The sequence below is a fragment of the Salvelinus namaycush genome, chromosome 29 (assembly GCF_016432855.1).
Source record: "Salvelinus namaycush isolate Seneca chromosome 29, SaNama_1.0, whole genome shotgun sequence".
NCBI lineage: Eukaryota > Metazoa > Chordata > Actinopteri > Salmoniformes > Salmonidae > Salvelinus > Salvelinus namaycush.
In genome coordinates this window covers 4,961,643-5,105,821 of record NC_052335.1, presented here as the reverse complement: position 1 = coordinate 5,105,821, position 144,179 = coordinate 4,961,643, and the positions used below count along the sequence as shown (strand labels likewise).

General features: G+C 43.2%; 5 protein-coding genes across 8 annotated transcripts; 4 read left to right on the top strand and 1 right to left on the bottom strand.

Moving 5' to 3' along the window:
• Nucleotides 1-17,674: 17,674 nt before the first annotated feature.
• LOC120024529 (fermitin family homolog 1-like) lies at nucleotides 17,675-26,363 on the top strand. Its single transcript, XM_038968799.1, has 14 exons — nucleotides 17,675-17,825; nucleotides 18,556-18,789; nucleotides 19,149-19,286; nucleotides 20,201-20,387; nucleotides 20,570-20,672; nucleotides 20,800-20,907; nucleotides 21,657-21,788; nucleotides 21,992-22,041; nucleotides 22,323-22,554; nucleotides 22,669-22,745; nucleotides 22,840-22,987; nucleotides 25,235-25,359; nucleotides 25,530-25,671; nucleotides 25,840-26,363. Exons 1-14 carry the CDS (start codon nucleotides 17,675-17,677, stop codon nucleotides 26,011-26,013), a joined length of 2,001 nt encoding a protein of 666 aa, XP_038824727.1. The 3' UTR covers nucleotides 26,014-26,363.
• A 1,711-nt stretch (nucleotides 26,364-28,074) lies between these two features.
• LOC120024513 (tRNA (adenine(58)-N(1))-methyltransferase non-catalytic subunit TRM6-like) lies at nucleotides 28,075-44,533 on the top strand. Its single transcript, XM_038968783.1, has 12 exons — nucleotides 28,075-28,416; nucleotides 28,783-28,913; nucleotides 29,024-29,133; nucleotides 29,753-29,844; nucleotides 29,947-30,030; nucleotides 30,221-30,345; nucleotides 41,894-42,064; nucleotides 42,175-42,347; nucleotides 42,487-42,572; nucleotides 43,273-43,375; nucleotides 43,857-43,943; nucleotides 44,058-44,533. The coding sequence occupies exons 1-12, from the start codon at nucleotides 28,310-28,312 to the stop codon at nucleotides 44,217-44,219; spliced, it is 1,431 nt and encodes a 476-aa protein (XP_038824711.1). The 5' UTR covers nucleotides 28,075-28,309; the 3' UTR covers nucleotides 44,220-44,533.
• Nucleotides 44,534-70,081: 25,548 nt separating this feature from the next.
• On the top strand, nucleotides 70,082-90,144 carry LOC120024034 (glycerophosphocholine phosphodiesterase GPCPD1-like). Of its 3 annotated transcripts, XM_038968127.1 has the most exons (21): nucleotides 70,082-70,189; nucleotides 71,036-71,128; nucleotides 71,456-71,546; nucleotides 71,781-71,865; nucleotides 72,798-72,873; nucleotides 73,253-73,294; nucleotides 75,045-75,168; nucleotides 75,376-75,616; nucleotides 76,952-77,114; nucleotides 77,610-77,742; nucleotides 78,161-78,215; nucleotides 78,329-78,421; nucleotides 78,732-78,809; nucleotides 79,021-79,060; nucleotides 79,315-79,370; nucleotides 79,485-79,550; nucleotides 80,143-80,279; nucleotides 83,345-83,480; nucleotides 83,574-83,734; nucleotides 88,079-88,285; nucleotides 88,694-90,144. In XM_038968127.1, the coding sequence occupies exons 2-20, from the start codon at nucleotides 71,080-71,082 to the stop codon at nucleotides 88,263-88,265; spliced, it is 2,013 nt and encodes a 670-aa protein (XP_038824055.1). In that variant the 5' UTR covers nucleotides 70,082-70,189; nucleotides 71,036-71,079; the 3' UTR covers nucleotides 88,266-88,285; nucleotides 88,694-90,144. The 3 variants fall into 3 exon arrangements, with proteins under 3 accessions (XP_038824055.1, XP_038824053.1, XP_038824054.1); XM_038968125.1 differs by having other exon boundaries at nucleotides 88,079-90,144; XM_038968126.1 differs by having other exon boundaries at nucleotides 70,093-70,189; nucleotides 71,021-71,128; nucleotides 88,079-90,144.
• Nucleotides 90,145-93,945: 3,801 nt separating this feature from the next.
• LOC120024345 (beta-soluble NSF attachment protein) lies at nucleotides 93,946-102,692 on the top strand. Of its 2 annotated transcripts, XM_038968567.1 has the most exons (10): nucleotides 93,946-94,145; nucleotides 96,629-96,708; nucleotides 97,988-98,104; nucleotides 99,274-99,320; nucleotides 99,806-99,883; nucleotides 100,087-100,227; nucleotides 100,360-100,464; nucleotides 100,595-100,663; nucleotides 100,852-100,902; nucleotides 101,142-102,692. In XM_038968567.1, the coding sequence occupies exons 1-10, from the start codon at nucleotides 94,048-94,050 to the stop codon at nucleotides 101,241-101,243; spliced, it is 888 nt and encodes a 295-aa protein (XP_038824495.1). In that variant the 5' UTR covers nucleotides 93,946-94,047; the 3' UTR covers nucleotides 101,244-102,692. The 2 variants fall into 2 exon arrangements, with proteins under 2 accessions (XP_038824495.1, XP_038824494.1); XM_038968566.1 differs by lacking the exon at nucleotides 99,274-99,320 and having other exon boundaries at nucleotides 94,116-94,145.
• Nucleotides 102,693-104,413: 1,721 nt separating this feature from the next.
• LOC120024593 (GDNF-inducible zinc finger protein 1-like) lies at nucleotides 104,414-111,371 on the bottom strand. Its single transcript, XM_038968883.1, has 7 exons — nucleotides 110,570-111,371; nucleotides 110,182-110,456; nucleotides 109,786-109,969; nucleotides 109,280-109,544; nucleotides 108,964-109,131; nucleotides 108,603-108,760; nucleotides 104,414-108,486 (listed from the first exon to the last, which is right to left on the bottom strand). Exons 1-7 carry the CDS (start codon nucleotides 111,359-111,361, stop codon nucleotides 107,704-107,706), a joined length of 2,625 nt encoding a protein of 874 aa, XP_038824811.1. The 5' UTR covers nucleotides 111,362-111,371; the 3' UTR covers nucleotides 104,414-107,703.
• Nucleotides 111,372-144,179: the final 32,808 nt, after the last annotated feature.

Here is a 144,179-nt window from a genome sequence, read left to right as displayed (position 1 = left end):
GAGCAACCGCACACAAGCCTAAGATCACCATGCACAATGCCAAGCGTCGGCTGGAGTGGTGTAAAGCTCACCGCCATTAGACTCTGGAGCAGCGGAAACGCGTTCTCTTGCTTGATGAATCACACTTCACCATCTGGCAGTCCAACGGACGAATCTGGGTTTGGCGGATGCCAGGAGAATGCTACATGCCCCAATGCATACTGCCAACTGTAAAGTTTGGAGTAATGGTCTGCGGCTGTTTTTCATGGTTCGGGCTAAGCCCCATAGTTCCAGTGAAGGGAAATCTTAACGCTGCAGCATACAATGACATGTACAAAGCGAGGTCCATACAGAAATGGTTTGTCGAGATCGGTGGGGAAGAACTTGACTGGCCTGCAAAGACCCCTGACCTCAACCCCATCGAACACCTTTGGGATGAATTGGAACACCGACCGTGAGCCAGGCCTAGTCGCCCAACATCACTAATGTTCTTGTTGCTCAATGGAAGCAAGTCCCCGGAGCAATGTTCCAACATCTAGTGAAAAGCCTTCCCAGAAGAGGGGAAGCTGTTACAGCAGCAAAGGGGGGACCAACTCCATATTAATGCCCATGATTTTGAAATGAGATGTTCGACGAGCAGGTGTCCACTTATTTTTGGTCATGCAGTGTATCTCAGATTAGTATGTTGCATTATTTAGGTATTATATATTATTATGTACGTTACATTACAAATGGTTGGAAAATAATGGAATATACGAGGGACTTTCGGGATTGATTGAACGAGTACAAAGTTTAGAGTTTACTCTGAAAGACACCATCCTCTTCAAATTTCGTGATTTGGTTTTACAGCTATGAAATGCACATAAACTCTAGCTATCTGTGCATACTCACTCAAAGGACTGCAGCCTGCCCATTCTGCCAATTTTAAGTTCAAGAGAGGAGGAACCCTTTAATTTAAGCCCTTAAAGATGAAGTCATTCATTCCGTGCTGAACTGCAACTTGGCCCACGGGGTTAGATAAACAAGTGTCCCTTGCATTACTGTCAAAACACCCTTGCCTTGTTCCTGCCATGATGTAAACTCCCACTATCACATTACAGTTACATAAGCCAATGGAACTGGCAGATGACAAAAAGACAAGAGGATATTCATGCCTTGTGTTGGGGACAGGGAGGGAGAGAGGCAGGGTGGGCCTATACCTGGGGCTGTTCTCAGCTAATTGTGTAAAGGGAGAACAGTGGGGCATGGTAGAAAAAGTGAAGCAAGAAGAGAACAAAAGTTCTGCATTATGGTAGGATGAAGACGAGCTACAAAGCACCAACCCAGATGGTCTGTCAGATTCATTACCATCGTACAGTACTTAACAGCTCCTACATTAATGTCCGGAATCCGACCAAGCTGCTGGGATTTCAACCTCAACACAGGAGTCTCACCAGGACCTCATTCTGTTTCATCCTCAGCTTCTCCTGTTTTCTATCCTTATTGTTTCTGCTCGATAGGATTTGGAGGGCTGCAAAAACAGCCCAACAACTATAGCTACTTATCTGGCCATGGAAGAGGAAACCTAAGTCTCATAAGAAAGATGAGCAGCCGTTTGGTGCAGCAGATGAGTAACAGGCTCTGCTTATCAGTAATAAGACAGTAATTGCTCCTTGACGCTGTAGGGAGAGGGATAGACGGAGAGAGGGAGAGAGAGAGAAAGAGAAGGAGACAGAGAAAGAGAGAAAGCTGAATGAAGAGATAATGACAGACAGACAGACAGACAGACAGACAGACAGACAGACAGACAGACAGACAGACAGACAGACAGACAGACAGACAGACAGACAGACAGACAGACAGACAGACAAATAGAGAGACAGACAGACAAATAGAGAGACAGACAGACAAATAGAGAGACAGACAGACAAATAGAGAGAGAGAGAGTAGATCCCTTTCCATTGGCTAACTGGAGGTAATGACTGCCAATGGAATGCCTGTTCCTATAATCCCCCTGTGTCACCGTCGACAGATCCTCTTGTCCTCTGACCCCTGGACGACGTAAGGGAGGAATGACAGGAAGTGACAACTTAATTCAACGACCTCAAAGGTCAGCAGGGGTCTCTGTTGTAGAGGAGGGGGTGTTAGTTTGACTACAACCGTAAACGACCAAGCTAATGAATTAGTGTCACAAAGATGATCAAAAGATTCGGACTTTGACGAGTGTTTGTCTCAGCAGTGAACCCAACAGAGCATAAATGGCTCAATATTCTGCAGGTTAACACTTTATTTGGATATTCCATTTGTAGATGCTCTATAGACTATCAGTCACAGTTCGACAAACTATCTACTAATCCTAACCCGAACCTTAACCCTTACCCTAACCTTAACCCTAACCCTAAACCTAAACTTAACCCTTACCCTAACCCTAACCCTAGCCCTAACCTTAACCCTTACCCTAACCCTAAACTTAACCCTTACCCTAACCCTAGCCCTAACCTTAACCCTAACCCTAGCCCTAACCTTAACCCTTACCCTAACCCTAAACTTAACCCTTACCCTAGCAAGCAGTTGCTTATCAACTGCTAGTTTGTTGATAGTATGACCATCTGTCGAGCATCTATCCAAATAAAGTGTGGCCTTCTGGAGTTAAAAACTTGCATGTGAAGATTTGTGGTGTTTGTATCTTCAGTATCTGTGATAGAAAGACCTTCCGTTAGTCTGCGTCCTCGCTCTTTTGGATTCTGCCCTTTGGTAAACCTCACTGTGTAACCTTTCGGTAGGCTACTCCAACTCGCCCGGTCAAAGAGCAGTGGACAGGTGGTTGGTTTTGACACTAACACACATGCAGTGATGTGCCTTAAGCAGTGAGTTTGCATTTGAACACTCAAATGTATGCGGTAAATACTTCAACTCAAGCCACTGGCTTCATGGCTGAATCAAAGGTTGTTAGCATTGGCACACACACACACACACACACACACACACACACACACACACACTCAACAGGTTTGAACTGACGCTGAACCACAGACAGTTAACTTCACCAGTAAGCACAAGTTATACTATTACATCGAAATCAACAGCTAAACACATATAAAACGATCATATATGTAAGCATCAACAATACTGTGACACAGTCAATTCGTTTCATGCACAAGCTCAAGCAGTTAGAACCGTTCCAACATCAGCAGCCATTACTCTATCTTTCAAACACTTACTACTCTCAGTATACGGTATGCTTAACCCCGCACACATTTTCCAGCGCTAAGCAAACAAACAGTCACGTTGGGATCAAACCCCCTGAGCATTTACACAGGTATGTCTGTAACATCCGACAAAGGCAGGCTGAATGGCTTGGCACTGTCTGCTAGCGGCTAGGGTTATCTCTCTCCCAGGGGGTATCTGAGAGAAGGGGCTGCGTGAGCCATCTACATGTCAGCAGCCTGCTGAGCCCGGGTCTGGAGAGACCAGCCAAACCTGTCAGGGAGTTTGTCGTCGATCCCTCCCCCGCCTTGCCGTCCGCCTTATCTGATCCTGCTGCATTTCAGCTTCCCTCCATGCCCTCCTCCTCCTCACCTCCTCCTGCTCCTCCACAATGCCTTCCTCCTCCTCTCCATACTCCTGCTCCTCTTCTCCCCCCTCCTCCACCTCCATTGAAGCGAATTGAAAAAATGGGATCTGTCCTCTCGGGAAATGTAAAGGATGTATTAAAACAGCAAAGAAACATTTGAATTGTGAAAATGTGCAGATTTTCACCAGATGGCTTCATGTTTTACACCTGCTTTTCCGAGTACAGAATACGCAAATATCTTCTCAATGGTAGCCTAACTTTCCTTAATAGACCATATTGCTATACATAATACTGTCACGTTCCTGACCTGTTTTCTGTTATTTTTGTATGTGTTTAGTTGGTCAGGGCGTGAGTTGGGGTGGGCATTCTATGTTTTGTGTTTCTATGTTTAGGTCAGGTGTAATTAGCCTTATATGGTTCTCAATCAGGGACAGGTGTTTGACGTTTCCTCTGATTGAGAACCATATAAAGGTAGGCTGTTCACACTGTTTGTTTGTGGGTGATTGTCTTCCGTGTCTGTATGTCTACCACACGGGACTGTTTCGTTTGTCGTTTCTTATATGTAGTCTGTTTCCTGTTCGTGCGTTCTGCGTAATTTGTAAGTTCTCAAGTTCAGGTCTGTCTACATCGTTTATTTGTTTTTTAGTTTGTTGAAGTATTTTCGTGTTTTCGTCTTTACTTTAATAAACATCATTATGTCCACATATCACGCTGCGCTTTGGTCCAATCCCTACTCCTCCTCTTCTTCCGAAGAGGAGGAGGACACCCGTTACAAATACATTGTGAAAAGCCTTAGTATATGCTTCATTTTACAAGCTTTGAATGCTCTAATGGTAAAACTCCTGGTACACTGTGGCCTAGACCATCTCTGTGGTCCAGGAGATGAGTTCTTCATGCACCATGTGGGTTCTAAACTGCCTGCCTCAACTGTAAGACGTTACAGTGTGTGTGTGTGTGTGTCCTCTCTTCCCCACAGCTGTAACTAACTATAACCAACCACCCACTCAGGCCTCATCAACACTACTGGCTCCTGGCATGGCCAGACTCTCTTTCTCTGTGTGTGTGTGTGTGTGTGTGTGTGTGTGTGTGTGTGTGTGTGTGTGTGTGTGTGTGTGTGTGTGTGTGTGTGTGTGTGTGTGTGTGTGTGTGTGTGTGTGTGTGTGTGTGTGTGTGTGTTTGGCTTGGTGCAGCTAGGTGGTTTATATATCTGAGAAAGATAGGACTGCTCTGTATGTTTGTCCTGTGTAACTGTGTCATCTTCTTGCCTCTTCTTCTCTGCAGTCTTTTTCTCTGCTGCACCGACAACTTGGTGGACAAACATGCAATCAGCCTCGCTACAGACAGCCCCTTTAGTTAGTGCCGAGCAGTGTGTGAGTTATGGTCGAGATAGAAACTGTGGAATTATGGGTGAGCTGCAGGGATGCTTGTCCGTGGGAGGAGGGAGAGAGAGAGATGTCTACAGCTTTGTGCCACACAATCACATTCAACAAATGCTCAGCAACGACACAAATCAAGAGGAAACGACATCCAAATTCACTCTGAGAGAAGATAGCTGACCCAAAGAACCTCCGCCTGTCATTGGTTGGTCACGACAGTGAGTGTGTGTTTGAGTGTGCTTGTATGCGTGCGTGCGTGCGTGCGTGCGTGCGTGCGTGCGTGCGTGCGTGCGTGCGTGCGTGCGTGCGTGTGTGTGTGTGTGAGGTAAAAAGGAGGTTGCTGCTAGCCCTCTCAGCATTCTCTCACCATATTGCACAAACTTCTGTACAGACTAACGACATGCTCAAAAACAACATTGCAGGCATTCCTTTCTAATTGTACATTTTATCGTCTTTTCAAACAGGAGAAGAAGAGAAGTGTTAGGGTCAGACACTGAGAGTCTTGGGATAGGCCGATATGGGCCAGCATCTGTCCCAACCTCCCCTGGGCTATTTAAAGGTACAGTAGGCTGTATTTTCCACCCTTCCGCCGGTCTCCGTATTGGAACCAGATGCTGCTGGATGCGAGGCCCCACCAATTGAAATGGACAGGGCAGATGGAAGTAGCTCACCCTGCATGCATACCACCCCCTGTTGGCTTTCATGTGATCGAAAAGCACTCCTGCATGGGTGGGCGTGGGTGGGTCCACACATAAACACACACATGTATGTACACATATATACACGCACACACATGCACGCACTTGTACATACACTCACTCACACGCACGCATGCACACACACACACACACACACACACTCTTACACACGCAAACACACACATACACACACACATATGCACGCACACACACAAACACACACACAGAGACACACACGCACACATCATTTCATCAATTTTAAGGAGGATTAAGTTTATTGTCATGAATCTTGCCCTGGAGGCAGAACTGAGCGGTTTCGACTAGATTGGCCAGCTGCGAAGTCAAAATTGGCTATATCGTAAAAATCCATATAAACAAAAATGTCTTTTTGGTCTTAATTTTAGGTTAGGGTTAGGCATTAGGGTTAGCAGTGTGGTTAAGGTCAAGGTTAAGATTTGGGTGAGGTTTAAAATAGGTTTTTATGACTTTGTGGCTGTGCCAGTAAGTGACCACTCTGCAGAGTTGCCTCCAGTACATGAGTCATCCCAATATTATTATTATTATTTGTTGAACTTTTCATCAAATCAAATCAAATGTTATTTGTCACATGCACCGAATACAACAGGTGTAGCCCTTACAGTGAAATACTTACTTACAAGCCCCTTAACCAACAATGCAGTTTTAAGAAAATATCTACAAAAAAAGGAAGAGATAAGAAAAACAAATAATTAAAGTGCAGCAGTAAATAACAATAGCGGGGCTATATACAGGGGGTACCGGTACAGAGTCAATGTGTCAATGTGTGGGGGCGAGGTATTTGAGGTAATATGTACATGTAGGTAGAGTTATTAAAGTGACTATGCATAGATAATAACAGAGAGTAGCAGCAGCATATAGTCTGGGTAGCCATTTGATTAGCTGTTCAGGAGTCTTATGGCTTGGGGATAGAAGCTGTTCAGAAGCCTCTTGGTCCTAGACTTGGCGCTCCGGTACCGCTTGCCATGCGGTAGCAGAGACAGCAGTCTATGACTAGGGTGGCTGGAGTCTTTGACAATTTTTAGGGCCTTCCTCTGATACCGCCTGGTGTAGAGGTGCTGGATGGCAGAAAGATTGGCCCTGGTGATGTACTGGGCCGTTCGCACTACCCTCTGTAGTGCCTTGCAGTCGGAGGCTGAGCAGTTGCCATACCAGGCAGTGATGCGACCCGTCAGGATGCTCTCGATGGTGCAGCTGTAAAACCTTTTGAGGATCTGAGGACCCATGCCAAATTTTTATGAGTCTCCTGAGGGGTAAAGGTTTTGTCATGCCCTGTTCACGACTGTCATGGTGTGCTTGGACCATGTTAGTTTGTTGGTGATGTGGACGCCAAGGAACTTGAAGCTCTCAAACTGCTCCACTACAGCCCCGCCGATGAGAATGCGGGTGTGCTCAGTCCTCCTTTTCGTATAGTCCACTATCATCTCTTTTGTCTTGATCACGTTGAGGGAGAGGTTGTTGTCCTGGCACCGCAAGGTCAGGTCTCTGACCTCCTCCCAATAGGCTGTCTCATCGTTGTCGGTGATCAGGCCTACCACTGTTGTGTCATCAGCAAACTTAAGTGTTACCTTATCTCTTAAAAATGCCACAAAAACACTACATACATAATTGAAGGAAGTGTTTATTGTTAGCAGCTGATAAGAAGTTCCTTGTATGTGGACACAATTAAAGTTTAACCTACCAATTGGTTTCATTATGTGATAGTTTTTACAAGTTACTGTCAATGTACTAATGACTGTAGGGACTCTGGCTTGTGTCTACTCCGAGATCGACCTTAGAGAAGCCCTTTACCGTTTCTTTACCTGGCCCTAAAACACTGGCGTGGCGCTAAGCCTGCAACCCTATCCAGCCATGAATTACTACAGCACCTAGCAACCATAAGAACAATGGTATGGTGCCAGTGTGTGTGTGCATAAGAAATAGAGATATATTGTGTGTGTGTGTGTGTGTGTGCGTGCGTGCGTGCGTGCGTGCGTGCGTGCGTGCGTGCGTGCGTGTGCGTGTGTGTTTGTGTGCGTGTGCGTGTGTGTGTGTGTGTTTGTGTGCATAAGAAATCATGTGTCCTTTGTGTTGCAAGTGACAGGTAATTGAGGCAGATAGGTAGGGGGAATTATGGCAAGGAGGCAACTTTAAACGCTGCACGGCTTTACACAGCCAAACGCTCGCTGCTTGGTAACCTACCACTATTACACAACCGTGGCTCCTTCTAATTTACACACAATTGCATTAAATGCAAATATGATTTTGGTTTTATTCATGTGTAATAATGTTTGTATTTTGACACACAAAATGGCCTTGAAAGTTACCAAAATGTGTCAATAATAGTAATACATAATTTTCATTTTAAGTCAGGTCAAACTGATGTAGGTGCAAATAATGAAAGAATCTCCAAACATCTTATGATAAGAATTTAGTAGTGGGTTGGAGGCTGAGCACACCTTTCTCGTCTATCTGTGTAGATGTTGTCAGACTGTGAAGGAAAAGCCTGTGGATTGACAGGAAATGTCTTCTGTGACTTCTCTGGTCAGCCTCAGCCCTCTCTGCCCGGACCAAGATTCAAAACAACATTAACAACAAAATCTCCATCTGTGTAGATTTGGCTGACATGTAATCTAAATGTTGTATTGACCTGTAGGGCCAGGTCATAACTTGAGGAGTCTGTGCCTATTACAACCCTTGTATAAGAAACCTTTCCTGGCTTAGAAACTGTAAAATATACAAAAAATATGTTTTCTAGGAATAACCTGTAGGTTTTCAGATTGGGGGATTAATGCTGTAAGGGATTCATCCGGACTGAGCCGTGCATTCAGGGACGAGAAAATCAAACGAGCGATGGACTCACACATGGGTTAAGGTGCGTTGGCCCCTTAACCGAGGGGTTAAGAGGGAGTATTATACACACACATGCACACATGCACGCAGGCACGCATGCACACACCACACACACTCCTTGGGGGGTTAAGAGGTTGTTTTGTTTCTGCTGTTCGGGCCCTATGGCTGTGATTAAGAGTGTTTCCCCTGTCCTCTGCATGTCCTGGTGTTTAGATGTCACCGCTATGGTAGGAATGCTGAGAGGAGAGGCCAGGAGGGGTCACCGCCATGATGTAAACATCAACATTTTCTCTCTTAAATGGATTTAGGCCACTTGAAAGGAAAGGCCCCCTACAGCAGTAGAAAGCCTGATCCAGTGGCTAAAAGTTGCCCTGAGGCACAGATCTAGAATCAGCTTATACCCTTTCTAAGTCCAAACCTTAACCATTAGGGTGTAAAACACCAAACTGACCTTAAACCAGCATCTAGGGACAGCTTCATCCTATACTGGGCGGTTGGCCGTGCGTGTAGGGATTGGGAGAGGGGCTTTACCCTGAGATGATCTACGGTCGATGTCCACGCCCAGGTGGAAATCACATTGGCATAATAACAAAATCACCATCAGAATCTGTCAGTTTAAGCTAGAGATATCTTTGTAAGATGTCCACATCTGCGGTGAAAGGTGACAGAGCTAGAGTGATGTTAGTCAGAACAAAATCAGTCTTCTCACAAAATCGTCTGGAGCATCCGAATGGTTTGGCCTATAAACACGATGGTGTTCTCTGTTTTGCTCTACGACCCCCACAAGCGCCTTGGGACTCGTCTGCCAACTTCTGTCTGTACCATCCGAACAGTTTGGGCTACACACTAATATGACCCCTCTGTGTAAAGGTGAGACTCTCACGAACGCAAACATGTTGGTTTTTCTCTAGGACACTTACAGGCCTCACAGGACTCGTCTGAAGGTCCCCCGGTATTAGTCGAAAATATTAATGGAAGTTTACAATATATGGAGACAGTTTAGTGACAAAAAATAAAGTGTTAAATATGTGTAAAAAAAATATACAAATGTTTCCTAATCTTTCGTATATCTCTCAGATATAGGACAGACACTTTACAACCAACTTCCTTTAGATCGTTTTTTGGGGACTATCTGTTGTTCCATGTAGTGAATCTCTTATTCAATGTGTTTGTATGGACTAATAATTTTTGTTCATCAAATATTTTTTTGTATATATTTTGTTGATACTTCAAGGGGTCTTAAAATGTTAAATCAAATAGCAAAATTATCCTTGGTATAACCTTTCCGTATAGCTTAGTAGAACTCCCCCCACTCCTCCCCCCTCCCCCGGCTTAGACAGGGGCTTAAACTCTTATGGGTTAACACCCTCTCTGGAGCAGGGCCATGGCAGGGAGCAGACAATAGAGCCTTTGTGACTTCCTGATTGGACTATCTGATCACAACAAACACAGTAAGGGTTAAGTCAATGTGGGGGGTAAAGAAAAAGTCTCTCAGCTCCAACTGAAAGTTTCTTGGGCCTCATGTCGAGCTGTCGGTTTTCCATAATGCCAGGTAGATGTTGTTTGATTTTAAAACAGGGTTTAGCGTTGTGCAAAGCGAGTTACAACTCTGTAACAGCTGATTCATCCTTAATTTAGTCAGATAAATCATTGAGAACGAGTTCTCTTTCACATGAACCACCTGGTAAAAGTTAGACGATTGTCAGTATTGTTGTAATGACCATGTGACATTTGCTCTCTCTCTCCAGTGGGTCCGGGATCCTTCAGGGTCATGTGCAATAGGCAATAAACAGATAAATATGACCTGATCTTGTCCAAAAAAACAACGTATTTTGGGGGTTTTCCTTTGGAAAACATTTTGCTACATTGTGCCGTACTGAACATGACCCTGTTGACATGGTTTGAATCAACCAGACATACTGACCTTGTCGTCTTTGTAGGGTTAGTAGTGATGCAGATATGGTTATTTTCTGACAAGGCCCTGACACTTGATATGTTGGTCAACACCCTGGTCGCTCAATGTTAGGTTTACCAAACCATAAACATTGTGTCCGTAGGGACTTGTTGCACTATGAGAAAGCCCAGGACATATACTAGCCAGGCTGCTAGTATACTGCTACGGACCTTCAGCTACAGGTTTTCACGGGTCCGGGTGAACCCGATATACCTGAGACCCAACCTGGGCCCGATTGCGTTGGGGTCTGAAACTCTAATTTGTCCCTCAGGTCTGGGTCTGGTCCTGTTTGATTGTCATCAGGTCTCAGGTCTATGTAACTACAGCTGAAAGACCCGAGTGGGCCCAAATGGACCCGACCACGGCTCTGCATAGCTTATATCATATTTATTTTAAGCTAATAAGGTGAATTTATTTACTAATTGAAGGCCAAGCCAACAGATAAAGACTTATTCGTTAATCAGAAGAGCAACTAAAAATAATTTTTTGTCACTCTGGTCCTTTCGGGTCAGGTCTGATTATTCTCGGATCCATCAACTGTTGTACTATACACTACCAGGTAGAGGCTGGCCTTAAGCACAGATCTAGGATTAGGTCATGATCCAGAGTTCTAACCTGAAACCATAAGGTAAGGAAACATCAAACTGACCTTAGATCAGTGTGTAGGATCTACTGTTTTAAACCAGAGCAGAGGGTGTTAATTTTCGTGAGCCACGTGACCATGGTTGTGGTAACCAGGGTTGGGGTCAATATCATTTCAATTCCAATTAATTTAGAAACTAACCCACATTTTCCTAATAGAAAAGCATTGAAGAGAATTGGAATTGGGATTTCAGTGTACTTCCTGGATTGACTGGAACTGAAATGGAATTTACCCCAACTCTGGTGCTTACACAGAATGTGATGCATATATAGACTTGGCCTGGACCTGGGCCACAACCAATCCAATCCAATCCAACCAACTGAACCAACCAAGCAGCCGACCAACCAACCAATCCAACTATCCAAGCAGCCAGCCAATCAACCATTCCAACCATCCAATCAACCAGCCAAGCAGCCAGCCAACCAACCAGCCAGCCACCCAAGCAGCCAGCCAGCCAACTAGGCCACATGTAGGCCTTCCTTCCACTGTCCTAAGTGGGAAAACACAACCCATAAGCATGTGGCTTACTGGGTCCTCTCTGACGTAAAGGGGCAATCTGGGATTCAAACAATAACAAAGTGGGTGTACCAATTCCAGATTGACCCTGTAAGTAGAGGAACGAAACCAATCTGGATGAAAAAAGTCATCCACACGACAACCAGACACATTCTTCTGGGTTACAATTCCACGCTACTATCTGTGAAGTGAAGTAAGTAAGTGGCTCTTGTTTTATTCTCCTATTATGAGATTGTTGATTTACGTAAGAAAGCAGAGAGTGAAACTCCCACAGCTGCGGCTGTCCCAGGCCAGGAGGTGTCTCCAGGACAGGTGTGTACTGTATCGTACTCTGGCACAACGTCTGTCTGTTTGCGTCAGGATGTAGCCGTGAAAGACCTCTGTGTGATCTGAGAGTTTCAGTACCTCAGGGGCACTCCCTATCTTTAGATACACGCGCGTATCTTGGGACTTCAGGGCAAATGATGTACGTATTGAAGTCGATTGAAGATCTTGCAGCTGCTGAGATGTGTGAAAATGTGTGTTGTGAAAATGTGCATGTGTAACAGAACTGAACGTTGAATACTGTTAGTATGCCCCCCCAAAAGCCTAAATGCTTGATTACTAGAATGCATGGCTGACTTCATGCTCTAACATTCTATTGAAATCCATATGTGCATTACACACACAGATTTCAGCTTGGATTGGTCCCTCAAAGAGTTGAATAGTAACAGTCCCAGCTCCCTGTACCTATGAGCTGAGCAGTGTAACCTGAGTTAGTCACAGGTCAGAGGTCAGTTATGGAACTCGAAATAGAGGGAACGGCCCCCTGCCTTCCTACCACTACGCTGTAGGCTTGTTTGTTTTCTCTCTCTCAAAGTGGTGTTCAGGCCCTCTTAATGACTACTAATAATACACACCCTCACACATCTCCCTCTGTTTATACGGCCTGTAACAGCATGGGACGGACTGAATGAGACCTGTGTGTGTGTGTGTGTGTGTGTGTGTGTGTGTGTGTGTGTGTGTGTGTGTGTGTGTGTGTGTGTGTGTGTGTGTGTGTGTGTGTGTGTGTGTGTGTGTGTGTGTGTGTGTGTGTGTGTGTGTGTTCTCCCTGTGTTCCCTTTCATTCCATCTCACACCCCCTATTTTCTTCAGTTCTGAAGTCTATAGCCTGAAGGTAAGAGCACCTGCCAGTTTTTTTCTCTGTAAACCCGAGATAAGACAATGGGATCTGTACAGGTGTCTTGTTACAGAGGCAGAGCAGGGATCCAGACACTGTAAAACCTCTCCTGTCGCCTCTGCACTCCAGGTGTGAAAAAGGTCACCTCCACACTCCAGGTGTGAAAATGCTACAAAAACATTCAGTCTTTCATGCCAGCAGAATTGGGGGACTGAAAAGCTTCAACATTTGCACCCGAACTCATAATTTGACTTGAACTGTGCCAGGTTGGTTGCAGCTCTGCAAGCTGTTAAGTTTTCGACGTATCGTTTTCAAGTGCACATGTTCCATGTTATGCTAGTCACTGTGGAGGAATGTGGAGTGAATGGACAATGAAGTTATTGAACTGAGAGAGAGACAGAAAAAGAGGAAGAAAGAAAGAGAGGGGAGATTAAGCCTAATAGCAAGCAGAGGGCTTTCCCAGTTTGTTTTAGAGTGACACAATAGCTCCCTCTGCTGGTTCCACCACCACATCATCACACACATGACAAGACACAGAACTTCTCACTTGAAAGCCTTGTTCTTTTTATAGGCTCAACCACATCCATCATGGCTTTGAACTGCACATATTCACTAAGTAGTAGTTTGGCCTGCCCAGCCCGGCCTGGCCGCCCTGGCCCGACCTGGGTTGACTGACTGACTGACTGACTCACTTCTTTATATGTATGAGGGGGAGAGAAACTCTTTGATCCACACCCATTGAGGATCCTGCGACACACTGATGGCTTTATAATACAGTAGTAACTAGTCCATGAATTCCATCTGAGTGACTGTAGATTCTCCACCTGGGTGTACAGGCTTTTGCTTCAGCCCTGCTCTAACACACTTGACTCAGCTAATAATGGTCTAGATGTGCAGGTCATAAGAAGTATCAGGTGTTTAAGAGCATGGCTGGAGCAAAAGCCTGCATTCCCCAGTAGTTCTGTAGGAGAAGGGTTGGCCTTGCCTGGCAACCCAAACTCCTTGCTCCGGCCAAACACTACACAACGCCATCCATGCCCACGGACGTTAGTTTCTTCTCTGCAATGAGTCGGGATCTGAGTACCTCCCTGACAATTTCTAGAACACAAACACATTCTAACAGTTCTGATTGGTTCTAGAAACCGATGGGTTCGGCCAGAGCCAGAATACGCGTGGGTAAAGCGGCGTTTTGAAAATTCCTCAATACTCTGACTGGTTAGAGATGATCCAATTGCTGATCCAATTTTGTACCACACCTCTCATTTGCCTAGTCACTTTACCCCTACCTATATGTATACAGCTATCTCAATTACCTCATACCCCTGCACATCGATTCGGTACTGGTACTCCCTGTATATAGCTGTAATTTTTTATTTATTTATTTAACCTTTATTTAACCAGGTAGGCTAGTTGAGAACAAGTTCTCATTTACAACTGCGACCTGGCCAAGAATAAAGCAAAGCAGTTTGACACATACAACAACACAGAGTTACACATGGAATAAACAAACATAGTCAATAATACAGTAGAAAAAAAAGTCTATATAAAGTGTGTGCAAATGAGGTAAGATAAATAAATAGGCCATGGTGGCGAAGTAATTACAATATACCAATTAAACACTGGAGTGATTGACGTGCAGAAGATGAATGTGCAAGCAGAGATACTGCGGTTCAAAGGAACAAGAGAAATAAATGAATACAGTGTGGGGATGAAGTAGTTGGATGGGCTATTTACAGATGGGCTATGTACATATATATTTTACTTGTTATTGTTAATCATTATTCACTGTTTATTTATTCCTCATCACTATTTCCTTTTTTTAATTGTATTTTTTATCTTTATCTTTAAATCTGCATTGTTGGAAAAGTACCCATGCTTAGCTTAAGCATTTCACTGTCAGTCTACACCTGTTGTTTACAAGACATGTGACAAATAACATGTGATTTGATTTGATTTATATTTTGACGTCACCACAAAATACTATGATGGTGGGAGTCTCAGACTGAGCAAGTGCCTCGTTCACGTGCTAGTTAGAACTAGGACACTTGGACATTTCCGACTAACTAACTGGTTGTAGTTAAACAGGTGCCGCGTTCAACGAACCAGTTTCCTAGTTCCGACGAGTATATGAACGTGGCATAGGCTATGTAGCAAACAGAGCAGCGGACGAATTCAGTTCGAGTCGTTCAGGTAAGGGTTGGCTACTCCTATATGCTCTGTCCACCACTAGTATCCAGTTGATGGCAGGCTTGAGTCATCGTTACCACTGTAGGTCTATTTTCAATTAGTATTCTGTGTTTCAGTACATGGAGTTTCTAAATGTTTGATTTCCTATGTAGCCTAACATGTTGAACAGTAACTCAAATTATATTTGATCTTTAGTTTTATGAATGCATGTGTAATGCCACTACATCAACCAAAAAATACACAAATAGGCTACATTACATAAGTGCAACTATCGTGACTACACATTGAATCAGTGTTATGATTCATACGGACTTGGAGACAGGATGTTTGTGGGTATGACGATGTTATTAAAGTAAAGGAAGGTGCGCTGACTGACTGGTTCATACAACTCAGACTAGTCTAAATAGGAAGTGTACCTGTTCCTCCCCAACACACCCATTCCAAATGATAGTTAGCCTTCTATAATTAAACAAGAGTATAACTTCATGTGTACAGCCAACGCCACATGCTAGTTTCGCGTGTAGGCCAATACAGGTGGGAGAACTTGCTACTGAGACATTTTACAAGGTGAAGCTTCATTTGCTGTTTTAATAAGTGGGGTTATTTTGTGAACGTGGACTGGACTAGGCTGTTTCCTTACCTGTGTTAACTGGGCGGGTACCTGAGCGAACGGGACAACAGACCGCACCACACTCACAACAGAAGAAGAAAAAAGATTTCAGAGACGGAATATTCATTTAAAAAAAATACTTTGATCAAGGTGAGTTTTCTATTTAACATGTGTACTGTCACAGTCAATTTGGTTTTAGCGCGCTACCTGCGATGAAAGGGCGTGAATAGAGATTGTAGCCTATACACCTGGCTGAGGTTCGGGCTAAAGTTTTAGCTTTGTAGGCCTATATGCGGTGGGCTAGTATACAGTCTACTGTAGCCCTAGATAGCACATTTGCTATGGCATATGCTAGTCTACTAAATGTAGGGGAAAGTGAGGTAAATTGAGCCATTTTTTTAAATTCAGCATAACTCCCTCAAGGGAAATTTGACTTGGTAAACATCTGTTTATTGGACCTAACTTGCTTACAACTTTTTTCCATGAAATGATGACCTCTAAATATTTGGTCAAATTATACATTTTGTGTATGGTTTCCTAGAAACAAGGGTGGCTCAGCTTACCCCTTTAGCTAAACTTACCCCACTCTCCCCTAACCTGAAAATCTATATTATAGTCATGTTTTTTTAAATTCATATTTCACCATAGAAGAGTCTCAGAACATTTTTATGGGAGTTAGAGACGGTTATGTTCTTCCAGATTTCCTCATGTGAATAAAAATCATTATAAATTATTGCTGCAAAACAAACATGGAATCTGGGTTCAATAACATGTTCTCTACAGCCCTTGTTTTGAGTTTTCATGTGACGAAGTAGTCTACACTGTATCTCATTTGGGGAAGCATCATTGTTTTGAATACTGTAGGATATTGTAGCCTACAACTATTGACAGACTTTCCCAAGGCCTGGCTATAAATGCAAACCACGTTTTTCCATCACGCTTTGTTCTTTGTTTTTGCTCCACATTTTTGTCCTGGTGGTTTGCTTATTAATGCACAGTAGGCCTATTTTGTCTGTCTCTCTGTGAGGGTGTGAAGTTACAGCACACCCTCTCTGTACCCTGCAGCCACTAGTATTGACAGGTTCAGACCCCACAGCTATGTGAAGTGAGTGAGAGGATCACGCTGACACATTGTGATCTCGATTAACTCAATGCTTTAACAATTATTAACCATAAAACCATAGGCTATTTAAAAAAAAAAACTTAAAATACATTTTTCTAAACACTTAACAATAATCCCTCTCTATAGCTGTCCAGCTAGCATACTTCAGGTATTCGTACTATCCAAAGAGAAACAATGAGACAGGTATTTCTACATAGCCTCGGGCGACAATCTGACTGAGAATCTGAGCAGCTCGGTAAGTTCCCTGCCATTGTTCTGCGTGTGTGTCCCATTGTTTACCGGGAATTAAGACGGGGATGATAGAGAGAGACAGATCTGGGTTGTGTGGTTGTTTTGCACAGTCTCTCCTGCGCCAGATTCGTGTCCCTGCTCGTCACACATTCCACGGATGGTACTCAAAGTCCTCCCTCGCTCCCTATCTCCTTTCCTTCTCCCTTGGTTCCCCTCTACAACTTATTCATGGAATGGGAGATATAAGTTTGTGATATATGTCCCTCCTCTCTTTCTTCATTACTCTCTGTCCAAGAACTGTATTTTACTTTACCCCTCTCTCTCTGTCCTCCATCTCTTTCTTCATTACTCTTTGATCTCATCTGTTTGCAGAAGCCCTTCAGAACAACTCTAATTACATGTAGTGCAGTAGTTTTTTTTCCCCTCCAGACCAGCTGTGGCATTCAACTAGGACACCAAAGTGTTTTACTGTATGTTACGCTGTTTTCCTTTACCTCTGGCAGTAGCCCAATGGTTTCTACACATGGATATATGTGTGAAAGGATGTTTTATTCATAAATGTAGCACCACCTCAGCCTCTGCTTTCAGTCAGCCAGTACAACAGATGACATGCCCTTTCACTGACCTGTCTTCAGTCAGTGTTTCGGGGAAGCCACAGCAGGATCAGTCGCTCAATCCTATTTTCATTCATGCAGCACATTTGAACCAATACATTTGCTATTAAGTCCTTTATCTCTCTGCTAACCTGCCTCTCTCCCCTCCTCTTCAGGCAGGGCCATGGTATCCACGGCAGAGTATGGCAAAACGTCATGGGAGCTGTCAGTCCAGGTGAACCAGAGAGGTGGAGATGAGGGCATGAGGTTTAAACTCCGAGTCAAGGGAGACCTGCACATCGGAGGACTCATGCTCAAACTGGTGGAGAAGATCAGTGAGTCTCTCTCAGTACTAGACTGGAGAACACACTCTGGTTTGCCCTACATTCCTCTAAACTGCTGAGTAGTATTGTCTTCCCACAATGCTTCAGTACCACAGGCTGAAGTTCACCACTTTATCTCATATCTATTCACCTGGGAGAAATCTCCCAAAGACCCTATTCCCTGTGTGGTGCACTATATTTGACAGTTATTATGTCTACAAAATGAGTGCACTACATGGGCAATAGGGTGTGATTTAAGACACGGGCTGTGTTCATCCAGGAGGATTAGACATTAGGGACTTCCCCATGGGAAGACAGCATGAAAGTGGCCTAAGGCAAGGTGTGTTGTGTTTGTTACGTCAGCGTTAAGTAGACATATGACTACATGTATATGATTAAGCCATATATGACTCAGTGGCCAGTCATCAGACTGGACTAACAGTGGTCTGGTTTTAGCCATAACGCTTACAACATGATGTCTTAGAGAATCATCAAGCCACACCCATCTGCTTCCTGTGGGGACTTCTTATGCCTGCTGCAGGTGGTTTGTTTGGCGTAAACTTATGGTCAGAAACTTACTCATACTCCATGCTGAAATTGTTCATAGACAATTGAATATCAATTTGAATTGTGGATGAAATATAAAATGATACATGTTTAATGGCAATGTTTGTACTTTGAGAAACTTCTGTTCTTTTACCCAACCATAACCCTTCTCTTTCCCTCTCCCTCCCTCCGCCAGAGGCCCCTCAGGACTGGTCAGACCATGCTCTGTGGTGGGACCAGAGGAGCTGTTGGCTGCTGAAGACCCACTGGACCCTGGACAAGTACGGTGTCCAGGCGGACGCTGACCTGCGCTACACTCCCCAGCACAAACCCCTGTGCCTGCAGCTGCCCAACATGAAAACGGTCAAACTCACCGTCAGCTACTCTGCCGTCGTCTTCAAGACCGTCGCTGAGATCTGCAGAGCGCTCAGTCAGTACCCTAACCGGACAATAGTGCCACTCTGAAAGAACTAGATCACTGTTTAATATGGTGAAGTTCCCAATACGGGAAATGTTTGCCATATTGTTCGAACTTCTCCAGTCCTTTCACATCTTCACCAGGGCTGGGGGGGGGGGGGGGGGGGGGCAAGGACCTATGGGGTTGGGGTTTAAATCTAGATGTAAGGATATAGGGCTAGGGGTCTAGGATCTAGGAGTCAGATAGGGTGCAGTGTCTCTCCTTGACCTGGTCTTCCTTTTTCCGGGCGTCAGGAGGCCATAGGAGAGGGAAGGGTTTAGGGTGTAGTCTAGAGGTCGGATCTCTCCTTGACATGCCTCTCTCTCCTCCAGACATCAGGAGGCCAGAGGAGCTGTCCCTGCTGAAGCCTCCAGATGACCCGTCCAAGAAGAAGAAGAAGAAAGACAAGAACCCAGCGCTGGACGACGTCTTAGACATGGACATCATCAGCGGAGGCTCTGGGGGAACAGGTGAGACACAGTGTTATTAGCGTGTTATAAGCATATGAATACGATGTTAATGATGTGTTATTAGATGTACTGTGTCTTCAATGGTCAGATTCTTCCAATCTGTTTTCATGTGACGATTTTTCAACCAGTTAGCCATATCCTGGTGACAGCCCGTTTCTGCTTTAGCCAACCCCTTTATTGTCCTGTCTCTGTCAATATAGCTTTGTTGAATCATAGAAACCACCAGGCCCTTAGGCCAAGTTATCCTCATTGAGAAGTTAGGCTGGCTCAAACTCTCCTCATATCGCGACGGTCTGTTTTCAATCACGCTGTGAAGGGATTTAATCTATCACTATTGCAACACAGTCAAGGTTTCGAACCTCTGGCTAACTCAAAGTGGATAGCTACTGACTTTTATGTCTCACACCACCACCAGATTCCGCCCACATGGTGGCTTCTGTACACTTCTGAAACAATCTAAGAAGGAATGGAGAATTCCAGAAAGTTTCTGAAGATCTAAAAGAATACAGCAATCATTAAGGAAATCTGAAAGAATAGAAGCTATAGTTCACAGCTTTGTTCTCAAGGCTTTCGTTAGCGCATACTCTGCAACGCAGACACACACACTTTCTGAGTCTGCGTGAGAGTACAGTAGCTACGGTATAGGGCAGCTGAGGATTCCACACCAACTCATAAAACCAGCCTCATTTTGACAGTTGCTCTGAACCATTTCAAAGGAATTATTTCTGAGTTAAAGGCTCTGCTGCTTTTAAACAAATGTAGACGGGGCCATTTCGCCCCCACAATCCTCTCTGTTCCCATGAGGCCTCACTCCTAGGCTAAAGGCTAAACTGATTCTAGATCAGCATTCTCACTCAGAGCCTTTATGAATATGGACCCTGAGTTGTATCTCCTCCTCCACCTGACCCCTCCAGGCAGTCCCCTGTACAGTAAGACCATGGTGCCCACCTACGACCCAGAGAACGGGACTCCTGCCTCGGCCACCAGCCTATGGTTTGGGGACAACCCACTGACCTCCAGCCAGCCCAACCTGCCCCCTGCGGAGCTGTCCAAGATGTACCAGCAGCTGTCCATGGTGGATAAAGCCATCATCAACGCAGGGTAAGAGTTACTCAGAAACAAAAACTCCATTGGAGCGAATAAACCTTGAGAGGAACCAGACTCTATGGCTGGACAGGTAGAATAGACGCTAGTTGTTGCTATGCTGGAGGGCACTACTCTGTCTCTCCCCTGAGCACATAACTTCCTGGTTGACTGTGATATGCTGCTGGTGTGATTGACAGGTGGCTGGACTCCTCCCGCTCCTTGATGGAACAGGGCATCGGAGAAGATGACAGACTGCAGCTACGTTTCAAATACCACTGCTTCTTCGACCTCAACCCAAAGGTTACCCTAACCCTTAACCCAAAGTGGGAGTTTGAATAGCCACTGAACCTCAACCCTATGGTGAGACTAACTGTAACCGTAACCCCCACGCCTAACCCTAACATTGACTGATTTGTGTGTGTTTCAGTATGATGCTGTGAGGATAACCCAGCTGTATGAACAGGCTCGCTGGTCCATCCTACTGGAGGAGATAGACTGCACTGAGGAGGAGATGCTCATGTTCGCCTCCTTACAGGTAGACACACACGTGCACACTCACACCTGCCCACACGCACGTCACACATTCAGACATACACGCACACATACACACTCGCGAGCGCGCATGAACACACACACACGCTCTCACACTATTGTCCATCTGGGAGATCCGGTTTGGAGTCTCATTCCAAGAGAAGGCCTGTTGGGACAGGAGGGAAATCTCATAGGAAAGAGGGTGGGAGGGACATCTGGCTATCACCCTGTACTCCTCTGGTTGAGAAAATATAACTAACAAAAAACTATGAAGCGAAAAAACTTATGACTGTTACATGTTAAATGTTCTTCATCTCTGACTTTGATATAATTTTTTTTTTAATTACAATTTAGTAATTTTGCAGACGCTCTTACCCAGAGCGACTTACAGTAGTGAGTGCATACATTTTGAATGTCTTTTTCCATGTTCTAAGCTGATATAAAAACCATTGTGAAATCCCTGAGATGGTTATTGCTTTCACCTGCATAATTACTGGAATCACAGGGCTCTCTCTTCCTCCCAGTCTTGTGTTATCATCTGGCCTCAAGTGTTGAACTAAAATCTGTTTCAGGGTTCAAACCTGCCATTTAGACCGCTAAAGGCTGGGTATATTTCGTTTTTTCAAAGTTGTCTGTTAGTTTTGTACTCTTCTTATCTGTGGTGTGTTGTAAAATCCCCTGTTGCTCTTAGTATGATTATATCCCCCAATTCCCATCGTTCACTGATGATTATTAATGTCAATATTGGTTCAGTATCACATATGCAAGATGACTATGTCCACGGAACCTCTGGACTTCTCCAACGAACCAGAGATGGATGAAGTAGAGGCTGCCCTATCCAACCTAGAGGTCACACTTGAAGGAGGAAATACAGACAGAATTCTGGTTAGTGTAGATTTCATACATATGAAGGATTCATATTCTTTACATATATAAATGATAAACAAGTTTGTTTTCAACAGTTTCAGAGGGTTCAACACCTGTATTTAAGCAGGGGTTGATGGGTAGTCTGCTTAGATTGCATGTCTCAACGTGATGATGTCACTAAGTCACAAGATAATTGACAGTTGCTTGTTCCCGCCCCACAGGAAGACATCACAGACGTTCCGAAGCTGGCAGACTCCCTCAAGCTGTTCAGGTAAATCCCGAGGGCCACTGTATTTGCCCAGAAACGCACAATATATTGTATACTGTACCTCTATATCTATGTAACGGATGGAAACATAAGTCAAAGAGACCTTGAATGATAAGTAGTAGAAATAAAATGCCATTTCACTTCAGATAAGGAAAGGTTAATGCACCACGCTGTATATGGCCTGGAGTCCATGACACAGACAGTTCACACAGCAACAGTGTGACTGTGTGGGGACACAACCTGTTTGTGTTTTCCCTCACGGAGCATTTTTGTTTCGTAACCAGGCCTAAAAGACTGACGTTGCGTCCGTTTAAGGAGTATTGGTTCGTGTTTAAAGACACCACCATCTCCTACTACAAGAACAAAGAGACGGCTAGCGGAGAGCCCATAGAACAGTTGCACCTCCGAGGATGTGAGGTGGTCCCTGACGTCAACGTGACGGACAAGAAGTTTGGAATCAAACTGCTGCTCCCAGTGGCTGATGGGATGAACGAGGTCTACATCCGCTGTGACAACGTAAGATGCTATTTCTTATTTAACTTTTTAGTTTATTAAAGTTGGGGCACCACCAACATGACTCATGACATTGTTCCTCCTACATATTGTTGTAACAGTTTTGTTTTTATCCAGGAGACACAGTATTCCAAGTGGAAGGCAGCCTGTACCCTGGCCTCCAAGGGCAAGACCATGGCTTACAGCTCCTACAGGTCAGACTTGTTTTACCTAATACTTCACATGCCTTGGACCACATTAGCAGGGTTGTGACTGTAAACTGACCAAGAGAAACTGTGATTGGTCCAGGTCGGAGGTGAAGAACATCCAGTCTTTCCTGCAGATGAAAAGTCTGGCGCCCCCTCCTGGTCAGGCTGCTCCAGACTTGGATGCCATGGAGATGAACGCTGAGTGCTTTGTCTCGCCCAGATACACCAAGAAGTACAAGACCAAACAGGTGGGTGTCTATCTTCAATATAGAGTGATCATTCATGATTCAGTGTTTGTGAAGCCATAGACAGAGAGAGGATGTCACCAGAGCTCTCCAGAGTAAGAGTTGATTATCTCTGACAGCACTCAAGTGACACAATAATACTTATCTCAAATCAAATTGTATTGGTCACATACACATGGTTAGCAGATGTTAATACGAGTGTAGCGAAATGCTTGTGCTTCTGGTTCCCGACAGTGCAGTAAAATCGAACAAGTGATCTAACAGTTCCCCAACAACTACCAAATACACACAAATCTAAAGGGGTGAATGAGAATATGTACATGTAAGTATATGGATGAGCGATGGCCGAGCGGCATAGGCAAGGTGCAACTAGATGGTCTAAAATACAGTATATACATATGATATGAGTAATGTAAGACATGTAAACATTATTAAAGTGGCATTAATTAAAGTGACTAATGATCCATTTGTTAAAGTGGCCAGTGATTGGGTCTCATGTAGGCAGCAGCCTCTCCGAGTTAGTGATTGCTGTTTAGCAGTCTGATGGCCTTGAGATAGAAGCTATTCTTCAGTCTCTCGGTCCCAGTTTTGATGCACCTGTACTGACCTCGCCTTCTGGATGGAAGCGGTGTGAACAGGCAGTGGCTCAGGTCGTTGTTGTCTTTGATCTTTTTTGCCTTCCTGTGACATCGGGTGCTATAGGTGTCAAGGAGGGCAGGTTGTTTTTTTTAAATATTTTTTTTATTTTTAAGGGGTGGATTAGCTTAATATTGCGGAAAGAATGTTGCTTCCTTCAATGTAATTGTCTGCATCATTTCTAATCCCCCATTATATATTTTTTGTAAATATCCAGATACATACACGCATGCATACATATACACATATATACATACACATACCTATATAGACATGCATACTTTTTTAAAGAATATACCTTTATTATTATTCCCGCAAACCCTACCACCGATCCCCCAATTGGAGTAAACTAATAAACACTTCTGCTTTTACCTTCAATTTATACATCTTATACACGTTTTACAGACACAGTCTACTTTACAATAGTTCTCTCTTGTTTGTTCTTAGTCCTTCCTCTATTTCTGATTTCTATTTGTAACTGTGCTATTTCACAAAAGTTCCGAACCTATATACATTTTACAGACCCCGTATGTTTTACATTGTTTATCTTGTTATTAGTCCCACCCTTCAGCTCCATTCAACCCCTCCCATCTATCTCTCAACATCATCCATTTCGGATTTCTATTTGCCATATATTTTTAACTGTGCTGTGATGCTTCACAAAAGAATTGAACCTTCCTATTCTCATAGCTTCTACAGATTGTAAATTAAAAATTACATTTTTTGCTAAAATAATAATTATATTATTGATTGATTGACTATGGCTTTTCAAATCACCCAGTATTGCTATCTGTAGCGTTAGTTCTAGGCAAATGTTGCAATTCTTCAGCCATCCCTGGACCTGTGACCAAAAACGAGCTACATATGGACAATACCAAAGTAAATGATCTAATGACTCTGCCTCCTCACAGCAGAATCTGCAGAGCTGGGAAAATTGTATCCCCCATATACGTATATATATAACATTCTATTAGTTGCAATAATTTTGCATAGTAATTTAAATTGAAAAATTTGAAGTTTTGAATCCGGCGTTGTTTTGCGAATCAATTCATAAACCATGTGCCATGGAATGGGTACATCAAATCTCTTCCCAACTATTTTGCAATTTATATGGCACAGCTGTCAGTTTTTTGGTCCTTAAATGAAATTGGTATATGTTTTTATTTATCACACTTTTCTTTAACCATTTATGTTCTTTAATGGATCTGATTTTAACAGCTAACATTTAGATGGCAATACATAGATATGCCGATAGTGAACAACCTTGTTTTATTCCTCTTGACAGTTAAAACATTTCTGAGAATTAGCCATTATTTACTATTTTACACCTAGGGTTACTATACATAACTTTAACCCATTTTATAAGAGTATTGTAAGAGTCCATGTAAAAAAAAAAACTGTCTGATTTATGAGGAATAATAATATAATACATTTTTGCATCACAACACTGAAGTGTAATAGGCCTCCAATTATTTAAATGGACTGGATCTTTATATTTACCACTTGGATCCTGTTTCAGTAATAATGAAATCAGACCCTTTCAGTATTTGTTAGATGATTGACATAATGTCTGTGTAAAGTAACCTAAATGTCCCTTTTCTGTCTCCTGTCCAGCTGACAGCGAGGATCCTGGAGGCCCATCAGAACATCGCCAGGCTCTCCCTCAATGAAGCTAAAATGCGCTTTATCCAGGCCTGGCAGTCCCTGCCTGAGTTTGGTATCAAATACTACATTGTCAGGTACGTAAATGTGACCGACCAGGTTCAAACAGCTCAAGACTGTGTTAGCGAGATAAAGCCTAGGAGTTCGCTCAGGGAGCAGGTCCCAGGCAAAGTTACTCATCACACAATCATGGTTCACAAAACCACTATGGTTACATAAAGACATTATGAATGTGTGTGTGTTCCAGGTTCCGAGGCAGTAAGAAGGATGAGCTGATGGGTATCTCCTATAACCGTCTGATCCGTATTGACATGTCCACTGGCCTGCCTGTCACCACCTGGAGGTTCGCCAACATGAGACAGTGGAATGTCAACTGGGAGATCAGACAGGTAAATGGTTCTAGATTGATTGATTGGTTCATTGATTTATTTAATTGATTACTTTTTACAGATTAGAAAGTAATGGATAATAGTTGCTTTTGAGAAACCAGTTTCTCCTGAAAATGTATCTATAAAGTACATTAATCAGTAATAATCCATGTTGTTTCATGTCTCCAGGTGGCCATAGAGTTTGACCAGAACGTGTCGATAGCCTTCTCCTGTGTGAGTTGTGACTGCAAGGTGGTCCATGAGTACATAGGAGGATACATCTTCCTCTCAACACGCTCCAAAGACCAGAACGAGACACTGGACGAGGAACTATTCCACAAACTTACTGGAGGGCAGGAATGAACCTGGGACATCAGCTTTCATTTAGTGCCGTGGCGATCAAACATGAGGATTTGTTACAAGCTGAGACTATCCATGCAGTCAATCATTCATGTACTGAAGGCCTGTAAAAAGCCAATCCAGAGTCAAGAAAGAATTTAAATTAATTGCTGATATGGTTTTGTAGGCTACATAAATGACATTTTCATATTGTAAGTGCAGAGAACTAGACTTATTGGTCACATTTGATTCTAAGACCATCTCTACAAAATGTGTGGACCATCTCTACAAGGCTTATTTGTCTGACGGTTAGGCCTGGCAATTCATTCGGCACATGGGCTGTACATCTTGTCACCTGTTTACCTTGGTGTAGCCCAGAAAAAATCTCAGTGACAACCAGCAGACAGTGGTTGAAGAGGAGGATTTAGGTAGTTTTACCGACACCACATTTTTTAAGTCTTTGAATTCAATGTTGTAGGCTACTTTCACAATCACTTTATCGAGCTGCTCATTGCCCTATTTTATACATATTACTTTTATACTGTTTTATAATGTAACATTTACAATTGTATTACAAGTCCAACAGAGTTTCAAAGATATTTCTGGTGGTGGGTTATTATCATGTTGAACGAGACATTTGTTTACACTGGAATTTCTCTTGACTGAACTGCATTGAAATAAACTTGAGAAACATGTTTTGGTCAATTGTTGTCTCTGTAATGGCACAATGTTGAGAGCAGTTCGTGGCGCATCTACATACAGTAGAATTGGCTTTCCGGCCTTAGATCAGTTATATAACCCCATGTGAGAAAGTTAAAACATCCCTAGACACATGAGCATGTAAGAAGACCAAAATTGCTCCCTCAGTCTTTGCTAATTATGTCAAACAGATTATACTGTATGTCAACTGTATTGAGAATTATGTTTTGAGAATGGAAGCCCATTCCCGCCATGAAAAAAATCAATAAAAATGCTGATACTTTGCTGATACAAAATGTTGAGATAATAAGTTGAATGTTTTAGAAAGTAGAGCAAGTTTATGTTTCTTAATTTGTAACATTGTGTGGTGATTTCAGAGGTGGAACCACAGGTCCAAGGTGTGGTGGGGGAGTATTTCAATGAACAGTCATGAATACATAATTTCACATTTCATAGTTCCCTGCAATATAGTGTTGGAACAGATGGGTCCTGCCCAACAGTACTTTATCCCTATTTTAAACGCTTTTGTGTCAATATTTGTTGTTAAAGCGAATCCAAAGCTTATGTTAGCTCAACACGTTGCCGGCGGCCCTGCTTTGCTGATCTCTGCAACATGGATAGATGGAAATCGCCACATAATGCTACAAATTAAGTAATATATCCTGTATGTTCTGCTATCTTGAAATTTCATGTTAGTCTCTTTAAATGTCGAGTTAGTTTCTCGAAATGTTTAGTTAGTATCTCGAAATTTGTATAGTATCAACAAAAAAATATTCGTGGCGGGGATGACTAGCTAAAACACAGCCACGACCGGAAATGCCTTTTCCGTAGCAGGTTAAGATAATTTATGCAGCAGGTTAGGATAATGAACGTAGCCGGTAAGGAGAATGAGGTTTGGGGAAATTATTGTAATGAAACAGGCAGGGAGCAGGTCTCGAACCCTCGACCTTCTAGGGTCGTTACACTACTCCCTCCTTTCAAAGAGCGCGTCCTCGCGCTAGCTTGCGACTTTACGTCTTACAGGAACGCGCTCACCGGCCAAGCACACGCACTGTCGTGGATGCGAGGTCCGATCACTTCCGACACCAGTGTAATGAAACAAGCAGGGAGCAGGTCTCGAACCCTCGACCTTCTAGCCCGAAGTCCGGCGCGCTATCAACTGTGCCGCAAAAGCATGCTCAAGCGGCAGAGTCGATTTCCGCGCTTATAAACCCAGGGTCGTTACACTATCTTATAATGTGCTACAAAAGCCACACTTCCGCTAGTAGTCTTCTAGTCACAAACGAAATTGACAACGATATTTCTGAAGTCGATTTTCACCCTGTTTTCGCGACCACCTATCGGAAGCTAGACAATCCTCGTACTTCTCTACCATTGGAGGATACGCTCTACGAACATCAATGAGCCAATCAGAGTCGAGTACGATGAGCGATTGATACAGCGTCGACTAATCGTCCTGAATGCTAAGGAAATGCAGGCTAGCACGTGGGTAAATTCAGTAGGCGATCTCTCCCAAAAATACTTCATTTCAGTACATTACTATTCTCTTTGGTGATTTACAACTCATATTCTAGTGGGTGAAAAGTCGATTTTACCACTAAGCTGGCTATCGAGCTTTCTAATGGCGGACAATGGCGATAATGACTCCCAGCACAGAGTGAATGAGGGTGACTACGTAGTACTGAAACGGGGAGACATCTACAAAGCTGTACAGATTCAAAAGAAAAAGTGAGTCCTTACACAACTTTGCACATGCACGATCACATTATCTGTTGATTTGCGTTAGCTAACAATGCTTCACAGTCAAGTCAAACCTTTTGCCTGTACTAATGTTCCTAGTTTGCAAGCTATGTCTTGTTGATTAGCATTGTCCAATTGCCGTCATTGCTTTCTAGCTAGGAGTAGGATACTCAGCCAGGTAACGTTAACGTAACATTTTTACATTTATACAAGAGAATGTCATGTTGCCAGCTTCAAGCTGGATGACATATTGGCAGTACTCCAGTTGTGCAGTCAGTATAGTGTATCATAGTGGACTCACTGTGTGTCATTGTGCGTTTGAGATGATCTGACATGTCTTCTTCCCAACCCCAGGAAAACTGTATTTGAAAAGCAGTGGTTCTTCCTGGACAATGCAGTGGGGGAGTTGTATGGGACCACCTTTGAAGTCGTGACTGGTGGAACACTGCAGCCACGGAAACCTAAACTCGTTGAGAGCTCTGCAGGTAGCTACATGCCAACAACAACCATCTCAATTTTTCTATAATTCAGGTAAGGATTCAGTTGTCCAGGCGCAGAGTTGATGTCTGAGTCTTGTTTTTGTGCATCTCTTTAGATGCCAAGGAAGCAGGAACAGACAACAGGAACATTCTGGACGATGGAAAATCACAGAAACTCACCAGAGACGATATTGAGACCCTCAAAGAGCAAGGTCTGAAGGGACAGGTACGTGCACCTCTGGATATATGTGGATTAGTTGTCATTGATGTGGATTAGTTGTCATTAGCCAGAAGTGGAGATCCTGGACTGGCGTTGTTACATGTGGTCTGCGGTTGTGAGACTGGACTCTAAAATGACATTGGTAGAGAAATTAACATTAAATTATCTGACAACAGCTCTGGTGGACATTCCGGCAGTCACCATGCCAATTGCACGCTCCCTCAACTTGAGACAACTGTGGCATTGTGTTGTAACAAAACGGCACATTTTAGAATGGCCTTTTGTCCCCAGCACAAGGTGCACCTGTGTAACGATCATGCTGTTTATTCAGCTTCTTATTATGCCACACCTGTCAGGTGGGTGGATTATGGCAAAGGAGACATGCTCACTAACAGAGATGTAAACACATTTGTGCACTAAATTTGAGAGAAATAAGATTTTCGTGCATATGGACAATTTCTGCGATTTATTATTATTTTATTTTTTTTGTTTGTTTTTTTCCCAGCACTTTATATTCATAGTTTTTGTTCAGTATATGTTGAAGTTATGGTGAAAGTTTTCATTCGTTTTGTTTTATGTTGAAGATGCTCCTCTGACTTCACTTTCCCATTTCTCCTCTCCATAGGAAATAGTCCAGCAGCTGATAGAGAACAGTACAACATTCAGGGACAAGACTGAGTTTGCACAGGAGAAATACATCAAGAAAAAAAAGAAAAAGTGAGTCAGTGGAATATAGGCCTACACACTCCAGGACCAGGGTTAGTGATGAATGAAATAGGCTTTCTGACTTCTGAATGTCTTGTGTTCTGTTCCCTCCAGGTATGAGAACAGTGTGATGGTTCTAAGGCCCTCCTGTCGTGTCATGGCTATGATGTACCACGGCAGAGAACCAGGGAAGATATGGTGAGTGTAGCCACCGTGCCAGCTAAGTCATACCTAGGCCTATTTGTAGGGCCTGATGTTTTTCCTGGCTAGGTCAAGTGGTCAGGAAAACCTCTGGGCCCAAATTCAGTTTTTATTGAGAGAAGTTCCTGTCTGTATAGTATGTTGTTGTTGGAGTAACCAAGACTGTGTCTCTGCCTCCCTCCTCCAGCCACCTGCGGTATGACACCCTTGCCCAGATGCTGACTCTGGGGAATATCCATGCAGGCAGTAAGGTGCTGGTGTTTGAGACCTGTGCTGGACTGGTGCTGGGGGCTGTCATGGAGAGGATGGGAGGTAACTGGACTATAGAAATGTCTGGAAGTATCATGGATAGACCTGGCATGACCTGCATCTAAAATGGCACCCTATTCCCTATGTAGTGTAGTAGGTTTGAACAGAGCCTCAAGTAGTACACTATGTAGGATAATAGGGTGCCATATTGGACGCACACATGATGGCTTAATTCTGCATGATTTATGAATTGTGTTTGCTCTGTGGCAAGCCGGTCTGTTCCCTGTCTATGTTTACCATGCTCTGACTGCCATGTCAACGTTTTATGTAATACATTTCAATTGGAAGGTCCTGTAACGAATATACATTTATTTCATTACATTTTAGTCATTTAGCAGATGCTCTTATCCAGAGCAACTTACAGTTAGTGCATTTACCTTAAGATAGCTAGGTGGGTCTAGAGCTGTTGCGGTGACCGTATGCCACACCGGCAGTCATGAGTCATGACCACAGTAAAATTCCATGTGACCGCAGTAAAATGCGCTCTGGACCGATGTTCAGTCTAAGCTGCGTGCGTGCACACAGTAGCCCCGAGATTGCTTCGCAGCTTCCCAGGACTGCTTTATAGAGCGCAGAAGAAATATCAGCCCACGGAGAGAGGCACGAGATTGAACTTAACTAACTTAACTGAGAGATGCTTCGGATTGCGCAGCAGACTCACAGAGAAAGGCCCAACGCAGCACTCCGGCCACAAAAGGCCCGGAGGAACTCTCCACATTTACTTTTCGTTGGGCCTACTCATCTTGTTGGCTAACGGACAGCAAAAGCACTAGCCTATGTCAATCTATTATCCCCCATAGTATGATCTATTCTGTGCGAGAAATAAATATTCCAAACATAGTCTGGGACAGTTGTGGGATGCGATAGATCCCAGATTAATACAACCACTAGCATCAAAAATACTTTTTTTATGCAATGGGGCTGAGGCAACAGATCAGAACGTTTAGCTTAAAATGTTGATAAACTATTAGGCTATTTCTTCACATTATAAGCACAGCAATGCGCACATGGTAGTAGGCTATAAACACTAATGTTCCTTTGGCGGAAAACACCATTATCAAAAGTAACCGCAAGTGCAATTATGCATGTAATGCTTTTATTATAAATGTGCGTTTTTATGGTGAAAATGATCTTCCCCAAACTTGAAACTCACGCGCTGCTTATGTATGCCTGTTTGGCTCTACACCCCTTGTAAAGCGGATTAATGTGCTTAATTTTAAGAAGTTATTTGGCCACTTTAGTTGTGATACAAACCTTATTGAAACATATAGGCCTATGGGTTAGGTTACATGAGGTGTGCGACTATGATTTGAAGAAGTCGACAATAAAAAGGCATTGTTTCTTATGCTGTGCATCATTCACAAGGGATAATAATATTATTTTCTTGTTTTTGGGGTATTTTCCTTAACTGCATTGTTGGATAATGGCTTGTAAGTAAGCATTTCACTGCCAGGTCTACACTTGTTGTATTCGGCGCATGTGACAAATACAATTTGATTTGATATAATTCACAAGTGATTGTCACCCATCAGACTATTCTTGATTTAATCTTGTCTTTTTATACTAAGTAATATATGTTTGACATTTGTTTTGATTTAGAATGGACCATTATTATGCAGCTGTATCAAAACAGGGGCAGCGGGAAAAATTACATGTCATATATGCACTTAAATTGCAAATGGAGGACGTTCTTCCCCGTGGTTAATTTTCATGTCTGCCAGGTAGGCTATACTCATGTTGTAAATATAAGCAGTGTGCTTAATATTAGGTAAGTTGAGAAATAAATATAGTAGGCCTAGCATATAGAAACCTGATAGGATGCTTGTCTTTTTATTAGCGGCCATCACTCTGTTTTCTTCCGCAGTTGCATAGCCTATAGAAATGTTGCGCAACATGAGCTCATGGGCTCTCATTAAGTGTTTGATTAGATTTTCCAAACATTTGCATTGATGTCAGAGCGATTAGAGTGCTGAGTACCAGGCAGTTAGCAAGTTTGGTAGGCTACTAATGACCAGCAGCATCATCAGAGCTTGGAGAAACCTAATTACCGTGACTAAACGGTCATTTGGAATTTGACTGTCTTCATGACTCGTGACCGCTGGTAAATGCGCTTGTGTTGAGATCAAAGCAAGAGCTGCATGTAGCCACGTGTGAACATTTTGTCCACATCCTTTGCTCGTTAGTGAGTTATTAGCCCAGTTGGATCATTTGTAGGCAGCAATAGGGGAGTGATTGATTCCTACAAGAGCACAAAATGTGCATTTCTAGACATCTTTGAAAAGCAAGTCAGGTAAAGAGCCTTTTTTTTTGTCTTAAAGGGGCAGTGTTGTATTTTGAAACAGGTTGGAATACGCTAAGTGGCCAATAGGCAGAGGGTAGCATAATTTGTCTGATTCTCTGTATTAACGGCATGGGAATAATAATGCATTTTATTTTGTAGTGGTTTCTTCCATCAAACAACAAAACAACATTTTCAGTCAACTCCTTGTCTGAAGGACAAGTGGATAAACAGGTTGTCAAGCCCTGCATGTTCTTTTCAAAAGTCTCATGGAATGTAGGCCTACATTCCGTTGTTTTTGATAGTAGGCCACTTTTAGAACTGTAACTTAAAGCGGGTACAGCCTCTGTGTTCACAGTAAACGCGTGCTGGAAGTTGCACAGAATTTTCACAACGTTGAAGTTTGCGTTCAGCAGACCTGAAATTTGCTCAGTGCCCTAAAATGTGCTCTGGACATGTTGGTACCAACTCGTTAATTACCATCAGGTCGCTAATGACCTGGTACTCAGCGTTCTATTGTCCCTCTAACATCAATGCTATTGAAAATCACATCAATCACTTATCATCCAAACAGTATCATGCTTTTAAAACTTACCTCTCTGTGATCGATCAAGTTGAGGAAAGAAGTTTTAACCGGTTGAAACTGAGTAGAAAACATGGTCGTTGTAGAAGCCTCAAAACGAAACGGACAGCACTTTCTAAGGTGATGATTCATTCCGTAACGCCCGTACACATATTAGAACCTATGCACACGCATAGGACTATATATGAGCCCAAGGCTGAAAATACCTGAATTAAAATAATGGTAAACCTGAATTTAAATAAGGTTTGAGTTTACCGCATATTACACACAGCAGAAAAACATAAAACAAAACGGATTTCGGATGTCTTCGGTACATAATTGGTCTAGCCTATACTCCAAAATTAAACAAATTATAGTAATTGCCTTTAAGTGTGGACTGTATTATGCATAGGCTACTGGATTGACCGGTTACCTTATGCTACTCTCCAAACTTTTCTACCCACGAGTCTGGGAGGGAAAGTACAGCCCTAGGCGATGCTGTTGGTTCATTGATTGTGCAGGGCGGCTTACAGTTGGCCTACAATTATAGAGAATTTGTATTTGATTTTGAATGGCCTAGTAATAGTGAATGTTGTATATTTTCATAATTAATAGGCTGACACATTACCTTTAGCTATACAGAACATCTCCCCACTGTGCTTTTCCATCTCATCTCCTTCATTCCATTCTCGTGCATGCAGAGCAGTGGAGGCTGCTGAGGGGAGAAAGGCTCATAATAATGGACGGAACGGAGCAAATGGAACGGCACCAAACACCTGGAAACCATGTGTTTGATGCATTTGATACCATTCCACTGATTCCGCTTCAGTCATTACCACAAGCCCGTTCTCCCCAATTAAGGTGCTACCAAACTCCTGTGGCACAGATGGCCTGTCAACAGTTTAATGAAATATGTTTTGTTGTGAAAACGTGTTACTATTGATGTTCCTGAACAGATTTAACTTGTTTTCCCAAATTAAGCACGGTGTAGCTGCAGGAACAGGGTTGGAGAGCACATAGCATACAGAGTTTGGGCGGAATATAATTTGTCGCACAGCGAGAATATGCTCCTCAAACAGTGGTTGTTTTGAGTGAAATACAATGTCGTGAATATTAGATAAAGGGAACCTGAGTTTACAAATAACAAAACAATTTGATACTTATTTTATTTATTTAATTAACAAACTTATACAACACCCAATTCCCATGTGTGGAAAAAGTAATTGCCCCCTTACACTCAATAACTGGTTGTGCCATCTTTAGCTGCAATGACTGCAACCAAAGGCTTTCTGTAGTTGTTGATCAGTCTCTAACGTCACTGTGGAGGAATTTTGGCCTACTCTTTGTGGGCTTTCAAACATGAACTGTTTGTTTCAAGTCCTGCCACCACATCTTAATTGGGATTATGTTTGGACTTTGACTAGGCCATCCCAAAACTTAAAGTTTGTTGCGTTTTGTGTGTGTGTTTTGGATCATTGTCTTGCTGCATGACCCAGCTTCGCTTCAGCTCACAGAAGTATGGCCTGTCATTGTCCTGTAGAATTATCTGATAATGGGACCCAAGTCATCCAAAAAAGTTGACTCAATTTTGCCAAAAAAGCACCTGGAAGCACCTGGATGATCATCAAGAATCTTGAAAGATTGTTCTATGGATAGATGAGTCAAAAGTATAACTTGGGCGACATGGGTCCCATTTATAGTCGCATCATGCAGCCCATATGTTTGGATTTCTACGTCATTCTAAGGTTTGTATCAATATCAACTTAAGTTGCCAAATAACTCTTAAGTCTAGCGTATAGGACTTGTTTCAAGTGATCACTTTTACGCTCAACATATCCACATTTGCGCACTCGATCCGGATTGGGAAAAATATCCTTTCTGTTTTATTCACCTATGTTTAATTATTTTCTTCTTACTATAAAATAATGTCACTGGACTTATAAGCATATATTGTCTTCAAAATGCACACGCCTACAGTCTATGGCATGGCACTGTGACAGGCCAATCATATTCTGAAATACATTTTCCTCATCATAACGTTTCTTTAGATCTGTCTAAAAGAAATGTATTATTGTGATATTTTCCAAAGGCGCGCATCAGCGGCTTGTATGCATTGAGGCATGGAGATGCTAAATGTGCTTATGTTAATTAACGGTAAATTACCGTGAGACAGGCAGTCTTTTGCATGACAATAACCGGCTGACAAAATTTCATGACTGTCACAGCCCTACGTGGCGTATTCAGACCCCTTGACTTTTTCCACATTTTCTTACGTTACAGCCTTATTCTAAAATGGATAAATAATATAATCTGCATAATTTACACACAATACCCCATAATGACAAAGCGAAAACTGTTTTTGTTTTGCAAATGTATAAAAAATAAACAGATCGCTTATTTACATAAGTATTCAGACCCTTTGCTATGAGACTCTAAATTTAGCTCAGGTGCATCCTGTTTCCATTTATTATCCTTGAAATGTGTCTACAACTTGATTGGAGTCCACCTGTGGTAAATTGATTTGATTTGGAAAGGCACACACCTGTCTATATAAGGTCCCACAGTTACCAGTGTATGTCAGAGCAGAAACCAAGCCCTGAAGTCAAAGGAATTGTCCGTAGAGCTCCGATACAGGATTGCGTTGAGGCACCGATCTGGGGAAGGGTACCAAAAAATGTCTGCAGCATTGAAAGGCTCCAAGAACCCAGTGGCCTCCATCATTCTTAAATGGAAGAAGTTTGGAACCACCAAGACTCTTCCTAGAGCTGGCAGCCCAATGGTCACTCTGATAGAGCTCCAGAGTTCTTCTATGGAGATGGTTGTCTTTCTGGAAGGTTCTCCCATCTCTGCAGCACTCCACCAATCAGGCATTTATGGTAGAGCGGCCAGACGGAAGCCACTCAGTAAAAGGCACATGACAGCCCGCTTGGAGTGCCTAAAGGCACCTAAATGGCTCAGACCATGAGAAACAAGATTCTCTGGTCTGATGAAACCAAGATTGAACACTTTGGCCTGAATGCCAAGTGTCACGTCTGGAGGGAATCTAGCACCATCCCTATGGTGGTGGCAGAATCATGCTGTGGGATGTTTTTCAGCGGCAGGGACTGAGAGACCAGTCAGGATCAAGGGGGGAAATGAATGGAGCAAAGTACAGAGAGCTCCTTGATGAAAGCCTGCTCAGGACGTACGACTGGGGCAAAGGTTCACCTTCCACCAGGACAATGACCCTAAGCACACACCCAAGACAACGCAGGGGTGTCCTTGAGTGGCCCAGCCAGAGCCCGGACTTGAACCCGATCGAACATCTCTGCAGTGACGCTCCCCATCCAACCTGACAGAGCTTGAGAGGATCTGCAGAGACGAATGGGAGAAACTCCTCAAATACAGGTGTGCCAAGCTTGGAGCGTCATACCTGTCATGACTCTCCTGGTTGAGTATCCAGCCCTCAGATCAGCTTGGCAAATGGCTGACAGATAGCCAGACCCCATCTCTCCCACAGGAGAGGAGAGGACTGCTGGGCTGGTTTTGACACCTTAACACTCTGTCATAAATTAGGGAGGATGGTAATTTCTCTTTGCGCTCTAATATTACCAAAGCAATCCCCTCAGACTTTTTCTGCCAAAAACTATAACACCCAAAAAGTGAATATTGGAACAATATTTATGTGATAGGAATGGTCAGTGGGGATCTAAAGAATAGTCATGTCATATTGTTTATTTTGTGATGTCATTAACTGTATAACGAAAATACTGTAACTTAGGAAGGAAACCCCCTTCGGCTGTTAAGTTTCCATCCAATATGATGTGAATACAATATGAGGAAGGATTAAACTATTTTTGTTAGGATGGGAGTGTAATTTTAGTTCTCTAACGAGATCATAGTTTTCATGTCCCTTGCACATTAACTAAGCTACGCCCCAAATTAGTTCAGAGGAGCGTGTCAGTGTGATGGAACTGCCCTTTCTGACCAGTGCTTAAAAGGACTCGCTCAGAATTAACATATTCCGACCAGCAGACGGACAGCGTGAACTCAACGTTACGAATGGTTGAAACTCTGAGACTCAACACGAGATGAGAAGATAACCTCCACACGAGACCAGAAACATTCAGTCTGCAGCTGTGCATGTGAAAGTAGTCCTAGTCAAAGTCCCACTTTGAGTAAAGACACGAGGTGGGAAGGAAGAAATCCCATGTCAGACAATCACTGGCGCATCTGAGTAGGTATTCTACTTGAACACTCCACTACCAGAGGAGCTCTACAACTAAGAAGGACATTGTGACCTCTGGTGGACAATCCGAGCATTACACCGATGCATGAACTATAACTACCCTGTCCACATAGAAGGGTTGATTGGTTCGACAGAGATAGACGACGAACAAAGACATCTACGCGTTAATATATACATTGCATTTCTTATCGAATGGGCGGTGGTTAGGGTATTAAGTATTTTGATTACTGTGAGCGTAGTTTCCAAATGTATGTACGATAAGTTTGACTCTTTTTGTCTCTCCCTCTCTTTATCTACCCCTCCCTCTCCATATGTGTGTAACAAGCCATCACATTGTGTCAGTCCACTAGGGACTTTTGTCTCATGTAAGTGTGTGTATTCTGTGTTGTTATTTAGTTAGTAAATAAATTATTTAAATCAATTAGTGTTGTACTGAATGATCAGAAAAGGCTGGGGTTCTTGTGGATTCAAGAGGTCTGCGACATTCAGAATGAGACTGATATGAACGAGGTAATGATTAATAAATCACTGTTATCGATATATCTTATAGATACCATCTCCCGAATTAAACTCAAGATGATAACTCGTTAAACAACTTCTTCCGTGGTGCCCCAAATTCCCAATGAGTTAATTGCTACATGAATAATTTAATCGGGTAACAATTAAACATAGTTTGATTCGATAAATAACAGTCATCACATTAATGAGTCATGTCACGACATACCCAAGAATACTCGAGGCTGTAATCGCTGCCAAATGTCCTTCAACAAAGTACTGAGTACTTAAGTAAATGTGGTATTTCAGTATTTCTTTTTCATTTTGCTAAAACTTCTAAAAACCTGTTTTGCTTTGTCATTATGGGGTATTGTGTATAGATTGAGGGGGGGGGACGATTTAATCAGTTTTAGAATAAGGCTGTAACGTGTTAAGGCTGCGAAAGTTCAACTGAGATAGGAACAATATGACACCTGAACTTGGTTAAAATAATTGTTTAATTCAAAAGTTAATAAATGGCAAATACAATTTCCTTATATACGGGTTCAATGTTTCATCACGCAGGATAAGACAGAGAACTGATTTGTTCCTGACAAAGATAGTATATTATACTCGTGACAGAGATTAGTTCCCACTTCCGAACCGGCCTGTCAGAGTAGAGACTGGCCGTGGTTTAGACTCACCCAGCCTATCGTTGGTGTTGGCGCATAAGCTGGTCCCAGCCCCTTTGCGCTCTCTGGTGTCCTGTCGCTGTTGCTGTGTAGATTACGCTCCCTCACCCCAGAGACTGAGGTCAGACAGTTCTGTAACATTGTCTGAGATATTTGCACCTGTATACAATGTCCACTGTTCTCGCTCAAGGCTAACTACAGCTTCCCAGCACTCTTATCTGGCGCTAACTGTTACTTCCAGCACACACACACAGACACCCAGGCTCCCAGGCCAACAGTTTGCTAATATTCAATCACGTGTGTTATAGTATTGGGTTATAGTGCATAACTCAGAACCTCACAGATGTTCTTCGTGTGTATAGTTTATCTGTTATTGTCTATTGTACACCACAGTCAGCAGTCTCCTTATTCACCCCCCTCCCTCTACACCCCCCCTGTGCCTCTCTAAGATTAGCACAGTTTCGGTCACACAGTACAGCGCCCTTCTTACCACACACACACACATTATTTCACACTTCTGCTCATCCCTTACGTCCTGATACATTTGTTGCATACACACACATATTTCAGGCTGTGGCCTCATGGTTAGGCCTTGAGCACTGTTTCTCCTGAGAACAAAGACAAATGTCAGGCCTACATGAGTCAGTAGCTTAAACTTTAATGCAAAATCCTTCTAGTTTATAGTTATTTTAGCACGCTAAGCTTAGCAAAACCCCACAAACGTAACAAAATGTGGGAAAAGTCAAGGAGTCTGAATACTTTCCGAATGCACTGTATCAACGTCATAGTAAACATTTTCCCTCAAAATAGCTATCAGCAAAGTCAGCTAATAAGGGGGGGAAACAATTCAAGTGCGAGTGTTAGTTCACAAAAGACACTTTTTTTGTTAGGGTGGGGAGTGGTGCAAGGGGGGATGCTGTGGGATTATTTAAGATACTCTTTGAAGAGGTAGGGTTTTAGATGTTTTCCGAAGATGGGCAAGGGACTCTGCTAGCTTCAGGGGGAAGCTGGTTCCACCATTGCTGCACAATACAGTCCTATCTGACTAAGATCACAACATGGTGTCAAAAGTGCTTCAACCTGATCAAATATAACACAGGAGAGATTATTTCACAGAAAACAATAATGTTCCTTGTAGAGAACGATATATCGGGCTGATGTTGGCCTTTTCTAGTCTATCGGCCCTTCTTCTGCGAGTCTACATATCAAAACTACTGCTATGCCAGCTGCCACTCATCGCCTGAGCCACGAGCACTGCACATTGCTGAGGAATGTCTAGCTGGGAAAATTAGCAGCAGCAGCAAGCTAGCTCTTTCTTCAACAGAAAGGTGCAGTATTGATGGATGAATTGACACAGTGGCCAAAATCAAACTCCTGTTGCAAATATTAGATTAATTAATTCACTAAAGGCTTGTGTCAACATGCCCAGACATGGATGCAACAAGCAAGTTTACTAGCTAAGAGGATAGCTATGTGACCTTTTAGGAAAGATTACTAATCTGGGGTGTTGGCTAGCTAGATATATTAGCTGGTTAGATAAACATGATGTTTAGATATCAGATAGGAGCTATTAGCCAACGTAGCTAGCTAACGTTAGCTGGTTACCATTTTGAACGTGCACCAAGTGAAATGAGCGATGGAGAGAGATGTGATAGGGAGCCGGAGTTAAGGCGTCCGGTGAGGGTTTTTTCAACTGTTCAGGCACACAAAAAGCAAGCCGAAGTACGGTGCCTTTGTTTGTGAATGGTTAACAGTAGGGATTCTTCAATGAAGTCTTTGATGTCATTCAATGAGAGACAATTCATTTTCATGCACATTTTTTCATTGAGAAATACTGCACTGTAAAGTGACTAAAATTAATGACAGATTTCTTGAGTTATTTTAGATTGTGACTATTTTGAGGAAGTGTATACTGGCTATGGCGTCTCAAAATAGACATACCGAACTATTGCCGCTTTTTTCTCAATTTTCAGTCGAAGGTCTTTAAAGCGAATATGCAAGCACACTCGTTTGGTTTGGCTACTGGACGGGCTAGGCACCAGCCGGACTGAAGCATGCTGACACCTTTACAGCCTCGCTCTATTCAGGCGTAGCAGTAGGATCAAGTCTCAACCCGCTTATTTCTTGACGGATAGCTGAACTACCCAATTGAGTTGTTACGAGTTATCGTCCTGGCAGCTAAAAAATACAAAACTTTTTCCTGATCACGGAAATTGTCAAAAATACTAGTTTCATAAGCATCCGTAATCACAAATCATGACGTTACGTTAAACCCATTTTTTGGATTGAATAGATGTTCTTTTAAATTCTCAAACTAACAGCAGTGCCTATATGATGTCCTTCCATACAGGCGTGACATGCTGGAGTGATGCTTATATGCAAATGTTGTTGATCAGTAGGCTAATATGGAAGGCAAACTGATTGTTTGTCATCGGCAGCACCATAGACTCCACTGATAAGCCAAAACAAGCTCAATAACTCAATGTATGCACACACTACTATTGAATATGCATTCACCTGTATTGTGGATAGGCCTTGGCTACATCTTGATTTACCCAGTTTAGGGTTACCATTGAAATAAAATTATTACCATTATTGTTATGTAGTTAGATTGGTAAAAACCAAGTCAGATGTTTTGATTTTAAAATGTATGCAAGGATCATCAACTATATTCAGCTGCAAGCCGATTTTGTCTTGAGTGGATGGTCGGGGACCGGAGCATAATTATAAATAATTTGTCAACTGCAAATTGACCGCAAGAAACCCGAACAGATATGTGTGACTAAAACATAATAATTTCAAACTTTGCTTATATTTGGATGCGATCATGTCTCTCTATGTTATGTGTGGGAATACTTCTTTAAGATTTCTTAAATTAAAATCACTTGAAACTGATGTACTGGAGTTTTTACCGCCTTATGTCCAACAATAAAAAATATTGTTTTTGCTCAGAACCCAAATAAAACCATCCGCGGGCTGATATGGATACTCACACCACCATGAACAGAAGCGTGTTCAGAGTGAGCTGAGTGGAGGGAGCAAGTGACAGACAGAAAGGAGCAGCTAATGATTTCGGCTTTCAGGCAGGGCCTTAAATTTGACAGATACAATCGAGGTAGGGTGGGGCCTGAACGTCGCGGGCATGGGTAGGAAAGGTCGTACTCGACGGATGTTGTAGAGCATGAACCTGCAGAAGCGAGTCACTGCTTTGGTGTTAGCAGAGAACGACAGGGTGTGGTCCAGGGTCACGCCAAGGTTCTTTGCACTGGGAGGGTGACACTTCCATCTTCATATTCTTTCTCTCCTCTCTCATCCAGGCTATGGGTCAGTGGTGCAGATGTACCCAGGAGGAGGTCCTGTGAGGGCGGGGATGGAGAGCTTTGGGTTCCCGTCCCACTTCCACGACACGCTCCATGAGTTCCCCATCTGTCACGTCAATGCACTGCTGGCGGGGGCACTGGACACAGAGGCCAAAGACATAGACGCAGGTGTGCGTTTGTGTTTATACTAGGAATGTAATAATTTAATAGACCAACAAATGCTATACTATCTTATCTATTGAATTTATCAAGTTTTTTTGTTGTTGTCACAACTGCAGATTCCGGACAGGCCAATGGGGACAAGTCCAACCTGACCCAGACTGGCCCAGAGAAGGCAGAAAGCAAGGAGTGTAGCCCAGACACAAAGGACCAATGCATGGAGACTAGTACCAGTACAGACCCTGCCGCGGACAAGGAGAGAGAGGAGAGGGAGAAACTTAGAGAGATCAGAGTATGACAGCACATAGTAAAGCAGCAAATGGTGTCTGTTGTTTGCCACACCTGTTTGTGCTTGTGTGTTCCAAAGATTTGTTCAACTTAGTCCGATCAATGGCGCACCAATTGAAGAGCAACTGCGTGTTGTGTTTTAGGGCCAGGAGAGGAAGGTGAAGATGGAGGAGAAGAGGAAGAAACTAGCTGCTGCTGCTGCCGTGCTGGAGGGGAGGAACGCCGACGGGTCAGTCTGTTCTCTCACCCCCATCCACCATTTTTCTGTTTTAATAACACTTGGCAACAGTGAACTCTGGACTTGTTTATTAAACCATTAATAAGAGGTAATAAACATGTATGAGCTCTAATAACCAGTATAACAGCTCTGTGACACTAAGATTACACCCCCTTGACACGTGAGTTAAATAATCCGTGTAAACAATCACAGTGACAGTTTCTGCTCTTGTTGGTGTTTTGTTGCCCTGTCTAAAACCAGTGAAACGTGTCCGTGCTAACATCTCCGTGTCCGCTCAAGACGAGCAAAAGAGAGGCGTGACATGTCTAGTTAAAGACGATTGATGTTTGGGCTTACGGCACATGTCATCTCATCCTGTGTTTATTGATTTGGTTTGTTGGGAAAGCTCGCGTTTCTCCAGGTCACCTTGGACACATCCCTTGTCTTTCTCTGGACAAAGCACACTGTAGTGCCACGGCGGCCCCGTTCCAATACTTTTAACAGGCCTTCTTCGTTCCATCCTCCCTTCTTTGAAGTACTCACTAATCTTACCCAATTGGTTAGGCAAGGGCTTTCATCTGTCAAGTTTTGCCAGCTCAGTTTTCACCGGGAGGGAGGATGGAAAGAAGAAAACATGTTCGTAGTGTTTGAACAGGGCCCCACACTGGTGGTAAAATATGTGTTTAATACCTCTGGTTGTTCTCCTCTTCAGGTTGGTGATTGCCAGTCGGTTCCACCCCTGTCCAGTTCTACTTGGCCTTATCAAGTTCCTCGCCCCCTCCAGACCCTTTGTCGTGTACTCTCAATACAAAGAGGTATGATTCGGAGTGCTCTCTAGTATGCTTCCTAGTAGTACTGATGACAATACCAGTATCGCAATATTTTTCCCATGGCAAAAATGAAAACGCGAAGCAGACCAAACTCTTTGGTCCTTTAAAAACCTGCTTTGTGTTTTGTTTTCTTGTCACGATGTTAAAGAGTATTGCGATACGTGTATCGTCCCGGACCTACTTTCTAGTGTGTGTCATGCTCTTAATAATGTAGCGTATTTAATAATCTACTTACGTTACAAACCAAACTTTGTGTACTACAGACCCTTCATAGTTTGTTGCCAGTAGACCCTAGTGTACTGCCATTATACAGAGGTACATTTATTGTCTTTCTCCAGTGGGAAATCTCCTATCAAAACCACTGATAAAACAGTCTGTAATCTAGTCTGGAGTTTGGAAATATCACCCCTGTCATGTTCACTCTGTTCTTTCGTTGCTCCTCTGTTATTAAATCTCTCTCCCACAGCCTCTGATAGAGTGCTATACAAAGCTCAAGGAACAAGGCGGAGCAGTCAGTCTGCGACTCACCGATTCCTGGATCAGACATTACCAGGTATAATAATTTTCAAACTGAACTGTATCTCTATGGAAGCATCCATGTTTGTAGTACCAGCACTAGCTTTTACCTCTGACCTCACTTCCTGTCTCTGTGTTTGCGTGTGTGTAGGTGTTGCCTAACAGGACGCACCCCATGCTGCTGATGAGTGGGGGTGGGGGCTACCTCCTCTCCGGGACGACCGTTGCTACGGATACACCGAAGATGGGTTCAACGAGAGGAGAGGAGCCAGCCGCAAAGAGACTGAAACTCACAGAGACCACAGAGGGATAACACTTCAAACTTATTGCGGTCACCCATTTGTTGTGAAATTTATATCATTGATGACATCATTTAACTGTACTTGTGGGATAGAAGGACTGAAATCTCTCACGCTTCTTAAGATCAGTTATATAATAATTTGGCTGTTATTGAGCCCTGGAGCTGCTGTCCAAAGCTCTTAGCTCCCAAATGCAGTATTTCGTTATCATGACATTTTTTGGGAAGAATGTGCCGTGGTGTAATAAAGCAGCCATTTGTTTTCGCAGACTCATCCCGTAACGCATCTGTGTATATGAATTTCAATAAAATACAGTGCTCTAAAGATACTATTACTGTTGATAAGCCCTGTGTTCATGAGGTATTAAAGTTCTTTGTATAATTGTTTCGAAGAAGGAAGAATACTGAGATGTTAGGTTTGGTCCCGGGATAATATATTTTATTAAATGCAGACTGAAGAAACAAACAACCATTCAAAAGTTTGAAGAAAACGGCAATGCATACTTTAAATATATAGAGAGAAATCTATGACAAATAGGCAAAGCATCTCTTTTGTCTTTTATAGAAACTAAACGGTCTCCATGCTGATTCTTTTGTACCTGAATTCTTTTCTTTTTTTAAACATTTATTTACGTTGATATCACAGCAGAATTTGTGGCAAGTCTCTTAGATTAATTTTTTTGTTCTCCCATCTCTTCATCTCTAGTATTTTCTTATACAAGGTTAGCACACTGAGCTAGTAGGTTAGCATCCCTGTCGGCCTGTCCACTATCTATTTGCTCTTGTTTTCATGCATCTTCTCAGCAATTTTCTGTAGCTCCGTGTCCATAGCTGCTAGGTTTTGCAGCTCCTTCTCCTGAAAACACACACACACCGTGTTATTATTGCTTAATTACATCACTTCATTTAGGCTACTATCCTAGGTAGAAAGAGCACTGATAAAATTGTGAAACCTCAAAAACTATATTACTACTTATTTACATTTATTGTGTGCATTTATCCCTTCTGGAACAGGGCAAGCCCTTCAATAAAAAAAAACTTTTAAAAGGCCATATTTCAAATCAAATTTTATGTAACCGTGTAACCGCTGCTCCTGAAATCGGACTCCTCTTAATTAGCCACTACTTTCCCTGGATCTTAATACGGTCAAGAGTGTAGATATTCCCACTGCAGTGTAGAGGACGCTAATGCAGTGTAGTCTGAAAACTGTCAGGATGAAAAAGAATAGCCAACAGTCATCCATTCTCTCCCCTCCCCATTGTATTCCATCGCAGGCGGTAAAATGGCCCGGGCAGCACCACTATCAGCTCTAATAGGGGTGGTTTGGCACGGTGGGTCGTGAGGGCGCCTTTAGGAGGGGATGTACTGTAATTACGGAGGTTTTGGTGCAATCGCTGCTGCAGCAATAAAAACCGCGGGAGTGAGAGAGAGGGGAAAAATAGATGTGCTTTTCTCTGCAGCTAGAAGCACAGTCTCAAAACCTGTGATTTTATTGCTTGCAGATGACTTCCACAGTGCAGAGGACACCATTTTTTTCAGGGACACACATCTCTTATTTAACCTACTCCTTCTGATCCTTTTGAAGCCCGTCGGTGCCAAACAACAAGGAGTTGCAGAGGAATATATTAATAACATTAAGTTGCTTAATGAGCCACAACCACTATTTAGGAGGACATGCTCTGTGTCAAAAGGGGCCTTTCTCTTCATTCACACACAGGCTTTTTCCCTTCTAGAATATCGAGGCTCATTTTGAGATGTGAAGCCTCAACCTGAGCCAGGTCTCCTAGAGATAAGCATATGGTTTCTGTTATCCAGCAGAGAGGGCAGTCTCTTCCCACAGCAGACTACAGAGGGCAACATCCAATATTGGGCATTCATTATTTCCATGGCTTGCAATGTGTTTTCTCACTTCAATAAAAACTGGATTTTTTTTGTGTCTGTGTATAACAGCATAAAACATCCAAAACTTGATAATTCATTTCAGTTATCTTTCAAGAGATCTAATCCGAGAAGTTCAATATGATGCTCATGATAAAGCCTAGTAATTCCCCATTCATAAAGGTCAATGTTCTGTGTCATGTTACATAAAGGTATTGTGTGACGATGTTACCTCCTCTGGGGTTAGAGGTACGCTCTTCTTCCTCTCCTCCGCTGGCTCTGATTGGCTGGCCAGTTGGTGCCTCTTCAGCAGCTTTGCCAGTTCCTCCATCTTAGCCAATCAAATCACATCAAATCAAACTTTATCGCAGTAAAAACATCTCTGTACGCTAAACAAGCAAAATAGAAACGGTGGAAGGAAATACAAGAAACAAGTGTTTAGAAACACTACTAATAAAATCAACACAATCATACAAACGAAAAAATGTATTATAATCTTTGATCAGTCGTAGGCCAGTCTAACAAGATATCTATGTTATCATAGGTGGTACATAGAAACCTTATGTGATGGTGTGAGTGGCTCTATCCCTCGCTTCCACCAGGCGGGGTGGTAGTATCCTCTGTACGCCCAGGGAGAACGTTTCTCATATGTCTCCCCCTCCGCCAGGAGACGACTCTCCACCTCACTCCTCTTCTCCGCCAGGTACCTGTCACACAAACACCAGCAGAACCTACACTCAGGGTCGTTTCCCAGACACAGATGAAGCCTAGTTCTGGACTAAAAAACATGTCTTTGGCTGTGTCTAATATGACTAGAACCACATAGACATAGTGGCATTTGAGACATAAACTACGTTTCCATCCAATTGAAGACAGGTTTTCATGTGAGTATTCTAAAAATCCGCATAAAAACAATATGCTCATTTCCCCCACCAGAGATGGCCATCAAATTGACTTGCTGCAGATACAAGGCTGTGCGTGATGACATAGTGCACATTAAAAAATATTTTTGCAGTTAAATTACCATTGATTGCATTTTCAACTCCACTAATGGTTTTCTAACAAAAATGTTTCATTACATAGCAAGTGTGCCAACTCTGGTATTGACAAATGCGCTCTAGCCCACTGTTTCCTAAACTGGGTCCTGCCCCCCAACCCCCCATTTCAAACCTTGCTTACATTTGTATACGATCGCGTGTCTCTCGATTATGGGTGGGAATACTTGGGAACAGATTTCCTAAATTAAAATCACATGGAGCTGATTTCCTGGTGTTTTTACAGTCTTTTATGTCCAACAATGAATTGTTATTATCATTTTAATTTTCATTTTTTTTGCTCGGAAAACTTGGTGGGCCAAATGGCTCACAGGCCGCCATTTGGGGCACCCTGATTTAATTATTATATTTATGTACCGGTGCCCCGCCCATCCCGCGGCTTAGTCTACTTGACTCCCCTCATACACTCCTGAAAAACAGTTTATGAAAGAAAAAAAGATGAATAGACAGATAAATACTTCAGAGCCTCCTGCCTCTCTCTCTCCTCCTCGGCATCTCCGTGCCTCTTCTCCTTCTGTTCGTCAGAATCACTCCTTCGTTCCTCTTCTTCCTCCTCTGAGGAATCGCCACTGCGTTGGTGATGCTTGTTGTGATGGTACCTGTTTGTTGGTTTCCAGATTCTCTTCTCTCTATCCTTCTCTTCTTCTGACTCATCTGATCTCTTTTCCTCTGATTCCTCCTCTGGTGAGTCAGCACCTCGTTTGTGGTGTTTCTTGTGGTGATACCTGTGTGTGGGTTTCCAAATTATTTTCTCTCTTTCCTCTTCCTCCTCTCTCTTTTCCTTCTCATCCTTCAGATCCCAGGACTCCTGACTGCACTTTTCACCTTTGTCATCTCGTTTGTGGTGTGTCTTTGGGGTGTACCGATAGATAGGCCTATATCTCTTCTCCTTCTCTTCGCCCAGGCTCCAGGATTCCTGGCTACGTTCTTCGTCTGGCTCTTCTCTCTTCTCCTCAGACACCTCTTTGTGATGATACCTGTGCGTTGGTTTCCAAATTCTCTTCTCCTTCTCATCGTTGAGGTCCCATGACTCCTGGCTGCGCTCTTCGTCCTCCGGTGTCTCTCTCTTCTCCTTCTCTTCGCCCAGGCTCCAGGACTCTTGGCTGCGTTCCTCTTCTGGCTCTTCTCTCTCCTCCTCTAAACCGTCTTCGTCTCGTTTGTGGTGTGTCTTTGGGGTGTACCGATAGGTAGGCCTATATCTCTTCTCCTTCTCATCACCCAGGCTCCAGGATTCCTGGCTACGTTCTTCGTCTGGCTCTTCTCTCTTCTCCTCAGACACCTCTTTGTGATGATACCTGTGCGTTGGTTTCCAAATTCTCTTCTCCTTCTCATCGTTGAGGTCCCATGACTCCTGGCTGCGCTCTTCGTCCTCCGGTGTCTCTCTCTTCTCCTCCACAGACTTCAGGCGGGCCTCGATGTCCTTCACGTCAGCCCCTGGAACCTCAGGCTCAGGTTCATGACCTTTGACCTCCTCTTTATGGGTCAGCACCTCCTCATCACTTTTCTTCTCCAGAAGAGCAGCATGTTGGGCACCTGTAGAGGAGGTGGAAGGAGAAGGGACATTCAAAGGGCATTCAATATCCACACTATCTACTACTCTGTCATTGTCTCATGTTGTCCAATTCAAGCCCCGCTCCGCAAGTTCCCCCTCAATCAAAACATAGTCCCTTCGAGAGCTTGGAACTATAAGGTTTTATCTGCATTTTTGTTCAAATTTAGCTATTGACATAGCCTTGTTCTGTTCAATGTTCTCTACCTCTAAATACACCAATTCATGTTGTTAAGTTCAAAATAATAGCATATAAAAATTGCTGACATTATTCAAACCAATAAGGACTTTGAAGACATTTATCTCAGAATCATCTTTTTACAGATTGAACCTTATAGTCCCAAACTCTCGCGTTGATTAGTTCATTTTGGTGACCATTGCAAAATGGCACTCAACAGTGTATGGAGAAAGCTCAGTATCTGTCTCCCATAGTGCCATATTTATAGTCAGCTAAGTAGAATTTCCATAAATACAGAAGCAAATCTAGGTTGCTCTATTCATATCTCCTCAGCTGGTTGCCAGGTTGCAGCTCTATATTTCTGGTCTCTGTGGTAGCAGAAGCCCCACCGAGTCCCTATGGCCTACAGTGAGAACTCTGTATAACATTACTGTCTGTATCAGCAACAAACAGTGCCATCCTTCAGAAGGAACAGTTCTTTCACCATCTCTGCCTCCAGTCAATAGTCTAAAGTGGCGTCCTGTGCTCCTCTCCTTTCCTTAATTTCCCTTACGGAAAAAAAGGATTGCGGTCAGAGTACAGTATAACTGCAGTTCATTTCTGCAATTACTGTGTACAAAATACCACATTCGATTGCAGTTACTGCACGTTTACTGCAGTTTTAAAACGGCAACAACAAACAATTGAAAGGGATTTCCACTGACATTCCAGAGCGAGACAGGCGAAAGGGATTTCTTGGTAGCGTCACGCATCATGGTAGGCAAACAAGGTTCATTAACCCCAGTCTTGTAAACAAGCACTGATATCCTATTGCTTTCACAGCTGGGGAAGCCACACTGTACACTAATGAAATGTGCCTTAGATTCAACTCTACAATAAAGAGCAATTTTCTCCTACAATATTGGTCAAGATTTTTTTTCTCCCAATATGATGCTATGTTTTTTTATGTACTGCTTTTGAAATACAACAACTGATGATGTAAAGACTACTTGCCTCCTTTGAGAATATCTTTGCATTCCTGATCCAGAGGGTGAGAGTCAGGTTTGGTCAGTGCCTTGGACAGGACCTCAACCAAGCACCGTGTTACCTAAAACACAGTAACAAGCAACCTGTCACGATTCTCTCATTAAAGCATAGATTGTCATTTCCATTGTATAAAAATACAATCTTATCCAGAGACTAAAAACATGTTTCGTACCACATCTTCTCTCTGTCGTTCTTTTCCAACGGGAAGTAATAGATTTTCTGTAAATTCGTAAGAAGATCGGTCAGAATGTGGTTCTGTGTTGAAAACAACTTACTTCTCCTAAACAATTGGATATGAGGTTCCATTTTGTTTTGCAAAATGAACGTGTGACATACACTGAGTGTACAAAACATTAAGAACACCTGCTCTTTTCATGACAGTCTGACCAGGTGAATCCAGGTGAAAGCTATGATCCCTTATTGATGTCACTTCCTTGTAGATGAAGTACAATCATTGTAGATGAAGGGGAGGAGACAGGTTAAAGAAGGATTTTTAAGCCTTGAGACAATTGAGACATGGATTGTGTATGTGTGCCATTCAGAGGGTGAATGGGCAAGACAAAAGATGTAAGTGCGAACAGAGTATGGTAGTAGGCGCCAAGCGCACCGGTTTGTGTCAGGAACTGCAACACTGCTGGGTTTTTCACATTCAACAGTTTCCCGTGTGACTCAAAAATGGTCCACCACCCAAAGGACATCCAGCCAACTTGACACAACTGTGGGAAGCATTAGAGTCAACATGGGCCAGCATCCCTGTGGAACACTTTCGGCACCTTTCAGAGTCCATGCTCCTACGAATTTAGACTTTTCTGAGTGCAAAAAGAAGGGGGGGGGGGGGGGGGGTGTTCCTAATGTTTGGTATACTCAGTGTAGATGAGCAATTATAACAACTTCACTCAAGATAAACAGTCAAGGAGAGAAAATCCGCCATACAATGCAAAAAAGGCATGCAACACTCGCTCACGCAGAGGCACTCTCCATGGTGCTGGAACACAGCCACGATACAATATGCACCATTGAAAACAAACCAAATTCACCCATAGCTTACCTGCGAAGAAAGACGCAACCAAAGCAAAAACAAGCACAAGTTTCATCATGGAAGAATTCAATTATCTCCCCGTAGAAATGACATTAAAAAAAAGAGCTGATAACTTGAAGCAAAAAACTCTGAAGACAGCACTGCCAAGCCAGCTCCCCCAGCTCCCGTTCTCCCTCTGTGCGTATTGGAACGGTTGTGTGGGTTCTTCTGCGGTATGCTTCTTGTCTGAGAAGTAGGGGGAGGCACGCCATATATCAGGTCTGAACTGGAAGAGGCGTAGGAGGGATGTAGACGACACCTGCGTCATTATTAGATTAGATCCTAATCAGGATGTGTTCTGTGTCCATCCAAATTAATATCACATGAGACAATAGCCTACGGCAAGACGTCAACAGTCTTGTATACATTTGTTTGAGGAATGCAACAACCGCCAACAGAACTCTAAGCTGTGTCCGTGTGTTTACATCAGACTAGTTGTCAGTAACAGAGAAATGGGTGCAAAACAGGAAGTTTCATTTCGATAGATCAAAGTTCAGTCCTGGGGATAACAGAAACGATGTCATCTCTCCAGAAGCCTTCATCTAGTATATATTTCTCCTTGGAGTCCCCCAGTTACAGTTGTTTTCATCAGTCTCCGAGAACACTTATGCAATACTTTTATGATCTCTCTTTGACTCAGGGAATGTTAAATTATTTTAACATAGCCATCGCAGCCCCACCCCTCCCCCCACTGCCGTGTGTGTGTGTGTGTGTGTGTGTGTGTGTGTGTGTGTGTGCGTGCGTGCGTGCGTGCGTGCGTCCGTGTGGAGGCTGGAGCTAAATAAAATATATGTACTGTATATAGCCAACCATCTGTGAATAATGCATAGCTGTAGGCTGTCAGATGTCAGAACATGCCATTTAAGTAAACAAAGGAAAATTCCATAAGAGACAATAGTACAGTACAGATTAGGATTCTGAGCTGTCAGGCAGGAGAACGAGTGGGGGTTTGTAGTGACACTGTGTTGCTGGATATCTGATGATCATCTCTTGTTTTTCGATAGCTGAAGCCTCCTTTTTAAAACATACGAAATGTTCTGCCAAGTCAGAATCTATACGGCACATGTGGTACTGTGCTTGCCTTGTAACCTGTCTGTTTCGCCTTAGCCACTACATTGGCCTACATTCTGAAATGAAACTGAGAAAAATAACATGTCGGTCTTAATATCTTTAGGGGATAGAGAGAGAGAGAGAGAGAGAGAGAGAGAGAGAGAGAGAGAGAGAGAGAGAGAGAGAGAGAGAGAGTGTCACGTTCCTGACCTGTTTTCCTTGTTTTTGTATGTGTTTAGTTGGTCAGGGCGTGAGTTGGGGTGGGCATTCTATGTTATGTGTTTCTATGTTGGGTTAAATGTGTTGCCTGATATGGTTTTCAATTAGAGGCAGGTGTTTGACGTTTCCTCTGATTGAGAACCATATTAAGGTAGGCTGTTCTCACTGTTTGTTTGTGGGTGATTGTTCCTGTGTCTGTCGCACCACACGGGACTGTTTCGTTTGTGTTCGTGTATGTGTTCGTTCCTGTTCGTGCGTTATGTTATCTCGTTCAGGTTTGTTCACATCGTTTCTTGTTTTGTAGCTTATTCAAGTGTATTTCATGTCAGTGTTCGTCTTGTCAATTTAATTAAATCATTATGTCTTCATTCAACGCTGCGTTTTGGTCCGACCCTTACTCCTTCTCCTCATCCGAGGAGGAGGCATTAGACAGCCGTTACAGAATCACCCACCCATCAAGGACCAAGCGGCGTGGGAGAAAGCAACAGCGATCGCAGGATTCATGGACATGGGAGGAAATATTGGACGGTAAAGGTCCATGGGCACAGCCAGGAGAATATCGCCGCCCCAAAGCTGAGCTGGAGGCAGCGAAAGCAGAGAGGCGGCGTTTTGAGGAGCTAGCCCGGAAGCAGGAGAAGGATCTGGGCTACACTACGTGGGAGGAGATCGACAGGTGGGTGATCGACCCAAGGAGAGTGCCGGAGCCCGCCTGGGATTCTCTGGCGCAGTGTGAGGAGGGATACCGGCGAATGGAGGCAGCACGACGACGCGGTAGGAAGCCTGTTAGTCAAGCCCAAAAATGTCTTGGGGGGGGCTAAAGGGTAGTGTGGCGAAGTCAGGTAGGAGACCTGCGCCAACTTCCCGATCTTACCGTGGAGAGCGAGAGTACGGGCAGACACCGTGTTATGCGGTAGAGCGCACGGTGTCTCCTGTACGTGTGCATAGCCCGGTGCGGGTTATTCCACCTCCCCGCACTGGCAGGGCTAGATTGAGTATTGAGCCGGATGTCATGAAGCCGGCCCAATGCATCTGGCCTCCAGTGCGTCTCCTCGGGCCGGCATACATGGCACCAGCCTTACGCATGGTGTCCCCGGTTCGCCTACATAGCCCAGTGCGGGTTATTCCACCTCCCCGCACTGGTAGGGCTACGGGGAGCATACAACCAGGTAAGGTTGGGCAGGCTCAGTGCTCAAGGGAGCCAGTACGCCTGCATGGTCCGGTATATCCGGCGCCACCTCCCCGCCCCAGCCCAGTACCACCAGTGCTTACACCACGCACCAGGCTTCCTGTGCGTCTCCAGAGCCCTGTTCCTCCTCCACGCACTAGCCCTATGGTGCGTGTCTTCAGCCCGGTACCACCAGTTCCGGCACCACGCACCAAGCCTCCTGTGCGTCTCCAGAGCCCTGTTCCTCCTCCACGCACTAGCCCTGTGGTGCGTGTCTCCAGCCCAGTACCTCCAGTTCCGGTACCACGCACCAAGCCTCCTGTGCGCCTCCAGAGTCCTGTGCGTCCTGTTGCTGCTCCCCGCACTAGCCTGAAGGTGCGTGTCCTTAGCCCGGTACCTCCAGTTCCGGCACCACGCACCAGGCCTACAGTGCGCCTCAGCCGGCCAGAGTCTGCCGTCTGCCCAGCGGCGCCTGAACTGCCCGTCTGCCCAACGCCGTCTGAGCTGTCCGTCTGCCAAGCGCCGCCTGAACTGCCCGTCTGTCCTGAGCCTTCAAAGCCGCCCGTCTGTACTGAGCCTTCAAAGCCGCCCGTCTGTACTGAGCCTTCAAAGCCGCCCGTCTGTACTGAGCCTTCAAAGCCGCCCGTCTGTACTGAGCCTTCAAAGCCGCCCGTCTGTACTGAGCCTTCAGAGCCGCCCGTCTGTCCTGAGCCTTCAGAGCCGCCCGTCTGTCCTGAGCCTTCAGAGCCGTCCGCCAGACAGGAGCCGCTAGAGCCTTCCGCCAGACAGGAGCCGCTAGAGCCTTCCGCCAGACAGGAGCCGCTAGAGCCTTCCGCCAGACAGGAGCCGCTAGAGCCTTCCGCCAGACAGGAGCAGCCAGAGCCTTCCGCCAGACAGGAGCAGCGAGAGCCTTCCGCCAGACAGGAGCAGCCAGAGCCTTCCGCCAGACAGGAGCAGCCAGAGCCTTCCGCCAGACAGGAGCAGCCAGAGCCTTCCGCCAGACAGGAGCAGCCAGAGCCGCCAGCCAGCCATGAGCAGCCAGAGCCGCCAGCCAGCCATGAGCAGCCAGAGCCGCCAGCCAGCCATGAGCAGCCAGAGCCGCCAGCCAGCCATGAGCAGCCAGAGCCGCCAGCCAGCCATGAGCAGCCAGAGCCGCCAGCCAGCCATGAGCAGCCAGAGCCGCCAGCCAGCCATGAGCAGCCAGAGCCGCCAGCCAGCCAGGATCCGCCAGAGCCGCCAGCCAGCCAGGATCCGCCAGAGCCGCCAGCCAGCCAGGATCCACCCCTCAGTCCGGAGCTGCCCCTCAGTCCGGAGCTGCCCCTCAGTCCGGTGCTGCCCCTAAATCCAGTGGGGTTAATTTGGAGGGTGGTCATTTGGAGGAGGCTACGGAAGCGGGGTTTGACTATGGTGGGGTGGGGACCACGTCCGGAGCCGGAGCCGCCACCGTGGACAGATGCCCACCCAGACCCTCCCCTAGACTTTAGGTGGTGCGCACGGAGTTCGCACCTTGAGGGGGGGGGGTTCTGTCACGTTCCTGACCTGTTTTCCTTGTTTTTGTATGTGTTTAGTTGGTCAGGGCGTGAGTTGGGGTGGGCATTCTATGTTATGTGTTTCTATGTTGGGTTAAATGTGTTGCCTGATATGGTTCTCAATTAGAGGCAGGTGTTTGACGTTTCCTCTGATTGAGAACCATATTAAGGTAGGCTGTTCTCACTGTTTGTTTGTGGGTGATTGTTCCTGTGTCTGTGTATACCACACGGGACTGTTTCGTTTGTGTTCGTGTATGTGTTCGTTCCTGTTCGTGCGTTATGTTATCTCGTTCAGGTTTGTTCACATTGTTTCTTGTTTTGTAGCTTATTCAAGTGTATTTCATGTCAGTGTTCGTCTTGTCAATTTAATTAAATCATTATGTCTTCATTCAACGCTGCGTTTTGGTCCGACCCTTACTCCTTCTCCTCATCCGAGGAGGAGGCATTAGACAGCCGTTACAGAGAGCGAGAGAGAGTGGGAAATAGAAAATAAGGATGATGTACTGTATATGAGTGTGAATGATGCCTATTGCTATGCCTCTGGAGGTTCCCACAAGGGAATCGTAACAGCACAGATGCTATGAATTATAAAGGCTATATGAGTGTGTGTGTGTGTGTGCGTGTGCATGTGTACGTGCATCCGTTCCGTGTGTGTGTGTGCATGTGCTCCCAGTGCTCAAGCCCTCATTACTTTTTTTTTTTTTTTTTTTTTTTTTTTTTTTTTTTTTTTTTTTTTTTTTTTTTTTGGGGTGGATCAGCTTAATATTGCGGAAAGAATGTTGCTTCCAATGTAATTGTCTGCATCATTTCCAATCCCCCATATTTTTTGGGTAAATATATATATCCATACACGCATGCATACATATATACATATATACATACACATACCTATATAGACATACATACTTTTTTAAAGAATATACCTTTATTATTATTCCCCGCAACCCTACCACCGCTCCCCCAATTGGAGTAAACTAATAAACACTTCTGCTTTTACCTTCAATTTATACATCTTATACCTATTTTACAGACACAGACTACTTTATAATAGTTCTCTCTTGTTTGTTCTTAGTCCTTCCTCTATTTCTGTTGTCCATCCAATTTTATTTCCACTTGTAACTGTGCTATTTCACAAAAGCTCCGCACCTATACACATTTCACAGATCCCGTATGCCCTACATTGTTTATCTTGTTATTAGTCCCACCCTTCAGTTCCACTCAACCCTTCCCATCTATCTTCCAACATCATCCATTTCGGATTTTTATTTGCCATATATTTTTCAACTGTGCTGTGATGCTTCACAAAAGATTTGAACCTTCCTATTCTCATAGCTTCTACAGATTGTAAATTAAAAATTTACAATCCCTCATTACTACAAGCCCTCATTACTATTTAATCGACCCATAAAGAGTGGAGGCTGTGGAGGGGGATTGGGACAGGATCCCCAAAGCATTCAGACAGGTACTGTGAACAAGCTTCTAAACCGTCACTGTGTACGGCAACCAACGTTGGCCTTTCATCCCAGTCAGGCATCAACATGCAAGAACAAAAAAAGCAACAGGCTGGAGCTTTGATCGTTGTGCCGACGACTCCCCGACTCGAGGGATAGAGAGACTTTAATGATGGACCAGGCAGCGGCAACAATGGAGGCGCCAAAGGGGTCAAAAGTTTGTTGATTTGGGAGTTCTCAGCTCAGTGCACTTTAAGTTGTAATGGAAATTGAATATTCTCTCCATCTCAAATTGGGTTTGTTTTTGTTGCCTCTTGGCTTCTCATTGTGATAATAATTCATGTCTGCCTTTTGGCTCCCTCAGAAAACATACAGCTACTGTACACGCACATCTCCATTTATCTGGAAGTAACCATAGAGGCACCACATTGTGCCTGCAAGGGGGTGAAACTTTGATTAGTACTCTGATCGAATGATTACTTTAGATAACCTATCATATCAATCCCTCTTTAAAACTAGGACCTCTTCTCAGATACAGTTGAATTGACAGTTGCTAGAGAGGGATGTGGGGGAGGAGACAGAGTAGGGATGAGACACATTGGCAGTAGGGTCATTATGTGCAGGTGTGATTTCAAAGCTCTCTGATAACTTATGCATTCAGGAAACAGACGATTGGATCAGGCTGCTTTGTCTCTGTGTCGCCGTAGTGCTCACCGCTATTGTCTCTCCACTCTCACAACAGATGACTACAATCCCCACGCTCATAGAATCACCATTGTAATTTAGGATGCCTTATCCATATAGTTCACATAAGGATCTGTCTGTATGCTACCAATGGGCAGTGACCATCAGCAGGGACCAACACAGCCTACAGATACCTCAGGGAGAAGCTTCAGAGAAGAACCATTGTAATGCAGTTGGGTAATGCTCATTAAATATGTAGGTTAGACTATCCAATGCCTGATTACAATATTTTCGCTTGCCTACTAGCAGACGCATTCATCTCATCTCAGTGTCATTCAGTTCTCCCGGTGAGAATTTAGCATTACTCTCGTTCCCATTGAATATATTACGGACAGACACAGAGTTGAATGACTCATAGAAATGAGACTGCAGAAACCTGGTTCCGTTTTGCATTTGAATCACATGCTCTCTTTTCCTGAATAATATAACTATCGGGAAAGTATATGTATCTGTGACACACAGTCCTATAGGTCTGTGTGATCCAGAAAAGTGAGAAGTGGGCATGGTGAGTGAATATGCTTCATCACTCATTGACAGGGTCGATTTAACGCACAGCAGCTTAGTCAGAAAGCCCAGGTCTTTGCAAAAATCATGAGTTCCAAATGAAGAAACTCATCTTCTTTAGGGAGATGAGGATAAGGGGGAAGAAATACCAGAATATCAAATGAAAAGAACACAAGAGGTAAGAGTTCCCTGCAATCCTGAAAGTGTTTTCTGGTGAATAACAAATAGAAAATGTTAAAAAGGTAAAAGAATGTAGGAAATACACAGTAGATACAACACATAATATCAGATTTGGTTGCATTCTCTTAATAATATATATATTAGCTAACACAACGTGCCATTGGAACACAGGAGTGATGGTTGATGATAATGGGCCTCTGTACTCCTATGTAGATATTCCATTAAAAATCAGCCGTTTCCAGCTACAATAGTCATTTACAACATTAACAATGTCTACACTGTATTTCTGATCAAATTGATGTTATTTTACTGGACCAAAAAATGCTCTTCAAAAAACAAAAAACATTTCTAAGTGACCCCAAACTTTTGAACGGTAGTGTATCTGTGGCTTCACCTCTTCCAGACACACTGTACTGTATACTGTAATTTACTGTAATTACAGCGACATATCATTTTCCTAAGGCAGCATTGTTATTATTATGCCGGCCCTATATGGCTGGACTCAACAGCAGAGAATCAGAATAGAGAGTCTCTCTGTTGTAGTAAAAAAAATGGGGGGAAAAAGTAGCATACAACAGTGCCTTTGGTACAACAGAATTTATCATAAGAGTGAGTTCATTCATTCACCCAGTCCATATAGATATTCGCCCTGTGCATTGTGCGCATGTGGTATGGAAAGCCTAGTGAACATTAATTGGGACTGTGCAGCCGTGTTACATCCAAGCGCGCTCTCGTCTCCTGGGCTTTCATAACGCTAACATCAGCATTGATCTCAAAGTGTTAACGCAATATACTGTAGCAGCCTTATAAACACAATGCTGGCTGCTGGAAGAACACCATCTGGCCAGTAGGAATCAATATCCACAGTCAATTTAAATGTCCCCTGATTGGTTTATCAACAACTGAGAAGCAGATTCCCCTGTGCTTTCGCTATACCACATTTTCACAGTAAAGACACAGCGAAACTTTGTTCCTCTGGTACGTTAGTGGGTCGTCGGAAAAGGAACGCCTCTCTTTCTGAAAACGAGCAGAATATCTGAACCCTACCATACATTCGGAAGACACAAACCGAAATGTGTCTTCCGCATTTAACCCGACCCCTCTGAATCAGAGAGGTGCGGGGGGCTGCCTTAATCGACATCCAAAGCAGTTGTCGTTGGGGGTTAACTGACTTGCTCAAGGGCAGAGAGGCAGATTTTTCCACCTTGGGGATTCAAACCAGCAATCTTTCAATTACTGGCCTAACGCCCTTAACCGCTACCTGTCCACTTGATACACTTGTTTACCAGCAGCCCAAGCTGGTAATAAAAAATTACCCCAGACTCTCCTCATAATATTGTTATCTGCAGCACTAATTGCTCATAAAGAAATGGTACCGTAGCGCTATCCATACACATGAGCACTACAGTATGTGCTTCATTTACATTTTGGCCCAGAGCAGGTTTCTCTATGTGACCATGGGGGAATATCTCTGTTTACATTACCTTACATAAAGAGAGCCATATGGAAATATTTGTTGTTTTCATAAAATACAAGACAGCAGTTTGGGCTGCTTGCACATAAGACTGTTGATCCTAGATCGTAATTGATCTTGTGTTGATCCTGGATTGTCAGTTGACACTGTTGACAGTTCTCAGATGATGCTACGATTCGATATAAAAACACATTCACCAAAACCAATACCTTGGAACTGGTGACTGATTGATATTGGCACTGTCGTTCGCCCTTCTCTTTTCGAGGAACATTAACAATGACAGATGCTTTTTTAATCTGGCCATACCACTGGCAGCGACCTTTCAGCACATTGGGTTAAATTGAATGATTCTTGTTTTTCTTTTCTCTGTGGCTGTTGGCGAGGTGAGGAGACAGGAAGGACAGCAGACCTGTGTTGGTGACCTGGAGAGGGTGATGGAAAGTGAGTGAGGGGAGAGAGAGAGCGAGAGAGAGAGAGCGTGTGTGTGTGTGTGTGTGTGTGTGTGTGTGTTTGTGTGTGTGTGTGAGAGAGAGAGAGAGAGAGAGACAGAGGAAATGGAGAGAGAGAGAGAGAGAGAGAGAGAGAGAGAGAGAGACGGAGGAAAGGGAGAGAGAGAGAGAGAGAGAGAGAGAGAGAGAGAAGTAAATTATATTGTTTCTCCCCCTAGGTTGTAGATATTCATGCGGATGGAGGTAGAGACTGCAGATGGAGGTAGAGGCAGCACACAACCGAACCTTCCTGACCTAAACAATTAGGACATGATGACGTAAAACCTGACCTTAGATCAGCCATTTTGTGCATCTTCATTATATGTTGCCAATAATAGGCCATTTGATTATTAGGCCTAAGCCAACTGTAACAACTATTCACCCATCTGTCTTAGTAATAGACTTGGTTACTGTTCTACAACTGAGAGATTGACACTGGAGTCAGGTCGTTTTTTCCCCACCCTCACTAAACTTTGGGACAGATTGAAGTTGACATGGATTTGTTTTCCAGCTAGTGCTCTGCTGCAGGACTTCAGGCAGGATACACGCTGGATGAAGATGGATCTCTGAGAAAATAGCTAGTTTATCCGGGGGGCAAGTCAATCAATATCCGCTCACCTGTCTGAGAGAAGCTCTCACAAGCCCTCGTCTGCTCCTGCTCAATGTCTTTGCTGCTTTTTGGCTGTAACACCAGTGTTACACTAGTGTGTACACTTTATGTTATACTAGGGCAATTGTGTTTCCATAGCTAGGGCTGACAGTGACGACTTGTGAAGAGCAGAATCAACAATGGAAAGATGGAAAGCGAAAAGTCTGAGCCTTTTGGGTAAAACACCGGGGTAAAATCTGTCTTTCAGGAAACACCAATGTGTGGTCACAGTCAGTGGTGGGACATAATTATTATTATTTTTATCCGGTAGGATAAAAAACACTCCAAACCCGACCGCTCGTCCACGTGGTCCTAAGCACACCGTTGCCCTGTATTGTATCACATTTCCTTGACAAAATTGGGAGAGAAAAATGTCCCTCCCCCGTCCACAGTGAAAGTCACGCCCCTGGTCACAGTTAGCGGTTGAGGAAAGGCAGGGAATCTTTGACGCTTGGGTTGATAATAGCCACAGTACCATGGAGGTATCTGTGTGTTGTGGTTATGGCACTGTAACTGTTCCCAGAATTGCTCACTCACAGTAATTACACTGAATATACATTACTAACCACCATACGTTTTTGGACACGTAGGATAATGTAAAATGTGACTTTAAGTGGCAATTTATATTTGTTTGGGCCTCTACTGTAGAACTGAAAAGAACAGGGACATTTTGTGTGTGATCAAATGTGTGGTCCAGTGGAACTGCCAGAGGCCCGGGAGGAGATGGGAGATAGGAATCAGTCGCACTGTCTGTCTGTCTGTCTGTCTGTCTCCGCTCTGCACTGCTTTCAAAGGAAATTGAAGAGGGCTGGCTTATTGTTGAATTAATCATCACACTGCACTATCTGATCAAAAAACCTGCTCTGAAGCTACGAAGCAGTGGTCGTATCGTAACTGCAGAGGTTCTTATTGGCCTTCTACCTACCGTCACAGGGAGATGGTGTGTGTGCGTGTGTGTGTGTGTATGTGTGTGTGTGTTTTATCAGATCTTCATTTGTCAAGGTCCGTGGAGAGCACTTGTGTTTACTTTTGCAAGAGAGCCATTTCTGCCAAGTAGAATACTAATGGCCATCCTCCTTCACACTCTCCTCCTTCCTTCCCTTATTTCTCCACCACCTCCTCCACTAATTTCTTTCCTCCTCCTCAATATTCTCTCTCATCCTGCCTTCCTTCACCTCTTTCCTTACCCCTCCTCCTCCCTCTCTTTCATCCTCCCCTCCCTCCCTATCATCTCCTGTATGTAACCAACTCTGACAGGCAGGTGGGATATTACATAGTGGAGGTCCCCAGGCAGGCCAGTCAGATCACCATTAGATCAGACAATCGCTCAGTAGAGACCTGGGTGATATCTTCCCTCTGTAATGCCTGCTCAAATGACTGCCATTTAGTTTTACATTAGAGGGTAGCTGCCCAGTGTATCCTAGCCCAGGCCACTAGATGGGGTTGTGCAGTGATGTAGTGGTGCCTGGAGAAGTGTGTAGACTCATTTTGCCCAACATTTCCCAAACGGCCACCCGGCAAAGGAGAAATTCTATGAAAAACAGTGATATACACTCTGAATGACCTAAGCTGTACAGTTGGGTTAGTTTTTCCCCCGTTTTTCAGTTTTTGCTTTCAAAGTCACACTTTCATTTTTTGTTGTTGAAAACAACAGCATTAGATGTTCTAAGTCCACAACAGTGCTTAAACCACATTAGGAGACCACTTTTGAGGTCTGGGAAGAAAATCGAAGACATTTCGATATTTGAGTGTAGTTACCCTTTATTTCAAGTGTGCAGACACATAGCACTGTTGTTTGGTTAGCAGTGTTTCTATAGCACATGAGATGGAGTTTGAAAAACAAATGGACAGTGGATTGATGCAAATAATCATGATGTCATTCGGTGAGGGATAGGCTACTTTGTAGCTAGCTAACATTTCATTCAGAAGGTTTCGGGGAAAGCCTTTCCATCTACCAGAAGACGGTTAGGCCTATCACTAGCGTTGCTAGATTGTTCCTGTTCCTGGTACAAATGCATATCAGTCAAAATCCATACAGTGTGGCATATATTATCAGTGTTTATGGTAATGCTGACCATTGAGGCGAGCCCTGATACAGCGGCCATTAAGAACCTCAGTACTGCTGAATGAGTCTGGGCTACAAACTCACGGCTACAGTACATCGACAGAATGTGCATGTCCCCCAGAAATACTTGGAGTAGACTTTCAACTCGGTCAGTTACTATGATTGTCAATAATGTGTCATTTAACAATGATTGTCATATTGCTGTGTGTACGTATAAATACAATTACACATCATCGCATCAGTATGAGTAGTGTTTGATTGCTTGAGTCTGCGGCAGTACGTTGTCTCAGGGAGGAGAGAAACACGTTGCTCTGGGAGTGTTAAATATTTATAATACTGCAGTTTCTCGCACCATTTTCAATCTCTCCCTCATTTCTCTCTCACCCCCTGCAGTAGCAGCCACTGCCAGACATCCATGCAGTGTTGTGTAGCAAGACCTCGCTGTGAAGACACGATCCCTCCTCGCTCTCTCCCCCTGAAGACTTCAGTATATTCTTCACACGTAACACCAAAAAGGAACATTTGCAATTGAAGCAGAAATGCTAATCAACATAATGCCACTACCATAGCATTCTCTTTGTCATGAAAATGAATCTGCCTCTGTCTCCCCAGGACCGTACCATGACTCATCGGTGTCCCACTGGACTTCATTATACAGGCAAGAAGGAACACAGTCATGGGGGATACCGCCTGCTCTGCAACATGTAATACACTTTGTGAACACTCGAGGGGGATATAGTACCGTTACATCTTTACATATGTCCTCATTGTGAAATCATACTTGTCTGGTGTACAGTTGAAGTGGGAAGTTTACATACACTTAGGTTGGAGTCATTAAAACTCGTTTTTCAACCACTCCACAAATGTCTTGTTAACAAACTATAGTTTTGGCAAGTCGGTTAGGACATCTACTTTGTGCATGACACAAGTAATTTTTCCAACCATTGTTTACAGACTATTTCACTTAAAACTCAATGTATCACAATTCCAGTGGGTCAGAAGTTTACATACACTAAGTTGACTGTGCCTTTAAACAGATTGGAAAATTCCAGAAAATTATGTCATGGCTTTAGCAGCTTCTGATAGGCTAATTGACATCATTTGAGTCAATTGGAGGTGTAGCTGTGGATGTATTTGAAGGCCTACCTTCAAACTCAGTGCCTCTTTGCTTGACATCATGGGAAAATCAAAAGAAATCAGCAAAGACCTCAGAAAAAAAATTGTAGACCACCACAAGTCTGGTTCATCCTTGGGAGCAATTTCCAAATGCCTGAAGGTATCGCGTTCATCTGTGCAAACAATAGTATGCAAGTATAAACACCATAGGACCACGCAGCCATCATGCCGCTCTGGAAGGAGACCCGTTCTGTTTCCTAGAGATTAACGTACTTTGGTGCGAAAACTGCAAATCAATCCCAGAACAACAGCAAATGACCTTGTGAAGATGCTGGAGGAAACCGGTACAAAAGTATCTATAACCACAGTGAAACGAGTCCTATATCGACATAACCTGAAAGGCCACTCAGTAAGGAAGAATCCACTGCTCCAAAAACGCCATAAAAAATCCAGACTACGGTTTGCAACTACACATGGGGACAAAGATCGTACTTTTTGGAGAAATGTCCTCTGGTCTGATGAAACAAAAATAGAACTGTTTGGCCATAATGACCATCGTTATGTTTGGAGGAAAAAGAGGGACGCTTGCAAGCCGAAGAACACCTTCCCAACCGTGAAGCACGGGGTGGCAGCATCATGTTGTGGGGTGCTTTGCTGCAGGAGGGGCTGGTGCACTTAACAAAATAGATGGCATCATGAGGATATATTTAAGCAACATCTCAAGACATCAGTCAGAAAGTTAAAACTTGGTCGCAAATGGGTCTTCCAAATAGACAATGACCACAAGCATACTTCCAAAGTTGTGGCAAAATGGCTTAAGGACAACAAAGTCAAGGTATTGGAGTGGCCATCAAGGAGCAAGGAGGCCTACAAACCTGACTCAGTTACACCAGCTCTGTCAGGAGGAATGGGCCAAAATTCACCCAACTTATTGTGGGAAGCTTGTGGAAGGCTACCTGAAACGTTTGACCCAAGTTGAACAATTTAAAGGCAATGCTACCAAATATTAATTGAGTGTATGTAAACTTCTGACCCACTGGGAATGTGATGAAAGAAATAAAAGCTGAAATAAATCATTCTCTCTACTATTATTCTGACATTTCACATTTTTTAAATAAAGTGGTGATCCTAACTGACCTAAGACAGGGACATTTTACCAGGATTAAATGTCAGGAATTGTGAAAAACTGAGTTTTTAAATGCATTTGGCTAAGGTGTATGTAAACCTCCGACTTCAACTATGCATTTTGTCATCATATCATACGTAATACGACACATTTATGTTGTCATATGACAACACAAACTAATAAATGTAGCTACAGTAAAAGAACATGTGGTTGCCACAGTATACTTAACTTCTTCAGTGCTGACCCAAGGCTTTTCAAAGGGTTATGGTTAGGCTTACACTGTTACTCCCTAACCTCACACACACTGAGACCTGAAAATAGCTGTGCAACGACGCTCCCATCCAACCTGACAGCGCTTGAGAGGATCTGCAGAGAAGAATGGGAGAAACTCCCCAAATACAGGTGTGCCAAGCTTGTAGCGTCATACCCAAGAAGACTCGAGGCTGTAATCGCTGCCAACAACAAATCACTGAGGAAAGGGTCTGAATACTTATGTTAAAATGTCTATGGTTGTGGTTGTGTAAGTAGGAATGTGGTCATTTTGTACATATATATTACATTTTCTGTAACTACTACATATGCCCATCTCGTTGATATAAAATGATTAGAGGTACAGTTGTTAAAGTTGTTTTAGGTCACTGTAATTATATCTACGCCACCGCTCGTCCTATGCGTAATGGCCATTTAGCCGGGTATTCCAACAGTTTCCAATGTAATGTTTTTTTACTGTTGCCTAGGTTTTAACTTGGTCCCATTTGCATGTATATACAGTGCATTCGGAAAGTATTCAGACCCCTTGACATTTTCCACATTGTTAAGTTACGGCCTCATTATAAAATGGATTAAATAAAAAAAATCCCCTACTCACAATACCGCAAAATTGTGAAAGCAAAAACAGATTTATAGACATTTTAACATAAGTATTCAGACCCTTTACTCAGTGATTTGTTGTTGGCAGCGATTACAGCCTCGAGTTGTCAGGTTGGATGAGGAGCGTCTCTGCACAGCTATTTTCAGGTCTCTCCGGAGATGTTCGATCAGGTTCAAGTCCGGGCCCTGGCTGGTCCACTCAAGGACATTCAGAGACTTGTCCCGAAGCCACTCCTGCATTGTCTTGGCTGTGTGCTTAGGGTCGTTGTCCTGTTGGAAGGTCAACCTTTGCACCAGTCTGAGGTCCTGAGTGCTCTGGTGCAGGTTTTCATCAAGGAGCTCTCTGTACTTTGCTCCGTTCATCTTCCCCTCGATCCTGACAAGTCTCCCAGTTCCTGCCGCTGAAAACATCCCCACAGCACCATGCTTCACCGTATGGATGGTGCCAGGTTTCCTCCAGACATGACGTTTGGCATTCAGGCCAAAAAGTTAAATCTTGGTTTCATCAGACCAGAGAATCTTGGTTGTGAGTCTTTAGGTGCCTTTTGGCAAACTCCAAGCGGGCTGTCATGTGCCTTTTACTGAGGAGTGGCTTCCGTCTGGCCACTCTACCATAAAGGCCTGATTGGTGGAGTGCTGCACAGATGGTTGTCCTTCTGGAAGGTTCTCCCATCACCACAGAGGAACTCTGGAGCTCTGTCAGAGTGACCATCGGGTTCTTGGTCACCTCCCTGACCAAGGCCCTTCTCCCCCGATTGCTCAGTTCGGCCGGGCGGCCAGCTCTAGGAAAAGCCTTGGTGGTTCCAAACTTCTTCCATTTAAGAATGATGGAAGCCACTGTGTATCTTGGGGACCTTCAATGCTGCATAATTGTTTTGGTACCCTTCCCCAGATCTGTTCCTCGACACAATCCTGTCTCGGCGCTCTACCGACAATTCCTTCAACCTCATGGCTTGGTTTTTGCTCTGACATGCACTGTCAATTGTGGGATCTTATATAGACTGGTGTGTGCCATTCCAAATCATATCCAATCAATTGAATTTACCACAGGTGGACTCCAATCAAGTAGTAGAAACATCTCAAGGATGATCAATGGAAACAGGACGCACCTGAGCTCAATTTCAAGTCTCATAGCAAAGGGTCTGAAATACTTATGTAAATAAGGTATTTCTGTTGTTTATTTTTAATAAATTGGCTAAAATTTCACTTTGTATTTATTTATGGGGTATTCTGTGAAGATTGATGGGGGAAAAAATTTATTGAATCGATTTTAAAATACGGCTGTAACGCAACAAAATGTGTAAAAAGGGAAGGTGTCTGAATACCTTCCGAATGCACTGCAATCCTTCATGACCACATGTACCTCTGTGATTAAGTATGATTGACTATGAGCACACCCACCACGCGTCATGTGCGTAATGGCCATGTGAGGTGAAACGTGTATATTTTGGCATGTGAGCACTCAGGTCTGTTTGACATGACAAAGATCCGTTTTGGAACAAACGTTGCCAATAAAGCAATGAATTGGGAGTAGAAAGAGTTTGCAGCCTTCCTGTTCTTTACAGGTATTCTTTATTAACCAAGCACCTACGTTTTAAAGGATGTGCGTATGATCCCAAACCTTTCTATGGTGTGTAAGTAGGAACCCCAGTAGGCCTAGAACACATGATGCCGTAGCCACTGTGGTTCGTAGGTTCAGTCTGTCTCTTGGCTAATTCTGTTGAGAAATATGATCAAGGGTTATGTAACTCTGGAAGGTCATTGTCTGCTGCCATTTTCTGCCCGTCCATGTGACACCTTACGAGGTCAGAAACACAGGCAATTGATGGATGGTTAGCAGGTTTGCTGAACTACGCAGTAGGCACATACATATCAGTATATTCATATACACTATATATACAAAAGTATGTGGAGTTCCCTTCAAATTAGTGGATTCGGCTATTTCAACGACAGCCGTTGCAGACAGGTGTATAAATTTGAGCACACAGCCATGCAATCTCCATAGACAAACATTGGCAGTAGAATGGTCTTACTGAAGAGCTCACTGTCTTTCAACGTGGCACCGTCATAGGATGCCAACTTTCCAACAAGTCAGTTCGTCAAATTTCTGCCTTGCTAGAGCTGCCCCGGTCAACTGTAAGTGCTGTTATTGTGAAGTGGAAACATCTAGGAGCACGGCTCAGTGGTGAAGTGGCAGGGGACCGTCGAGAGCGCGTAAAAATATTCTGTCCTCGTTTGCAACGCTCACTACCAAGTTCCAAACTGCCTCTGGAAGCAACTTCAGCACAAGAACGTTTGTCGGGAGCTTCATGAAATGGGTTTCAGCAGCTATACACAAGTCTAAGATCCCCATGCGCAATGCCAAGAGTCGGCTGGAGTGGTGTAAAGCTCGCCGCCATTGGACTCTGGAGCAGTGGAAACGCGTTCTCTGGAGTAGTGGAAACGCGTTCTCTGGAGTGATGAATCACGCTTCACTATCTTGCAGGCCGATGGATGAATCTGGGTTTGCGAATGCCAGGAGAACGCTACCTGCCCGAATGCATAGTGCCAACTGTAAAGTTTGGTGGGGGAGGAATAATGGTCTGGGGCTGTTTTTCATGGTTCGGGCTAGGCCCGAACGGGTTAGTTTTAGTGAAGGGAAATCTTTTAACCCCATCGAACACCATTGGAATAAATAGGAACGCTGACTGCGAGCCAGGCCTAATCACCCAAAATCAGTGCCCGATCTCACTAACGCTCTTGTGGCTGATTGGAATCAAGTCTCTGCAGCAATGTACTAACATCAAGTGGAAAGCCTTCCCAGAAGAGTGGAGGCTGTTATAGCAGCAAAGGGGGGACCAACTCCATATTAATGCCCATGATTTTGGAATGAGATGTTCAACGAGCAGGTGTCAACATGCTTTTGGTCATGTACTGTATTTTGACTTTGAACCGTAAATAGCAGTTTTGTATTCCAGCAATGCAGGAACTGACATGCTAATGCACTACACTAGGCTAAGTCAAGACAAGTTTCCATAACATCCTTAGGCTATACTCAATTTAGAAAACATGCAGAATTTCTTACTTAAAAAAGCATTACATGAACTCATATGGCTGGTACTGGTACGTTATTCTTCTGACATGACATAGTGCTTTACAGTCATTTACCCACTAAATGGACAAGCACAACAACAGGTAGCACAGTACAGGACATGTTAGTGAACATGAGATGCTTGTTTTGGTGACCCTGTAATAATCCGAGTAAGCGGACACTTGAGCTTGGCCTATAGGCTGTAGATAGGCTATAGCTGAAGCACCTGATCCATCTCTTCTTCAGGCAGAGATAGGCACACTCTCATTAGTGGGACTGTAAATAAATAATTGACTTACTCTTAACTGCCTCATAGCTATTCAGTAGGACATTTGTTATACCCAGTGGGCAACATTTGAGAGATACTTATCACTAATATTAGGCCTATCGGTTATATATTGAGTGGCCTAAGTAAGCAGGCTTCGTTTAATCTTTATTTAGTATTTCCTGCTTTTACATTTCAGTGATAGCTGTAATCAAATGGAAACTCAAGCAAAGCAAGCATATTACATTTTTGTTTATTGATCTCTATCTGATCATTATGGCAGGACAAATGGACGAGTTTGATTTGTCTGAACCGAGATGCACCAGGCTATGGCCTGTGATGTGACCAGGCAGCCACCGCACAGCCATCTTGGCACCGCTCCTCAATTGTCAAACATATTTTGGAAGCTATAGAAATGCATTTATTAATGTCTGCATTCGTTTTTGACATGCTTATTCTATCACAGACACTTTAATGCATAATTATAAATTATATTATGTGAACTAAATATAGAAAACAAGTACTTAACGTTTTTTGTTGTTGAGAGTACTAATGTGACTGTCACCACTACAACAACAAAAATACTTAAATAAATGTCATTTTGTCCTTGAAACATTTCAATGAAATACTGCCGAATTCCATTCATTCCTAAGGAGGACTGCTCCTACTAGGGAGTGCCAATATGGCCTCCGGTGGTTTCAAAGACAATACATATAGCATCGGCAATATAGGTTTTATATGGGTCAACGGTTGTAGACCATCTTGCAATGACTAATCAAAGTTTGATGATGAGTTGATTATTTGAATCAGCTGTGTAGTGCTAGGGTAAAAAACAAAACGTGCACCCAGGGTGGGCACCAGGACCGAGTTTGGGAAACCCTGATCTAGTCCAGGGCTGTTCAATGTTGGTCCTGGAGGGCCAAAACACTTCTGGTTTTTGTTTCTACTTGGTAGTTAATAGCCCTCGCCTGGTGTCTCAGGTCTGAATTAGTCCCTTATTTGAAGAAGAAGAAGAAGAAGAAGAACCAGAACCAGGTACCGACATTGAACATCCCTAGTCCAAGTATTGCATAATTCCACTATTTGGATCCGTTTGTTTGACTTTTATTTTGAAGGCTATTCAACGATTGTTGCTCACCACTAATGCTGCTCATGTCACTGGCGACAAGAAGACTGCGTCGCAGTAGCTACAAACGTTGTCAACAAATATGCCAAATCTACCACACCGTGCAAGATCTGTCTGCTGATGAATTAAGGTAAATTGATACCTTCTGTGATTTATGCGACAATATTGTTAAGTTATAATGGTTATTTCAGTTTTGTAGCTAGAAAAAGTCAAATCGATGTTGTTGTGCTACAATGGCTAGCGCGCTAACGTTAGTAGTAAGGTAACGTAACTGCCGATGTTAGCTGCCTGCCCGGGTTGGCGCAAAATGACTAACTAGTTAAGTAATTTACGGTAAACAGCTGGTTTGCATGGCTAGCTACAGTGGTCTCTGTTTTGCTGACAAATCCGGAATTGGGCTGTCTGATCGGACAGAGTAACAGTAGTGGAGTCTTTTTGTGTGCACTAACTCTGCCGTGGCTCGTTGGTCAAAGCCTACGGGGACATTATGTGCTTATTTTGATTTCATAAATGTTTAAACATTTGCTAAAGGTAATGTGAACTGACTGGTTGTCATAGAAAAAAACGTATAACATCTACTAAACCTGTGTTAACCTCAGACGTTAATTTCTGCGTTTATCCAAAAAAAACAATTTCATTTCCCCTGCAATGCACCAACAAGCCATGGGGCTAACTCATTTTCATTTTAGGACTACAAACGGGCGAGTTCTATAGATACATCAGTCTTGGGGATGCTCTAATACTAGCTTGATCTGTTAGTTACTAAGATAACTAGCTAACTCGAGTGGTTGTGTTGATGTGGTCACCTTTTTAGTCATAGATTGAACCAGAATCTGGCTTTACAGGAGACGTTGAATATCCAAGGCCATATTCTGGTCCAGTCATAGAGGTTCTACTACCCAGCACAGCTTTGTTAATCCACTAAATCTATGCCTAAATTTATGCCTGTTTTACCATTAAGTTCCTGGTTTTCCAGCTTGATTGCGCCTGCAATTGTCCTTGTTTGTGCCTGTGTCAACTATGGAGACAACTCAAGTGACTTTGGCAGTTAGGGGAGACACATCCCCAGGTAAGACCAACCCCTACTGCAGGGCAGCAGACTCATCTGAAACAAGAAGACTATTCAATTCAGGACAACTTTAGACAGAAAGATTGACAACGAACCAGGCAGTCAGGAATGTCAGCTTTTAGTTAATCTCAGTTAGCTGACCCGGATCTAAAATCTTGAGTAATTTGGTCAGATGCTCGATTTACGTAGTTTGTCCACGAGAATTTAGCTGAAAAGCACTTGATCATTAGAGTCTGATGAGAGAGAGAGAGAGAGAGAGTGTGTGTGTGGTGAATGTGTACAGTTATGACTCATTTAATTGAACGTAATAATATGGTGTATGACTAGGTGAGGTGATAGCTGTGGTTGGTAGCTGTGAAGCTTTAGGAGGCTGGTGCCATCAAAGAGCTGTGACCCTACAACCGGCTGAACACGATGGGTAAATATCACTTCACTTTTGAATATGCTATGATCTGAATGATTTCTGTGTGTTTGAAGTAATTCAACATTGTGTAGCTCAGATGGTAAGAGCATGGTGCTTGCAACGCCAGGGTTGTGGGTTCGATTCCCACGGGGGACCAGTACGAAAATGTATGCGCTCGCCACTGTAAGTCGCTCTGGATAAGAGCGTCTGCTAAATTACTAAAATGTAAATGTTATGTTCCTTCTCCAGGACATTGTGGAAGAGGACCGTCAGTGTGCCCAGAGGTGCTGTGCCAACCTATCGTTACTTCAAAGGCCACTTCCTGGAGTCAAAGGTGAGCTCATCTTTATATGTACGGTCAGCATGTGAAGTAATCGGACATATTAAAGAAATTAACCTATTTGATTGTGTTTGGCCTATTCAAATTCTAGTACCATAACATTAGAAAGCATTAGATTAGCTACGTTACAGCAGTTTTTAAAGATCATCCGTGGATTATTTAGCTCACTTTCCCCACATCTGTGTTGATCCCCTCTAGCTCACCTCAGTTTTTCCGTAATGCTCAGGGGAGAGCGTCCATGCCTGGAGCTCTGCCAGCTGGCTATAGCTGAGCTTGGATTTAAGCACGGGACGTGAGCCTCTCCCCCATGTTATTTAATGCTGCGCTAGGATAGACTTGGATGTTGGAACACACACAGCGTGTTCTTCACCACTCTAATTGTTAATGTCAGTATGTACCGTTCTCTATACGTCCGTCTTGGACGTTCAAATTTCACAATAAAAAAAAAAGAAAGCTTTTCCTCGTACAGAGAGAGAGAGTCAGGCTGTTATCTGTCCTACAGACAGTAGCTTATGAAGCAAAGCTATCACACCCGTGATACGAGGCAAAACAAACTCATTTGAACTGTGCTGTCTCTCTGCCTGCTCTGAACTACTGCCATTGGACAAACAGCATTACTAACTCGTCAAAGAGCATACAATCTTGACTCATGGGTGGAGCCCACACATTCAGATAGGCCAGTTGTAATGACAACACATTTTTCACGTCTCTGGGGTCTAAATCTGTGATCTTTCAGAAGATGGTTAAATATTTTCGTGTAGGTGAGGACATGATGCTCAAGTTCTTCCACCTACCGACCTAATGAATCCCCTTTTCAGATTTCAACCAAAAGTGGCTCGCTAATTGGTGACTATACCTTTGAGACCAAAGTGAACATTGACTGTATTTGATAAGTCTTAATGCTGTACTAAACATTGGCATTGCAGAGTGCAGGTGGTCCCTGTCAGGTGATAGTCACTAAGTGGGAGACCCATCAGCAGCCACGTCTGATGAGCCCCACAGGTATATACACCAGAACAATACCCGGCTTGGTTTGGGGGAATGTACGGTATCTATGCTTTGCTGAGGCAAGTGGGTTGGAGGTCACATTGTGTTGTTTTAACTAGAATGTTCTAGAGCGGAGGAAACGCTAGTAGATGTGACCACTCAAACTCAGACAAAACAAAAACTCAGACAAAGGTCATTCAAAATCAGCTTAGTAGTAAACAATTGAATAAACCTTATTTTGTTCCTAAATCCTTCCACCTGATACTTTTTGGACAATGTTTAAAATAAACCTTTTTGTGCTGTTGTTGGATGTTTGGTATGTTGTGTATCATGGTTGAAATGAGAGAGATGGTTTGTTTGTAAAAGGCCTCATGCCTGTTTTATTATCTTGCAGAATCACACCTTGATATTGACGATGGCCAATTTGGATTCCACAGTAAGTCAAATAATTACATCACGTCTTGATTAATCCATTTTGGGAAATAATTATTATGTCTCGCTGTTGTCTGGAAAATACATTGGCCATGTCATGGTAATATATAATTGCAATCTCTTCACCCCATTGCACAGGTGAACTAGGAAAAAGCCAATTTGACATTGAATGCAAAGACCCCAGGGTAGTCCTTTGTTATGCGCTAAGGCCCAGATCCCGACCAGAGTTAAGCACGCGTAAATTAAGCGTTATTCCTTTTGATGTGCTTTTCTCTTTATGTGTAGTCTGCCCTTGAACGCAAGCATGAGAATAGCATGCTATTCACCCACTATTTGAGGTGGCGTTGGATTAAACGAAGGTGTGCTGCGTCACAATTGCGTCACATTCTGACCTTGACTTAAATCACTAATAAGTCCACCACTTTTACGCACAAGGAAACAATGAATATGGTCGAGCAAACCTACCGCTTCCAAGTGGGAAAAGCGTCAACATTTTTTCCTGATAGAAGTACCACCATTTCTCCATGAACTGTAAATGAGTAATCTGTTTGGAGAAGGGGATTGTAAATACACATAGCAATTGTTTTAGATGATTTTAGTGGATCATATTAGGTTAACGTTGTTCAATAATTTGGGATATGTATTAGAATCATTGTGGAACTCAGTCCACACGTAGTAGTTTAAAGCTGGAGCCTGGCGCACGGTTCAGACGGGTCGCACGGACTGGACCTCTGTCATACAGTTCCATGATTGATAGGCTTATTCTTCAACGCCCATTATATGCTTATTTCCACCTTCCAATATTTCATGGATTGAACTTGAACAGGACAACTTTCAGGATGAATCAAACCACTGTCATTTTTTAAAAAGTTCCTCAATATACAGTATTACGTGTGTAACTGTTTGAAGAGCCTTTTTATTTTTTATTATTCATACATGTGCTCCTAATCCTAAAATGCGTGTAAATGATCAATTATTTTATTTTTTTACCATTTAGTGCTGAAACGGAGATGAATAAGCATAGTGGATTTCTTTCATTAATCCCTATATTCTGAACCCGTTTTCAATTGACTATGTCGACAAAATTCGAATCAAATGTGCACCGTATTTAAAGGGATGGCTTAAGATAAATGCACTGAAAACCCTATTGAACCGACAACTCCATGAGAATCAGTTGGCCCAGAGAGTGGGAGGGTTTTCAGCGGTTGAATGAAATATATTCAGTGTGCGCAAGGTAGCCACACCTGCAGAGCGCGTTTTGCGACCAAATAAGCTAAGTCTGAATACCAAATACTGAGAAGTGCGTAGAGTAAAGGTATACATTTCTTATGTTGGGATCGGGCCCTAAAAACAAGATGAAGATTAACTAAGGGCTCATAAACTGCTAATCACAGACTAAGTACGTAAAGAAAATACTGTAGGAGCCTATACTAAATACCTGAGGTATGACTCAATCCTTTGGTGGAACTTAACTCTTCACAGATTACATGTAAAACACTTCCCCATTAGACGGTTAGTTATCTGGTAGTAGAACATACTGATTGAAGTGAATTTGACTGTCTCCCCATGCTACAGTTGACTCTGTGTTTGAACAATTACTTTTATTCCCATAGCTCTTTTCTCAAAATCAAAGTGCTTTGCATTGTTTTGAGGATAGCAAACCTCATCCACCACCAATATGCACTGTTACTCACCTGGGTGACTCAAACGGTGGCCATTTTGTGCCAGAATGCTTACCACATGTTTCTCTGCAGACGGCTCAGCGTGTATAGACTCTGGGTGGCTGACGTGCCAGACAGAGATCCGTCTGCGTCTGCACTACTCCAAGACGTCTCCTGTCTCCATCACCAAGAAGAAATACAAGAAGTCTCGCTTCAGGTGAGAGCAGGAGACAAAATCCCATAGAATTGATCCCAAAATAACTTATGGGATCAAACCAAATATGGCTTTAAAATAAACAGCTACACCTTTATGGAGGAAATATGCATCTGTAAATACACTAGTCTATCGGTCATAGTCACGCCTTTTCAGATCCTCGCCCCTCTTGACCTCTCTTGACCTGTGACCTTTCCCATCTGTCCCCAGGATCAAGCTGACGCTTGAGGGTGTGGAGGAGGATGATGAAGATGACGAGCTGGAGCAGAGCGCCGCGTCGTGGCACAAGATGACCACTACGCTGGAGACCAGTATGATCAGTGGAGATGGGTACAAGTCCCGCCACTCCCAGCCCGAGTGTGGCTACGCCCTGGAGGCCTCACAGTGGACAGAGTACGTCATCCACACCATGGACCCCGACAACCTGGAACTCACCTTCGACTTTTTTGAGGTACTGTTCACAGCAGGATCAATATATTCGCCAGTTGACTTTTATGAGCACTACAGAAACTGCTTTGTGTTGTAATGTTTACATACTATTTTACTGTGTGTATAATATAAAAATATATATTTGGGGTCACTTAGAAATGGCCTTGTTTTTGAAAGAAGATTATTAAAAAAAAAAGAAAAAAAATCCCATTTAAAATAACATCAAATTGATCAGAAATGCAGTGTAGACATTGTTAATATTGTAAATGACTATTGTAGCTGGAAACAGCTGATTTTTAATGGAATATCTACATAGGTGTACAGAGGCCCATTATCATCAACCATCACTCCTGTGTTCCAATGGCACGTTGTGTTAGCTAATCCAAGTTTATCATTTTAAAACGCTAATTGATCATTAGAAAAACCTTTTGCAATTATGTTAGCACAGCTGAAAACTGTTGTCCTGATTTTAAAGAAACAATAAAACTGTCCTTCTTTAGACTAGTTGAGTATCTGGAGCATCAGCATTTGTGGGTTCGATTACAGGCTCAAAATGGCCAGAAACAAAGCACTTTCTTCTGAAACTCGTCAGTCTATTCTTGTTCTGAGAAATGAAGGCTATTCCATGTGAGAAATTGCCAAGAACCTGAAGGTCTCGTAGAGCGCTGTGTACTACTCCCTTCACAGAACAGCACAAACGGTCTCTAGGAGATGCACTGCAGTACTTAATGGCCACACCAGTTACTTTTGATTTTGACCCCCCCCCCCTTTTGTTCATGGACATGTTATTCCATTTCTGTTAGTCACATGTCTGTGGAACTTGTTCAGTTTATGTCTCAGTTGTTGAATCTTGTTATGTTCATACAAATATTTACACACGTTAAGTTTGCTGAAAATAAACACAGTTGACAGTGAGAGGACGTTTCTTTTTTTGCAGAGTTTAGTTGATTTGTATTAAAACACACAGGGTGTGTCTATATGGAAAAATGCACTTTTAAAAACAAATATTTGAAAGAACAGACAGGGACAGCCCGTCTGACGTATTCCAGTCTTGGCTCATCCTATGTAACTTCTGTACACACTTTATTTTTACGCTGTCTATCCCCTTTATGGATATCTATCACTCGTTCTGTTATGTAACATTTTAGATTTGTGTTGCTAGGTATTACTGCAATGCTGGAGCTAGAAACACAAGCATTTCGTTGCACCTGCGATAACCATTTGCAAATCTGTGTAAACCACCAATACATTTGAATTTGTAGGTGTACTCCCAAACCACTATTGTACCAAAAAAATGAGTGTCGGGCCCTGTATGTGTATGATAGTTGGTGTATTAACCCTTTCCTCCCCTCTACAGGAAGACATGGGTGAGCACGTGATGCCAGGGGATGCCCACCCAGGGACGGCGGGTACGGCCTGCCTCCTCTCCTCATTCTTCGTGGAGAGTGGCAAGGACACGGGTGTGGTCACTCTGCCCATCATGAAACGCAACTCCAGACAGACCCTGGGCAAAGTCAGAGGTGAGCAACCCTACCCCTCCGCAACAAGTAGTCTGGTAAAAGCGTAGAACTTTTCAACTAAGTTGCTTGAGATACACCCATGTAACTCTGACTTCTTTGTAAATCAGGTATTGGTATCAATGGGGGATTTGCACAAAACTTGGTTCGGATACGGGACTTATTGAACTTCTATATTTCTCTAAGAGTGACAGAGGATGTACTAAACATAAATCGATCACTAGGATGCAGCCTGTATTGGCTGACGGGTCTTTGAATTTTTACCAGACGTGGAATTAGAGTATTGTAAGTCTGCGCATATAGTTCCTCCCGCAGACATTTTCCCGACGTAAACAATCAACTTTCCCTTTAGCGTGGAACTGTCAAACAAGATGGGGGGAAAACAGGAACTAGAATATAAATAAAGGGTTGGCTGACTTGAGATGACTTGGGGGGCCAGAGGGTTAGCTAAGATGTTTCCCTGGTAAAAATCGAGCCTAATGTATTTTTCTATTCCAGTGGACTACCTGGTGATCCGTCCTATCGAGGGACTGCAGTGTGACATGAGCTCCTCCTTCACCAAGTACTGGAGGAAGAGGAGTGCCCCCCTGGACGTAGGCCACAGAGGGGCCGGCAGCACACACGCAGCCAAGTGCGAGAAACGCTCACAAGCATTACATAATAGATTGTTAGAAGTTCTTAGATGTGTGTTGACGCAGGACTCTAGGAAGGGCCTACCCATAAGAACACAAATACCCTTTCATTCTTTGTTTATTGAATGTTTGAATGCAATTGTTCTGTACCGTATGACTTCAAAGTTGCAGCGCAGGTTAGGACATGCTCAGTCAGAGTACACATCAACAGAGGAAGTCACGGTCAGCGAACAACAAAGACGTGCCCCTGAATCTCAGCTAGGAGTTGTGTGTGTGTGTGTTAGCGTGCAGGTCATTAACTAGTAGTCTGATCATACGCTTCATACTTAACAAGATTACGTCTGTATCTGTTATACTGTACATCGTGATTTGGATGTCTTTGGTTTTGGCCTAAAAATGTCTGGATTTGTTTTTCAGACATACCAAAGTCAGGGAGAACACCATTGCTTCGTTCAAAAGTGCTGCCAATCATGTGAGTATTCCTACGTGGAGGTTTAAAAAAAAAACTGAAAAATAAACACATTTTCCTCTAAATGTCTCTCTGATCGGTTGTCGCATCAGTTGACTGCATGTGTGTTTCTGCAGGGGGCTGCCTATGTGGAGTTTGACGTCCATCTCTCCAAGGACTGTGTCCCTATCGTGTACCACGATCTCACCTGTTGCATCTCCACGAAGAAGGTCAACCTCAATGACGACAGAACAAATCCCGTTTGTTTTCTGTTTCAACAATACCGTCCAATGCACTCTGTACAGCAGGGTTTCCCAAACTCAGGCCTGCCCCCCCTCCCCCACCTGGGTGCACATTTCTTTTGTTTTTCCCTAGCGCTACACAGCTGATTCAAATAACTAACTCATTATTTGAGTCAGCTGTGTAGCGCTAGGGTAAAAAACCAGAACGTGTACCCAGGGATGGCCCGCAGGACCGAGTTTGGGGAAACCCCGCTGTACAACATCCTCGCTTTACTTTCTCCTCTCTTCCTCGTGTCAGAAAGGAGACAAGCACTCTTTGGAGCGGTTTGAAGTTCCGGTGAAAGATCTCACATACGACCAGCTACAGCAGCTCAAGGTGAAAGCTCTGCTAGCTACTGGCTTCTCCTTTTACTAGTGAATACGCTCAGAAGCCAGTTGTTGAACAGTTCATATGAAGAGTCCTTTTGAAGACAGTATGTGGATGTCTTGATTTGATTTTAGTCTTATGTAGTCTGTGGTTTGTCACTATTTTAAGAATGGGCAAAAGTGACGTGATATGAAGGATGACTTTTGTGTTTGATCTACAGCTGGGCCATGCTTCTGCCTTGAAGGTGAACGACCACAAAGGTATATCATCTTCCGTTTCATCAACTACGTCAATTATTTATCCTTAAGGCAAACAATGCTCTCATCCTCCTCTACTCTTGCAAAGCCATAGTTGTTAACCGACAATAATTCCAATTGGTATGGTGAAGAACAAACCTATGTCCTCTGCTTGTGTCATTGTGTAAAGCAGTTGAATGTGAACCAGCAGAGCAGGTGCTGTGTATAGGTGTGTGTGTGTGGCGAAGTGCATGGTTTACTCCCGCTTTGTTTCGTAGATGACGACGACGAGGAAGAGGTTGACGAACACCAGCCCTTCCCTTCATTCTCACAGGTAAAAGACCTCCTGGTCGACATCACCACTTGCGAGGTTACTGATGTGGACAAACTTATCCCACCCTTGAGGTTCTGCGTCCGATTACAACTGCCTCCCTATGTCATGTTCCAGATCTTCCATGCGGTGCCTGAAAATGTGGGCTTCAACATCGAGCTCAAGTGGATTTGTCAGATGAAGGTATGTACAGCCAGTCAGTGATGCCGGTCATGAGAAGATTAGTTGGTCATGCCAGAAAATACAGCCACTTTTGTCCTATCTGAACCGACCTATAACCTATTTCAGTATCTCCTGGCTTTCAAAGGGAATTTTGGTGATGTTTGCGCACGAAATTGCTTGATATTTGCTGCGGCAATTCTGACATTTTTGCGAGGCAATAGGTGCTGAATTTGAGCAATTTGTCGCGGAAATGCGCTGATGCGGGAAGAAGTTTGACGTGTGGCTTGATTGAACCATATTATACGGTAAATGTGCGTTGATTGGTTGACATTGCACGCCCTCTCTGTACTGCAGCGATAGGTTAGTGTTATGTGACGATTTGACTCTTTTATGCGGAGACGTGCTGATTGGTCAAATTTGCAAGCTCTCGCATAATATGCAGGTAATTGTTGATTTTGCAAAACAAATTGCCAACTGACAGCTATTTGTTCTTTTAGGGTTGGGGCTCGTGGTTCAAGTGAAATAGGAAAGCTTTGCACTTTTGTAAATCCAAACATTGTCAGATAGTAACAACCCTTTTCACATTGGAGCGTTGCGGTATTGTCTTCAACAGGATGGTTCGTGGGAAGGAAACCTGTCTTCCTACTTCAACATGAACCTGTTCCTGGACATCATACTGAGCTGTGTGCTGCAGAGAGCCGGCAAGAGACGCATCGTCTTCTCCTGCTTCGACCCTGACGTCTGCACTATGTAAGCATTACTCGGGGCGTCGAACTTTCAGCCTGCTGCACAGTCACTATGGAAGCTCTAGTCTTGAACGCCCGGTTAAATTGTCAAAATAAAGTTTTTTTTAAACTTTATTTAACTTTATTTTACAGTTAAGAACAAATTCTTATTTTCAATGACGGCCTAGGAACAGTGGGTTTAACTGCCTGTTCAGGGGCAGAACGACAGATTTGTACCTTGTCAGCTCGGATTTGAACTTGCAACCTTTCGGTTACTAGTCCAACGTTCTAACCACTAGGCTACCCTGCCGACATGCAGGTAAATGCCAAAATAAAAGGAAACCCCAACAGTTCCTAATAGGGCGTTTGGCCACCCACCAACAGCTTAAATGCCCATTGGCATAGATTCTACAAGTGTCTGCAGGGCTCCACTGACTTTTTCAGTTGGTGGCACCCTCCACCCAAAAATTGTGCAGCGTCCCACAACACAATACATTTGAGTCCTCTTATAAAGTCATTTCAGAATGCTTTATTAACACGTGTAATAGACTACTGAGATGGTATTCAATAAATAAGTTGTTGCATCTAACATGTCCAAGTAGGAATGCGTGATTTAAAAATATTTTGATATGCAACCTAATCCAGTGATTGTCATGAATTTTGGGTTGACAATAAGGCACAATTTTGGGGATTTTTTTTTTTTTTTACTGTGAAAATAGTGTTTATTTTTTGGGGGAGGGGTTAAATAGAATTTGCCTTCATCTTTATGTGCACTAATATTATATAGGTCTAATTCAAGTGGTGCCAATTCACCACCTGAGGAAGTAGAAACTCGAAACACATTAGCTAGATTGCTAACTCTAAATATAACACCTACTGCTAATAGCTATGTATTAATCTTACAGTAAATCCAATGTCCTAAAAACAACTTTGCAATGAGGCTTAATGCGATTGCCGATGCGCAATTCTTCTTCTTAAAATGTTGAAATGTTATAGGGGCACACAAGGGGGGAGACTGTAATGAGCGAGCCTCTCACACTGAAGACAGGCACAGCGGCAGAGCATGAGGATAATGCAATTTACTGTCTAACAAATTCATGGTTGCAAAAAATAGGATGTTTTGATTCAGGTGTCCAGGTAGAATGTGCAGCTCACACCAGTGCGACCAATTAGAAACCCAAATAGCATGTGAAATTTGCCGCGTTCTTTGTATGAAAGTCGCTGGCTGGCGCTATGGATTACAGTTAGAACAAGCTAATCAATTTCAGCTCGCGTGGACGCTTGTTAAATTTTGGTGCGTGTACAGTTTAAGGTATTTAGCTAAATACAAGTTACCTGAACTCGTGAGATACTCCACACATACATTTTTTATTTTTAGGTCTTCAAATTATAACAACCTAGTTCAGTGTATTGTTTTGACACTGGGCAGAAATCCAAGACAACCGGAAGCAGCAACAGTGTCATTTTCAACTTGTTTTAGGAATATAAATAATACTTAAACAAAAAAATTAACAGGATTGTACTTTGTCAGGTCAATTACTGAATGAGACCAAAAACTTGCTATGATTTATTTATCCAGAAATCTGTGTTCGCCTGCTGAACTGAGGCCTAGTTGTAATTTGAATGTTGGACTAACTATGACAAATGTTTTATGTGCCTGTTATAAAGGCTGAAATGTTTGTGCTTCTAGTTCCGACAATACAGCAATATCTTAACAATTCTACAACTACCTAATACACACACATCTAAGTAAAAGGATGGAATAAGGATATATAAATAAACTCTGCAAAAAAAGGAAACGTCCTCTCACTGTCAGCTGTGTTTATTTTCAGCAAACTTAACGTGTAAATATTTGTATGAACATAACAAGATTCAACAACTGAGACATAAACTGAACAAGTTCCACAGACATGTGACTAACAGAAATAGAATGTGTCCCTGAACAAACGTGGGGGTCAAAATCAAAAGTAACAGTCAGTATCTGGTGTGGCCACCAGCTGCATTAAGTACTGCAGTGCATCTCCTCATGGACTGTACCAGATTTGCCAGTTCTTGCTGTGAGATGTTACCCCACTCCTCCACCAAGGCACCTGCAAGTTCCCAGACATTTCTTGTGGGAATGGCCCTAGCCCTCACCCTCCCATCCATCCGGTCCCAGACATGCTCAATGGGATTGAGATCCGGGCTCTTCACTGGCCATGGCAGAACACTGACATTCCTGTCTTTCAGGAAATCACGCACAGAACGAGCAGTATGCCTGGTGGCATTGTCATGTCAGGATGAGCCTGCAGGAAGGGTACCACATGAGGGAGGAGGATGTCTTTCCTGTAACGCACAGCGTTGAGATTGCCTGCAATGACAACAAGCTCAGTCCAATGATGCTGTGACACACCGCCCCAGACCATGATGGACACTCCACCTCAAATCGATCCCGCTCCAGAGTACAGGCCTCGGTGTAACGCTCATTCCTTTGACGATAAAGGCGACTCCGACCATCACCCCTGGTGAGACAAAACCGCGACTCGTCAGTGAAGAGCAGTTTTTGCCAGTCCTGTCTGGTCCAGCGACGGTGGGTTTGTGCCCATAGGTGACGTTGTTGCCGGTGATGTCTGGTGAGGACCTGCCTTACAACAGGCCTACAAGCCCTCAGTCCAGCCTCTCTCAGCCTATTGCGGACAGTCTGAGCACTGATGGAGGGATTGTGCGTTCCTGGTGTAACTCGGGCAGTTGTTGTTGCCATCCTGTACCTGTCCCGCAGGTGTGATGTTCGGATGTACCGATCCTGTGCAGGTGTTTTTACACGTGGTCTGTCACTGCGAGGACGATCAGCTGTCCGTCCTGTCTCCCTGTAACGCTATCTTAGGAGTCTCACGGTACGGACATTGCAATTTATTGCCCTGGCCACATCTGCAGTCCTCATGCCGCCTTGCAGCATGCCTAAGGCACTTTCCAGAGTCAGTAGAAAGGCCTCTTTAGTGTCCTAAATTTTCATAACTGTGACCTTAATTGTCTGTAAGCTGTTAGTGTCTAAACGACCGTTCCACAGGGTGAAGCGTAAGTGTAACCATAAATGTTGAATTCTCCCCCCAGGGTTCGTCAGAAGCAGAACAAGTACCCTATCTTGTTCCTGACCCAGGGCATCTCTGAGACCTATCCTGAGCTCATGGACATCCGCTGTCGGACCACACAGATCGCCATGAGCTTTGCGCAGAGCGAAAACATCCTGGTGAGTGGCGGAACTGGGATATAGCGTTGACAAAGTCTCTGTACTAATGTAGCGGATCAGTCGACACTCTCTGACGTCTGTCTGTCCATCTAGGGTATCAGTGCCCACACAGAGGAGCTGCTTCAGAACCTGGAGCACATCCGAGAGGCCCAATCTAAAGGCCTGGTGGTGTTCTGCTGGGGAGACCTCAACAACGACCACGACAACAGGACCAAGCTAAGGGAGCAGGGCATCGACGGACTCATCTATGACAGGTAAACATCTGGCTGAACGGGTAAATCCATTTTGTCTCATTTAGGGGCGGTTTCCCGGACACAGATTAAGCCTATTCCTAGAATAAAAAGCACTTTCGATGGAGATTTGATCATGTTTCGTTTTTGTCCAGGGCTAGGTTTAATGGAAACCACCCCATTCTGTATAACAACAACAGTAGCAGCAATCTATTCAAAAGGTTATTTTTGCAGGGTCTTATCCTGAGCGACTTACGTAAGTGCATACATTTTTGTACTGGTCCCCCGTGGGAATTGAACCCACAACCCTGGCATTGCAAGTGCCATGCTCTACCAACTGAGCCACACGGGACATGTACACAAGTCTCCTTTGTGAGCACCTTTTTTTTTTAGTTCTATTTATTCTGATCACACTATCTGTAATACACACTGTCTCTCATACTGTTGGCTGTTGCTCAAAGTTCTTGATTGGACTTCTGTCAGCATTGATTTTTTACTCCGTCTCACTGACAAACACACACATCAGCGCTTCAGTCAGTGTAGTGTAAACCCAATCAATCAGTGTATCAGTTAAGGACATCATCATATAAGAGGTTACATAACCTAAAAACGCACAGTAGGCTATTATTGAGTCACTTGGTGTTCCGCCACTGTAGCTAATGAAAGTAATAGTTATGAAATCAGAAGGAAATAAATTTGTTACATTCTGTAAAGTAGATGGCTGGGTCGGAGAGGGGTTTCGTTCAATGAACAGACATGTGACCTGACCTCAAAGAACTGGTTTTCTACTGCTTCAGCACTATAGGCATCTTTTACGGAAATAACACACATTTGAACTATGGCTTACGTGTTTGGTTAAGTCAGTGGATTCCGGGTTTTCGGAGGCCCGTATTTCTTCCAGCTGTGTCGGATCATTGGAATAGACCAGAGACCTTTTCTCCAGTCCCCTGTGTGTTGTCATGACAACCTGGAGTTGGTAGAACTTTCCCCTACCCTCTGATACAGGGTCAGATATTCTTTCAACCCTTATGATTAAAGTAAGAATTGGGAGTATGTAATCTGACCCTAGATCTGTGGTTGAGAGGGCAATTTCTACCTGCAATTGATAACGGTCTCTCTTTCTTTTAGAGTATGTTAAATCTGGTGGCCAAATCATGTCATTGACTCTACTGGTTCTCCTGACGCCAGTAATGTCTCTGATTCCTGGGTGTGCTGTTTATATTTACTCACCCCCGATTTGGTTCCTCCTGACTACTGCCTGAATGAAAGGTCCCCTGGTCTGGTCACTAACTTGAACAGACCAGCAGGGTTCCATGACGCAAGACATTTGACTTCTAACTTAGCCTAGGTAGTTCTCCACACATTTTGGCGTTGTTATGCTTTTCCTGAGATAATTTGCACTTTTTATGAAAGTGTGTATCCAAATTTTACGTGACTTTTTAAAATTTAAAATATTAGGAAAGCAATGATTGGTCAACTGGCGCCTCTGACAAATAAGATACATGTGCCTTATATATCAGGTGTGGACCTTATCATGAAGTGCTTACTTACAAGCCCTTAACCAACAATGCAATTCAATAAATAGAGTTTAAAAAATACATTTGCTAAATAAGCTAAAGTAAAAAAATAAAAAAATAAAAAGAATAATCAAAACGTAACACCAAAAAATGAGGTTATATACAGGGTCGGGGTACAGGTTAGTCGAGGTAATTTTGCAAAGTGACTATGCATAGATAATAAACAGCGAGTAGCAGCAGTATGTAAATGGTACGTGTGGCCATTTGATTCATTGTTCAGCAGTCTTAAGTCTGCTGAACAATTAATCAAATGGCCACCTGGACTATTTATATTACATAGAAACTGTTAAGGAGCCTTTTGGTCCTAGACTTGCCGCTTCGTTTACGCTTGCCGTAGCAGAGAGAACAGTCTATGACTTTGATGACTGGAGTCTTTGACAATTTTTGGGGGGCCTTCCTCTGACACCGCCTAGTATATAGGTCCTGGATGTCAGGAAGCTTGTCCCCAGTGATGTGCTGGGCCGTACGCACTACCCTCTGTAGCACCTTACGGTCAGATGCTGAGCAGTTACCATACCAGGCGGTGATGCATTCGGTCAGGATGCTCTCGATGGTGCAGCTGTACAACATTTTGAGGATCTGGGGACCCATGCCAAATCTTTTCATTCTCCTGAGGGGGAAATGGTGTCGTCGTGCCCTCTTAACGCCTGTCTTGGTGTGTTTGGACCATGATAGTTAGTTGGTGATGTGGACACCAAGGAACTTAATTCAGCCCCGTTGATGTTAATGGAGGCCTGTTCTGCCCTCCTTTCCCTGTAGTCCACGATCAGCTCCTTTGTCTTGCTCACATTGAGGGAGAGGTTGTCATCCTGGCACCACATTGCCAGGTCTCTGACCTCCTCCCTATAGACTGTCTCATCGTTGTTGGTGTCGTCAGCAAACTTAATGATGGTGTTGGAGTTGTGCTTGGCCATGCAGTCGTGAGTGAACAGGGAGTACAGGATGGGACTAAGCACCCACCCCTGATGGACCCCAGTGTTGAGGATCAGCGTGGCAGATGCGTTGTTGCCTATCTTTGCCACCTGGGGGTGGCCCGTCAGGAAGTCCAGGATCCAGTTGCAGAGGGAGGTGTTTATTCCTAGGGTCCTTAGCTTAGTAATGAGCTTTGTGGGCACTAGGGTGTTGAACGCTGAGCTGTAGTCAATGAACAGCATTCTCACATGGGTGTTCCTTTTGTCCAGGTGGGAAAGGGCAGTGTGGCGTGCGATTGAGATTGCATCTTCTGTGGATCTGTTGGGGCGGGAATGCGAATTAGTGGGTCTAAGGTTTCCCGGCATGAGGACCAGCTTTTCAAAGCACTTCATTGCTACTGACGTGAGTGCTATGGGGCGGTAGTCATTTAGGCAGGCTACCTTCGCTTTCTTGGGTACAGATAATATGGTGGTCTGTTTGAACCATGTAGGTATTAGACTCGGTCAGGAACAGGTTGAAAAATGTCAGTGACGACACTTGCCAGTTGGTCCGCACATGCTTTGAGTACACGTCCTGGTAATCTGTCTGGCTTTGAATGTTGACCTGTTTAAAGGTCTTGCTCAGATCGGTTACGTAGAGTGATTTCTTATAAGTGTCTGGATTAGTGTCCCACTCCTTGAAAGCAGCAGCTCTAGCCTTTAGCTCGGTGAGGATGTTGCCTGTAATCCATGGCTTTTGGTTGGGATATGCATGTAGGGGACACCGTTGTCGATGCACTTATTGATGAAGCCGGTGACTAAGGTGGTATACTCCTCAATGCCGTTAGATGAATCACGGAACATATTCCGGTCTGTGCTAGCACAACAGTCCTGTAGCGTAGCATCTGTGTCATCTGACAACTTCCATATTGAGCGAGTCACTGGTACTTCCTGCTTTAGTTTTTGCTTTTAAGCAGGAATTAGGATGATAGAATTATGGTCAGATTTGCGAAATGGAGGGAGAGCTTTGTATGTGTCTCTGTGTGGAGTAAAGATGGTCTAGAGTTTATTTTAATTTGTTTTTAATTTAAAAAATTGGGTTGCAGATGTGACATGCTGGTAGAAATGAGGTAAAACATGTTTGTTTCCCTGCATTAAAGTCCCTGGCCACTAGGAGCGCCGCTTCTGGATGAACATTTTCTTGTTTGCTTATGGCCTTATACAGCTCGTTGAGTGCGGTCTTAGTGCCAGCATCGGTTTGTGGTGGTTAATAGACTGCTACGAATAATGTAGATTAACTCTCTTGGTAGTGGATAAAGTTTGCCCCTTTTTTTTATATTCATGCTTGTATCAATTTTGTTTTCTGCTTTATCACTCCTGCGTACAACTCTTTAGTATTGACCATTTCCAGACAAAGGCTTATGTTAAGTGCATGGTGTATACAGCACACAGAGACTGGTTGTTTTTTTGGAATGTCAGGTAGGCAGGCAGTGTGGCTGTAAGAACCTGTTTTTACAATGAGCTGAAATCGGATCCATGCACTGAGATTATTACTCGAAGCTAATCCCTCCTGCTTTGTGCTACAACATTGTACAGTAGCTGATCATGTAACGTGAGTTAACCTTATCAATAAAATCTATGTTGACATGCTATTGATCATGTAGATTAGCACTTTATGTAGACACTGAGGAACCCGTTACGTAGCCACTGAGGAACCAGATTCCAATCCTGATTAACCTCAACATTGTTTTGAGCTTCCTTGTTCCCTGTTAAATCCTGAACTAGGATTGTGGACCTGCGGCAGTAATTCTGTCTTGACTATCTTTGGCTCCTATAACAGATGTTTTATCCTCCTTTCTCTTTTTTTTTCTTCTTCTCTGCTCCTTTGTGTTTCACTACAGGATCTGTGACGACCAGGTTGAGCAGGCCGACATCTTCAAAGTAGAGGAGAAGCACACTCTGCAGGAGACTCTCAATAGCTTTGTGTGCTCCTGTTACTCCATCCCCTGCCAGGCGCCTGTCTGCGTCACCGCCGCCAAGGTTCACAACGGCAGTGCCGAGTCCGACTCGGGCCTCAGCTCTTCCTGAGCAACTATCTGCCTCCGAAGGTTGTCTCTAGATAAGCATGCTAGACAGGACAGAAGCGGCAATGAATATAGGCAGAATTTATGAGCGAGTGTACACCCTTTTTTAAATGTATTTTTTTGAGTTACATAGGAGCTACACTAGACGCTGATGAAAAACAGTCAGTTTTTTTTTACCTCCTACACCGGTAGAGTAACTTTTTGCCAACGTGAGCCACTTTATCCTAATGCAGCTCACACTGGAGATACAATCTTCAAAATGGAACCAAGTCTCTCTCAAAGCTCCCGTCCTTACGCCTGGTTTCGTTTAAATTAGAAGCGTCTCACGTTCTGCAAGCGTTACTCGTCCGGTGTTGCTTCTTACATTAGGGATTAGGTTTTGTGATTGGAATCAAATTGGTGATTTAAAAAGCTCTTCTGTCCTTTTTGTAGCATGGCCAGATATTGACAACCCCTTCCTGAACTGACGTCCACTGAAGCAATATTCAAGCTGTGTCCAGATGTGTTCTCGCAGCTGTTTGTTTTAACTAAGGAGGAGGGTGTTTTGCCAAAAAATGGCATCTGGTGTTTGTTATTAGGACTTCAGTTGAATGACTGTGGGATATGCACCTCAGTTGCAATTTTATAAAGGAATTCACATTCGCATGTCTTCACTTAGAAATGAATGCCTACTCAAGGAATTTATATTGAGGTTTATATTTTATTATGCCGATTTGCTAAATACAAATCGAAGGTAAAATATACTGTATATTAGCTTTTCCAGATTGAGCTTTTCTTATTGGTGACATCTCTGTACACGTATTACAGTTCATGACTGATAACAGACCACAGTTTGTCTTCAGCTTGCTGGTTTAATTTAAGTAATATGTAGTTTTATGCGGATAATGATTTGCAACACTAGATTCTTTCTTTTTTGCATCTGCATTATGCTTGTCCGCATATGAAATAAGCCAGCATTTTACAGTGTTATTTTTGTTACATTACTAATCTAATTTTGAATGGCAGTGGCTACAATTCACAATAGATTTTCAATAGAACAAGATAATTTGGGACAGTGACCAAAACTCTCTCGCTCAGGTGATTTTTATTTTATTTTGATGTGCATTTTATTTTTTCTTCAATGGTGCATTTGAACTCGAACTCGTGCAAACTGATTTTGTATTAGGACTGCCCTGAGCTATGCCATTAATGAAGTGTCATTTATTGAATGACCAGATAATGAAGTGTTGCTATGGGTGCCTAAATCTGAACAGATTCATTTAATATTGCTTTAATGACCTGTTTTTTTTTTTGCTTTTAGCATCACTTTAAAATGTATGGGTGGGTTGTGAGCTGAATGTTCACCATTAGGGAGGGGTATATAGGTAACACTTTGTACTGGCTAGATCTAATCCACATAATAACTCACTCCCTAGCTAATTTGAGTAACGGTGCTTGCACAACACATCAGAAAGCCTTGATGGGGAAGTTGTATGAATTAACTAGTCTGACTGTTTGAATCTCTTCACACCTCACTCTGCCTAATGCAATAGAAGACCAAGATTGTTTCACATGGCACAGTTTCCCTGCTACATTGCAACTCATTTTTTCCTACCGGATGTGTTTTATTATTTTTTTGTTTCAATGCACATTGAAGATGTGATGGTGTACCATGATTATATCCCTGGAAAACAGACGCAAGCACTGTCTGAGTTCGTTAAGTAAAATAAATAACTTTTGAGACTCTTACCCCTACCTAGGTGTATGGAGTCGTCATGCATGCCCTTCAGAGTGCTATGGGTGACTGGAATTGAGGGTCACTCATGTCACACCCTTGATACTGTGTCAGGACAATACAATGCTAGCTAACTGAGATGAAATGAATAAAATGATTTAAAAACGTACTACTTTTGTAGGAGTTTGTCTTTTATATATTGCGATGGACATACTGGTAGGTATGAGTGCTTTTATTAGAGAAATAATGTTGGGTTTTTGTTATGAATTTACATCCACTAGAGGCCTTTTAGTTTTTGCCTGAAACATTCTCACCAACTGTCACTTTGTCTTGGGTGTACGTTGACTGACTCCCTCTCCCTTGGCAAGTCGCCATGTTTGTGTTGGCACTGAAGTGCTGTTTCCAGGAGATGTGCAGCACCTGTACTAGTCTAGTGGACAGGGTCGAGCAGTTGTCACCACACAAGCACAGCTGGACCTATGAGCTGTCAACTTTATTCTGACACTCCCAGAGTAACACAATCGGAGCCATGCATTTGAGCAAATCCTGGGTGTCTAATTTGGCGTTCTTTCAGAATGCATATTACGTTTTTGCACGGTTTATCGGAGATGAGTGTGAATGTTGAAGGGGTTTGCCAACCCATAACCAACCGAGCATCTGGTTGTTGCTGTTTGAAAATGACTATTTTGTAACCCTGTAGAGGCAACCCTGCAAAATATGGATGTGACATTTTTTTTGTGTGTGTATATGATTAAAATCACATTCCTAGAACCTGTTTGTTCTCCCGGGGCTGTCTTACTTTTTTTTTTTAAATGTATAGTCTGTTAGGAATACTTTTTGGTCCGGGAGAACGGCCCCTGGTGCCAGCAGACCGGCTCTTGGAGGATTTGAGGGTAAGATAGTGAAACTTATAAGAAAACTGTAAAAAGATCCCTCTAAATGAAATGAAATACTTACAATAATTTGTGTGGAAGGGGAGTAGGGAGAGGGGTGGGAAAGGGATACATGTAAACAAAATATTTTATGACATTGAAATATGCTTTTTTTTTTTTTTTCATCAATATTATAAAAAATGTGCTGAGTAATTACTTGAGTAGAATAAAGTGAAATGATTTTCTAATTGGCCATATTCTAACTCGTTTTGTAAACTAACAGTGAAATGCTTACTTACAGGTCCTTTCAACAATGCAGAGAGAAAAATAATAGAAAGAAAACACAAGGAATAATTACACAATGAGCAAAGATAACTTGGATATATGTACACGGGCATCCAGTACTGAGTCGATGTGCAGGGTTATGAGGTAATTGAGGTGTATATATGTACAAGTAGCACAGGCGGCCGGTGGCGCGTTAAATGGGGTGGGCGGGCTCATAGTAATTTCTGAAATGGAACGCATCAAGCACATGGTTTCAATGTGTTTGATACCATTCATTCCATTCTAGCCATTATGAGCCGTCCTCCCATCAGCAGTCTCCTGTGACATGTAGGTAGGGATAAAGTTATTAGGCAACAGGATAGACAATAAGCAGCAGTAGCAGCAGCGTATGTGATGAGTCAAAAGAGTTAGTGCAAAGGAGGGTCTATGCAGATAGTCTGGGTAGCTATTTAGTAGGTTTATGGCTTGGGGTTAGAAGCTGTTCAGGGTCCTGTTGGTTCCAGGTTTGGTCTATTGGTACTGCTTGCTGTACGGGAGCAGAGGGAACAGTCTATGACTTGGGTGGCTGAATTCTTTGACAATTTTTAGGGCCTTCCTCTGACACCAGCTGGTATAGAGGTCCTGGATGGCAGGGAGCTCGGCCCCAGTGATGTGCTGGGCCTTACACACTTGCGGTAGTGTTGTATGTGTCGAACTGCTTTGCTTTATCTTGGCCAGGTCGCAGTTGTAAATGAGAACTTGTTCTCAACTAGCCTACCTGGTTAAATAAATGTGAAATAATAAATAAAGATGAAAAAGTGCCTTGCGATCATACGTAATGCAGCCAGTCAAGATGCTCTCGGTGCAACCTTTTGAGGATCTGAGGGCCTGTGCCAAATCTTTTCAGTCTCCTGAGGGGGGAAGAGGCATTGTCGTTCCTTCATGACAGTGGTGGTGTGTGTGGATCATGTTAATTTCTTAGTGATGTGGACACAGAGGAAGCTCTCGAACCGCGCCACTGCGGGGACAAAATCGTCTCCTTTGTCTTGCTGACTTTGAGGGAAAGTTTGTTGTCTTGGCACCACACTGCCAGGTCACTGACCTCCCTCAGGGGGCGGCAGGTAGCCTAGTGGTTAGAGCGTTGGGCCAGTAACCAAAAGGTTGCTGGATCGAATCCCGAGCTGACAAGTAAAAAATCGGTTGTTTTGCCCCTGAGCAAGGCAGTTATCCCACTGTTCCCCGGGCGCCGAAGACGAGGATGTCGATTAAGGCAGCCCCTCGCACCTCTCTGAGGGATTGGGTTAAATGCGGAAGACACATTTCAGTTGAAGGTATTCAGTTGTATAACTAGGTACCCCCCCCTTTTCCTCCCTACGGGCTGTCTCATCGTTGTCGGTCATCAGGCCTACCACCGTCGTGCTCTTCAGCAAACTTAATGATGGTGTTGGTGTCGTGCGCAGTCATGGGTGAACAGGGAGTACGGGAGGGGACTAAGCACGCACACCTGAGGGGTCCCTGTGTTGATGGTCAGCTTGGCCGATGTGTGGGTGCCTACCCTCACCACCTGGGGGCGGCCCATCAGGAAGTCCAGGTTCCAGTTGCAGAGGGAGGTGTTCAGTCCCAGGGTCCTGAGCTTGGAGGGCACTATGGTGTTGAACACTAAGCTGTTGTCAATGAACAACAATCTCACGTAGGTGTTCCTCTTATCCAGGTGGGAGAGGGCAGTGTGGAGTGCAATTCTTTGTGTTGTTGTGTCAACATGTATGGAGCATGTAAATTAAAATGTTTGAAAGAATGCAGATGGAGGGAAGGGGGTGCCTGTATTTCACTTTAGCTCTATGCATGCCCATTACATCGTGACTGGGGTGGTTTGTGGTATGTATGTGGTACAGGTTTTTAGCCATGTGTTAATAAGCGCCAGCAGGTTGTAAGCCCTGCGTTATTCGAATCCGGTATCAGGATAAATAAAAAGGAAGGTCTGCTAACTTTCTTTAACTATGTTTAATTAACGCAAGCAATAACTGGCAAATGCAATTTTCGTATATACGGGTTCGCTGTATCACCGCGCAGGGTAAAACGGAGAACTCTGGAATGTGCGCAAACAACAGTTATTATACTATGACATATTTCCAGCCATATTTCCAACCCGTCCGTTGGCCTATCACAGTAGAGGCTGAGCGTGGTTTAAACTTTGCTCAGCCTATCGCTGGCACTCAGACTGGTCCCAGTCCCTTGGTGCTCGCAGGTGTCCGCATCTGGTCTTTGGGTAGATTAGATCTGTCTTGTTCCGCTCCCCAGATGCTACACTCAAACAGTTCCTAATATGGTATTGTCCAGTGTCCTACCCTCCCTGGTTGGCCTGGAGATATGCACCCCTCCCCTCTCCAGATTGACCACAGCTTTTATAGCATGTCACTCTATGTTGCTCAGTCTTTACACACATACACACACACACAAACAATGCAGATGTAACAAAACAATATTCATCTTCATACAATATGGTAGCAGGCTATAGTGCATAAACATAAATCCTAACAAGGTGCGCAATGACGTAAACAGACTCAAAATGTATTTGTTAATTTCTCATTGCCATGATAGGAGCTATTTTGCTTCCCAGAATTTGTTTTGTTCTAAAATCAGAAAGGTGTCAAAGCACGAGTATAATTTATGACTTAACTAAAGTGTGTGAAATATTACGTAACAGGGGCTTTAATTTATTTGTTTTTCAGATGGGAGTTGTAGTTTAACTGCATACAAGGTCAAGTTTTTTTTGCCTAGATGGAAACTCAAAGTACCATGATTCTCTTGGCTACTGCAAAGGCACGCCTACGCTAAATAAAACCATCGACTGTAATCCTTCATTACTAGAATCGAATGCTGGTATTATTTTTCTGACTGCTACTTAACGTTAGTATTTGCATTGTTCTAATCAGAGAATGGACAACTCTGGGAAAGAGAAGGAAGCGATTCAGCTGATGGCTGACGCTGACAAGAAAGTGAAAACGTCTGGCTCATTCTTGGGAGGCATGTTTGGGTAAGAATGCTTCAGCAACGACGATGTCAATAAAGCTAACGTTCGTTAGCTAGTTTATCATCAGTCCGCATGCTAACTCAGTCTCTGGGTATTATCACAGAGCTGTTTACCATTAGAGATGACTCTTTGGCACCATGCCATCGTATGTAGCTAGCTTTATGATGCTACAATATGTCGTTATGTGACAATGGACATCCTCTAAGCATGCCATAGTAAACATTTGCCATTAAAACAACTAACTAGTTGCTAGCTATAACCTCATGCATGCTTCTGCAGACAGTCTATGTTTAACCAGCTATAGTAACGTTAGCTAGCTAGCATTGCGCCTTCTAATTAGCAAAATTAGCGAATCTAATCCTTGAAATATGCAGGTAATGGCAAATCTGTCATTTGGGCAGTGGCTCTGATTCTAAATATCTAACTAACCACCTTTGGATGATTTGTGCACGTACACTTAGTAAGTAACTTACTATTTATTGTCTGCCACAAATCAGTTACATTATTCCCTTCAAGTGAATGTAAACAACTTAGAAGCAGGTCACGACTCTTGGGCCTGTGCCATGAAGGCTAAGTAACATCCCAAAGGCAGGCGATTACTCTCCATGCATACATTTTTATGATTCTTTTGCGTTTTTTAAATTCTTAGTCACATCGGGCCATCTGATACAGCACACCAATTCGGTCTTGACTAATTTAACCATTTCTATGAAGTGTAATCCTATATGCCACCTTTGTGTGTGCTGTATTTATGAATGCATTTGCCTGTAATTTATTCCAATAGTAGGATTTAGGAGTAGGTGTGTCTGCCAGTTCCAAGGCCACTGCAATGCAGGTCAGTCCTGTTCCAGTCTCTGGTGTATCTAACCAGTCAGCTTTTGATGTCTATTTGGCAGCCTTATTAAATTATATTGGTCACATACACATATTTAGCAGATGTTATTGTGGGTGTTGCGAAATGCTTGTGTTCCTGGCTCCGACAGTGCAGTAGTATCTAACCATCGTTACCTGTCTGTCTGTACCCTACCTAGGGTCCTGTCTTGCACAATCATGTGACATGCTTGGATTTTAACCTTTTATTTAACTTTTTCATCAAACTGTCCCCTTTGACAATTTGTGACATGATTGCCCAAAACACGGGGCCCTAATCATACCATATCAGTGAAGAGAAGAAATTTGGTGTACACACACTAAGATTCACTGCATTCAGTACCTGGCAGCCATCCAATAGTATTCTTAATGAAATGGCTCTCAAAAGGGCCAGTAAGGTGAAAGCAATGGAGAGGTCTAAATCTGACACTTCTAACTCTCCATCGTTAGAGAAAAGACTACCTGTATGTCTGGCTTTGGGAACAGCCTTTCTACTGTACTATACCCGGTGAACAACCATTAACGTGCTGTATGAGGATCATATCAGATTGAGGTAGGCCTAAAGCCTTTCATTAAATGGCAGTCGACTTTCATACCGATTTTATAGACTATGGCGATATTGTCTATAGGAATGCAGGTGCCGCTGTATTGAAGCCATGGGATGTTTATCATAGCGTACTTGCTTTATTACGAGTGATAGGTTCAGTACACATCATTGCATTCTGTAAATGAAAGTAGACTGGCCCTCTTTGAAGTCTGGTAGATCGATGCGTTACACTCTCTTTTTGTTTATAAAGCCCTCCTGCATAAACTTCCGCCGTACCTTTCTTCATTGTTAACTTACAGACGTACGAGATACTACATGATGAGAGCAAGTTTCTTTTTATTTGTCAAACTGCAGCCAAGCATCGGTCATGATGTCACTAGAATAAGACCCTGGATATTTATTGGAAAGGATAATTAAGCTCATCGCTGTGCACATTCACCACCCTGTGAAGTTCATCATAACATCTGTAGCCTAATAAACTGCATGCATTCCCGAGTCGTAGTGGGAGGACCACACGATATTTTGTCGCGTGACTCCCAAGTTTGCTTCCATATTATGGTTATTATATCAATGTTTCTACATAAAGGGGTTTCCACCACCATTTCTCACATAATACATTATACCGACACCAAGATCCACCTTGTCTAGCGTATTTAGTTTTGTCGGAAAGTTTACATACAAATTTGCTGCTTCCATCAGGCCTGCCGCAAATTTAAAATATCCGACATGTACTTTACGCGCAAAAAAAGGTTGGATGGAAACCTGGTTAGTGACTGATTGGACAGCTAGAGCATCATTAGTCAAGAGTTGGAGGACATTCCCATGGGGTCAGGGAGAGAGAGACTGGGAGATCTATACCGGCACCACCATCCAACATGGCCGGCTGACTGTCTTCTCTCTCAGCATAAGGGGTCTGGTCAATAATGAAAGTGCTTGGTTGATGAAAGCACTGCATTGTAGTCTTTTCCTATATTAGCAACTTCACCCACATCTAAAACTGTATCATTACGTGGCATAAGTTTGAGTCTTGTGTGTTAACCCTATGTATTTTGCTCTCTTCTCTCTCCAGTGGACCTCATAAAGTTGAAGAGGCTTGCGAAATGTACTGCAGAGCAGCCAACATGTTCAAGATGGCCAAGAACTGGAACGGTACACTTCTGTCTGCTCTATTTCACACTAAACATGGTTGACCTTGATTGAACGATTAGCCCATTAGTGGTTGCACGTTGTGTCAGAGTTGAGGTGCGCGCGTGCGTCTCTGACGAAGGTAGTAATTAAAACTAAAGCGTTAAATGCTGTCAGTATGGGAAGAATTGACTATACAGTGCTGTGAAAAAGTATTTGCTCCCTTTCTGCCCCCTTTTGTCATTTTCTTTCATATCCTGGACATGGAATGTTGTCAGATCTTTAACCAAAACCTAATATTAGATAAACGGAATCTATCCATAGAACATTCTTCCTGGAGTCTTGACGATCATCCAGGTGCTTATTGACAAATTTGGTTCGACCTTTTGGACGACATGGGTCCTGTTGTGTCTGGCGAAAACCGAACACTGCATTCCACATTAAGAACCTCGTAGCAACGGTCATGGTGGCGGAAGCGTGATGGTTTGGGGATGCTTCGCTGCCTCAGGACCTGGACGACTTGCCATCACTGAAGGAACCATGAATTCTGCTCATTAATTCTACAGGAGAATGTCAGGCCATCCGTCTGTGAGCTGAAGCGCAGCTGGGTCCTGCAGCAAGAAAGTTATCCAAAACACACAAGCACGTCTACACCAGAATGGCTGAAAAGCAACATGTTTAAAGTTCTGGAATGGCCTAGTCAAAGTCTAGACCTAAATGTGATTTTAAGATGTTGTGGCAGGACATGAAACTAGCAGTTCACGTGCAAAAACCCACAAATGTCGCTGAGTTAAAGCAGTTCTGCATGGAAGAGCGGGCCAAAATGTATCCACAGGGATGTGAGACTGATCAAATTCAGGAAGCGTTTGGTTGCAGTCGTTTCAGCTAAGGGTGTCACAACCAGTCTATTGAGTGTCGGGGCAATTACTTTTTCACACTGGGGCATTGGGTGTTGCATTAATTCAACAAATGAAACAAGTATCAGTGTTATTTGTTCACTCGGGTTCCATTTATCTAATATTCGAATTTTGGTTGAAGATCTGATAACATTCAGTGTCAGAAATATGCAAAAATATAGTGAATCGGCACTAGGTTGACGTGTTTAATTAACAGTAGCATACACACATGAAAGACTGGCGGTGTGTGCTGCCCACTCTGTGTGGCTGGAGTCACTGTTTTGGAGTCATTTTAGCTGTGTGACTCCTTCTGTAATTGCACAGCACTATTCTTGGACGGCCTTGAGGAACAAGGTGCAATGGATTTGCTTTATGTTGAGGTTAAATTTGTTTGTGTGTGTCTCCAGCTGCTGGTAATGCCTTCTGCCAGGCGGCCCGGATCCACATGCAGCTCCAGAACAAACACGACTCGGCCACCAGCTTCATCGATGCAGGAAACGCTTTCAAAAAGGCAGACCCCAGCGGTGAGATACCGCACACCAAAAAGCCAAACTGGGCCTTTTAGGCTACAGTAATTGACCTCAAACAGCCTCCTTTAACTTTTAGTTGACTACATTTCAGTCCCTTGTGAAAGTAGCAAAAACTGCTGCACATTTTCCAGGGCTAATAGAAGTCTGTGGTATGTGTCAGTCAGATCCACACAGGCAGCAGTGGGAGTTGTGGCTCTGGAACGATAACTTGAGCAGAATGGGCTCTACGGAGAAGCTAGAGAGTGATAATGAGTTAGAATTCCCAGTCATTTCTTAGTGTTACACACGATAAGTCCAAGTCTTTCTGGTACTGTGTCAGAAATCAGGCCACCCTGTATAGGTTGTCTTGTTTGCATCTGACATGTGTGCCAACCATCTGCTCCGGGGTCAGAGGGGAGAGAGCCATGCTATATTACTGACTATAAACTAGGTGGTTTGAGCCCTGAATGCTGATTGGCTGACAGCCGTGGTATATCAGACCATATACCATGGGTATGACAAAACATTTTATTTTTACTGCTCTAATTACGTTGGTAACCAGTTTATAATAGCAATAAGGTCACCTCAGGGATTTGTGGTAAATGGCCAATATACCACTGCTAAGGGCTGTGTCCATACACTCTGCGATGCGTCGTGTCTAAGAACAGCCCTTAGCTGTGGTATATTGGCCATATACCACATGCCCTCGTGCCTTATTGCTTAACTATATTAAACTGTGACTTTATTGCAAAAAAATTGCCCTTGAGTACCGTTCAATAAATATTTACTGAGTAGAATTGAGTAGCTCCAGTGGGCTCTCCTCTTTACCTTTTGGTATGATTAAAATTGTAGAAAGTTGGGGCTGGAGTACCAGCCCTGGGATGGTTATTATTGAGGTTAGCCTGCCATGTTGTCGAGAGTGGATTTAATAATACACCCACCCACCGGTGGTGATGGAATTATAACCTACTGTAGATGAAATACCCAGGCAGCCACAAGGAGAAATAAGATGTAATGTTATGCAACCTTGATCTACGAGAGAATCGTAACGCAAGCGCCCGGCATTGTTTCTTTCACTTCTTTCCAATTTTCTGAAATCTCCTTTTGACGTATGTATGCATCTAACCTACCCTAATACTGTCTGTCACTCTAACTCTCCCCTCTTCCTTTAATGCTGCCAATAGAGGCTATCAAGTGCTTGAACGCAGCTGTTGATATATACACAGACATGGTAAGACAGACGCTCACAGACGGGGACATGCACGGCCTGAAACATATAATACATTGTCATGGTTCATCACCAGTGTTCATGAATGACTGATTACTTTCCTTGTCAGAATTGATCCTTTTGGCTGTGGTTGTAAAACTGGTCTGATAATGCAGGTTCTACTATTTCATTCCAATGCTATTCTCTCTATGGCACTCTCCCTATAGTATAGCCCAGCCCCCTTGAAGATGCTCCTCTCTGTTTCAAAAGAGGGTGATGTATTGCGGGGAGTAGCTGACGAAGGCCATTTCAACTGCAACGTTTGTATTGTGACCCAGGCTACATCTGAAAGTACTTGGCTTCTCTGTCAAGCCAGTTTAGTAGTGATGTCTCTCCTCTCTCTAAAGCCACTTAGTAACGATCAGGGTCCAGAGTATTTCCTGGTCTGGTCACGTAGTAAGGTAAAACTCCCGGCCCCAGTATTGATTCCTGTGTTTTGGCTCGTCCAGGGACGGTTCACCATCGCAGCCAAACACCACATCACCATCGCAGAGATCTACGAGTCAGAACTGGTGGATATAGAGAAGGTGCGTATTGAATGTGTTTGTGCGCGTGTGTCGTCGTATATGGTTATTGGACAACTAAGGTGTCTGAAGACTTGGAATAGTTTACCAATTTCTCGCTGTCTCATTTCCTTATTGGTTTACATTAGAAAGAAAATTCCATTATTTAGCATTTTCTGGACCTCGACTCAGTGTTTTGGTTCCCATTCCCCCTGGTCCTGCTCTAGGCCATCGCCCACTATGAGCAGGCGGCAGACTACTACAAAGGAGAGGAGTCCAACAGTTCTGCAAACAAGTGTCTACTGAAGGTGGGGGCCTACGCCGCTCAGTTGGAACAGTACGCAAAGGCCATCGAGATCTACGAACAGGTGTGTGTGTCACCTCGGGATGCTTGTTGGTGCACGTGTGTCTGAACAGAAACTGATTTGTATATCAATGGTTTCCCAATGAAAATGGATGAACCCAGTGAATTGACCGTGTTCGTGTGTGTGTGTTACCAGGTTGGATCCAGCACCATGGATAACCCCCTGCTGAAATACAGCGCCAAAGAGTACTTCTTCAAAGCCTCTCTGTGTCACTTCATCGTGGATGAACTTAACGCCAAAGTCAGTCGGCAGCGCCATGTCACCTAGACCATAAGGGGTTCAGTGCCGTTCAGATTTGTAAATGAAGCAGTCCTCTGACTTAGTGCTTTGTATGAAGGAAAACTGCATTTCATTTTTTTCTTTTCTGCAGCTTGCTGTCGAGAAGTACGAAGAGATGTTCCCAGCTTTCTCTGACTCAAGAGAGTGCAAGCTGTTGAAGGTATGTCACTGACCCCATCTCTAAAGCCTTCGATTTGTTAATTGTATCCCTTTATGGTGTTGATCATGGTAATATATTAAAGTTATATTGTGCAAAGTTCACTAGATCCACTACTACTGTGTAGCACCTGCACGACAGCCATTTTGCAGAAGCAATCTGACAAGCTACTGTAAATCACTGTTTTACAGAAACTCCTGGATGCTCATGAGGAACAAAACTGTGAAGCTTTCACAGAAGCAGTAAGTCTAAATGGCTCATTGATTCACAGGGCGGGCTGCTTTTTCCCTTTTTGAAAAAAAATGTAGGTCTGATGTCGTTGCCTACCATTGGATTGGTGAAAGCCATTGACTCCAGTACATGGCATTCACAAATCCAGTCATGCCAGATCAGTAATTATTTAAGGAAAGAAAGCATGGATTCCTTTTAGTGTATGAACAGGTGCTTAGATTTAATCTTATTCCCTTTCAACCTTCCTCAGATTAAAGAGTTTGACTCCATCTCTCGTCTGGACCAATGGCAGACCACCATGCTGCTGCGCATCAAGAAGACCATCCAAGGGGACGAGGGAGACCTGAAGTGAGACCACGCCAGGGGGAACACAGCACCGCGGGGCGCACACATGGCATGCCACCCCTCTCCACTACTTCACCCCTTACTCATCCCATATTGTTTTTGTGCAATGACTCAGTCCAGGTTCTTACATGCAGAATGTCCAGTTAGTTAAATCCGCTGCAATGTCTAGGCCAGGGGTCTGACTTTTGGGGATGGATTTGAGGTTTTGGTCAGCTAAACAATTTGTTTAATTTAGTAAATCTGTTCCCAAGTATTCCCACAAATTAAAAAAGGGATAGGCGATCGTGTATCAATGTAATGAAGGTGTGAAATTATTATTTTCAAATACAATCTCTTTTTGGGCTTAGTTGTGGTAATTTTGCAGTGTACAAATTATTAGAATTATGTTCTGGCCCCGAAACCATCCACTACTACAAAAATGATCCTGCGCCTGAATCTAGTAGCCTACCCCTGGTGTAGGTCGTTATAAAGACTATGTATACTCTGTTGAATTCTATTATAATATCAGTGCTCTCTTATTATCGCCAAACTCTAGTTAGGATGTGGATCCAGTCGCTCCTCTTTCTGGAGGATAGATCTGATACGTTTCCTGTTTAGTGGTGAGTAAACTTCTGAGAAGGGCAGAGGCATTCTAATACTAAGGCATTGATCACTGATGTTAGTATTGAGCGCACACACGGCATGATTTGTACAGCTGTAATTCATTATTCTATTAGGTTCAACAGATGTGACCTTTCATCTAGAAATGAGTATTTTAAATATATATTTCCATTGTCTTTGCTTGGCTTCCAACTGAAAAGTCTTAGAAGGGAAATGTCCATTACTTATATCATAAATGGTTCTTGTAAACAAAGGTATTCCAGCCTGAGATGACACAATGAATTGTTTCATATTTAAAAAAAATCTTATTCTTGAAATGGACAATTGATACAAATACAATTTATTTACAATCAAGACATGGCCAGAAAGTATATTTTGCTTAGTTAGCATTTTTTCCATATTTCTTAGGCAGATTGTGTAATAATACAGAATATGTGAGGCGACTTCCTAATTCTGCTTGTAAATGATTTTTTTAAACGCAGAGCTAAGAAGAAAAAGCTAAGAATATCCCTTGCCCTCTTGTAAGAGCAGTTTCATTTCTGAACTCCAGCTTGTTCTTCCATTGTCACTCATGTTGATGTACTATGTGTTGTGAAGTTGTAACCATGTTGGTGTATGCTAGTGCATCCTCTTGCTGGCCACTAGCAGAGCTGCATTTCTTTGTGTGTATAGGTAATAGTGTTGTGCAACATTACCTAGTAGTGAACTGCGACAAGGTTTCTACTGAGTGCCCCACAACGTAGGGGGCAGTCAGCCTGCAGATCAAGCTTCTTTCAGATGGAATGGTGCTATTTTCTGTTTTATTTGGTCTGTGTCTGAAAATGAACTAAATAAAATCATTATCATTCTGTGGGTCTCTACTGATATTGCCGTTTGTCGAAAACTTAGTCCACACAATTTGAATATGATATGTGCATGTATATTTTAATTTGTATTAGTGATGTTAGGAGTAAATGTCAAAACGTGTTACACAAAAGAAACCATGAATTAAGCATACTAAGGCAGAGATTCTGATTGCGCGTTATAAACCTTGCAGCGTTTTCAGATTAAGCCAACATATGCCGCGTCGACCGTGAATGGGATCTCTGTGGGATCATTGCCTTGAATGATACATTTATACCCAAACAATTATTTTTTTCACAAGATTGCAACCTTACCATTTATTTATAGCTTAGTTTTAGGTCTGGAACTCACCTTTCTGGTAAAAATGGTTATACATTTTGTGTACTCACTTGATGCAAGCTCAAATACATAATATTTGTATTAAGAAAATATATTTTTTTCCTATTCAACAAAAGTGGGGCTTAAAATGACATGTTTTTTCTAAATATAGGAACAATCAAATAAACAACTTACTAAGCTAACATGTGTAATTGTTTTAAGATGGTAATACCATCTTAGCTATTAGATTTAGAATTGTAGGTCCCCTTTAAGTATAAAAAAATATCTAATTATTTGATATATTGACTTTGGCCTTACTTTTAGCCTATACAAAACACATTGATAACAGATTCATGGAAAACAGAAGTTTCTGTCCTACAGCTGAGAGATATAAGAACTGGAAACTTTTTGTTGTTGACATATTAAACCCCTTTTGTCACTAAACTACTTCCATATATACAGTGCATTTGGAAAGTATTCAGACCACCTGATTTTTCCCAAATGTTACGTTACAGCCTTATTCTAGAATGGATAACATTTCCCTCCCTCAATCTACACACAATACCACATGACAAAGCAAAATCTGTTTTTTTGTAATTTTTTCAAATGTGTATTTAAAATAAAAAACTGAAATATAACATTTACATAGGTATTGAGACCCTTTCCTCAGTACTTTGTTGAAGCACTTTTGGCAGCACTTACAGCCTTGAGTCTTCTTGGGTATGACGCTAGAGACTTGGCACGCCTGTATTTGGGGAGTTTCTCCCATTCTTCTCTGCAGATCCTCTCAAGCTCTGTCAGGTTGGATGGGGAGCGTCGCTGCACAGCTATTTTCAGGTCTCTCCAGAGATGTTCGATCGGGTTCAAGTCTGAGCTCTGGCTGGGCCACTCAAGGACATTTAGAGACTTGTCCCGAAGCCACTCCTGCATTGTCTTTGCTGTGTTCTTAGCGTTGTTGTCTTGTTGGAAGGTGAACCTCCGCCCCAGTCTGAGCGCTCTGGCGCAGGTTTTCATTAAGGATATCTCTGTACTTTGCTCTGTTCATCTTTCCCTCGATCCTGACTAGTCTCCCAGTCCCTGCCGCTGAAAAACAGCTCCACAGCATGATGCTTCCACCCCCATGCTTCACCGTAGGAATGGTGTCAGGTTTCCTTCAGATGTGATGCTTGGCATTCAGGCCAATGAGTTTAATCTTGGTTTCATCAGACCAGAGAATCTTGTTTCTCAGTCTAGGAGTCTTTAGGTGCCTTTTGGCAATCTCCAATCTCTGGCCACTCTACCATAAAGGCCTGATTGGTGGAGTGCTGCAGAGATGGTTGTGTTGTCCTTCTGGAAGGTTCTCCCATCTCCAAAAAAACAGTTTTCGCTTTGTCATTATGGGTTGTGTGTAGATTGATGAGAAAAAAATATATTTAATACATTTTAGAATAAGGCTGTAATGTAACAAAATGTAGAAATTGGGAAAGGGTCTGAATACTTTCCAAAAGCACTGTACTTCCAATAATGTTTTTAACGGGTACTGGGCTACCTTCAGACGAGGCTTGTGAGCATCCTAGAGCAAAACAACCGAAATGTAAGTGTTCGTGAGAGACTCACCTTTCCATAGAGGGGTCATGTTAGTGTGTAGCCCAATCTGTTCAGATGTGAGAAGACCGATTTTAGGGGATGCCGCATGGTCTGACAAACACTGCTGTAGCTCGGCCACCTTTCAAAGCAGAAGGCCTATATCGGCGGATGCGGTGGATTGAGACGCAGCCCATGCAGACATCTCTAGCTTATTAAACAGATAGATTTTTATGGAGATGTATTTATGCTAATTTGATTTCCACGGGGCAACGGAAATTTATTCAAGGGGTTAATGGCAGTACAATATCGGTACCTTTTCATAAAACTGACGACAGACTTTTCTCCTAAAAGCCCACTAAGAGGTACAGAGACACCATTCAAAAGTGTGCAGACTCATTACAACTTCACTCACTGAATGTGTCCGTCTGTGACCAAGAGAAAGCTTTCCTTTCAATTCTATGAAATTACTCAGTATTTTTTTTTTTATGTTGAAAGCTCTAAATCCAGTTGAAGATATCACGTCGAGATGAAATCACGACTGTTGGACTCGCTAGACCCCTCAAACTCAACTCTGGACCTCAAAGCCAGTTCCACTGTTTTCTTTCATTATTCCCCCTCTAATCAGGGACTGATTTAGACCTAGGACACCGGGTGTATGCAATTCATTATCAGGTAGAACAGAAAACCAGCAGGCTCCTAAATGTGGGCCGGAGGCTCAGTAAGGAAGGATGTGACGCAATTGCAAATCAAACTCCATACTGCATCGGCCGTGTGCCTCAAATGTTATAACAATGTGGAGGGCTCCTTATAGCTCTGTATAGATCCGCATTGACATGAATAGTTGACGGTAGGTCCTGTATAAACAGAAAACTCACTTCCTTGACAACAGCTCTGCTCCGCGAAGAAGTAGGAACGTGCTGACCTCTGCGGAGGCCGTGTCGCAGTAAATGCTGTACGTCCACCGCAGACATCGGATTGACCATGCAGAGCCTTTAAGAGTTGAACACCCTTGCACTAGACCAGGGTTGTCAAACTCTTACCATGGAGGGCCTAGTGTCAGCAGGTTTGAGTTTTTTCCTTTCAATTAAGCTATTAAGGTGTGGGGAGTTCCTTACTAATTAGGGCCCTTCATTCATCAATCAAGTACAAGGGAGGAGCGAAGCCCACAGCCACTCGGCCCTCTGTGGAATGAGTTTGACACCTGTGCACTATGCTGTCTCCCAGAGGGAGGGTAAATCGATTATTTGTCTGGATAGGCCAGAAAGTGTGACACGTTACTCCCTATGCAAATGTGCGGTCTGAAACCTGACACTTCCGTTCCGTTCTGCTGAGAGAGTGGTAGCGGAGTGTAGACAGATGGAGCTTTCGGGCACTGGACCCTACGACGTTCACATATGGCTTTGTACACCAAAATGTCAGTTGGAACCTGTCCAGAACAGCTCAATATTTTAGAGGTTAAAAGCCGCAATACCTATAACCCACAACCGGATTCAATCCCAGCCTTAGTTTCAAAGAGACAACCCCATAACTTTTCGTCAACAGAGTAGAGGACAGACATAAAATATGAATTCAGACCCAATAAATAGACAATAAATAGTCCCTTCCATATGTATTTGGACAGTGAAGCTACACATTTTAATTTGGCTCTATACTCCAGCATATTTGGATTTGAGATCAAATGTCTCATATGAGGCAACAGTACAGAATGTCACCTTTTATTTGAGGGTATTTTAATATTCTGTGTTAAGTTTTGCCCGATAGGAACTGAATGGTGAATGGAGTAATTGTATTTCTCAGTGAGTAGATAAGATGTTTCAGAACACTTCCGAATGAATCCTGATAATGCCATGATTAAGAAAAATCATGAATGAATAATGACAAGTGAGAAGGTTACAGAACTTGCTAACCTGATCATTAACATGGGAGTTCAGCATTTTCTTTTTGGGGGGGGGTGTATGATCTCTGTGCCTCTAACTTTCTCACTCATCATTATTCACGATTCATTCATGGATTATCCATAATCATGGTAGCATCCACATTAATGTAGAAATGTTAAAAAACATCCTTATTTACAATAAAAGTTACTCAAAAATGACAATACACCATTCACCATTCAGTTCATTGGTCAAAACATAACTCAAAACAAACTGCAAATGCATCCAATGAGTTTGTAGTCACAAGCTTAACGTAGTCATTGAATGGGACCAAATACTACACTTTTGACGACTTTAATACACTGTAAGTGAATGTGTCCAAATACGTATGACTTCTTCAAATGGGGGGGGGGGACTAGAGTCAGCGGTGCCAGGGAAACAGCCTCTCCCGATAATGTCAGCAAAACCAAGGAGCTGATTATGGACTACAGGAAACAAGGGGAGGAGCACGCCACTATTGTCATCGACCGGGCTGCAGTGGAGAAGGGTAAAAAGCTTCAAGTTCCTCGAAGTGCACATCACAGAGAACCGGACATGATTCAATCACAACCCCGGCCGTGGTTTAGCAGTAGCGTCTCTTCTGAGTATTGGGTCTCGGACGAACAGGCTCAGAGACAGCTTCTACCACCAGGCCATCACACTGCTAAAAATCTAAACCTAGCGGACCCCCTGCACAGATCTGCACCGTAGAGACTATTTGCATTAGGCACCTTAGAAATGATTTGCACCGACTACACACATATTCAACCCTTACACACAAACACCCATAAGCACACAAACACCAATAAACACACACTCAATGCTGCTCTTCTAGTACTATTGAATCCACAACCCACTTTATATTTGTACATAGTGTAAATACAGTCCATTATTACTATGCATATTACCTCTTCTACGACTTGTTATTTTCTACTTGACTCTTCACTGTTATTGCTGATTAATGTACCGCATTGAGGGAACTAGCGTAAACATTTCACTGCACCTTGATTACCAGCTGTAAAATGGGTATGTGACAAATACATTTGATTTGATTTCGATACAGTGCTTTCATTTAGTAAACAGAAAAAAGGTAGTGTTCTGTCGTCGCCTCGCATGAAACATTTGACCTCAAAATCCAAAATGCTGGAGTATAGAGACAAATTAAAGGAATTATCTTCAATGCCCTAATACATATGGAAGGGAGTGTACATTGAAATATATGCCAACCTACACCACAGTATCTTCGGTGGACACCTCCAGGTCTTCCACAGTACCAATGTCCTCTGGTACACTGTGTTGTTCCTCATTAGAGACAGCAGTGCTCTGTGTCTCAGTCTCCAGTTCTGATGTCTGCACTGTAACACACTCCTCAGAGATCGGGGCACACTCTGAAACTGCCTCCTCAGGATCCGCAATGGTCGTCATATCTGAACCAGGCCCAGCTTCCAAATCTGGAGCCAAGATGGTCTGCGACACCGCAGTTTCCAGAACACACGAAGTTGAAAGACTGGTCTCTGAAACTGGGGCAAATATGGCCCCTGAAACAGTGACTGGGACAGAGACAGACACAGTCTGGACAGGGAGGACACCAGAGGAGGACGAGGACACAGAGATGGAGGACATAGAGACAGGGATAGTAAAGGGGACAGAGACAGTGGATCCATCCAGAGAGATGACACTGGCCCCGGTGCCATCTGTGGTGACGATGGGTAGCTGGGTCCCAGCCGGCATCTCTGTCTGGATGACCGTGAACCCACCCAGGGTGGTGTGGCTAACCAGGGCGATGGTCCCTGGGTCGCCCCAGCTGGCTGAGAGGGTGATGGGCTCACCAGGAACCAATATGGTCCCCTCCTGGAGCCTACCTCCAGCTCCACTATCCCCTTCCACCTCCCGAACCACCGTCTCTATTTTAACCTTTCTACCAAGGCTTCTGGGTTTCTTCGTCTTTTTCTCCATGTTGTCCTTGAGGACCACCAGGTAGTTCTTCCACGGAGTGTTTTGGTCGTGAGTCTGTGGAATAAAGTGCACATCTTCAAATCTGCAGCACATGTCAATGTCTCCAACATGACGTATCACACACATTTTAGTATTGAAACGAGTGTTGTTGCAGTAGTGTAGTAACGCACCATGGTGTGTCTGCGTACAGTGGACTTGTCCGTGAAGGTACGGTTGCAGAGGCCACACATGTAGGGCTTCTCCCCTGTATGAATCCTCTGGTGCCTCTGGAGGGCATTCAGCTGGGTGAACTGCTTATCACAATCTGTACAGTGGTACGGACGCTCACCTGAGACAGAACAGACAGAGGTTAAAGGTCAAGGGTCAGCAGAGGCAGACATATTTTCAAGGGGTAATAATTCACTGTAAAATGGAAGATACCTCACTATTAAACGGTAGTAGCAATGTGTCTTGTGATTAGTAACCGTAACATTCGATGCAGTCAGCATGAAAATAAAATGGCTACATTAGGTGTAATATCGCAGTGGTTACCTGTGTGTATCTTCATATGCTGGTGGAGGGAGTTTCTCTGGGCGAAGGCCCGACCACATTGTTCACACTTGTAAGGCCTGGAGCCTGTGTGGATTCTAGAGTGGTGTTTCAGGTATTCTTTAGAGGCAAAGCTTTTCCCACAGCTCTCACACATAAAAGGCTTCTCTCCTGGTAGGCCAAACAAAACAGATTGGTTTAGACTGGTTTGTGTAGATCTAAGAAACAGTGTAAAAATCCTGATTAAATCAGGAAAAGCCAACCCTAACAGCTTTAAAATAAATGTACAGTGTATCTGTGTAAGAAGTGGAATTCTTACCTGTGTGGGCCCTTTTGTGATAGGACAACATGTGGTTCTGGGTGAACCTCGCATCACACTGGTCACAGGCGAAAGGCTTCTCTCCTGTGTGAGTCCTGCGGTGGGTCTTGAGGGCTGAGCTCTGGGAGAACTTGGCTTCACAGTCAGTGCAGGAGTAGGGCTTGTCTCCTGTGTGTGTTCTCTCGTGTAGCGTCAACGCTGTCTTAGAGCTCAAAGCCTTGTTACACACAAGACAGGTGTGCCGCTCACCGCCTCCCTCGTGCACCTAGACGTAGAAAAGAGTCAATATTTATTGTCTCAATTAATGATTAGTCTTGCAGCAAATTGAAAAGGATATGCCAGTTTCACATAGTGCCCTTCATTTGATCAGGCCCACGTGGGTTAGCCACCGACGGCTCTGGTCAAAAGTTGTGCCCTACGTGGGGAACAGGGCGTGAATCGAGAGAATCCTACATAAAAGTGTTACAAAAGCAGTCCCAAATCCTCCGACTCAGACCCATCCTAACCTGTCGCCGGTGGCGCGTCACGTCCTTCTTGCGCTTGAAGGTCTTGGTGCAGACGTCACAGGGGAACAGTCTTTCGTCACTGTGGACGTGTCTCTGGTGGATCTTCAGGTTGCAGCGGTTGGCGAAGGTCTGCTGGCAGGTGTCACAACGGTACGTCACCTCCCCCTGCACACTGTGGCTCGTCCTGGTGGTCATGGTAACAGTGTAGTTATTAGAGACGCGATCAGAACAACAACGACAATAGTTGAGAATTCAGGTTTCCTAACCCCTTTACAAGTGCTCAAAGCACTTTACATTGTACAGTACAGGTCTACATTTGTCTTCTCTCATTTTCAAACCCACCTATTCATGATCCAACGAATGTCTAACTGATGTGTAATATCCAATTCCACCTACTTGATGTGCTTCAGGTAGCTCTTCTCATAGTGGAAGGTCCGTTGACATTTGTCACACTTGTATTGAGTGTCAATACGTCTGGATGATCTGTTGGTGGCACGCTCCTCTCCCTCCTCCTCACCCTCCTCTTCCTTGCTGGGCAAGAAGAGGGAGTCATCTGGACAATCCCCCGGTATATCTCCCTCTTCCACCTCATCTTCATCATCAACGTCTGTTGACTCCAGTCCCGCCCCCTCTTTTTCAGGCAGCGGCTCTGGAAGGGCCTCTTCTGCCTCCTGTGTGATAACAACAATCGTCAAGATCAATTGGACAACACTTTTGTCTAGATGTTCTAAATGCTCTTACACGCCTCATCCGCCAAATCAAAGCACGTCAACATTGCACCTACCTGTGTGTCGTCAGTGTTCTCCCCCTGATTGGTTGTCTGAGTGTTGTTGTCAGGCAGATCTTCCATCTGCGCCTTGGTCTGGTCCTTCATCTTCCTCACGTACTTCTTCTTAGGAATGTCAATGAAGACTCTGCGCCCTGCCAGCCTGTTACTCCTCCTCCCAGAGACCTCAGTGTCTTTATTCACCTCTGACCTCTCCTCCTCGGCTGTGACCGCGACCTTTGCCCTTTTCTCCCCTCTCTCCGGTTTTGTTGGAGGAATCAGCCTCTTGGTGGAGGCTATTTTGGGAACTTTGTTGACTCCGACCCCCAGCGCCACATCCTCCTCTCCCACATCATCCAAATCAGCTTCCATGTCCTGTGACATGGACGCTTCAACCCTGTGCAGACTCAAGCTGCCTTCATCGAGAACCGAGCTGCAAGCCTGGACAAGGCTCTTACACTCCAACAGTGTCGCCACTTCATGTATTACACCAATCTTGTCTTTAGCAAACTCTTTATCCACCTCCAGTTTGCCAGTGTATACATATTCCAAGAACCTGGTGAAATCAGTGGTTCGAACGTTCCCCAAGAATAGTTTCTTGGGTGGGTCCGGGGCCAGTAGGATGTTCTTGAAGTAGCCGCTGGAGGCAGCTAGGACCGCCTGGTGAGCCTCAAACTCTTCCAGCTCACCCTGGAAGTCCACCTGGACTGTGACATCACACAGGTGGCCATGCAGTCTGAGCTGGTGCAGAGACTGAAGCATGTCCTCATGGTGAAAGGCTGAGGAGAGCTGGACCACTTGGTCACTCATGGTTCATACTGTTGATACTGATAGACAAATGTTATAAAAACAGATCAATGGTAGCAAAGCAATCCATTCCTGGCTAAAGTGAACTTGTTTATTTTTGGGGGGAGTGACCATGTGGACTTATAACGTTACAGTAACCTTAGCTAGCTAGATATATTCACTTAGCTTGCTAGCTATATAACGTTATGGTTAAGGCCTGTGCTTGGGGCTAGCTTGCCATAGCTAACGTTAGGTGGTTGGCAAGTTGGCTAGATGGAAAAAGCAGCTGGCTAGGCAAGCTCAAAAACGAGTTTGACTCAATCAGCTGCTCATGTTTTGACTGGCCAACCGTCAAAACGGAGTAACGTTAGCACACAAGCGAGTTAGCATCAAGCTAACGTTAAGCTTACTAGATTGAGCCACGGCAATAAACTAGCTAGTCAAAGACAGAAAAACAGTTGATGGTTGTTTTTCCATGAAACACTTTCTTTTGCAGTGTTTCAGTTATGATCAGCAAGCAACAGCGGAATATGTGCAATGAACGTGTACGCATCACAACCAACTCTTTCTTACCGTAAGCTCGGTAAAATGGCAGCCCTTCACAAATGCAGCACAACGAAAGTATTTCCTGTAAAATCTGCACCCGAATTCGAGAGATCTGTTTTCACTTCGGCCATATTGGATAGATTCGGTCCGCTTCAGATGATTTGCTATACGTTCTTAGTACCCGTTTCAAATGTTCACAAGTTAGAACAAAGCGACTCTGGATCAGTTCTTAGGATCATTGAACATTTTTATAGAAATAACTAGACATCAAAATTTAAAAAATAATTATTTGTCTATTCAGCTCATGGTGTCGCGATACCTTTGCAAATGCAAAACAATTGATTTGTCATTATGTAGAAGAAGAAAATAACATTTTCAGACGCATATCAATTGCGTTGCCATTTTTTAATTCATAGATAATAGATTAATAATGCATTTTGTAAATCACACTGTCCACATGGTGGTGCCATTTCATTGTATTTCAATATTGTGCGATCAGAAGCCCCAGTCTTGCCTCTGCAGAGAATAGATAAGTGCAAACTGTACTTATGGTCTTTAGTCTGGGTCTTGATTATTTCAGGGGTGTAAGTGCTGGGCTGAAACAAAAGCCTACCTACCCAGTAATTGGATCCCTGGTATTTGCATTTCTGAACTTGTCAAATTTAGACGTTTTGACTGAGAGGAGCAATAAAACAGAAGCCTTCAGCCCCACGTTTTCCAGACTGTAGACCGTCATTCCAAGGCTGTACGCTAAGATACTTTAAGAGGAATCACTGGGGGCCTGTGCAGCTGCCAGTGGAGTTTTATTGTCAGAGGAAATCCATATACCTTACATTTCCCTTAATGACTTCTGCAAGCGTTCAGCCTCTTCCGGTAGTGGTGAGTCACCCTGCTAGTGCTCTACTGAGGACAGGAGGGTGTGGTTTTCAGCTCTGGCCTGGAGACTAGCTACCACATCTTTCTGTCTATCGCGCCTCAACGCACAGTCGCACACACACACACACACACACACACACACACACACACACACACACACACACACACACACACACACACACACACACACACACACACACACACACACACACACACACACACACACACTCAGATGCACACAAGCAAGAATGCACACACACACTGACTGCATCTCAAATGATTCCCTATTCGTAGTGCTCTATTGTTTTCTGACCAGAGCCCTATGTGATGCAAAGGCTTAGTAAAAGGTGATGAGCTCAGCAAACAATCTCCCCCACGTTGGGACATGTTTTCTCTGCCTCAGGGTGAGACTTCTTCACACAAGCAAAATACCACTGCTTACGTTGAACGGTACACAAACAACGGGACAAAACATTGGCTGTGTGAGAGGAGAAAACAAACCCCCACATCCTGGAAATACTGATTTTCTGACGGGGGTTTTAGAGGACATTCTCATAAACACTCTGATATTCAATGGCTGAAGGGGAATTCTGTCAGGGTTTGTCAGCTGGAGTCATGCAAACACTTTGATGTGGATCTGGATGTGGTGGGGGAGAGAGCGTGTCCTTGTAAGACCTCTCCATAGTTGCCTGTTAGCCTACGAGTCATAATCTAAGCAGATGATGAACTGAAAGGCTGACTGTAACACCAGACCATTACATAGAGCTGTGGCTTACTGGCCTGGCTGTGCGAAAATAGCCTCTCTCTCTCTCTCTCTCTCTCTCTCTCTCTCTCTCTCTCTCTCTCTCTCTCTCTCTCTCGCTCTCTCTCTCTCTTCTCTCTCTCTTCTCTCTCTTCTCTCTCTCTCTCTCTCTCTCTCTCTCTCTCTCTCTCTCTCTCTCTCTCTCTCTCTCTCTCTCTCTCTCTCTCTCTCTCTTTCCATTCAACCACAGGGCTAATGCCAGACCGACCAGACTCTGTCCAACTCAGCATTCATTCTGTGGTGACTCTCAGTAAAAAACATGTTTTATGAAATAGCATATTCATGAAGGCTCTTGAATAGCCTGCAGTGATTCTGTGCAAATAGTCTTTCTGTGTAACTCTTCAAGTGCGGACATGGTGGACATATAAATGCTGTATTCACTGTTGTTGTTTTTAATATAAGCCTCCCTGTCCTGTCCTTGGGATCGTCTGTCTTTGTTTATCTTGTGGAGATGTGGAGGAGGCGTATAGTTGTTTTTGTCAATGAATATGAATCTCCACTCATAATTACAGTATGCAAGCAATGGAACTGGAGCCAGGTGAGAAACTGACTCTAAACTGTGTGTTTATGTAGCTCTGTCATGGCTCAGGTGCTAACTCCCTGATACGCCTTAACACTGCCATGATGCACACAGGCCATTCCAGGTCAGTCACGCACATACACACATGCACAGACACACACATAAACACACACACACACACACACACACACACACACACACACACACACACACACACACACACACACACACACACACACACACACACACACACACACACACACACACACACACACACACACACACACAGTCTTGTACAGCTAACCTTGTGGGGACATACAATTCAGTCCCATTCAAAATCCTATTTTCCCTAACCCTAAACCTAACCCTAATCCTAACCCGTACTCTTACCCTAACCCTAACCCTAACCTTAACCCTAACTCTAACCCTAACCCTAACCCAAAAACCTAAACTTTATCCTAACCCTAAACCTAACCCTAGCTCCTAACCCTAACCCTACAACTAACCCTAGCTCCTAACCTTAATATTTAACTTAATTCTAACCCTAACACTAATTCTAACCTTAACCCTAAACCCCCTAGAAATAGCATTTGACCTTGTGGGGACTAACAAAATGTCCCCAGCTGGTCAACTTTTTGTTCGTTTACTATTCTTGTAGGGACTTCTGGTCCCCACAAGAATAGTTAAACACGTCCACACACACACACACACACGCACACGCACACGCACACACACACACACACACACACACACACACACACACACACACACACACACACACACACACACACACACACACACACGCACACGCACACACACACACACACACACACACACACACACGCACACACACACACACACACAGAATCCAGACCTGTCACTGGTAGCTGCTCTTACTATCTCAATAGTTCCCTTTTTTCCTTCTATCTTCAGTGGCTAGGTTCCAAACCACAGACAGACAGTCCAGAATATAGCTGCAACTCACTAACCCTCTATGTACTATCAGGATGTATAAACCCAATGATTCAGAGGTTAGACTGTAGGAGAATGTGCCTTCCATTTGTCTTCTTCTCTTTTTGGTTACTGCAAGAAATACAAAGCAGCAAGGTGCAATTGACATACAGCATTAAATGAGAAAAAAAGTTGGAAACTATGTCTGTGATATACTGCAACTTCTATTTAGTTCAAGCTCTGAGTGTAGATAAAGTTGGTTTGGAGAGTGACACAGGAGTGGGGACATTAATAGAGTGATACAGGCGTGGGGACGTCAATAGATAGAAAAGACAAACAGTCAGGATTATGCAGACAGATCTGGCCCTTCATTCTCCTGAGTCAGAAATAGCTTTCATTTAATTGATGAAAAGATAGAACGGCATTCAGAGATTAAATTACTTTCAGAATGTCCTCTGAGTCACTGGCTCTTCAACAGTGCTCTCCTCCCCCCCATCTCTCCTTGAGCAGTCCTTGTGTGGCTCTATAGTGTAACTGTATACAGCCCTTAGCACATCAGGAGAGAAAGACACGCCACACTCAAGGACAATCACCTGCACCGTGTCTGTGCTTCTCAGAAATAGCACCTTTGTCAGTGCAGGACAAACCAATCACCTTAACCATTGAGCATGTGTGGGAGGTCGGAGGAGACATTGCATGGTCATGACATGATGTTGTGATAGAAAAACATGGACATTGTAATTGATGATGTGTGTATGCGGATTATGTCAACTCCTTCCTAGAAAAAGGAAAATGAAAAGTTAACCTCCAATGAAATGTGAAAATGAATGAAAGACTATCCAATTATTTGAGTTCTACCCAGGCGTCTAAAGGTACGGGCGAGGGATCCATTTGAAAATTGGCATTTGGGTCCATCATGTTCCTTTTTGTTATGAAGTCCTTCAGCAGATGTTGACAAATAGCAAGTGTTTCCTGGTTTGATGTGAGTATAAACACAGCAGCAGGTGGTGTCACCCCCTTACACTTCCCCAGCATGCAGTTCTACAATCTGAGTGGGACACAACCATCAGCACATTCCTAGAGAGTTAAAACTTAATGAGTACCTCTCCCTCCGTTCTTCCCTCTTCCTTCCTTCCTTCCCCCCGACCTCACATCCTCTCCCTCTCTTCTGTAGATCACATAACTCGTCTGTCTCCTGGCCTTCTCCACTTGGGCCTCTGTGATCACACACACACCCTTCCCCATTGTGGGTTGTGGAGCTTCCTCCTGGCGTTGGCTTCATGGGGCAGCAGGAATTTCATGGCTGGTTAGAGACCAGAGTTCTGGAAGCTGGCCAGCTGCCCTACGCAGACTCAACCTCTCTCTCTCTCTCTCTCTCTCTCTCTCTCTCTCTCTCTCTCTCTCTCTCTCTCTCTCTCTCTCTCTCTCTCTTTTTGTCTACTGGAAGTAGGGGTGCTGAGGGTGCTGCAGCACCCCCAGAAAATTCTGAATTGAAAAAATATATATAACTACATTTTATTTTTTCACAAAAGTAGTACACTTGACTTTTACTAGTCCTGTGTTAGCGGACCGATATAGCCGTCTGTAGTGCGGGCAATTTTTGTTCCCCCTCCACTCCCAAACATCTCTACGGCTCTCTATTTCCCTCTAGACTCACCCTCCTCCCTCTTTCTTTTCCTCTCTCTCTCTCTCTCTCTCTCTCTCTCTCTCTCTCACTCTCTCCTAACTTCTCCACATCAGCCCCAGAGTTATCCTCTTTCTTACCCCATTCTTTTCCTCCCTCTTCCCGCTCTCCTTCCCTGCACACAAAGTTAGAAATATCTTGTGGTTTAGGTTTGATCCCTCCGGATATGCCTTCACACACACACACACACACACACACACACACACACACACACACACACACACACACACACACACACACACACACACACACACACACACACACACACACACACACATATATATATATTTATATTTACACATTTTATATATTTATATACTGTATATACACACACACACACACACACACTTGTAAAACCATCCTTTCTCTCCAAAGGTTCCCAGTATCACCAGGGCCCAATTTTTTACTTGAATTTGGAATCGAATCTTGAGTTTCATAACTCCTGTGTGGCAGATTCACACAGAGGGGTGTTGCGGGCTCTGGTTAACCCCGCTGTTCGGTTCACCCATCCTAGAGTTGCATAACGTGGCAACAGTCCAACTCTTGTATAACCAGCCGAGTGAATTAACAGTGGTTCTCTGGTCATCCTTTCATCCGTTCTCTGGGTTATTGACAAAAAAAGAAAAAAGACTCGCCCTGAACAAAAATAATCCCAAATTGTCTTTTGGCAACACTAGACTGCACCGCTCCATTCTGCTTGTTGACACAACAGCTCAGATAGACTGGCTTTCAAATACACAACCGCTTCTCAAATAAACAGTCACATTAGAGGCAGAAAATGTGCAGCAATTGTTCCAACCAATTAATTCTGCCATGTTTCTTTCACCTATCCATAGCAATCGGATTTGGAAAGGTGAGTGAACAAGGCAGAGGAAACACAAACTACCTGTGTATAGCTGCATTTTATTTTATAGCATTCATTGCCTATAAGGGTCCTTGTTCCTGAGTTTGGCTGACTAAGGGAATAAACGAAGCCATATCCACTGGGCACACACTGGTTGAATCAACATTGTTTCCATGTCATTTCAATGAAATTACATTGAACCAATGTGGAATAGACATTGAATTGACGTCAGTGCCCAGTGGCTAGGGAAGGGGACCATGTTTTGGAATGAAACACAGCCCATGCAGGTATCTCCCTGTGTGTGAACAGAGGAAGCCAGTATTTACAGTTCCAGGTTTTTTAACCCTGAGGCAGCTTGAGGACAGAGTGCTAACCTACAGAACATTCCTTTCTACTCGGCTGATCACAGCTAAAACCTTCTAATACTGGAGAAACAAGACCATTTCCCCCCCTGGCGCCATCTTGGATGAGCTGTCCGATTAAGCCTGTTATGCCTTGATTTACCTCATGATGGAAACCAAATATGGAGAGCGAGAGAGAAAGAGCCTACCAGCAGGTAGGCTATTTGACTGTCAGTAAAGAAGACAGTGACGAGACAGCCAGCAGAACCGTAATTCCATTTGATCCAGAGACACACTTACAGGAACACACTTCAAATAGGATTCCACCTCTGTGACTAAGACATATCAAACCACATTTATACATGATTATATCCACAGACAGACATTACCGTCAGAACAGAGAGGCAGTAGTCTCATCTATCTACAACCTGACATTTTATCTGGTATAATAAATGATCTGTCCAATTGTTTTTCTATTCAGTATGTGGACTACTCATGTGGCCTGGAAGATTATGGATAACACAATCCACATCCACTATAGAGAGGCACAATAGGCCTGTGTGTGTGTGTGTGTGTGTGTGTGTGTGTGTGTGTGTGTGTGTGTGTGTGTGTGTGTGTGTGTGTGTGTGTGTGTGTGTGTGTGTGTGTGTGTGTGTGTGTGTGTGTTTGTGCGTGCATGCGTGCGTGCGTGCGTGTGTGTGTGTGTGTTTGTGCGTGCGTGCGTGCGTGGTGCGTGGTGCATGCGTGCGTGCGTGCGTGAACGGCAGTAATACCTGTGCTATTAGGATGGGTCACCCTGAGAATGTAGCATCGGTGTTAGACGGCAATCTTTTCCACATTAGCTTGCTGAGCCCCATATCAAATCAGCTCTATAAAGCTGGCAGGTATGCTTTGCTGCAGTGCTCAAACCAACACAGCCCAAATCCCATCTGAGCCCACTAAGAGGAATGAGAGTCACGGTCACAGAGGTGTCAAACCTGCACAATACCACATATGGATATACATAGACCAACGAAGTAGCTCCTCTATTCTACCATCTCTGTGAATAGTGAAACAGGCTCTAGTGATCAAATGTAATGTATGCCAATATAACATTTCTATACCATAACTGTGTGTTTAATAGGGGCAGGGGAGTATGCATAATCTCTCCTGGACAGACGCACGTAACATAAATGGTGTCAACAGACGGCGGGACGCGACGACTAACAAGGAACTAACAAAGGACTTATGTTCCAGTGTGCAGATTTTCCGTCACTGATTATTTGGACAAATCTCGATTCTGCAGGTGTTTGCATCTTTCAAATTTCGGAAGGGGAGTTGACATTTGATCCATGGACTTGACAAAACTTTCAGAGAGAGGAGGGTGGAACTACTGCCCTACTTCCTTCCGCTCCTCACGCTAGTATCTTTTCTATCACATCTCCATCAGAATTGAATCGAGCAGCAGACGTAATTAGCAATATTTTATTTCTGGGTTTCCGAGATTACACTACTCGTGAAGCGGGCAGAGGGAGTTCTGTATCCATGTGCAGACTTTTGCTGTGACTATTGAGTAGTGTGTGTGTGTGTGTGTGTGTGTGTGTGTGTGTGTGTGTGTGTGTGTGTGTGTGTGTGTGTGTGTGTGCGTGCGTGCGTGCGTAGCCTGTTAGAGATGGTGTAACCAACCGGTTTTCATTCATTAAGAAAAATCTCTATGTTCTCTATGGTTCCAGCCAGAGCCGAGTTGTCATGGTGACACTGCTGTATTGTCACAGTTGTTTTCAGCGGGATTACGCGTGCGTGCGTGCGTACATGTATGTGTGTGTCTGTGTGTGTGTATATGTCTGTCGGTCTCCTGTCAGCACAAAGACTCAGGTTACTGTGACATGCTATGCTGCGGGGTTGACACACACGCCGTCTTGCCTACTATTTACTCAAATGACACACCCACTGGGCACACACTGGTTGAATCAACGATGTTTCCACATCATCTCAATAAACGTTGTTTGCATGTGATTTCCACGTCATTTCAATGAAAGGAAGTAGAACCAACATGGAAAAGACGTTTACTTGACGTCTGTGCCCAGTGGGTACTGTGTACTTATTGTACTACATACTATTTAGAACATACTTTTTTAGTAAAGCAACAAATATTGACATATGATGCTCACCCATACTCAGAATGTATCATCTAATGAGAGATTGTGTTGTTTCCTGCCATATGTTAATTTTGCTACAGCCCGTCTTCTTATCTGATTATGGGTTTGAAAAGACGATTGTTTTCCTCAACAGCATGCAGGTATTCATACTAGGGTCTTGATTCAATCAGATCGAAGGTTAACCCGCATTGGCAGAGATCTGCGGATCTTTCGGCGGTGTTGGAGGTGGAACTATGGCATGTCACAAACCACTACCTTCCTTATTATCCCTACTGTATTAGTCCAAAACGACGATAGAACGTGTAGGCGAAGATGGCTCTTCATTCCTTAACCCAGCCCAGGACAGAGTCACCTGTATAGTATTGTCTTGGACATGTTTGGATCCATCTACTCCAGATTACCCACTCCTTATCCATTGAATATCTTTGTTGCTATAATAACCAACAGCATGGAAATAGATTCTGTTGCACTTGACTGTACAACGTCGATGAAGGGAGCTTCATCTCCAGTCAGACTTTTGCTATCCGTAGGTCTCTGTCGTCAGAGGTTATTTAATCGTCTTTCTTCTTCTCTTACAGATCTCTCTGACCCTTTAATACTCACTGTGTTTCCTCCTTATCACACACACCAGATGTCCAGCACTCTGTATGTGTGTGTGTGTGTGTGTGTGTGTGTGTGTGTGTGTGTGTGTGTGTGTGTGTGTGTGTGTGTGTGTGTGTGTGTGTGTGTGTGTGTGTGTGTGTGTGCGAGTAGCCTTATGGAGGATATAGAAAAGCATCAAGTGGTCAACGATTCTATCAAAACCCATATGGTTAGTATTCTGGTATCAACATCTGTATCTGCCATGATGCGACAACATCAAACGACCTTTAATTCAACTTATTTACACTATTTAACCGGGTTGGTCAATTAACAACAGCTTCTGATTTAAAAGGATTTTGGTATGGTGGCAAGCAGAAACACAAATACATTGGTAACCAGGTTACAACGTCAGACAAGGGCAGACCAAGGGCTAAGAAACCTCACGGAGACCAGAGAATGACTGGACCAAACAAAGAATGGTGCTCAGCAGCATTCCTGCCTCACCGTGTCCAATCACAAATTGGACCTTGAGGTTAAAAAAAGGTTGAGAAATCCTGAGGTGCACCATGTTTTGTCTTCTTGTGGTGCAGTGCAGTGGCCACTTCCACTCTTAGAAAACATGATTATTTGTGGTTCGATTTAGAACCTTTTGGTTCTTTGGACGACATTTAAGAACCCTTTACTAAAAAAGTTTGAACACACCTACTATTCAAGGGTTATTCTTTATTTTTACAATGAATTTTCTTTCCTATTTCACATTGTAGAATAATAGCGAAGACATCTACACTATGAAAGAACACCTATGGAATCATGTAGTGACCAAAAAAGTGTTAAACAAATTAAAATATATTTTATATTTGAGATTCTTCAAAGTAGCCACAGAGACAGCTTTGCACACTCTTGGCATTCTCTCAAACAGCTTCATGAATGCTTTTCTAACAGTCTTGAAGGAGTTCCCAGATATGCTGAGCACTTGTTGGCTGATTTTCCTTCACTCTGCGGTCCAACTCATCCCAAACCATCTCAATTGGGGTGAGGTCAGGTGATTGTGGAGGCCAGGTCATCTGATAAAGCATTTCATCACTCTCCTTCTTGGTCAAATAGCCCTTACACAGCCTGGAGGTGTGCTTTGGGTCATTGTTCTGTAGAAAAACAAATGATAGTCCCACTAAGCGCAAACCAGATGGGATGGCGTATCGCTGCAGAATGCTGTGGTAGTCATGCTGGTTAAATGTGCGTTGATTTCTAAATAAATCACCACCAAGGCACCACCAATGCACCCCCACCAAGGCACCCCCACACCATCACACCTCCTCCTCCATGCTTCACGGTGGGAACCACACATGTGGAGATCATCATGTCTCACAAAGACACAGCGGTTGGAAACAAAAATCTCAAATTTGGACTCATCAGACCAAAGGACAGATTTCCACCGGCCTACTGTCTATAACTCGTGTTTCTTGGCCCAAGCAAGTCTCTTCTTCTTATTGGTGTCCTTTAGTAGTTTGTTTGCAGCAATTAAACCATGAAGGCCAGATTCACACAGTCTCCTCTAAACAGTTGATGTTGAGATGCGTCTGTTACTTTAACTCTTTGAAGCATTTATTTGGGCTGCAATTTGGCTGGTAACACTAATGGACTCATGCTCTGCAGCAGAGGTAACTCTGGGTCTACCTTTCCTGTGGAGGTCCTCATGAGATCCAGTTTCATTATAGCGCTTGATGGTTTTTGTGACTGCACTTGAAGAAACTTTCAAAGTTTTTGAAATGTTCCGGATTGACTGACCTTCATGTCTTAAAGTAATGATGGACTGTCATTACTCTTTGCTTATTTGAGCTGTTCTTGCCATAATATGGACTTGGTATTTTACCAAATAGGGCTATCTTCTGTATACCACCCCTACCTTATCACAACAAAACTGAATGGCTCAAATGCATTAAGAAGGAAATAAATTCCACAAATTAACTTTTAACAAGGCATACTTGTTAATTGAAATGCATTCCAGGTGACTACCTCATGAAGCTGGTTGAGAGAATGCCAATAGTATCCAAAGCTGTCATCAAGACAAAGGGCGGCTACTTTGAATAATCTCAAATATAAAATATATTTCAATTTGTTTAACCTCACTAGGGTATGTGGGACGGTAGCGTCTCACCTCGTCAACAGCCAGTGAAACTGCAGGGCGCCAAATTCAAAACAACAGAAATACCATAATTAAAATTCCTCAAACATACAAGTATTTTACACCATTTTAAAGATACACTTGTTGTAAATTCAGTCACAGTGTCCGATTTCAAAAAGGCTTTACGACAAAAGCACACCAAACGATTATGTTAGGTCAGAGCCAAGTCACAGAAAAACACTTTTTTCCAGCCTAAGAGAAGGGGTCACAAAAAGCAGAAATAGAGATAAAATGAATCACTAACCTTTGATGATCTTCATCAGATGACACTCATAGGAATTCATGTTACACAATACATGTATGTTTTGTTCGGTAAAGTTCATATTTATATCCAAAAATCTGAGTTTACATTGACGCGTTATGTTCAGTAGTTCCAAAACATCCGGTGATTTTGCAGAGAGCCACATCAATTTACAGAAATACTCATAATAAACATTGCTAAAAGATACAACTGTTATGCATGGAATTTTAGATCCACTTCTAATTAATGCAAACGCTGCGTCAGATTTCAAAAAACTTTACGGAATAAGCACACCATGCAATAATCTGAGTACAGCGCTCAGAGACCAACACAACCCAAACATATATCCGCCATGTTGTGTAGTCAACAGATGTCAGAATAGCATTATAAATATTCACTTACCTTTGATGATCTTTATCAGAATGCACTCCCAGGAATCCCAGTTCCACAATAAATGTTTGTTTTGTTCGATGAAGTCCATCATTTATGTCCAAATACCTCCTTTTTGTTAGCGCGTTTAGCCCAGTAATCAAAATTCATGACGCGCGATCACTAGGTAAAGTTCCGTTACAGTCCGTAGAAACATGTCAAACGATGTATAGAATCAATCTTTAGGATGTTTTTAACATAAATCTTCAATAATGTTCCAACCGCAGAATTTCTTTGTCTTCAGAAATGCAATGGAACTCAAGCTAACTCTCCCACGTGAACGCGCCTGGTCAGCTCGTGGCTCTCTGGCAGACCTCTGACTCATTCCCCTCTCATTTGCCCCCCACTTCACAGTAGAAGCCTCAAACAAGGTTCTAAAGACTGTTGACATCTAGTGGAAGCCTTAGGAAGTGCAATATGACCCCATTTCCACTGTATCTTGGATAAGCAAAGAGTTGAAAAACTACAAACCTCAGATTTCCCACTTCCTGGTTGGATTTTTTCTCAGGTTTTTGCCTGCCATATGAGTTCTGTTATACTCACAGCATCATTCAAACAGTTTTAGAAACTTCAGAGTGTTTTCTATCCAAATCTACTAATAATATGCATATCCTGGCATCTGGGCCTGAGTAGCAGGCAGTTTACTCTGGGCACGCTTTTCATCCGGACGTGAAAATACTGCCCCCTACCCAAGAGAGGTTAACACTTTTTTGGTTACTGCATGATTCCATATGTGTTATTTCATAGTTTTGATGACTTCGCTATTATAGTAAAAATAAAGAAAAACCGTTGAATGAGTAGGTGTGTCCAAACTTTTGACTGGTACTAAATATCTACATATATACATTACCGTTCAAAAGTTTGGGGTCACTTAGAAATGTCCTTGTTTTTGAAAGAAAAGCAAATTTTTTGTCCATTAAAATAACATCAAATTGATCAGAAATACAGTTTAGACATTGTTAATGTTGTAAATGACTATTGTAGCTGGAAACGGCAGATTTTTTATCAGCAACCATCACTCCTGTGTTCCAATGGCACGTTGTGGTAGTTGATAATTTAAAAGGTTAATTGATCATTAGAAAACCCTTTTGCAATTATGTTAGCACAGCTAAAAACTGTTGTCCTGATTAAGGAATCAATAAAACTGGCCTTCTTTAGACTAGTTGAGTATCTGGAGCATCAGCATTTGTGGGTTCGATTATAGGCTCAAAATGGCCAGAAACAAAGAACTTTCTTCTGAGACTCGTCAGTATTCTTGTTCTGAGAAATGGCTATTCAATGCGAGAAATTGCCAAGAAACTGAAGATTTCGTACAACGCTGTATACTGAGTGGAGGTGATGTTTCCTACCTAAATGACTTAAATGTACTACTCACCTTCACAGAACAGCGCAAACTGTCTCTAACCAGAATAGAAAGAGGAGTGGGAGGCAACTGAGCAAGAGCACAAGTACATTAGAGTGTCTAGTTTTAGAAACAGACGCCTCACAAGTCCTCAACAGGCAGCTTCATTAAATAGTACACGTAAAACACCAGTCTCAACGTCAACAGTGAAGAGGCGACCCCGGGATGTTAGCCTTTAGATCGGTTTATAGGAGAGGAGTGTGCGAATGTACTGTTGAAGGGGATTGCGAACCCATTACCCACCAAGCATTTGGGTGTTGGTCTTTCTACCATTTGGAATTCATTGATTTAATAATTTGTTTGGGCGGGAAGGGGAATAGAGAGAGGGGTGTGAAAGGAATATATAGGTATTTATCATGGAAGAAAAAAACAATGACATATATATATTTGCCTATTTGATCTTGTTTAATTCTTGGAAGACATGGACATTGATTTAAATGTGTACAGTATGTACAGTATGTACAGTATATACAGTATATATATATATATATATATATATATATATATATATATATATATATATATATATATATACGTATATATATATATACATACACATTTCTTTCGCTTCCTGAGGTTGAAGAGGCTCTGTTGTGCCATCATCACCACACTGTCTTTGTGGGTGGTCCATTTCAGTTTGTCAGTGATGTGTATGCCAAGGAACTTGAAGCTTTCCACCTTCTCCGCTGCGGTTCCGTCGATGTAGATAGGGGGGTGCACGCTCTGCTGTTTTCTGAAGTCCATGATCATCTCCTTTGTTTTGTTGACGTTGAGTGAGAGGTTGTTTTCCAGGCACCACACTCCCAGAGCCCTCACCTCCTCCCTGCAGGCTGTCTCGTCATCGTTGGTAATCAAGCCTCCTACTGTTGTGTCGTCTGCAAACTTGATGATTGAGTTGGAGGCATGCTTGGCCACGCAGTCATGGGTGAACAGAGAGTACATTAGGGAGCTGCGCACGTACCCATGTGGGGCCCCAGTGTTGAGGATCAGCTGAGTGGAGGTGATGTTTCCTACCTTCACCACCTGGGGGCGGCCCGTCAGGAAGTCCAGGACCCAGTTGCACAGCGCGTGGTTCAAACCCATGGCCTCAAGCTTAATGATGAGCTTGGAGGGTACTATGGTGTTGAATGCTGAGCTATAGTCAATAAACAGCATTCTTACATAGGTATTCCTCTTGTCCAGATGGGATAGGGCAGTGTGCAGAGTGATGGCAATTGCATCGTCTGTGGATCTATTGGGGCCGTAAGCAAATTGAAGTTGGTCTAGGGTGGCAGGTAAGGTAGAGGTGATATGATCCTTGACTAGTCTCTCAAAGCACTTCATGATGACAGAGGTGAGCGCTACTGGGCAATAGTCATTAAGTTAGGTTATCTTTGCCTTCTTGGGTACAGGAACAATGGTGGCCATCTTGAAGCATGTGGGGACAGCAGACTGGGATAGGGAGAGATTGAACATGCCCGTAAACACTTCAGCCAGCTTGTCTGCGCATGCTCTGAGAACGTGGCTAGGGATGCCGTCTAGGCTGGCAGCCTTTGGATGGTCAACACGTTTAAATGTTTTACTTACGTCGGCCACGGAGAAGGAGAGCCCACAGTCCTTGGTAGCGGGCTGCGTCGGTGGCAATGTGTTATCCGCCAAGCGTGCAAAGAATGTGTTTAGCCTGTCCGGAAGCAAGACATTGGTCTCTGCGATGTGGCTGGTTTTCCTTTTGTAGTCCGTGATTGTCTGTAGTCCCTGTCTCATGTCTGAGCCGTTGAATTGCGAGTCCATTTTATCTCTATACTGACGATTAGCTTGTTTGATTGCCTTGCGGAGTGAATAACTACACTGTTTATTTTCTGCCATATTCCCAGTCACCTTGCCATGGTTAAATGCAGTGGTTCGCACTTTCAGTTTCACGGGAATGCTAACATCTATCCACGGTTTCTGGTTAGGGTAGGTTTTAATAGTCACAGTGGGTAATACATCTCCTATACACTTTCTTATAAACTCAGTCACCGTATCCGTATATGCGTCTAGATTATTTTCGCAAGCTACCCGGAACATATCCTAGTCCACGTGATCAAAACAGTCCTGAAGCGTGGATTCCGATTGGTCAGACCAGTGTTAAATAGTTCTTAGCACGGGTACTTCCTGTTTGAGTTTCTGCCTATAGGAAAGGAGGAGCAAGATGGAGTCGTGGTCAGATTTGCCAAAAGGAGAGTAGGGGAGGGCCTTATAAGCATTCCGGAAGTATGAATAGCAGTGGTCGAGAGTCTTAGCAGCGCGAGTAGTACTGACTATATGTTGATAGAACTTCGGCAGCCTAGTCCTCAAATTTTCTTTGTTAAAATCCCCAGCTACAATAAATGCATCCTCAGGATATGTGGTTTACAGTTTGCATAAGGTCCAGTGAAGTTCTTTGAGGGCCGTCGTGGCATCGGCTTGAGGCGGGATGTAAACGGCCGTGGCAATGACGGAGGAGAATTCTCTTGGGAGATAATATGGTCGGCATGCATACGGAGGAGTGCCTCTCCTCCGCCGGTGAAGTTCTGGGTCGGCCTCTGGAATAAGTTCAATTGCTCTGGGGAGAGTCTAGGATCTGCTACAGGGAAGTAGTATTCCTGGTCGTAATGCTGGTAGTTCTGGTGAGTTACCGCCGCTCTAATATCCAATAGTTCAACCTGGCTGTATGTAATGACACAAAACATTTCCTGAGCTAATAATGTAAAAAATAGTACATGATAAAACAAACTACTGCTAAGTTTTCTAAGAGCTAGTCGCGATGCTGCCATCTCCATCGGCACCATCATTCTACACCTATGTGTAGTATATTACAGCCAATGTGTGTGATAATTGCTTTGTTGCTCTATAACCTGTTAGTTCAATTCTATGCCTTGACACCGTGATATATAGGCCTAAGGCCGAGATAATAAGAAGAGACAGTGACAGAATAAATGTAACCACACCTTTGTTTCATCACAAAACCGGAGAGCAACAGCTGGTTGTCCACAAAACACATTGTGTGTAACAAACAGTTACATGACCTACAGCATGGTCAAGCAGGTTAATGTTTCCGACATTTTCGGAATACTAGACAACAATTGATTTAGAACCAGGATAGTTACCGCAAGTCGCAAAGAAAACAGGAGCTGCCTCCACTATTCCAGCACCATTTCAACTTCAACATTTCAACATCATCAAATCACTTATGCAGTGACAACTAAAAGATACCAAAAATGATTTAGTCCAATAAACATAAGCTAATCATGTTGTGGTTGTCCATGGTTCTGATTTATGGGTAGGAAAAACATGTTGACTCACCCCATTAGTAGAGAAACGCCAATCCCATCTTCCTCTTTAATTTTGCCTAAACGGTCTATGACTCGGTCACGGTTTAAGTTTTTTTGTCATAGGCTACCTCGCTTGCTCGCTAGCCTAACTTCCTTCATAGGCAACGATGCGCCAAGCCAGCTTGTTAACATTAGCCTACTACATCTAGCTCCATCCTTTCAGAATGTATGAATTTATGGTTGGATCAGAATCGCCGGCCAGTACAGAGAATTAAGTGAAACCACAAGTCCAAATCCCTATCTCCATCCATGGCTAATTTAGGAAAGGGATGATTGTAGCTAGCTAGCTAGCCACCGGAGGACAACAACACAATGAGATGCAACAATTCAATGACATTTGGCTTCTGATGTGATGTGATTGGTGTGAAACCAAATCCAAACTGGCTTCCCTTGACACTTGTTTTTTGGTGTGCCAAGACCATTCACAGCTGAGCTCACTCAGTTTAGCTCAATGCAAATTGGCTATTATTATTTTTTTAATTATCAAGGGAGGCCAAATAATCGCTGGCTTCTCTTGCGTTCAATGATATACGGGCACCAATAATGTCATACACTTTTTGACCAGACAGCATCAGATAGGTGGGCTACACATACTGAGAGGGGCGCTGTTTCGTTCGCTTGGATGCTTTCTCCGGTGAAACACATTCAGCCTCTTGCGAATTGAAGGACATATGAAACACAGAGAGCTGAAAGATACATAATTTTGTATGTGTTTTTCTCTTTTCCTGGTGCGTTTTTTTGGGAAGACTGGCTTCCCTTGGCATCCATGAATACACGCCACTGGTTTTGTGTCATCTAACCATGATTGAAGAATTGTTGAAGGAACACCTTCCTAATATTGAGTTGCACCCCCTTTTGCCCTCAGAACAGCCTCAATTCGTCGGGGTATGGACTCTAAAAGGTGGCGAAAGCGTTCCACAGGGACTCCAATGCTTCCTACAGTTGCGTCAAGGCGATGTCCTTTGGGTGGTGGACCATTCTTGACACAAGGGTAACTGTTGAGCGTGAAAACCCAACAGCGTTGCAGTTCTTGACACACTCAAACCATTGTGCCTGGCACCTATAACCATATCCTGTTCAAATGCATTGAAATATGTTGTCTTGTCCATTCACCCTCTGAATGGCACACATGCACAATCCATGTCTACAATTGTCTCAAGGCTTAAAGATCCTTCTTTATCCTGTCTCCTCCCCTTCATCTACACTGATTGAAGTGGATTTAATAAGTGACATCGATAAGGGATCATAGCTTCCACCTAGATTCACCTGGTCAGTTTATGTCATGGAAACAAAGTGTTTTGTACACTCAGTGTATATGGGTAACAGGGTTATGTTATGCTCGACTCGCTCCGTCTTCCAACTCAAAACACCAGAAAATGGCCAAAAATAGTAGAACCAGCGCACCTGCTTTTACTCTATGATCTGGCTATTAATGTTCAATGTTTTTATTGAATAAAAAAAAGGAATAGTTTCACCTATTAAAAGCTAACCATAATCTTAGTCCTAACCTTAACCACACTGCTAGCACTACTGCCTAACCCTAACTTTAAATGAAGACCAAAAAGCTAATTTTAGTTTCATGAATTTTTATGATCTATTCAATTTTTGCAATTGGCCCATTTTCTGAAAAAAAAGAAAGGAGGACCAAGGCACTCTTCATATAATTAATAAAAATGCCTTTATTAGTATGGCATGTTCAATAGAAACAAAGTTTTAAAAAACCGACGCGTTTCGGCTGCATGGCCTTCGTCAGGGAGTGGCCCATTTTCTGCTTCCAGGGCAAGATTCATGACAATAATTGTCAACCTGACATTCTGACAGTAACCCAGGCAGCGGAGCTCTCTTTCGGCTGCTGCTGACAATCACTGCATGTAAGTTGTTCTACTAAATCATAATAACTATGTGTCTGTATCAGAGTATGTGAGCGGAGCAGGGCGAGGAGCTGAGCGTGCCCAATTTGACTGAAGCACAGAGCAAGACTCCCAAAGGCTGGAGCTCGGCCTTCTTGCCCGCTCCAATTTCGCTCCAGTAGGGCTCCAGTAGGGCTCACTTCAGGAGCTTAGAGGATGCACGGCCCAGCATGCATGTATAGTCTACTCGTGTGCTGCTATAGCCCTTAGCTTTAGCTACTGTCATGGATTTCGCAAAATATTTTCATAAAGATACTGATAGAACACACAGCTGCTAAGTCAAGGTGACTTACAAAGATGAGGACCAAGAGCAAGAGAGGGAGTGTGGTGATGTAGTGTCCACAACTAAATAATCATTGTGGAATCTGAAAAGACACATATCTCGAAAGCATGATGGTGTACTTACTGTTAAATGAAAGGAACAAGGTGGGTAAATAACTAAGTGTGTCATTGTACCAAAGTATTTATAAACTAAAAATATCTTAAACGTTTTGTTCATTTTTGTTCTATTATCTATACAATATACGCCATAATTGATTTTGGCCCAATAGTCCTGGCATAATCCCATGTTCAAAGAGCTTTCCGCTTTCATTGGGTTATTTTGACTAAAAACCTTTAGGCCTACCTATATAAAAATAAAAATAAACAACTCTGCATCTCTGCCCAGTCTGGCAAGAGTAGCCGAAAGAGTGTTTAGCGCCCCCAGTGGCTCTGCAAGTGTGGAGAGTATATTCTTCACCGCTGGACTGCTCTCCAGGCACCATCGCATGAGCCTGAATCCACAGACTGGCCAAACTACTGTTTCTACAAATGTATAAAAAAAATGTATTCAAAGGCACTAATAATAAGTCTAATAATTAATAGTTTGCGTTTAATTTGTATTTAATTCTAAGTAAGTCACAGCCTATATGCACAATTTATAGACTATAATGATTTAATCCAACTAATTGTTGTTTAAATTCGGAACGCTTTATGTCCCTATTGTGTCGCACACGCAAATGCTTCACAATGTATTTCTTTGTAGGCTATAGCCTTGAAATACTTTAAATAATATAGCCTAGATAATTAATTTCCGTTCCTTCTTAGGCTCCCTATCTGGCTCCTGACCTATTTAGATTGTTTATATGCTGTTTAATATGACATGTAGCCTAGCTAAATTATATGCGCTTCTTCCATTCACCTTTTCATGTTTATTCAAATCATTTTAATTCAAATCCATATGATTTGGTTTCAATATTTCAAAACCAAATGGAAGGCCCAGGCATTCATAAAAATAGATGGGTGTTGGTTAAATTTGTCACGCCCTGATCTGTTTCCCCTGTCCTTGTGCTTGTCTCCACCCCCTCCAGGTGTCGACCATCTTCCCCACTTATCCTCTGGGTATTTATACTTGTGTTTTCTGTCCTTCTGTGCCAGTCTGTCTTGTTTGTTCAAGCCTACCAGTGTTTTGTGTCTCAGCGCCTGCCTTTTACAGTTTCTCTTTTCTCGCCCTTGACCTGTCGTTTGCCTGCCCCTGGTGTTACAATAAACATTGTTACTTCACACAGTCTGCACTTGGGTCTTACCATGATCCGTGATAGTAAAAACTGTCCATGACTGACCCAGCAGACTTGGACCAGCTCTGCAACGCCACCTCCTCCCAAGGAGCCACCATTGGTAGGCACGAAGAGTTGCTTCGCGGTCTGATGGAAGGTTTTCAGGCCGTGGCCGACCGTCACAACCTAGCCTTGGACGCATTGCGGGAGCAATTCTGTGGGTTGCCTACTTGGCAGCCTACCACGAAGGTTACCTCCCAGCCTCTCTGTAACCCGGCTGGTAGCAGCAATGTCACCCCAGTTTCCCGGGAACCCCGGGAAGCGCTACGATGGCGATTCCAGAACCTGCCGGGCCTTCCTCTCCCAGTGCTCCCTCATTTTCGAGCTGCAGCCTTATTCCCCTCGGACCACTCGAAGATAGCATACATTATTACGCTGATGTCCAGGAGGGCACTTGCCTGGGTCAAGGCGGTGTGGGAGCAAAAATCTGCCATCTGCCTCAGTCTGGAGGTATTCGAAGGTAAGAAGTTTTCGAGGCTCCGATGTCCGGGAGAGAGGCTGCCCAGAAGTTACTCCAACTTCAGCAGGACAACCTCAGTGTGGCAGAGGTGGAGTACCAGGTGGAGTACCAGAGTACCTTTGCCCCACCCCTGGATTACTGAACTCTGCTTGTCCCTGACCCTGAGCCTTCCTGCCGTCCTGTACCTTTGCTCCTACTCTGGATTTTCGACCCATGCCTGCCTTGACCTGCCGTTTGCCTGCCCCTGTTACAATAAACATTGTTACTTCACACAGTCTGCACTTGGGTCTTACCTTGATCCGTGATAAAATTGTGATTTTAATGAATGGAGCGAATTTGGAGTGGCAGTTTTTTTCCTGTGAGCACAAGAGGTTGGAAAGGACATGGAGCTCCCGAGCGATGCTCATCACTGGATTTCCAACCTCTTAACTCACATGCTCTGGTCTGCATAGCATTTTTGTCTTCATTTTGTCAGATTAACCACTCATTTGAAGGGGTGTCCACATACATATACAGTGTATGTGTGTGAAACATTGTTGCATTTAAACTTTAGATCTCCGGTTAATTTGTGTGCTGAACGTGAAACGTTTTTTGCAACGGGAAGTAATAGCTATACATTTCGACTGGGAAATGCTTAGCCTAACGGTTGTGTTTTTGTATTCTTATGATTGGGACCTACTGGCTTATTAAAAATCTAATCTAATTTTATTTGTCACATGCGCCGAATACATGCTTACTTACAAGCTCTTAGTCATCAATGCAGTTTTAAGAAAATTCCCCCCAAAAAGTAAGAGCTAAGAATAACAAATAATTAAAGAGCAGCAGTAAATAACAATAGCGAGGCTATATACAGGGGGTACCGGTACATAGGTAATGTGCAGGGAACCGGTATTGAGGTAATTATGTACATATAGGTAGTTATTAAAGTGCCTATGCGTAGATAACAGAGTAGCAGCAGCATGGGGGGGCAAAAAGTCTAGGTAGCCATTTGATTAGCTGTTCAGGAGTCTTATGGCTTGGGGGTAGAAGCTGTTTAGAAGCCTCTTGGACCTAGATGGTGCTCCGGTACCGCTTGCCGTGCGGTATCAGAGAGAACAGTCTATGACTAGGGTGGCTGGAGTCTTTGACAATTTTTAGGGCCTTCCTCTGATATAGAGGTATAGAGGTCCTGGATGGCAGGAAGCTTGGCCCTAGTGATGTACTGGGCCGTACGCATTACCCTCTGTAGTGCCTTGCAGTCTGAGGCCGAGCAGTTGCCATACCAGGCAGGGATGCAACCCATCAGGATGCTCTCGATGGTGCAGCTGTAGAACCTTTTGAGGATCTGAGGACCTATGCCAAATATTTTCAGTATCCTGAGAGGCAATAGGTTTTGTTGTGCCCGATTCACGACTGTCTTGGTGTATTTGGACCATGTTAGTTTGTTGGAGATGTGGACGCCAAGAAACTTGAAGCTCTCAACCTGCTCCGTTACAGCCCTGTCGATGAGAATGGGGGCGTGCTCAGTCCTCCTTTTCCTGTAGTCCACAATCATCTCCTCTGTCTTGATCACTTCGAGGGAGAGGTTGTTGTTCTTGCACCACACGGCCAGGTCTCTGAACTCCTCTCTGTAGGCTGTCTCATCGTTGTCAGTGATCAGGCCTACCACTATTGTGTCATCAGCAAACTTAATGAGGGTGTTGGAGTCGTGCCTGGCCGTGCACTCATGAGTGAACAGGGAGTACAGAAGGGGACTGAGCACGCACCCCTAAGGGGCCCCCGTGTTGAGGATCAGCGTGACGGATGTGTTGTTACCTACCCTTACCACCTGGAGGCGGCCCGTCAGGAAGTCCAGGATCCAGTTGCAAAGGGAGGTGTTTAGTCCCAGGGTCCTTAGCTTAGCGATGAGCTTTGAGGGCACTGTGATGTTGAACGCTGAGCTGTAGTCAATGAATAGCATTCTCACATAGGTGTTCCTTTTGTCCTGGTGGGAAAGGGCAGAGTGAAGTGCAATAGAGATTGCATCATCTGTGAATCTGTTGGGGCGGTATGCAAATTGGAGTGGGTCTTGGGTTTCTGGGATAATGGTGTTGATGTGAGCCATGACCAGCCTTTCAAAGCATTTCATGGCTACAGACGTGAGTGCTACGGGTCAGTAGTCATTTAGGCAGGTTACCTTAGTGTTCTTATGTTCGAGTGAATGGACTGCTGTCTTTCTATCAGCCCTATGCAGTGGTGTAGTGGTGCCTGGAGAAGTGGGTCCTGTGTGAAGGAAAGGCTCCCTGTGTGACAAATCCTATGTTTTTCTATAGATTTGTCAGATTTTCACTCTCAAAATCACACTTTAATAAAATATAATATGTAAAGTCCACAACAATACTTAAACCACATCAGGAGACCATTTTTTAGGTCTGGGAAAAACCCCCAAATATATATTTTTGGAGGCTGTAGTCTGTAGACATTAATTAAATTGAGCAAAACAAATGCCCTCCCCATTGATACAAATCATCATGATATCGCTCTGCCAAGACTAAGGACCAAACTGTTTTAATACCTGGCTGCATACCAATTGTTGGCTTAGTAAGCATTTACTGGTAGATAACATAAGTTGAAATGTCTTACCTACCTATCGGCTACCGATGTCATTCTTCTGTGAGTTGTTCCACGCAACAACCAGTTGAGAGCTGTGCTCTTGCTGCCTGCAGATGATATTCCGCTGATAACAGGCTGTGTGATGCACGCATGTGAATTAATTTCACGTGCTTTGTGATTGTGTAGGTTACTTTGTGCATTATTTCTCTATTGTACTATATCATTAAGTTGTATACCTCCACTACACTAATTTGATATGCAACAGAAGGGATTAAGAAGTGAGTATAGGCAATGCCCACTGAAAAAAATGGGTATAGGGCATATACCTGCTTATAGCCTCCACTACACCACTGGCCATTTTGTGTTTGACAAAAAGTGCACTCTTCAGTCTCCCTTGGGGACCCCACACACTCATCCACACACTCAACCCGGGAGTCAAGTCACACAGGTCAAACAGACGCACACACAAACGCACGCATGCATGCACGCTCAATGCACTCACACACACACGCACACACATTCATATTTGTTTATTATTGAAACCAGATTGAACCAGATATTTTTGTCATGGCAACTCACTAATAATCCTTTCCTTTATCTGTAATCATAATGCATCATAAGGCTCCCCATCCTCTCCCTATAGTCCCTACCTCACATTCACTCTGCTGAATGAATAAGTGATGAAATGAGGCAGTGATGTGTGAAAGAGGCTGGTTAAATCTCTTTAGTAGATTCTCTGATTAGAATCTACAAAATTTGCCATGGAGAGTAGAGAAAATGTTGCAGTTTTAAAGCAAATTTTCTGCAATTCTACCCATTTTGCCAAGACTTATGCCACGTTAAAGGACCCCTGGAGGAAGTTGTCGCCACTATTTAGCCATAATTTCCCGTCCTAGAGATGAAATGCACGTTTAGGTTCCATCTTTGAAGAATGACGAAGGCTACTTAAACATATTCATGAATTGGGTGTGGGAATTTCCTTGTGCAGTTTATTAACATCAACAAATAGGGCACTGACAGCTGTCAGTGTATCTAGCTAGCATGCTAACCTTATTTAGCTAGCTAGCTAGTTGGCTATCTTGCTAACCTTATTTAGCTAGCTAGCTAGTTGGCTATCTTGCTAACCTTATTTAGCTAGCTAGCTAGTTGGCTATCTTGCTAACCTTGCCTTGCTAGCTAATGCTATCTGTTGTTGCTGTTTTTTTGTTGTTGTTACTACACTCTATTCAAAAGATTAGCCAGCTGGCTCTATGGCTGGTTCTGAAGCTGGATTTGTCATAAGCATTGATTTAGGGAAAACATCTTCACAGATGGAAACCACTGGCCAATCTTTGACTTCTTCATCTACAGTTATTGCTAATGTTTTGGCATCTTACATAAATTGCGGCCGCGAATCCGCCATAGAAATAGTTTGAAAGAATAAGATGAAGCTCCGGTAATATGGATAACTATTGAAAGTAATGGACATGGTGGAACCTTTTGGCAGGCTTCTGCTGCGGTACAGCAAACCAAGTCAGCCCATGCTCATGGTTCTCATGAGGGAAGTGAAATGATAGGCTACAATTACCTTGCTGCTGATCATGCATGCTGCAAATTACATGTAAACTATAAGTTCCTTGAATTTTATTTTGCGGGTGCCTTTTCATTATCTGGCTAGACACTTGTGGTTTCTAGCTAACGCTACACCAATCAAAGACGATTCAAGAAGAATTCCGCTGGAATATATAGTGTCCGTTTCACGGGCTTATGACCAATTCTGCTGTTTTGTGTGTATTTATGCTCTGATCTTAACTTGTGCATAATGTTTTTGCCGTCGGTTCCCATGACCGATTCTTCTGGACACCAGAACAGCGATCACTAATCTCAATTTGGATGATGATTTCTATTTCAACGAGTCGGCAGCGCAGGACATACTGCTCACCCCGGACCAAGCTTTAGAGGCTGACGTGCGGGCACCTTCATGAAACTACGGTGGTGACTAAATAAACCACCTCCACCCTCTGTTCTATTGGAAAATGTACAATCACTGGAGAACAAACTGGACGAGCTCCGTTCGAGTCTATCTTATCAACGGGACCTGAAGAACTTTAGCTAAATAGTTCACCAAATAGCTAACCAAACCTTTTTTGCACCCACTTTTTTGACTCATCACATTCGCAGCTGCTACTGTTTACTATCTGTCACATTCATAGTTCTCTGTACATATCTACCTCATTTACCACGTACCCCTGCACATCGCCTCGGTACTGGTACCCCTTGCATATAGCTAAGTTATCGTTACTCATTGTGTATCTATTATTACGCGTTTTATTTTTTAATTCTTTTTCTATTTTCTTTTTCTCTGCATTGTTGAGAAGGGCCAGTAAGTAAGCATTTCACTGTTAGTCCACACCTGTTGTTTATGATGCGTGTGACGAATACAATTTGATTTGATTTGATCAAAACAGTGGAGAGTGTAGTGAGCAAAACTTGAGTGGTCAAAACCATTCATCTAAGGGCTACGGGGGGAGCAGGTTTGCTAAATTATATCATATCACACAATTATGCCATTTATAAAATGGTCACATACTGTATATATATATATATATATATATATATATATTTATTTTTTGGTATTTTTATATATATATATATATATATATATATATATATATATATATATATATATATATATATATATATATATATATATATATATATATATATATATATACAGACTAGCTAAAAACTAAGTGAACATTTGCAAATTGTCCAATGGATTATGATCATTTTCTGGTAAAAAAAATTTAAGTGGAGGTGCAAAAGCACAAGTTTGCACCCCTTAATTGTATTTGCTCAATGTCTCAGGCGGCCAAGTCAACACAAGGCCGTTTGGCTCATCTCAGTCACGAAGAGGAATAGCTTGGCAGCTGCTTCTGATTGATAAACAATGCCATGCTGGTGGGTGGTAACATTCAAATAAAACGCCACGTAGGCTGAAAAGAAGGCCAAATATTACTTTGAAGAGAAATGTCTGCAATTGTGTTCACCTTTTCCAGCAATCAGTAAATACCACTGAACACAATTATAAATCACCCCATCAGTGCCATACCATGTACAATATATGGAAGGATCCAGAGGTGACTGTCTAATTGTTATGATGTTTTATAATATTGAGGACGTGGAGAGATGCAGATAATGAAGTTGGGTTACTTCTAAGTAACTTTGGCTGACTCCTAAGTTATCATCTTTGACATTGCGACCTTCCATTATAGATCTTTGCTTTGGTATGGTTTGAGGCCTATACAGTACATTCATATCAGTTGTGATCCTCCATTGTATTCACCTTTCCATATTTCTATTGTGGATAGCAGTGGCGTGCCGTGGGCCTGGGGCCTGGGCCTTCAGTGATGTACTACACAGTCCCACCCGAATTAATCCACCTCATTATGATGCCATGGCTCTAGAAACTATACATTTAGACAGAAACGCAGTATAACCAGGCGTTGCGTCACCTTGAAATTGACAAATTGACATTTTTGGGTAAACAGTGTTTACCCAAAAACATGACACAATCAATGAGTCTTTTCAATATTTCCCTTCACCTTTTCATTGTGCAGCTCCGTTGCCCTGCGCGTTTGTTCTTTGAGCTGTCGATCCACTCCGGTGTCCCCAAAAGTTTTCAAAAGCACCATTGCTTGTTAGTGCCCAGCCGTACTTTGGTGTCTCGTTGCTGCCTTGGTTAGACAACTCAAGTTTGCAAAGCCAGTGTGGCTCCAAACACCAAATCGATCACTTGCAAATAATAGGCATTCCCAGCAGTACAGTTTGCAGTGCTTCTCGGAGCCAAGGAGCCTGTGAGCCATTGACAGCGCTCGTAGTTGAAACTTTGAAAGTGGCGAGCGAACGAAGCACTTTCCCGCCTGTGACAGGCTTTGTGGCGTCGGGCGACCTCTCCTTACAATGTCTAACTTTTCTTGAAAAGTTCGTCTTGAGAATGGCGTTATAATTATATCCTCGACCAAATCGATATCTTCTCCTCCTTCCGCCATTGTGGGTTGAAAAAACAGCTTAGTAGTACGCGAATTAATTCGTTTATCAAATTCAGTTTCCTAGATCTCCATAGGACCTGCCTCTCAATATTGGTAATCCAATCAAAAGACGTGCACGCACTACGCCTGCTAGCTGGCTCCTGTGTAACACTGGAGCCAGCCAGAAGGCGTACAATAGCCAACTCTAAAGCTGATTGGTTGACACTAAATTTTCATTTCCATTCACTATAAGCTACAAGCGCCCGCACTGTTGATTCTGAAGGCCTGAGGGCAGATTTTAGACCCCTGGCAACACATGATGGCTGAATATGATTGGATAAAAGATCTAACATAAAGACCAGCCCTCAAAATCTCAACCTGGGGCTGGAAGCAGTGCAACCAAGAGGAAAGCTATGAAATGAAGAGTATAACTCTTACTCTGGGGAATAATTTAATACATATTTGTGGGAAAATATATTTAAAAAAAAATTATATTCTGATGATGTTTAGGCCAGCAGAGAAGGCCTTGCAGGCCCTGACGGCCCACCACTGGTGGATAGTGTTTCTATGCACCAATGAAAAGTCTACAAAACTATCAGCAAACCATCCTCTGTATTGAATACATGGAATTGTATTGTGATGATACCGATGAATGAATCCTGCACACAATGTGCTTATAGAATAAATAAACAAATCAGGGATAATATTGTATTTGATGTGTATGAAATTGTTTGGTTAAATATACATAAAAGTAGAGTCATTTACCATAATTCTGCAGCTTTGGATCGTTTTACCTCTAATTTTGATCAGCATGATTTAGTGACAGCAAAGATCATGTATTGATCTACTGGGATTTATAAAAGACAGACTAACTTTCTGTTTTGTCTGCTTGGACCCAAGAGATAAGAAAGGTTACATTAATCTTTTTGCAGGCAGTCGTGGTCTTTTGATTAATCTATTTGCAAGTTTGACTGTATAATATATATTTTTTAAATTTGATTTATTAGGATCCCAATTAGCCGACGCTAATGACGACAGCTAGTCTTGCCGATGTATAACAATAAAGACATTACAATTGACATACATTTAAAAACCTTAACATGTAGTGTGTGTGTATGCAGTTACAGTGTGTGTGTATATCAGTTACACATACAGCGCATTCAGAAAGTATTCAGACCCCATTACTTTTTCCACATTTTGTTACATTACAGCCTTATTCTAAAATGTATTAAATACAATTTTTTAAAAACTCATCGATCTACACACAATACCCCACAATGACAAAGGGGAAACAGTTTTTTCGAATTTTTGCAAATGTTTTAAAAATAAAAAACAGAAATACCTTATTTACATAAGTATTCAGACCGTTTGCTATGGGACTCGAAATTGAGCTCTGGTGCATCCTGTTTCCATTGATCATCTTTCAGATGGTTCTACAACTTGATTGAAGTCCACCTGTGGTAAATTCAATTGATTGGACATGATTTGGAAAGGCATACAAAGTACTGAGTAAGGGGTCTGAATACCTATGTAAATGTGATATTTCATTTATTTATTTTTTCATTAGCCAAATTTTCCAAAAACCTGTTTTTGCTTTGTCATTATGGGGTATTGTATGTAGATTGATGAGAAAAAACAAATCCATTTCATCGATTTTAGAATAAGGCTGTAACGTAACAAAATGTGGAAAAGGTCAAGGGGTCTGAATACTTTCCGAATGCACTGTACTTGTCTGTACATACACACAACAAGTAGGTCACATGGGGGAGAGGCATTGTGCCGTGAGGTGTTGCTTCATTTGTTTTTTGAAACCAGGTTTGCTGTTCACTTGCGGTATATAAGATGGAAGGGAGTTCCATGCATTCATGGCTCTGTCCAATACTGTACTTTTCCTTGAATTTGTTCTGGACCTGGGGACTGTGAAAAGACCCCTGGTGGCATGTATGGTGAGGTAAGTGTGTGTGTGTCAGTCCTGTGTACAAGTTGAGACTGGCATGCATAGTATTAATATTAGCCCTCTGATTACAATGAAGAGCAAGACGTGCCGCTCTGTTCTGGACCAGTTGCAGCTTAACTTGGTCTTTATTTGCAGCACTTGACCACTTGACAATAATCAAGATATGATCAAACTAGTTTGGATGAATGTAATTTGAGAAAGCAACTTCATTTTGAAAACACATCTACTGTTTTGCAAAAGGCCACAGAGTTTTGTGTCTTGTCAACTCTGATTTGAAAATTGACAACATTGTTCTAAAAATGCTAACACAATAGAATTTATTTTGAAAAACTGTAACATGATAGATGGGTTAATGTAAGCAGGCTACTGCAAAAATGATTCCTCTAAACTGCTTCTCTGATGGAGGTCAGTAGACTCAAATGTGTTTTCAAAACTCTTGTGCATTTGCATTTGCATTCGTATTCCATTACACCTACAGACTGTCACCATTGTAGATGTGTGAGTAGAGTACATCTCTTGCCCCCATACTGGCTGGATCTGGATGCCCTAATAACAATCCTCAAAGCCACTCCCTGACAGACCTGGCTATGACTCATCCTACCCTATCACATGTCTATTCCGTTCGCACACACACATGTGCGTGGGTATGAGGTTGTGTGTGTCTGGTTGTGGCTGGTTCTTAAAGGGTTGCCGTTTGAAGAGTGTGACTCATCCCTGAGGAGACCCCAAGGGTGTGTGTGTGTGTGTGTGTGTGTGTGTGTGTGTGTGTGTGTGTGTGTGTGTGTGTGTGTGTGTGTGTGTGTGTGTGTGTGTGTGTGTGTGTGTGTGTGTCAGTGGTGGTCGGTGCTGTTTAATATGAGGGAGGATTTTTTTTAATGAGCATGGCCTTATTTCTGTTACAGCATATTGGATGACTGTCATTCATATTCTATTCACCCAGCTCAATGTAACATCGATAGGTTTAGGCTACTACATGATACTCAAATTTTCCCTATACCCATCACGAGATTGCTACAGCCTAGCCTATGACTGAAAGTTTACAATGTAGGTGTACGGGTTGAGAGAAACTTGAGAAATTAAAACCTGTTTGGGCTGCAAGGGGCAGTATTGAGTAGCCAGATAAAAGGTGCCCATTTCAAACGGCCTCGTACTCAATTCTTGCTCGTACAATATGCATATTATTATTACTATTGGATAGAAAACACTCTCTAGTTTCTAAAACCGTTTGAATTATTTCTCTGAGTGAAACAGAAGTCATTCTGCAGCACACTTCCTGACCAGGAAGTGGAAAGTCTGAAACCGAGGCTCTCTTCTACTTCCTGCCTATAAATGGTCATGAGATCTATTAGTATACATGCACGTCATACACCTTCCCCTGGGTGTCAAGAGGCTGTGAGAGAAGAAATGAGGTGATTATCTTGGTCTGAGATGGAACACATCATCTTGGAATGACGTGTCACCCATTTTCGGTACTCTGAAGAGCGCGACGTGGACAGTGGGATTGCCTTCTCTTTAGCTGCCGTAATAGGCGAGTACTATCTCCGGCTTTGATTTTATTTGATACATGTCACCATATCATCGTAAAGTATGTTTTTTCAATATAGTTTCATCAGATTATTGAAAATTTTTCGGGAGTTTTGCCGTGTTCCGTTCTCTTCCGTTTGTTGACATGGAGAGATTCGCGCCACTTGGCTAGTGTGCATGCTAATTGAAGAGGGAAAGTTGCCGTTCTAAATCCAAACAACGACTGTTCTGGACAAAGGACACCTTGTCCAACATTCTGACGGAAGATCACCAAAAGTAAGAAACATTTTATGATGCTATTTCATATATCTGTCGTGCATGTGAACTGGTCGTCGGCGCCAAAGTGTTTCTGGCTATTGTGGCTATGCTAATCTAACGCTACATTTTGTTTTCGCTGTAAAACACTTAATAAATCGGAAATATTGTCTGGAATCACAAGATGCCTGTCTTTCATTTGCTGTACACTATGTATTTTTCAGAAATGTTTTATGATGAGTAATTAGGTATTTGACGTTGGTGTCTGTAAATATTATGGCTGCTTTCGGTGCAATTTCATATTGTAGCTGCAATGTAAACTATGATTTATACCTGAAATATGCACATTTTTCGAACAAAACATATGCTATACAATAAATATGTTATCAGACTGTCATCTGATGAAGTTGTTTCTTGGTTAGTGGCTATTTATATCTTTATTTGGTCGAAATTGTGATAGCTACTGATGGAGTAAAAAACTGGTGGAGTAAAAAAATTGGTGTCTTTTGCTAACGTGGTTAGCTAATAGATTTACATATTGTGTCTTCCCTGTAAAACATTTTAAAAATCGGACATGTTGGCTGGATTCACAAGATGTGTACCTTTCATATGCTGTATTGGACTTGTTAATGTGTGAAAGTTAAATATAAAAAAATATATATATTTTGAATTTCGCGCCATGCACTTTGAGCTGGCTGTTGTCATAAGTGTACCGACGTCGGGCTTGCAGCCAGAAGAAGTTTTAAGGTGACAGACATTGACACATCCAATACGGCCTTGCACACTCTTGCCTGCATCTAGCTGATCTAAGGCGTAATCATTAGTCCAACAGTTACAAACAAGAGCTTCTATTGGACAAATTCAGGTATGTTTATTCCCGTTTTGTTTGCTTCCTTTTTCTTTAGTTTTTTTCTCCCCAATTTCATGATATCCAATTGGTAGTTACAGTCTTGTCCCATCGCTGCAACTCCCCTACGGACTCAGGAGAGGCGAAGGTCGAGAGACGTGCGTCCTCCAAAACACGACCCTGCCAAGGCACACAGCTTCTTGACACACTGCTTGCTTAACTCGTTTGCTTCTTTTCTAAGAAACGTTTTTTAAACAGAATTTGCGGAATGAATACACCCCTGATAATACGAGAACACAGTTCACTTTCATAGCAGCCACATACAAACAGCATGATCTCTTTGAACGTTGTATAATTCCTTCTCAACTACGTGCTCTCCTACTCTCACCTTTTCCCTTCACTTGTGGATTTCAGTGCATAACACATCAGCTGTCTGTGACCAGGTGAAAAAAAACTTTCCAAGCTAAACTTCATATCATAACCACTAATCGCTATACACAGAAATATTGTTGTCACTATATTAGCTAACGTCATAGTCAATATAGCTACTAGAACTAACGCGTTAATAAACCTGTTACAATCATACAGTACAGTGTACAGTCAGCAAGCAGTTTAGCAGTTACACCGGCGGGCCCCGGTGGCAATAAATGAATAAAACCAAAAACATCCCTTGACTTGGAAGAGTTCCAGTGTTGGATAGCCATAGCCAGCTAGCTAACATAGCACCCCTCTCTGTTTGGGCCAGGTGTTTGAGTAGGCTTAACAAGCTAGTTGCATTCGCTAGCTAAGTAAGTGAAAGTCAAAATAAAATACTACGAGATATAGCTAGCTCTCTCTCTCTCT

Excerpts from the sequence above, each read along its gene's own strand:
- LOC120024529 (XM_038968799.1), top strand. The coding sequence starts at position 17,675 with ATGGTATCCACGGCAGAGTATGGCAAAACGTCATGGGAGCTGTCAGTC. Across the intron at positions 17,826-18,555 it reads CAAACTGGTGGAGAAGATCA|AGGCCCCTCAGGACTGGTCA; the intron begins GTGAGTCTCTCT and ends TCCCTCCGCCAG. Across the intron at positions 20,673-20,799 it reads TCTTCGACCTCAACCCAAAG|TATGATGCTGTGAGGATAAC; the intron begins GTTACCCTAACC and ends TGTGTGTTTCAG.
- LOC120024513 (XM_038968783.1), top strand. The coding sequence starts at position 28,310 with ATGGCGGACAATGGCGATAATGACTCCCAGCACAGAGTGAATGAGGGT. Across the intron at positions 30,031-30,220 it reads AGAGAACCAGGGAAGATATG|CCACCTGCGGTATGACACCC; the intron begins GTGAGTGTAGCC and ends TCCCTCCTCCAG. Across the intron at positions 30,346-41,893 it reads TGTCATGGAGAGGATGGGAG|GCTATGGGTCAGTGGTGCAG; the intron begins GTAACTGGACTA and ends TCTCTCATCCAG.
- LOC120024034 (XM_038968127.1), top strand. The coding sequence starts at position 71,080 with ATGGAGACAACTCAAGTGACTTTGGCAGTTAGGGGAGACACATCCCCA. Across the intron at positions 71,866-72,797 it reads GCCACTTCCTGGAGTCAAAG|AGTGCAGGTGGTCCCTGTCA; the intron begins GTGAGCTCATCT and ends TTGGCATTGCAG. Across the intron at positions 77,115-77,609 it reads GACCCTGGGCAAAGTCAGAG|TGGACTACCTGGTGATCCGT; the intron begins GTGAGCAACCCT and ends TTTCTATTCCAG.
- LOC120024345 (XM_038968567.1), top strand. The coding sequence starts at position 94,048 with ATGGACAACTCTGGGAAAGAGAAGGAAGCGATTCAGCTGATGGCTGAC. Across the intron at positions 98,105-99,273 it reads CAAAAAGGCAGACCCCAGCG|AGGCTATCAAGTGCTTGAAC; the intron begins GTGAGATACCGC and ends TGCTGCCAATAG. Across the intron at positions 100,465-100,594 it reads TGGATGAACTTAACGCCAAA|CTTGCTGTCGAGAAGTACGA; the intron begins GTCAGTCGGCAG and ends TCTTTTCTGCAG.
- LOC120024593 (XM_038968883.1), bottom strand. The coding sequence starts at position 111,361 with ATGAGTGACCAAGTGGTCCAGCTCTCCTCAGCCTTTCACCATGAGGAC. Across the intron at positions 110,457-110,569 it reads AGAACACTGACGACACACAG|GAGGCAGAAGAGGCCCTTCC; the intron begins GTAGGTGCAATG and ends GTTATCACACAG. Across the intron at positions 108,761-108,963 it reads GCATATGAAGATACACACAG|GTGAGCGTCCGTACCACTGT; the intron begins GTAACCACTGCG and ends GTTCTGTCTCAG.